This window comes from Canis lupus, chromosome 13 (genome assembly GCF_011100685.1).
Source record: "Canis lupus familiaris isolate Mischka breed German Shepherd chromosome 13, alternate assembly UU_Cfam_GSD_1.0, whole genome shotgun sequence".
NCBI lineage: Eukaryota > Metazoa > Chordata > Mammalia > Carnivora > Canidae > Canis > Canis lupus.
The window spans coordinates 58,694,453-58,838,631 of NC_049234.1; the positions used below are offsets into that span (position 1 = coordinate 58,694,453).

Here is a 144,179-nt window from a genome sequence, read left to right on the forward strand (position 1 = left end):
TCATCTCTCTTTCTCAGTCAATCCACTTCATAATCCTTTACAATTTCACCTTTGGAGATCACTCTGTACACTTACAGTTCTAATTTTCTGAATCCTACCAACATAGAAGAGAATCCCTTATTATCATTAGTCAAATAATCCAAACCACACTCCTCACTTCTAGGAACAACTGGTGACCTTCATGATTTATAGCTTCTTATAAAGCTTAATCATAACTGAAGTCAACACTTCCTCACCTGACCTCAGCACCCTGCTCATTTATTTATCCTTCTTCAGGTAGTACTTAGCGTATGCTACTTTACATATGATACTAACAAATATCAATCAGATTACATTGAGATTTATCCTTTTCTTTATTATTGTTCCAATAACTTTGTATTATTAGAGAACTTCTGAGTTGTAAATAGGTTTCATTTCAGACATGAGTAGTTTGGAAATTAGTTGACAGAATAATTAAGCAGCAAATTTGGGTTAGTGGAGAGAAACTAGAGTAGGTGAATAGGAGGCAAAGATTAAAAGGTGATAGGAAAAGCACCCAGAGAAGACAAAGCTCATATTGAGACTATGGGCAAAAGAGAACTTGGAAAGGGGGATTGTTATGAGGTTATGGTTGCAATGAACATGTGTTATCCAGGCACAGTGACATTCTGTCATAAGGGACACATAAGTTTAAAAATTTCTTCCCAATAAGAAGTTTTTGTTTATTAACAAAGCACAAATGTTTGATTGTTCCAAATAAGGAGAGCAGATATAATTACTTGATAATGTGTCAATATATGTTGACTGCCTTCATCCTGTAAGTTCTATCAAGTTACTATTGGGTAGAATGGAAGAACCAATTATCACATCTCTTAAATTGATAAATAATACAAGAAAAAAAGCTTCCTAAAATTTGTGCAACCAAAATTTAAATGAAAGTTAGCCAATTTGTGTACATTATTATAATAATCCTATCGGGAGGCAGCTTCATATAAGATTTTAAAGCATGGGCTTTGGTGCCTGACAAACCTGGGCCAATCATTGATCCACTATTCATTAGCTGTGTGCCTTTGGAAGATTCTTAGGATCTCTCCAGGTCTCAATTTCCTCATCTGTAAAATGAGTATAATCCCTATGTCACAGGGTTACTTTGGAAATTAAATGGTGTCATGAATGTAAGATAACAGCTACATAAGTTGCACCTTTTATGACAATAACAGCGATGGTGATAATATCATATTTTGAATATCAGAGGGGGTGACATCAGAATCAAAGCAGCAGGAGCCCTTCCTGTTTTTCTCTCTCCTTTTGATATGCAACTACCAACATTCATAACTGAAAAAAGAAAAGTACTTCTGCACAGCATACCAGGACGCCCCAAAGATCCATCATCTATGCACTGAAAGTGGGTGGATAAGACTACTGAGAAACAGCAGAGCAAGGGAGGTGGTGGCAGAGGAGGTGGATGGCAAAGGAGGCTGCAGCCCATCTGGCAGCAAGTAAGCATGACCTTTCTGGCAAAGAAGGTAGAAAGTGAAGGCAGTGAATAAGGACCTGCCCTACCATACACGCTACAGCTGGAAAGACCATTTACTGTCTCTAAGGAGAGGCCACAGTGATGGAGGGAGGGAAAGGAAAGGAAAATAGGCAAAGACAACTGAAAAAGAAAGATCTCCTACTGGAGACAAGTATCTCCTTCTGGAGGCAAGAGGGCTGCCCCTAGATCTCTGGGCCCTCTCCCACTTCAGGATATCCATAGCAGGCAGGGGGCACACCCAGAGCCCCAAGTGCTAAGTACATGCCTCCTTGCACACCTCCCTTCCAAAGGGTGCCCTTTGCCCCTTTGTGATGTGTGTGTGTGTGTGTGTGTGTTTTGTTCTAACGTGTGGCTTCCAATCTTACCAGTGAGTCACACTGTGAAAGAAACAAAAAAACTTGTGCTGTAGTGCCACCTTCTGGAAACAAAAGTAAGGCTTCTACTTACCAACCTGGTAAATTGATTCTGGAATCAAAGAACAGAAAAATCTTGCCTAAATAGTAAAAGTGTTTGTTACTTCAAATTCAGTGTCAGAGGCATTTTTCATCAACTCCACACAAAAGCACAGAATATGGTATCACAAAAATAAGGTGGTAATTTTCCAGTAACTGAACCCAAAGATATGGATTATAATCTAACTGATAAAGACTTGAAAATAGCTGTTATGAAGAAATTTAGTGAGCACAGAGAAACTCAGAAAGGCAATACAAATGCTTGCAGGTATAAAATAAATGAACAAGAGGAGTACTTTATCAGATTTAAATTCTAAAAAAGAACCAAACAAATACTGGAGCTGAAGACCTTAATAATGAAATGAATAATGCACTAGATGCATTGGAAATAGAGAAGATAATATGGAAGAGAGAATTAGTAGGCTTGAAGGTAGAAATATAGAAATAATTCAGATGGGAGAGGGGAACCAACATTTTTAAGAAGTAAAGAAACCCTATAAGAACTATCTGACTTCATTTAAAAAGTCAATATAAAGGGATCCCTGGGTGGCGCAGCGGTTTGGCGCCTGCCTTTGGCCCAGGGCGCGATCCTGGAGACCCGGGATCGAATCCCACATCGGGCTCCCGGTGCATGGAGCCTGCTTCTCCCTCGGCCTGTGTCTCTGCCTCTCTCTCTCTCTGTAACTATCATGAATAAATAAAAATTAAAAAAAAAATTTAAAAAAAAAGTCAATATAAAAATAATGGGGATTCCAGAAGGAGAAGTAAGGGAGAAGGGGAAAGAGTTATTTAAAAAAGAATAGGTGAGAACTTCCCAAACCTGAAGAAAGAACTATATATACAAGTCCACAAAATTAATAGAACATCTTATTATTTCAACATAAAAAGACCTTCTCTAAGACACATTATGTTAAAATTTTTGAAGACACAAACAAATGGAAAAACATCCTGTGTTCATGGATCACAACAATAAATATTGTTAAAATATCCATGCTACCCAAAGCCATCTATAGATTCAATGCAATCCTATCAAAATGTACTATAAAGCCACAATAATAAAAACAATATGGTACAAACACAAAAATAGACACATCAACCAATGAAACAGAATAGAGAGGGGATGCCTGGTGGCTCAGCGGTTGAGCATCTGCCTTCAGCCCAGGGCATGATCCTGGAGTCCTGGGATTGAGTCCCACATCAGACTCCCTGCATGGAGCCTGCTTCTCCTTCTGCCTCTGTCTCTGTCTCTGTCTCTGTCTCTCTCTCTCTCTCTCTGTGTGTTTCTTATGAATAAATAAATAAAATCTTTAAAAAAAAAAAAAAAAGAATAGAGAGGCCAGAATTAAATCCTAGCATATATGGTCAACTAATATTGGACAGAGAAGCCAAAAATACCCAATTGGGAAAAGATAGTCTCTTAAACAAATGGCACTGGGAAAACTGGAGAAACGCATGCAGAATGATGAAACTGGCTCCCTTTCTTACACCACTCACAAAAAATAACTCAAAATGGATCAAAGACTCAAACATAACACCTGATACCAAAAAGCCCCCAAAAGAAAGCATAGGGAAAAAGCTTCTCAATACTGGTCTTGGCAATAATTTGGGGGGCATGACACCAAACCATGAATCACAAAAGAAAAAATCAACAATTGTGACTACATCAAATTCAAAACTTCTCCACAGCAAAGGAAAAAATTAAAGAAATGAAAGAGAATCTATAGAAAAGAAGAAAATTTTTAAACTATATATCAAATAAGGGGTTAATATCCAAAATATATAAAGAATTCAGTCGACTTAGTAACAAAAAAAATCTAATTTAAAAATAGACAGAATAACTAAATAGACATTTACACAAAAGGAATCTAATGGCCAATTGAAAAGATTGAAAAGATCTTGAAAACATGAAATGATACTCAGCATCACTAGTCATCAGAAAAATGCAAATCAAAACCACATCTAGGGATCCCTGGGTGGCGCAGTGGTTTGACGCCTGCCTTTGGCCCTGGGCGCAATCCTGGAGACCCGGGATCGAATCCCACATCAGGCTCCCAGTGCATGGAGCCTGCTTCTCCCTCTGCCTGTGTCTCTGCCTCTCTCTCTTTCTCTCTCTGTGACTATAATAAATAAATAAATAAATAAATAAATAAATAAATAAATAAATAAATAAATAAAATTTAAAAAAAAGACAAAACCACATCTATTAGAATGGTTATTATCTAGAGATAATAGATGTTAGTGCAGATGTAGTGAAAAGGGTCCCTTGGTACACTATTGGTGGGAATGTAAATTGGTCCAACCACTATGGAAAACATTGTGAAATTTTCTCAAAAAAATGAAAATTAGATCTACCATATAATCCAACAATTCTACTTCTGAGAAACCCAAAGGAAATGAAAACAGGATCTTGACAAAATCCATGCATTTCTATGATTTCTATGTCTATCTCATCATTATTTACAATAACCAAGATATGGAAACAACCCAAAAGCCTACCCAGGGTAAATAGATTTTTTTTTTAATTAGAGGTGGTACATATTCACTATAAAATATTATTCAGCCATGAAAAAGGAGAATATCTCCCCATTTGTGACCACATGGATGGACCTTGAATTCATAATGCTAAGTAAGATAAGCTAAAGAAAGACAAGAACCACATGATATCACTCATATTTGGACTCAAAAAAGCTAAGTCCTGTGAAAAACAGAGTAAAATGGTGGTTCACAGAGATTTAGCAGTGGTAAGGAGGAATAAGATTGATGGTGTTTAAAGGTGTAAATTTTTAGTGAGTAGTAAATAATCCATAGAGATCTAATGCACAATATAATGAATATAGACAATAATATTAGACTATAATTATGTAATGTGATAAATATTGCTACACTGGCAATCATATTTCAATATATAAGTTTATCAAAGTAACACATTGTACACAAAGTGCACACACATTCTACTGACACAATATTACATGTCAAATTTACTCAATTTAATTTAGATTGTAAGCAAATGAAATTTTTTTAAAGATTTTAACACATATTTCAAGAATTAAAATATCTAAGTACACAGACCCAAAAAGGAATGTTTGTTTATATTTATAAATTATACACTTATCTTACTAACATATGAGTATTATATAACAGATACAAAACTAGAAAATTTTAAAGGAAAAAATAAGTTAAAAAATAAAAGGAGTAGGGGCACCAGGGTGACTCAGTGGTTGAGCATCTGCTTTCAGCTCAAGTCATGATCCTGGGGTCCTAGGATCAAGTTCTGCATCGGCTCCCACAGGGAGCCTACTTCTGCCTCTGTTTATGTCTCTGCTTCTCTCTGTGTCTCTCATGAATAATTAAATACAATCTTTTAAAAGAACAAAAATAAAAATAAATGAAAGGAGTATCTGAAATTTAAGTCTATTTAACCCCCAGGTGACAGATTTGTCTTCTAGGCTACACATAGGGAAAGTACCCGGAGGAAGAGCAGTACAGGGCTTGGCATATAGGCTTTCAGGTAGTTGACTAAGCTATTATCTCCCTACATTTTAGATTTTTACTAACTTATATGAGTGTGGAAGAAGACTGAAATAGAGATCCCAAGGCTTCCAAAGGAGTATTGGAAAGAGGAAAAAGAAACCCTCCTACATAAGCACTGGCCCTTAAGTTTGCACATATGATCTCACATACATGCTCAAATACATACACACACTACACATATACACACACATGTATACATACATGCATACATATACACACATGCACATGGCTAAGCCCTGGACAGTGCTCACCTGACCGAAGGTCTCAGAACCCAGTTCTTGACTTCCAAAGGAGGCTGGAAAGTGGGTGGCAGAGCAGGTGTTAAGAATGTCATGCAGGCTCTCTCTCTCTCTCTCTCTCTTTCTGTAAAATAAATAAATCTTCTTTCTATAAAATACATTTTTAAAAAGTGGGGGAGAAGGTGCCTGTGTGGCTCAGTCAGTTGAGCAACTGACTCTTGATTTTGGCTCAGGTCATGGTCTCAGGGTCATGAGATCAAGCCCCGCATGGGGCTCTGTGCCCAGCAGTGAGTCTGCTTGAGATTCTCTCTCTCTCTCTCTCTCTCTCCTTATGACCCTCCCCTACTCTATTTCTTTCTTTCAAATAAATAAATTTTTTTTTTAAATGTGTGCAGTGCTTGTGGCAAGAGAGTAAGTGCGTGCACGCAATCAGCACCACTGCCACAGAGGGCTCTGCAAATTATATGATAATATAAAGAAATCTGACTTTAAAAAGAGAATCTCTTCTAATTCAAACAAAGGTGTTAAATGAGTGAGAGGGGGTCCTGATTCTGAAGCCAGACCCAGAAATAGGACACAACACAAGAAGGAAGGAGTGTGATAACACATGACAAAAGAAGCAGGCAAATAAAATATCAGTTCACAACCAACCAGCAGGACAACAGCAGGCAGCAGACAAGGAGCCGAGATGGGATATTTGGACGCCTCCGAAGAATGTTGTATCCAGCTCTTGCTTTCCCTGAGTGCCTCTGTTCAAACCCTGCGCAGCCACTCACTAAGTTGTGACTACGGACAAGTTGTTTCAACTCTGAGTGCCTCAATTTCCTCACCTGCAAAGATAGAGGTGAAGGTACTACAATTGTCATAAGGTTTGTGTACGCATGGCAATGAGTGTGTTGAATAAGTTGATACATGTAAAGCACACAGAAATAATATTCAAGAAATGATATCATCATCAGGATCATTACTATTTACAAACGGTTTGTTGGCAAGTTCTCAAAGCTATGGATTGCCTTGTACCAAAGCCAGCCCTCCTGCCTGGCTCATGCCCATGCCATGAGAAATCAGTAAGCACCACTCATTCGTCCAAACCTGTGTGTCCTAAGTGATCTTCAAGCAGGACCAGAGAGCACTGGAGAGGGACAGGCCCTGACAGACAACTGGAGCCCAAAATAAAACTCTTCTGTTTTTCATCTCTGTTTTCCAAGTCAGCAGGCAAAGGATGATACCCAGAACCATGAAGCCACTCACCTAGGAACTTGGCCAGGTATGCAAAAGTGAGCCCATGATGTGCAATTAATCATGCACAATTTTACAGAGTTGAATACAGTGTTACGAACTGTGAATTAGATATTTAATACCATAACGTATTAAGGGAGTTGTCCATAGAAGCTAACATTTTCATTAAAACACAATGCAAAACACCATCCCTAAATTCTGCTTTGGGGGCAAAACACTTCCCAGTGATATGATAGTAAGAAAAAAATTTAAACTAAAGGCCCTTGTTAAGAAGAGAATCAGGTAGAATCAATATATCCCAAACTAAATCTAAAACAATGTTTCCTGTGTAGGCGATCCGATCAACCATAAATAACACAAGAAACTTCTAGAACTCCTCCAAGTCATAATGAACCTAAAGTGGAAGCACGAGATTATAAGTAATAAACAAGCTTACCAGGACAAATGTGATACACACCATAGCAAAACCCCCATGGCATCAAAAAAAAATAATGAAGCACCACCTATGTGGGCAGGGTGCTGCAGCAGCTGTCAGAGCACCCTGGTGTGCAGATAGATATAAGCCACGGAGTAATTGTGTTTAAGTATAGTCACCGGGGACGTATGCATGTAGGAATTGTGGCAGGCACCTCAGATCACTTCTTTAATGACTATTCAAATGAAGACAGAATGATTAATGATATACTTTCTTGGTTTTTTCAGTACCAAATATGAAGCCAGTCCAACATAAATTCCCTTACCTTGCAGACCAAGCAAGAATCTCTCATTATAATATACTCCCATAAATCACACAGGATTGCATGGTAGGAACAGCATAGCTCTCCCTTTAATTCTGTTTCTGTGTTGGTGGAGGGTGCAGTCTCACACACATACAAGGGAAAAAAAAGAAAAAGAGAAATGGGGCTGCCATCCACCTTATCAAGTCCTTTTAACTAAAGGGACTTGTGTTATAAGTGCTCAGTGTTTATGTTTTTCTTCAGAAATAAATGCAGTATTTATAGGCTAGCACAATGCCTACCACAGGGTACTTTCCCTACAAATATTTGTATAAGAAAAAGAGAGAGAATAAAAGGGTAAAGAAAGAAAACATAACCAAGAAGAAAAAGAAAAAGAAAAGGAAAATGACCAGAAAGGTTTTCAAATCACCCTGACCAACTGAAAGGCCAGCTCTGTGTGCATTTCACAGGAAGTAGAGCTCAGTGTTGGTGGAAAACCTATAGCTATTATCACACAGTTTCCTGGTGAATTATATAAACTATGTTTAGATCCAAATGGTTCCCTAACCGGTCAGTAGCAGAGATAGAACTAAATTTCAAGTATCTTAGCCCCTAAATGCTTCGAGATACTTAGGTGAAAGTTTATGTATTACACTTCTAACCCTTCCCAAGAGCCTCCCCCCAACCTGATGTGGTATCAGAGGGCAAGACATCAAATATCAATTCTAATTGTTTCCGTTGGGCAGCTATCTTGAGTTGGTTTCAAACGTAAAAAACAACTGAACTACTTCTGTCCCTTCAATTGATTTCCACCATTTTTTTCTCCTGTAATTTAGGAGACTTTCTGAATTCACAGACTTCAGTTCTCTTGGGTAGGAAACACTTCTGTACTTCCATTAGGTACTTCACAAATCTGCCTTGCAACCTTTCAGCTTCACTGTTTCCTGCTAACCACAGTGTTCTCCCCAAACAGCCGGTCTCTGTAATGTATCGAACCATTAGGGTGACTGATATGGGTTACAGAGTGATGAACTAAAGTAGATACAGAAAAAAAAATTAGTGTCACAAGTCATTTGCATCCATTATTCTAATGGATTTTAAAACAATGAAATTATTTTCTATCAAAGCGTATTGAAAATGTGTGCAGTTAGAAGCCATTTGATTTTCATATACTCTATATTTTAACATTTAACAATTTGACAGTCTAAAAATGGCACGTTGTCACAGCTGAAAATCACTTTAGAAATCCTGAGGTACCAAATTAAGTGTGGGGTAGGGTAGGCCACATACAATTATCTTTGGAATTGTAGGGTAGTATTGGTTCTCAAGGACTTTGATGACAGTATCATGATCATATGACCCACATAACTGTTCTTTTTCTTATGTTACTTTTCTTTAAGTGTAAACTTCTCATAAATGTATTTTCAAGCCAAAAGCTTCCAATTGAGACTACATTGATTAAAGGCAGTTAAATCCCAGATTCTAATTCTCTAGTGTTTAGCCAACCTATCGCTTTAGAGTTATTTATGATCCTATGTCTGTTTATGCCCTCTGAGTGAGACTTGCAAAAATACTTCACTCTTCATGAATCAAGAAATTTCCCCAGGGTCATTGAGAAGGGGAGAAAATAAGTTCTTCTAGAAAGCAGGACCAAGTGATACAAGGAAACTCAATAAAGAAAAAGATTAAATTAGAGAATGATAGAAAATAAAGAATAAAAATGATGAAAGTGAAAGACTGAATTTGAAAATAATAAGTTAAAATACATGAACATTGATATGACATATATATATATATATATATATATATATATGCTAGATATATAAAGAAACAAATTAGAAAATAACAGAATAGGAATAAAAACATGGAGGAAATCATGAGAACAAACCACTGCTGAGCTACCAGTTGCATCACTCTTGTGAACCATATTGAAAATTCCCACCTCACCCCTGTGCATTACAACATTTGCAATGGATCTGTCCATCCCTTAAAGCTCCTGACACCAGTATCAGTGCACATCCCTTGAAGCCAGAACATTTGCTCTTTGACTAACATAACCAGCTGATCCTTCCTTGCCTATAATTACTGTATTTCTAATCCAGTGCATTAATATAAGCACCCCCCCCCCAGCCATTTACATTCACCATACATTCATCCTAATTCTGAGAGGCACTTATCTTCCATAACCATTTTTCACTACTTTTCTTCAATCCCATCTACTGTGCACCCTGGAACTTGCATTTCATGATTAACAAACTTCCCAAAATCTTTCATTTCCTTGATGAATTTTCCTTTTATTACATGGTTATAACTGAAATCTTTTTTTGCCAATTGAAGTAGACATTCTAATGATCATCGACATTTTTTTATTTTCTTCTTCCTGAATGTTTACATATGGGTACCCTTTTGAATTTAGGTATAACCATATAACTTTCATGTCCCAATGAAATGTGAGAGGAAAGGACATTGTATCACCATGGAGTATTTAAAAGCCAGTATATTACTCTTTTTACTCTCTTCCTTTAATGTGGTATTTGTGGAAGTTTATTTTGCTGTGCATGTGACATAATATGAAAACATGTAGGAACACTGAGCCACTCCATGAAAGATAGCAAGCCTAGAGATTCACTTAAATAACTATACTGGAAAAATGATATAATTAATATATAAAACTGAATAATCAAGAAATATCAATATAGGGACTCCTGGGTGGCCCAGTTGGTTAAGTTTCTGACTTTTGGTTTGGGTAATGATCTCAGGGTCATGATCTCATGGGTTGTGAGATTGAGCCCCACATTAGGCACTGTGCTCAGTGGGGAATCTGCTTGAGATCCTCTCCCTCTGCCCCTTCCCCTACTCTCACATGCTCTCTCTCAAATAAATTAATTAATAAATCTTTACAAGAAAAGAAATATCAATACAAGTAGAGGTCAGTCATTTGTCAGAATAATCAATCAACTAAAAAGATATGGATGTGGCTATGCAAGGTAGTAGAAACCAGGACTGCAGAGAATAAGGTAGGTGACTATTATTAAATATTAGCCTACTGGTTTTACTTGTTAAATAATGTACATGTACTATTTTGATTAAAAAATTTTAAAAACTAATAAAAATTTTAAAAAATATGTCTTGCTTTTGTCTAGATGCAGTTGGTGTGAGGTACAAATCACGCCTAAATAAGAAAAACTAAAATACTAGAAAAAGAGCAAAGAAGTTGAGAAATAACTAGCATATTAGTGCATGTAAAGTGAAGGAGTTCGTTGGTTAGTTGGGTAGTTTGGAAAACCAGGAAACAAGAAACAAAATAAGAGTCTGTATAGGAAATGGTTTCTAAGCACCTTAAGGGTAGATAATTTGTACAATTTGCTTTATTTACAGTAAGCAATCTGAAGCTATTATAGAAAGACTTTAGTAAAATATATGAAAAGTAGCTGAAAAGACATCTGGAGCAAACATCAATAATGTGATGAAACCCCTATGATGGTAACTGAAAACATATTTTCTGAATGCTTTGGAAGTGTTGGGATAGAGAATAAACTACCATTGCAATATAAAATGCAAAATGCCTAGTTAAGTTTTACTTTCAGATAAGAAACAGACTTTTATATCTGAGTGCCCCAACATTGCATGAACTTACTTAGCCAGTCAGACAAGAAAAAGAAATAAGAGGCATGTATGTTGGTAAAGAAGTTAAACTCTCACTATTCACAGATGACATGATACTGTGCATAGAAAGTCCCAAAGTTTCGACTAAAAAAACCACTAGAATAATAAACAAATTCAATAAAATGGAAGGATTTTATGTGGCAGGATAAAATTAATACCCAGAAATCAGTAGTACTTCTATACACTAACAAAGAAGTCACAGAAAGAGAATTTTTTTTTAAAGAGAAATTTTTAAAACCATATTTACAATTACACCAAAAAGAATAAAATATCTAGGAATAAACTTAACCAAAGAGGCAAAAGACCTGTACTCTGAAACCTAGAAAACACTGATAAAAGAAATTGAAGATGACACAAACAAATGGAAAGATATTCCGTGCTTACAAATTAATGTTGTCCAAATATCCACATGACCTAAAGCAATCCATAGATTCAATGCAATCACTATCAATGGATCAGGGTAGAGACCCCAGAAACAAACCTACAAATATATGGTGAGTTCATCTATGACAAAGAAGGCAATAATATACAATGGGGGAAAATATGGTTGTTTAATAAATGGTCCTGTGAAAACTGGACAACTACATGTACAAGAATGTAATGAAGTCCTTTCTAACACCATACACAAAAATAAATGTAAAACCTAAACATGAGACTTGAATCCACAAAAATCCTAGCCGGGAACAGAGACAGCAATCTCTGATGTCAGCCACAACACTTTTCTAAATATATCTCCTAAAGCAAGGGAAACAAAAGCAACAAAAGACATCCCCTCCTAAAGCAAGGGAAACTATTGGGACTAACTCAAAATAAAAAGATTTTGTGTAGCAAAGGAAAACATTGACAAAACAAAAAGACAATGTACTGACTGGGAAATGATATATCCAATAAGGAGTTAATATCCAAAATATATAATACATACAACTCAACAACAACAAAAAAAATCTGATTAGAAAATGGGCAGAGGACCTGAATAGACATTTTTCCAAAGAAGACATACAGATGGCCAACAGACACACAAAAAGATGTTCAACATCACTCATCATCAGGGAAATACGAATCAAAACTATAACGAGATATCACCTCACACCTGTTAGAATGGCTAAAATCAAAAAGACAAGAAATAACAAGTGTTGCTTAGGATGTAGAGAAAAAAGAACCATTGTGCACTGTTGGTGGAAATGTAAAGCAGTGCAACCACTGTGGAAAACAGTATAGAGACTTCTCAAAAAAATTAAAAATAGAAATACCATATGATTCAATAATTCCACTATTGGTATTTACCCAGGTAAATAAAAACACTAACTGGAAAAGGTGTATGCATCCCTGTGCTTACTGCAGCATTATTTACAACAGCCAAGATATGGAAGCAACCCAAGTGTCCATCAGTAAATGAATGGATAAGAAAAATGTGGCATTTATATACACAATGGAATGTTTTACAGTCATAAGAAAGGATGAGATCTTGCCATCTCAGACAACATGAATTAGACCTAGAGGGTTTTATGCTAAGTAAAACAAGTCGGACTGAGAAAGACAAATACCACATAGTTCTACTCATAAATGGAATCTAAAAAAAAAAAAAGAATAAACATGGGATATCTGGCTGTCTCCGTTGGTAGAACATGTGACTCTTGATCTCAGAGTTGTAAGTTGGAGCAATACATTGGGTGTAGAGATTACTTTAAAAAATAAAATAAATAAGTAAATAAATAAATAAACAAAAAGCAGAATTAGAACTATAAATACAGAAAACTGATAGTTGCCATAGGGAAGGGTGGTGGAAGGTAGACAAAACAGGTGAAGAGGAGAGGAAGATACAGGCCTCCAGTTATGGAATGAATAAGTCACAGGAATTAAAAAACTCAGCATAATGGATACAGTCAGTGATATTATAATAACAATGTAATGAGACAGATGGTAGCTATACTTGTGGTGAACACAGCATAATGTGCATAACTTGTCAAATCATTAAGCTGCACACCTCAAAGTAATGTAACTGTGGCTCAACTATACTAAAAATTAATCTGAAAGTACCAAAAAAATTATTTGTTGTTTATCTAAAATTAAAATTTAACTGAGAATCTTATATTTTTGTTTGCCAAATATGGCAACCCAGGTATAAACCAATTGTTAAAGACCCGAAGGATAAATACAAATACAAACATTTCGGTCAGTAGTAAGAAATTATTGAAGAGTAGAGTAACAAACATTCTAAAGGAAAAACAGTGACATAAGAGTCTCCCGTACTCTTGATGAACACCAAAAAAGTGTTTGTTTTCTATAGTGATGGTAGTTTTCCTGACTAGATGAAATCGTCATGAGACTACCCTCCTGTCCCATAATCAAAGGAATCAACCCTCCCCCATTAGACATATCTAAGTTTCCAGCAAAGAGTAACTTAGAACAGGGAGAAATTCATGAGTTCCAAGAAATTTAAAGTCTAAAACAGGTAGGAAAACTATGGTCCACTGATCTGTTTTTGAAAATAAGATTTTATTAGAACACAGCCATGCCCACCCATATACTATCTATGGCTGTTTTTACACTGAAGGAGTTGAGTAGTTGTCACAAAGCTAAAAAAATTTTCTACTTGATCCTTTATAGAAAAAAGTTTGCCAACTATTACTCTAAAGGCTATCTTGACCAGCATTTTCTCTTATTTTTAATATCTACTACTTTATTTTATTTAATAAATAAATAAAGTATTAATATCTACTATTTATTTTATTAAAATGTAACCAACTAAATCACATATATTTTTTTCAACTCTTCAGTTGGTCTTTTTTGACAAAGAAAATTCATACTCAAAACACTTTTACTTGGCAGCAGTAAGACATCTTACAGACACAAAAATATAGGTAATATGGTCTTGGAATGGAAATGACAGTAAGATTTAAATATATCAACTTTATAAATTCAACCTTTTTCAATAGTAGCAAGTATATCAAAATTATAATTCATATTTTCATTCTTAACTGTTTAGTCAGTTTGAGCTTTTATGAAAGCATAACCTTGGTACTAAAAATTATAAAGCTGTTTATATGGTGAAAGCTACTCATTTGCTCAAAAAAAGTTTAAGAAGTCTGTTCACTGAAATGTCATAAGGAAAAAATCTATACCAAGTTGTACAGATGTAGCTGCATCTTTAAAGATCCCAATACAATAAAAAATGGATTTCTTTTCTTCCATACATTTACCATGAACTTACTCCCTCATTAAAATGTGAACTACACCAAACAAGAGAACAGCTGTTAGGTTTTTAATTAACTTCTTTAAGTCAAATAGTATAATAACTTAAAATCACTTTATGGAGACAAAAATTGTTTTTGAAAGAAAAATGGCTTTGCCTTGTCTCCTTGTAAGATAACCATAATTATCAAAAAGTGCATCAATATTAAAAGCTTAAGTGTTTTTACCTTAAGTGGTTTTTTTAATGCTAATCTTTTTACTTATTTGAAAAGTTTTCTTGAGATAAAATTAACAAACATATAATTTGTCCATTTAAAGTGTACAATTCAATATTTTTTACTATAGTATTCACATTGTTATATAACCATCAACAATCTGATTTTTAGATGTTTGTCTTCTCAAAAAAAAAAAAAAACAAAACAAAACAAAAAAGCCCATACTTTTATTCACCTCTGCCCCACTCCACCCCAGCCTTAGGCAACTACTTACCTATTTCTAATCTCTACAGATTTGCCTATTGTGGACATTTTATATAAATAGGATCATACAATATGAGATCTTTTGTGATTTTTTTTCACTTAGCATGTTTTCGAGTTTTATTTATTTTGTAGCATGTATCAGTATTTCATTTCTTTTTATTACTAAATAATATTCCATTGTATGGTTATACAAATTTTACTTCTCCATTCATCATGTGGCTTATTTCTACCTTTTGGCTATTATGAGTAATTCTGTTCTGAACTTTCATTTACAAGTTTTTTGTGTAGATATATGTTTTTATCTATCTTTGGTAAATACTTTAAAGTAGAACTGCTGGGTTATATGGGAACTCTGTGCTTAATATTTTGAGGAAATGTCAAACTGTTCTCCAAAGAGTTTCAACATTTCACATTCCCACTAGCAACATAAAAAGAGTTCCAGTTTCTCCATATTCTCATTAATATTTGCAGCTATCTGGCTTTTTTTTTTTTTTTACAATATCCATCAATTGAATATGAAGTATGATCTCATTGGAGTTTTGATTTTCAGTTCTCTAATGACTAATGGTGTTGTGCATCATTTCAAGGGCTTACTGGCCATGAATCTTCTTTGAAGAAATAACTATTCAGATCCTATGTCTTTCTTTTAAATTGAGTTATTGGGTGTTTTTATTATTAAATTATAATACAGATAGATGATACATTAGATACAAGTGCCTTATCAGATATATGACTTACAAAAAAAATGTTTTTATTCTGTGGATTGTCTTCTCACTTTCTTGGTAACATTCTTTTCAGCACTAAAGTTTTAAATTTTGGTGTATCCAATTTATCTGTTTTTTTCCTTTTGTAGCTTACACTCTTGGTGTTGTATTTAAGAAAGCATTGCCCAAACCAAGATCATGAAGATTTTTTTCTTCTAAGAGTTTTATAGCTTTCTTGCATATAGGTTTATAATCCATTTTGTGTTATTTTTGTAAATAGGATGAGGTAGGGATCCAGCTTCATTGTTCTGCATGTGGATATTCACTTTCCCAGCACTATTCACTGAAAGATTAATCTTTCCTTGATTAAATTGTCTTAGCATTCCTGTCAAAAATCAAGTGATTGTAAATGTGAATTTCTCTCTGGACTCTCAATTCTATCCCATTGATCTATATGTCTATCCGTATACCAGTACCACATTGTCTTGATTACTATAGGTTTGCGGTAAGTTTTAAAATCATTAGCTGTAAATATTCCCATACTCTCAAAATTGTTTTGTCTGTTCAGGTTCTCTTGCATTTTCATAATAATATTAGGATCAGGTTAGAATGGAGTTCTTGGCCTTTGAGTAGTGGCTAGGTAGGAGAGGAGAGATCCAGTTCTTTCCATGCCCCTACCTTCAACATGGTGCTGTGAGGGATAAGAAATGGCAACCTGACCCTTCAGAAATGAAACTTTAACCCTAGAAGAGCTGGAGAAAGAGGGAGCCCCTGTCTTCTTGGGTGTATACACCTGTAATATAGCTTCTTTAACATGGAGCAGGGATGCTGGTAGGGGGTAGTGTCAGGAAACAAATCAGGACTCCAATGCTACTACTCTTTTTGTTCACACATAGATTTAATAGATTTTCTTCAACTAATGTTTTTTTTCTCCAGTCTCTGTATTCTTTAGAACATCTTTAAAATCTTAAGTTTTTCAACATTTTCATCATTAAATTGTTGCTTCTTAAGGAGGGAGCCTACCAAGCTCCATACTCTGCCATTCTAAATGTCCCTGCCCTCTTTGCATAAACTTTTAAAAATCTACTTGATTATAACATTGCTTTAGTTGAGGAGTAGCAGATATTACTTCTATTTTTCAAATAAGGCAAAATAGGTTAAATGTAGAAATGGAAATTGTACACCAAGAAATAGAATACATGTCTCCCAACCAACAGGTTTTATCAGTTCAAGCTGCTGCTGTGATAGAGTAAGCCTACAGAAGAAGTTCAATGAATTTAATTTACTTCTCAAGATACATGTGATTCCTCAATCTTATGTTTTTAGTCTGCCATGAAAATGTTCAAGAACTTTACAAAAATAGCCAGAACTGGCCAGGTAGCAAGTCTGTCAAATATTAATAAGGTGTAACACTTTATGTGTTTAGAAAGGCTCCTCCTTAATAGAAAACGTGTCAGAAACAGATAAATCCGTGATAATCAATTAAGCTGATTGGCAAGTTTTCTAATGGTTTTTCTATTGGTTCCATGTTACACAATTTAAAGAAAACAAGGACAGAAAGTCACAAATGCATATAGACAGCTAAACTCATAAGGCAACCTACTACTTGGAGAAAAATTATAGGGTCAATTCAAGACAAAATTGTGATGTAAGAAATTTATTCTCCTTCACTGCCCTTTATCCTTTGTTCTGATAACAATTCCATTTTCTCCAGCAACAAGTGTTTGATGAGTTTGTATTCTTCTCCATTATCTCAAAATTTGCATCATGGTCTTGATTTGATCTTAACATGTCACCCATTTAAGCCATTTGTATCCTCACTTAAGCTTGAATTAAAGACTGTAGTTTCACCAGTGTAATTTTGGACATCCTCAAGGGAGTAAGAGAGAGATTTTTGGAACACCCTGAAGCTGTCTTCCTTTACAGCTGAAACCACTCACATGTGGGTGGTTTCCACTCTACTTACGCACAAGGATTGCTCTACAAGAAAGACACCATTTCTGCTTATATAACAGAATCATTCCCCTGAATTTACAGCTTCAATCCCCCTATCAGTCATTGTGACAGCACTTCACAGCAATACAACAGGAGAGATTGAAGACTAAGACAACTGGTCTGCCTACCAGTCAGATCTGATTACAGCTCTGTACATCAATGTTTAGACTACAAGGCAGTATGTATCATCTTTATCACAATGTAAGATCAGATAAACTATCTGCTGTTCTTCATTATCTGGGGAAAGCCTGGAAGAGAACATATAGTGCCAGTCATATTATGCGTTACCTTTCTTCCACTGAAAAGTAAAATTGAAAGACAGCAATAAAAATTTATCAATTCAGGGAATCAGAACTCCACTTCATTCTGCAATTAAACATCAGAGACCTACCCATTTCTATTTTAGTTCTTTGAATATAAAACATATCTAAGAAGATGGGGAAAAGACACTTACAATGCCTCTAAGTTTGTTTCCATCTCTGGTCAAGTTCAGGATCAGATAGGAAATATTGAAATGCATTAGGAAGTTGTCTTCACTTAGCATTTTATTATTCTCTTTCTGAAAATTCAACCTAAACAGATTCCTGTTTTGAAACCTACCTGGCCTAATAATGTAAGAATCCCACAAAGAAGAGTATAAAGCTAATGGACAATAGAAATTTGAGTCAATCCTCTTACCCATCTATCCAGGAGTCTACCATAACTGTGTCACAAACAGAAGTGTTATAAGAAAACATGGTGGTCTTTTACTACTTAAATAATCTTTTATCTTCAAATTTTTAATGATACACCTTCAATGTCAATGCAGGATAATTAGTTGACCATACATTACACACCTTTCTGGCTTTGAAAAGTAATGGTATTAAGTGAACAATGTGTTATTTTGCATGTTTTAATAATTTTAACCCAATTAAATTTTTAGTCTGCTTTATAATTGATAATTAGTCCACACTCCATATATTTGCTCAAACTGAAACCCAAGAGTCATTGTTTGTCCTCATGCCTATACACCCCACATCTAATCCATCTGTAAGTCTTGAGAGTTCTACCTTTGAAAGATATGCCAAATCCAGCATGTTTGCCACAGAGACACCTTCATAACTTGGGCTATTTCAGGAGCATCCTATTGCTTCTGCTTTTGTTCCATTTCAGGCAATTTTCTCCAAAAACATTTTAAAATAAACATTTAAACATTTTTAAATAAAAATCAAATAATTTCACTCCCTTGCTCAAAACCTTCCAGTGTCTTTACTGTTTTAAACTTATGCAGAAGATAATTCAAACTCCTAGTCATGGCCTAAGTGCCTTATATATTCCAACCTCTACCACTTCCTATTCAAGCTACACTAGCTTCTTGCTCCTCTTTGAACATAGCTGCATAATGAAATGGGATTTGCATTTTACAGGCTAAATACCACAATGATTTTCTATGAGGTCTTACGGGTTATAGAATTCTTCTGTATGATATTCCCTTTGAAAAACCACATCAAGAAACACCTCTTAAGGAATAAGTAGTGCATAAAAAGAGTGGTAAGTCCTCTTATTAAGTGACAGAAATATGAATGAGAATCTCCTACACATAAACAAAATCACCAAATAGAAAAAATATTGTAAAATAACATTCAATGCACAATTTTTCATACCCACTGGCATCCAGTTAGATCATAGATGCTGTGTTTCAGAATCATCAACTTATATCTGATCTGTTGGCTAGCATAATCCAATTTAAACAAAAAAATTTTTTTAGAGAAGCCATACAAATCTGACAATCATATGGTTAACCTTTGCTTAATAAGCAATAAAATGTTGAACAGAAAATATTTGCAATATTTGCAGATGACATGGTATTACATAGAGAAAACCCTAAAGATACTACCAAAAAAATGTTGGAACTAATGAAAGAATTCAATAAAGTTGTAAAATACAAAAGCAATATACAAAAATATGATGCATTTCTATACACTATCTAGAAAGAGAAATTAAGAAAACAACCTCATTTACAATTTTATGAAAAAGAATAAAATACCTAAGAATAAATTTAACCAATGCAGTGAAATTCCTCTATGCTCTGAAAACTATCAGACATTGATAAAAGAAATTAAAGAAGACACACCAAAAAATGGAAAGATATTTCGAGCTAATGGATTGAAAGAATATTGTTAAAATATCATACTACCCAAAAATCAGATAAATTCCAATGGCATTTTTCACATAAATAGAACCAACAATCCTAAAACTTGTATGAACCCACAAAAGACCCCAAATAGCCAATGCAATCTTGATAAAGAAGAATAAAGCTGAAGACATCACACTGCCTGATTTCAAACTATATTACAAAGCTACCCTAATCTGAAATAATATGGTATTGGCATAAAATCAGACATGTTGATCAATGGAACAATAGAGAGCCCAGAAATGAAACCATATACTTATGATCAACTAATTTATGACAAAGGAGGCAAGAATATACAATGGGGAAATAACAGCCTCTGTAAGAAATAATATTGGGACAATTGGATTGCCACATGTAAAAGCATGCAATTGGACCACTATCATACCCCGTACAGAAAAATTAACTTAAAATGGATTAAAGACTTGAATGTAAGATATGAAATCATAAAGCTCCTAGAAGAAAACACAGGCAGCATGTTCCTTGACATTACTCTTGGCAATGAGTTTTTGGAACTGACTCTAAAACCAAAATAAATAAGTGAGACTACATCATCTGCACAGCAAAAGAAACAATCAACAAAATGAAAAGTCACCTACTGAATAAGAGCAAGTATTTGTGAATCATGTATCTGGAAAGGGGTAAATATCCAAAATAGATAAAGAACTTTTACAACTCAATAGCAAAAGAACAAATAATCCCACAAAAAAAAAAAAATGAGCAGAGGATCTGAATAGACATTTTTCCAAAAAAAAAAAAAAAAAAGACATACAGATAGTCAACAACTTTCTCAAAAATTGAAAGCAGAATTACCATTGATCCAGCAATTCCAATTCTGAGTTTTTATCTGAAGAAAATGAAAACACTAACTTGAAAAGATATATGCACCCGTATGTCCATTGTAGAATTATTTACCGTAGCCAAGACATGGAAATAACCTACGTTTCCACAAAAGGTGACAAAACAAAATGTGATATACATTTTATTCAGTCATAGAAAAGAATGGAATCTTACCATTTGTGACAACATGGATGCACTTTGAGAGCACTATGCTAAGTGAAATAAGTCAGAGAAAGCAAATACTATACAATCTCCCTTATATGTGGAATCTAAAAACAAAAAAAAAAACAAGCCCATAGATACAGTTAACAGAGAAAAAAAAATGGTGATTGCCAGAGGTGGTGGATGGGCAGGGGAATGAAATGGGTGAAAGAAGTCAAAAGACACAAACTTTCAGTTATAAAATAAACAAGTCATGGGGATGTGATATGCAGCATGATGCGTACAGTTAATAATGTTGTATTATATATTTGAAAGTTGCTAAGAGACTAGATCTCAAAAGTTTTTATCACAAGAAAAAATTGTATATGTATGAGGACAAATGCTAACTAGATTTATTTGTGGTAATCATTTTGCATTGAATGCAAATATTGAATCATTATGGCTTTTGTTTGCTTTTGAAACAGGAAATTTTATTACCAGAGACAGCTAGGATGTTAACAGGGTTCAAGGAGGTAACTGTGGCCCTGCTTGAAAAATCAGTGACACACTCCCCATAAATACTGTGAGAGAGAGCTGGATGGGGAAGCCATCCTCCATTTGAGGGAAGTGCCCCCCCAAAAAATGGATCCTCACCAGAATCCCACACTGAAAATTGGAGAAAGTGTGCTTCACTTCCAGAAGGGGAGGGGACAAGTAACTATTTGGAAACAGGCCCAAGGCATTCTGGTCTTTTTTAATGAGGCTTGCCCACAAGAGAAACTATTTTACCAAACTCTCAAATCGTTATGTTGTATACCTGAAACTAACATAATGTTGTATGTCAATTATGTCTCAATTTTTTAAAAAAAGAAAAAAAGGAAAAACACTAATACCAGTATTAAAATCCCTAAAAAGAGAAAAAAGAAAATACGAACATCCATCTTAATCTTACATCAGAGGAAGAAATTAGGCATTTAAATATACTTTTATCACACATCATCTATTTGGGTAAATACTTTGAAGTACAATTGGATTTCCATATATAGAGAAAGGATCCCCTTAGAAGTATTAAACAGAAGTTGCTTAAAGTCTACTTCATATTACATGTAAATACAATGTCTATCACATATTTCACTCCTTACACATGTTCAGAAGTTTTTTGTGGTTTTTTTTTAATATTTTATTTATTTATTCATCAGAGACACAGGGAGAGAACGAGGCAGAGAGAGAAGCAGGCTCCATGCAGGGAGCCCGACATGGGACTCAACCTCTGGTCTCTAGGATCATGCCCTGGACCAAAGGCGGCGCTAAACCGTGAGCCCCCCGGGCTGCCAGCTCAGAAGTTTTTCATCTGTAGACTTTCCTACCATAACAGTATGCCCTTTTTGTATACATATATAAAATGTTTCCTAATTATTATAGCTCTATCCTCACTCTAACATTTTAAGAGTAAAATGGCTACTTTACAACTCAAAAGTTAAACTTAAAAAAACCTTAAGTATATAATATTTCTTAGAGAGAAGAACTATAATTCTCAAGCTGATAGGAATTGGAGAGATTTACTGATACTCAATCCAGCTTAAAATAAAGTTGCTGTCCTGTCCTTTCCTACGGCTTATGTCTCTGACAGCAAACATAATTAAAGCTATAGAGAGAGAAATCACCAGTTGTTCTGAATCAGTGAAACGTGACAACCAAGAAAATAATGCTAAAGCGTTTTTAAAAAAAAATCTCAAGTACTGATTCTACCCACAGACCCCTTTTCTTCTGTGTCATCCTTAACAGCAGATATAAATACAGAACGAACATGAATCAATAGAAAAGACTGGGGAGAGAGAGAACAATTTAGGGAATTTTTTGATGTATTATGGTTCACACACACGCAATCATCCAGCAAGCATGACATTCTCCCCAGCTCTGATCTGCTGGCACCTGCTCACTCTTCTAGTCAGCCCCATGGTTTCTCTATCTCACTTCCCTCCTGTAAACCGAATGTCAGCTCAGGTGCCAGAAAAAGTAGGGTTAAAACTTCAACATCTGTTTCCTACTAAAGTCACAGAAATCTTTTGTCAGTTGCCTACTCCTTGGCCTCGCGAGGAAAAGGTGGCTACAAGGAGGAAGACTGCTAAAGTGAAAAGAGACTATTTTAAATTTCTGTCATCATGATTAAATACGATTTTCTCCAAAATGCCCTAGGGTCTCATTTTGAACCAAATCTTCTCCTGCTGGCATGTTTCTGATTCACTGGCACTTACCCACATGCATACCAGGGATATGCCATCTTTAAAGGAATTAAAAAGAGTTATCACCATGAACTCAGACTGTGTTGTATTCAACTTATATATAATATGTATATTTGAAACCACTCTGAAGAGTGTGGTTTTTCCTGAAACTGGTTTTAGCAGGCTGCATGATGGCTTGGCAGTCTCTTAGAAGCAACACAGAAGCCATCAGCATGATTCTCCCACTGGCTCTTAAACTCAGAAGTGGGCAATTGGTTAGTACTTATTTTAGAAAGCCTGGCAGGTCGTTTGCTCACAACTGTGCACCTCTTCTAAGTCTCATGCTAGTGAGCTCTATTATTATAAAAAGTCATACATATAATTAATCCACAACATCATGCCACCTTGTCACCTTTGGACCAACCATGCTTCACATACTACAGAAAGCCTAAATTTTACTCCATGATATTGCCATTACACTTACGATAAGAACTGAAATTATGTCAATTATTTTTATTTTCATTTCTTAAAAATATGCAAGGTTACAGACATTTTTCCCTAAAAGCAGATGATACAAATCCAAAATTCCAAGAATGATTTGTTTATTCATTTTTGTTTGTTTTGCTATATATATATGCCTGTGGTGGATAAAAGAAGTGAGGATTGGGCTTCTGGACTTGAGCCTCTCACTTTCTTACTATGTAACCTTGTATAAGTCATCTTAGTTTCATTCCTTTAACAGTAAAATGGAAATAACAATACACATCCTCTCTATCACACATTATATAAAATCGTGCTAGATAAATGTAAGGTTTTTGCACTGAGTTAAAATGTGAATAAACATGTGTTTATAAAATATGCATTTCCATTGAAAACATATATATTAGTAAAAAGAGTGTTTTGGCAAGAAAATTGGCTGGCAACCAAAGACTTGTGTTGCGAATTGCCAATTCCAAGTAGTTTGGCAGAAAAATCCAGACAGAAATCATATACCTCCCTGTGATGATTAATTTTATGTGTCAGTTTGTCTGGACCCTGGTGCCTAGATATTTGGTCAAACACTTTTTCTAGATGTTTCTGTGGAGGTTTTTTTCGGATGAGATTGACATTTGTATCAGCGGACTTCAAGTAAATCATATTGTCCTCCATAGTGTGGGTGGGCCTCATCCAATCCATTGAAGGCCTGAATAGAACAAAGGCTGACCTTCCCTAGAACAGGAAGGGAAGTCTGCCAGCAGACAGCCTGCAGACTTCAAATGAAACGTCAGATCCTCCCTGGGTATCCTGCCTGTTGGACCTACCCTGCAGATTTTGGACCTGCCAGTCTCTATCATCATGTGAGCCAATTCCTTAAAATAAAGTCTTCTCTCTCCCTCAATCTCTCTCTACACACACCCTCAGCTCTGTTTTGTTTCCCTGGAGAACCCTAACTAATATACCCCCTAAAATCTATGTGGGATGATTGACTAATCTTGGCCAAAGGAATATAAGGAAAGTGAAGTGTGTCACCTCTGCAGGAAGCTATTTAATTATCCGTGTGCTTTCTCCACTTTCTCTTCTCCTCCTGTGACATATTTGGAAGCCACATGTGGAGTATAGTTACATGTGGTACACAAGATGGATGAGGCCTGAAGATTGGCCCAAGAAGGATGTGTGTATTGGATTTTGTGTGCATGAGAAAAATATTATTGTGTTAGGCCACTGAGATTTGGGGATTATCTGCTACAGCAGCTGGAACTAGTTACCCTGACTAATGCGGGTATATTTTATTGTGTACAAATTGAACAAAAAGGGGAAAATTCTGCTTTTGTTGAAATGCAAAAGAAAAAAGCAACTCCTGACACCTGGAAACTATCCCGAACACTTTTCACAGAACACCAACAGCAGACAAAGCACTCTCTGACTATAAGAAACAAGACTGGAATGAGTGAGTCATGGGAATCAAAGGCACAGCATAGGGAACATGGTCAACGGTACTAGAATAGTGTTGTACAGCAACAGATGGTGGCTACGCTTGTGGTGAGCATAGCTAACCTATGGAGACGTTGCATCACTACATTGTATACCAAAAACTAATGTAACATTGTGTCAACTATATTCAAATTTTTAAAAAAGACAGAAACAAGACTGCTCTATAATCATGTTTAAACACAGAGAAAAATGTAAACATCGTCCAAACCAGAAAAATAATCCAACATCTCCCTATCTAGAGTCATATGAGTGAATGCTGCCTAGTTTTAGCTTCCCTCTAGTCTTCCCTCCTTCTAAGGAAGATATATTAAATACCCAATCACAATTAGCCCTGCTTCCTGACAGCATCCAATCCAGAACAAGGCCTCAGAACAAAGATTGAAGATTCCTGAAGTCTTCCCCCCAAATCACCCAAGCAACACTGAAATTCTATTTTAACAGTCCTTTCCAACACTCTACTGAGACACTCTGCAATTTCCCATGACCAGTTGTGTGGTCTCCCTCAATGGCTCATTACAATAAGCATAAACCCAAACTGTCTAACTACAGGTGTGTTCTTCATGGTCTTTAGCTGGAGAGCATCAATATGGGTAATAATTGTACCCTTAGAAAATACAGAAATTGGACAAAATTATTTCTAAGACTATTTATTTGATTCTAACTGCCTGTGGTCATGCTGATTTTCAGAGTGGGTAGATGAAAACAGCTTTTCTCTATACCACATAGTGAGACTCTATAATCAGCAACAACATTACATTTGGATTAAATTGCTATTTTTAAAAAAATGTGTTTTTTTCTGAATTTTTAGCTTGGAACATGTCCAAATACTTATTAAAGGCTTGTTACTTTATATTTGATCTTCTTTTATTGAAAAGTCTTTAATGAATACACAGAGAATTAATATTTATATTTTAACAAACTAATTTTTATTTTTCTGTAATAAGACTTAGAGAATATTACTCTCCAGAAAACTTTAAATTGTCAAACTTGGAATCAAAAGTATGGGAGAAAGTTTAAAAAGACCTGAAAGATAATGAGTTTAAGCTACAGGTTAAGTATGTGTTAACATTTATTTCAATAATATCATTCTTGAGTTTTTGTATGCAAATTTATTTTCCACCTAAGGAAACTTTGTGTGTGTGTGTGTGTGTGTGTGTAGCAAAGTGTTTCACTCCTCTTTTAAAAAGTCTTTTAAATTCTTAAAATCTGTATTCTCAAACTCTACTGTGACTAAAAATTACTAGGTAAACTTTTTAATAATTGGTTTTAGGACAACTGGAAAGACTTTTAGCTAATGCAAAATTAGGTCTGTACCTCACACCATGCACTAAGAATAACTTCAAAAAGATCGTATATTTAAAGTTTAAAAAAAGTTAAAATTTTCTGGGGCACCTGGCTAGCTCAGTTGGTAGAGTGTGCAACTCTTGATCTCAAGATCATAAGTTTGAGCCATGTTGGGTATATAGATTACTTTAAAATAAAATCTTGAAAAAAATAATTAAAATTTTATGTGAATTGAAAGATATAGATGAGTGCCTTTTCAGCCTGAGAACAGGGAAAACTTCCTATCTTGATACTCAGTAACAATTCAAGAAAGAAGAATGAATAATTAACTAATAATTTTAAAGTATTCTGCAGACCAGAAACACTATACACAAAGTTAAATGTGCATAAAAACTTGGAGAAGTTATTTATAACTGATAAGGGGGTGGGATGGAAAGCCAGTATAAATGATATAATAAGAGTCCCCCCCCAAAAAAAGAGTTCCCCAAAACCTTAGATAAAAAGACCAACAATCCAATAGAAGAATGATCAAAGATCAATGATCAATCTTTTCAAAGATTATGAATAGGTAGTTCACAGAACAAGAACACAGAAATGACCCTTAAAGAAAAAAATAGCAAAACTCACTTAAAAAGAGAAATTCTAAATACCACCATAGTGAGAAAATATTGTTCAACTATCAAACTGGTAAAATCTAAAGTTTTGACAAAAAGCTGTTAGGGAAAATGTTAGGGATAGGAATATTTATCAATTTTTGGCAGAAATGCAAACTGGAACTGGCCTTAAGATAATAACTTTGCAATATATAGAAAACATGTGGAATTAATAAGTGATTATAGCAAGGTTTCAGAGTAGAAAGTTATAAAGTCAATCAACCAACCATGAACAAGTTACATTTGAAATTACAAACACATTATCATTTACATTAGCATCTCCAAAAAATGAAATACTTAGTATAAGTCTAACAAAATATGTACAAGATCTATATTAGAAAAACTGCAAAGCTCTGATGAGTGAAATCAAATGAACACTAAGTAAATGGAGATTATATATATTCCATGTTCATGAATAGAAAGACTCAAATATTGTCAAAATGTCAGTTCTTCCCAACTTGATCTACAGATTCAATACAATCCTAATAAGGATTCTATCCAGTTATTTTGTAGATATCAACAAACTGATTCTAAAGTTTAAATGGAGAGGTAAAAGACTCAAAATAGCCAACACAATATTAAAAGAACAGAGTCTAAAGATTGACACTATGTGACTTCATGATTACTATAAAACTATGTGGTATTGGTGAAAGAGCAGACGAATAGATCAATGAAGCAGAATAGAGAGCTGAAAAATAAGCCCACATAAATACAGTCAACTGATCTTTGACAAAGGAGCAAAGACAATACAATAAAGAAAAGATTGTCTTTTAAATAAATGGTGCTGAAACAACTGGACATCCAAAACTAAATAAATAAATAAATAAATAAATAAATAAATAAATAAATAAATCAAGCAACCTATACACAGGCTTGCACCTTTACAGTAAGAAATTAACTCAAAAAGGACCGCAGAGCTAAATATAAACCGCAAACCTATAAAACACCTAGGAGATTACATAGGAGAAAATCTAGTTGACCTTGGGTTTGGAAATTATTTTTCAAATACAATAGCAAAGGCATGATCCCTGAAAGAAATAATTGATAAACTGGACTTCATTAAAATTAAAAACTTGATGCCTGCAAAATGTAATATCAAGAGAATGAAAAGACAAGCAGATGGAGAGAAAATATTTGCAAAAAATACATAATAAACACTGTTACACAAAATAGACAAAGAACCCTTAAAACTCAACAATACGAAAACAAACAACCCAATTAAAAAGTGAGCCAAAGACTTTAACCCGCACCTCACCAAGTAGGATATATAAACAGCAAGTCAGCATATAAAAAAGAGCTTCACGTCATATGTCATCAGAGAAATGCCAAATGAAATGAAGACACCACTCAACACTTCTTAGAATAATGAAAATCCAAAACTGACAACAGCAAGTGTTGGCAAGGATGAGGAGCCACAGAGACTCTCATTCCTTCCCAGTGGAAATGCAAAAGGGAACAACCACTTTGGAAGACACTTTGGCAGTTTCTTAGAAAAGTTAATATACCTTTACCATACTATTCAGCAATCTCACTCTTTAGTATTTACTCAGAGGAGTTGAAAATGTATGTTTACACAAAAAATGTTTGTAGCAACTTCATTAACAATTGCCAAAACCCGGGGCACCTGGGTGGCTCAGTCGGTTAAGCATCTGCCTTTGGCTCAGGTCATGATCCCAGAGTCCTGGGATTGAGTCCCATATCTGGCTCCTCGGTCAGTGGGGAGTCTGCTTCTCCCTGTCGTTCTATTTATCCCTCTGTGGGCTCCCTCTCTTTCTCTCTCTGTCAAATAAATAAATAAACTCTTTAAAAATGATAATAATAATTGCCAAAACTCTGAAGCAATCAAGATGATCTTCAGAAGGTGAATGGATAAACTGTGATACATTGAATTACTATTCAGCACTTAAAAAAATTATCGGTTAAGCCAGGAAAAAACATGAAGGAAACTTAAATTTATCTGACTAGGTAAAAAAAGCCAATCTAAAAAGGCTACATACTATACGATTCCAATCATATGACATTCTGGAAAGGGCAAAACTATGAAGACAATAAAAAGATCAGCAGTTTGAGGGGTTTGGGATTAATAGGTGAAGCACAGAAAACTATTAGGGCAGGGAAAATGCTCTGTATGCCATAATGATAAATACATGTCTATATATATTTGTCCAACCCCACAGAATGCACAACACAGATTAGACTGGACCCTAATATAAACTATGGACTTTGACTCACAACATGTGTCAATGGAGTTTCATCACTGGCAACAAACGCACCATGCTAGTGGGGGATTTTGATAATAGGGGGGATTGTGGATATGTGCAGGGCAGGGGGTATATTGGAAATCTATACACAGTTTTTAAAAAGATTTTGTTTATTTATTTATTTATTTATTTATTTATTTATTTATTTATTTAAAAGAGAGCATGCAGGAGCAGAGGGGAGGGACAGAGGGAGACAGAGAATTTCAAGCAGACTCCCTGCTGAGCATAGAGTCCTACATGGGGCTGGATCTCACAACTCTGAGATCATGACCTAAGCTGAAATCAAGAATTCCACATTTATCCAACTAAACCACCCATGTGTCCTTGTATCTTCTGCTCAATATTGTTGTGAACATAACAGTTATGTTCTAAAAATTAAAGTCTGTTAAAAGTTACCAAAAAACATGATTTTACCCTTTGATGTTTCCACCTTTAAGAATTTATCCCCAAATATACACTGGAAAAGTATGAAGTTATTTATAAACATTATTGTGAACGTATTTGTAAAATTAGTTACTAGAACCAACCAAAATATCATCAACAATTTCACTAAAGTGGCAGGATACAAAGTCAACCTACAGAAATCAATTGTATTTCTTTACACTAATGATAAAAAGCATCTGAAAATAAATAAATAAAACCATCTCAGTCACAATAACATCAAAAAAAAATAAAGTACTTAGGAATAAATTGAACACAAGGAAGTAAAAGATCTATACAATAAAAACTACAGAATGTAGCGGAAAGAAATCAAAGACACAAAAAGTGGAAAGATACTGCGTTCGTGGATCAGAAGAATTAATGTTAAGATGTCCGTACCCCCCCCCAAAGCCTTCTACACATTCAACACCATCCCAGTCAAAATACCAATAGCATTCCTCATAGAAATAGAAGAAAGAGTACTAAAATTTGTGTGGAACCACAAAAGACCCAAAATAGAGAAAATAATCTTGAGAAAAAAAACAAAGCTGAGGTACCATGCTTCTGGATTTCAAGCTATACTACAAAGCCATGGTAATAAAAACAGTACGGGCACAAAGATAGACACGCCAACCAGCAGAACAGAGTAGAAAGCCCAGAAGCAAATCCCAGTATATTAAGTCAACTAATATTTGCCAAGGAAGCCAAAAATCAGCCAATAAGGAAAAGATAGTCTCGTCAATTATTAGTGCTAGGCAAACTGGAGCTACACATGCAGACCAGTGAAATTAGAACCCTATCTCACACCACTCTGAAAAATAACCTCAAAATGAGTTCCACCTGCAGCAGAAAATAGGCCCCAGAGAGCCCTGAGTGCCCCCAGCACCTCCACAGGGAGCCCAGCTGCTGCAGCGGGCCCAGCCATCATCACCACAGCCCTGAACACGGAGGCTGAAGCCCAGCAGCACCTGCCACCCTGCCCTCAGCGCTGCCCACCAAGGCCCGCACCATGGCCAGCGCCCGGCGGCCTCACCTCAGGGCACCCTGCCAGGACAAGATCATCGCAAGGGAAGACTTTGGGAATAGTGAAATGCATCAATGTATGAAATGGATATGATTTCATCAGCAGAATCACACAGAGGAAGATGTATTTGTATGTCAGACTGCCATAAAGAAGAACCCCAGAAAGTACCTTCGCAATGTAGGAGATGGAAATCCTGAAATTTGCTTTTGTTGGTGCAGAGGCAGCAAATGTGACAAGCCATGCAAGGCGGTAAGTAGGCAGCCAACCCTAACCATTACAGGCACTATCCATGTGGTAGGGGTTCTCCAAACACAGAATTCTTTTTTTTTTTTTTTAAGATTTATTTATTTATGAGAGAGAGAGAGAGAGAAAGAGAGAGACAGGCAGAGACACAGGTAGAGGGAGAAGCAGGCTCCATGCACCGGGAGCCCGACGTGGGACTCCATCCTGAGACACCAGGATCGCGCCCTGGGCCAAAGGCAGGCGCTAAACCTCTGAGCCACCCAGGGATTTCCTCCAACCACAGAACTATCAGAGTAGTGAGAGCGGGAAAAAGAAGGGATCAGAGAGTGCTCCCCAAGGCCAGGCCCAAGACCGTAGGCACAGCACAGGTGGGGGTTCCCACCTTACCATCTGCAGACCCTATGGGAGTGAACCACAGTCTTCCAACCCTTCTGTGCAAGGAGAAGTGATGGAAGCTGCTGACCACCAGGGTGCAGGAGAACAAGTTAGACCAGTGAGACACCATGTGTATGGGAGTTATAGATTAGGGTTCCACAGGGGGCCTCCTGGCCGAAGATAGTCCAAAGAGGCCGGCAATGAAGAAGATAAGGAAAATCATGGAGATGAAACCCAAAGTCAGAAGTCACCTCCGCGTGGGTACCCCTGCAACTTTAGTCACTGAGGCAGATGCCCAGAAAACCCTAAACCACCAGATGGCAAAGAGACCAGAGCAGCAGCTCCACTAGCTGAGAATTCATCCACCTGGGAGGCACAGTGGGGCCAGGCTGAGTAAATACCAGTTTATCATCTCTCCCACCATCTGGTTTAGTCATCCAACAAGAAGAAACAAGTATGAAAAAAAAAAAAAAAAAAGTATGAAATTCCAGCAATAAGCAACAAACAAAAGATTGGAGCTAAAGACCTTAAATGCTTGCCTTTTTTCCCATTGACCAGATAGGTAGAACTATCTGCATTATCTATGCAGCATGGGGCTTTTATTATTTTTACCTAAAAACATTTATTTTTGGTAATGAAAAATCCATTTTTTTTAAAAGCCTCAACACATTTATAGAGGCTTTTAAGTTGTTTCAAGTTTTTAAGTTCCGGTTAAGTGAGTTTTTTAAGAACTTCATTTTTAATTTGTAATAAAAGTTTACAGCTTGATTTTTTTCAAAAAAGTCAACAAATGGCAAGCACCTATTAGTAAAGGTCTTAAATAATTATAAAAAAAAAAGAGAGAAGTAACTCAAAATGGATCAAAGAATTAAATATAGACCTGATACCATAATACTCCCAGGAGAAAAGGTAGGGAAGAAGCTCTTTGATACTGGTCTTGGCAATGATTTTTTTAGACATAATACCAGAAGGACAAACGACGGAAGCAAAAATCAACAAATGAGACTACATGAAACTCAAAACCTTTTGTACTGCGAAAGAAACAATTAACAAAATTAAAAGACAACCTATAGAATGGGAGTAAGTTTTCACAAACCATATATTGGATAAGGTGTTAATATCCAAAATATTTAAAGAACTCAGTCCACTTAATAACAAAAAACATTCTGATTTAAAAATGGGAAGAATAACTAGAGATTTTTGCAAAGAGGACATCCAAATGGCCAGACATATGAAAAGACGTTCGTGACTAACCATCAGGGAAATGCAAGTCAAAATCACAATGAAACATGATTAGAATGTTAGCCTCACACCTGTTGGAATGACTATCATCAAGAAAAGATAACAGGTGCTGGCGAGGATATATTGAAAACGGACCCCTTGTACTCAGTTGGAATGTAAATTGGTCCAGCAACTATGGAAAAGAATATTGAAGTTCCTTAAAAAACTTAAAATAGAGCTCACATAAAATCCAGCAATTTCACTTCTGGATATATAGATAAATGTAAATGTTTTTATTTACATAAAGTTCAAAACCAACCTACAGTGTTTGAAGTGATGGCTAATAGGAGGACTGAAGACATATAAGTAAATGTGATGAGTGATCTTTGGATCTTAATTTTAACAAACCAGAAAAAAGACATTTTTTAGACAGAAAAATTTATATGTGAACCATTAAGTGAATTATTAATTTTGTTAGATGTAATAATGTCGTGGGTTACATAAGAAGTTGACTTTTTTTAGGAATTCATTTGATGCATGTTATGATAAAATGACATAATACCTGGTATTTATTTTAAAATGATTTTGCTTTTGAGAACATGTGTTTTAAAATTCTTCAGCAAAATAAAAGGAGCTATAGACAAAGCTAAGTTGGCAAAATATTGGTCATTCTGAGTCTTGATGGCATATATGGAAGTTTGTTATAATACTCTACTTTAGTGTATGTTTGAAATATTTCTTAATAAAAAAAACTTCTTAAAAAATTAATTGAATATGGGATACTCATGAATAAATTTAACCAAAAGAACATGAAAGAAGGAAGAGAAAGAGAGAAGGGGGAGGAGGAGGAGAGGGACAGAGGGAAGGACTCCAAATGAAATCTTTGGGGCCATTAGTAAGGCCAGAATGTCCAGATTCTGCAGAGTATGGAGACAAGGATGATCCAAAGGCAATGGCCAGGAGATAAAGCAAAGCCAATGTAGTCCACAAAACTGGGTCATCCATCTCAAGAGGTTAGGCAAAGTAGCAGAATTTAGGCAAGCAAGAACAAAATGTAAGGCCAGGAACACAAAACAGAACAAAAGGTTTAAAATGAAAGAATACCAGTCTGGAGTTGCACACATGCGTAAAGCCCGTGATTCTGGTTATAAGTAGGGAAGAATCCTTCTAAGGTGTGGTCAAACTGGATCAGAAAAATAAAGAAATAGAAAAAAAATAGAAAAAAAATTTTATTTCAACAGAATATTCAGTATTCAAATTAACTAATTATTTATCCAAGGTCAGAATTAAGTCTATATCTGAAAATTCAGTTCGTTGTTATTGTAGTTGTTGTTGTTTAATGAATTCCTGCTACTTCCATTGTACAGTTTTAGTGACGGAGACTACACAAATTAGTCCAAGGATAACCGCCACCTGAGAGAAACTGCAATTTCATCCAGGAGATTACCAGTCAATCAATAAAACCGTACGGTATGCATATGAGGAGCCTATGAGATTACCACTCCACAAAAGTCAGGTATAAGAAATGTCATAGTTCTTCACTTTTCCTAAATTGCATAGGTATATTCTAAGCCCACATCTGCCTATATGACAAGAAATGTAAGGAACCACCCCTTCAGATAGTCATGCAAAAATGGAGAGTCTTGTGGAACCAAAAATATTCAAGAAAGGGTACTCAAGTCTTCAGTCCACACTGATCACCATTGGTATGTGTGCTGAACCGTCCTGAAGAGGCCTTAATGCATGTGGTACCATTGGTTCTGGGCAAAATGTGGACAAGGAGATTTTCCCTAGGTGTGTAGCATTAACATTGGCTACTGGGGTCCAGCCTGTGCTTCAGGGAGCCCCAGAGGAGAAGAAACTGGTCCTCACTACTAATGGAACATGGAAGATTCCTTCTAAACTGGCTAATACTCCTTTCCAACTTTACCCACCTCTGCCTCTCTTAATATTTGGACCCAATTTTCCTCTGACAAAGTCCTGCTGCAAAGCTTCTGTGCTTTTTGAAAACCTACTGAAGCTATATTCTGGAGACCTGGTAAATTTTCCTTCCAAAGCTAAAAAATATCATTACTATTAAATTTTTTTTCTTCCAAACCTAAAATACCAATGCTCTTAGGAGAATCCTAAGAAAAAGAACTGAAAAGACTACATCTTTGGGATAAAGAAGGCAAAATCTCTACAGCAGCAAGCAAGAAGCCCAAATCAATACTCTGATACACTTAATTTATCTAAGTGACATAGCACTAAGTGCCTTTTGAGAAAGCAGCACTATGTAAGTGGCAAAAACACTCAGTATGGAATTATCATACACATACTTGAACCCCAGCTCTATTATGTGCCAGTTTTGTGACCTGAAGCAAGTCACTCATTTTTTTTACCCTTGGCCTTCTCTACTGTAAAGTAGGAATAATGACACTTGTTTTCACCAAATTATGGAGTTTTGAGGATCTAATCAGAGAAGGTGTGTAAAGATAGTGTGTGAACTGCAACTGGTCATAGTACAAGGGCTTCTTACAGGGACAGGTCAAGAACTAAGGCAAGAAAGCATTCTTTTCCTAGACAGGAAAATCTGCACATCTACCTTTTTCTATAAAATTGTTCTTGGTAGCCATCACATTTCTACTTTTTGACAGATATAGTTGTGAGCCATGAGCCTTCAGGGAATTGGGGGATCTGGGTGGCCAGTGTTGCACCAACTCAGGCACATTTCTAGTGAGAGGCACCATTGGACTTAGAACTCTGGTATCCTGAATGCTAGAAAATGTTCTGTTTTCAGGTGTGTGTGTGTGTGTGTGTGTGTGTGTGCACGCGCATGTTTTAAGGCACTCACGCAATATCAACAATCAGTAACAAGAAACACTTTTTTCTCCACTACAAAAGGAAAGAAAAAAAGAAATTCTACATTACCAAGAAATAAATAAGCACTCCTTTAAATTTTATTACTGATATATACTTTATTAATATTAAAAAGTAACAGAAATAATATCAATAATATAAAACAGAAGAAAAATTTTGAAGGCTATAGTTCAAGATAGCCACATAGGAGGATCCTGAACTTCCCTCTTTTCATGGACACAACAAACCCGCAACTACATGGCAACAATTCCCTCTGAAAAAAATAGTTTAACTAGCTGAACAGATCTTTCACAACAAAAAATTAAAGGGACACATCCAGACAGGTGGAAGACACAGAGACAGTCTCACCAAAAACCTCACCTCCAGCTCAATTCACAATCAGAAGGACTCAGGAAGGAAGGATCTCACAAATGTGGAGCTTCTCCCTAGGGAGGAAGGGGTTTGTGACCCACTGAAGGCACCCCAACCCTGCAGTAAAGAAATGAGCCCCCAAAACATCTGGCTTTGCCAACCAATGGGGCTTATATCCAGAAGAAACATAAGGCTACAGAAAACAGAAATTCTGTTCTTAGAGGGCTCATGCACAGACTCCTGAACCCAGCACCAAAGCAACAGATCGAAAAGTGCCTAGACCATATGTAAAGGAGATTGCTCTAACAGTGGTAAATGTGAACATCCCTGTCTTATTCAGTTCTTCCCTATGCAGGATGATATTAGCTGTGGGTTTTTCATAGATGACCTTTATTAGAATGAGGTATATTCTCTCTAAACCTATTTGTTGATGGTTTTTATCATGAGTGGATGTCGGACTTTGTCAAATGCTTTTTCTGTCCTATTAAGAGGATTATATAGTTCTTATCCTTTGTTTTATTAATATGGTGTATCACATTAATTGATTTAAAAATATTGAACTACCTTTGTAACTCAGGAATAAATCCCACATGATCGTGGTGAATGTCTTTTTTAATGTATTGTTGGATTAGGTTTGCCAGTATTTTGAAAATTTTCATATTTATGTTCATCAGAGATGTTGGTCTGTATTGCTTTTTTAAGTGGGGTCTTTATCTGGTCTTGGTATCAGGCTAATGCTAACCTCATAGAATGAATTTGGAAGTTTTTTCTATTTTTTTTTCTTTTTCTTTGTCTCTCCCTCCCCAACCATGTCTGTTTCTCTCTCTCTCTCTCTCTCTCTCTCTCTCTCTCTCCTTACCCAAATCCACCCTTCTAAGCCCAGCAATTAGCCAGGGAAGAGAAAAGGCATCCAAATTAGGAGGAAAAAATTAAAACTCACCATTTGCAGATGATATGATTTTATATATAGAAAACTCTAAAGACTACACACACACACACACACACACACACACCTGTTAGTATTGATAAATACAGTAAAGTTGCAGGATACAAAGTAAGTTACAAAAAAAAACTAAGATACAGAAATATATTGCATTTTTACACACTAATAACAAAGTAGCATAAAGTGAAATTAAGAAAACAATTCATTTAAAATTGGATCACAAGAATAAATACCAAGGAATAAATACAACCAAGGACATGAAAACACCTGTACTCTGAAAATTATAAGACCCTGATAAATGAAATTGAAAAAGATTTAATTAAGTGGAAAGATACACCATGTTCATGGACTAGAAGAATTAGCATTATTAAAATGTTTGTACTATCCAAAGCAATCTACAAATTCAATGCAATATCTATCAAAATTCCAATGGAATTTTTTGCAGAACTAAACAAAAATCCTAAAATTTGTATAGAACCACAAAAGATCCCAAATAATAAAAGCAATCTTGAGAAAAAAAAAAAAAAAACAGGGATCCCTGGGTGGCGCAGCGGTTTGGCGCCTGCCTTTGGCCCAGGGCGCGATCCTGGAGACCCGGGATCGAATCCCACGTCGGGCTCCCGGTGCATGGAGCCTGCTTCTCCTTCTGCCTATGTCTCTGCCTCTCTCTCTCTCTCTCTCTCTGTGTGACTATCATAAATAAATAAAAATTAAAAAAAAAAAAAAAAAAAAAACAAAGCTGAAAGTATCACAATCCCTGATGTAAAATTACACTACTAAGTGATAGTAATCAAAACATTTTGGTACTGGCACAAAAATAGACACAAATCAATAGACTAGAATAGAGAGCCCATACACATATGGTCAATTCATTTATGTCAAAGAGACAGGAATATACAATTGGGTAAAAAACAATCTCTTCAGTAAATGGTGTTGGGAAACTGGACAGAAGAAGAAAGAGAGAAAGAAAGAAAGAAAGAAGAAAGAAGAAAGAAAGAAAGAAAGAAAGAAAAAGAAAGAAGAAAGAAGAAAGAAAGAAAGAAAGAAAGAAGAAAGAAGAGAAGACAGAAAGAACAGAATAAAAAATCATAAGCAAGACAGAAAGACAAGAAAAAGACATAAAAAGCAAAGAACTCTCAATCAGCCGCCTCCCTCCTCTCCTCATCCCGCTCCTCCCCCCTCAGATCCATCCCTCCAACACCCCACCACACGAAACACCGAAAATAAAATAAGAGTAACAAGGAAATTGATCAGTTTTTCACCATGGACAAATATTAACTAAAAATGTATAAAGATCTTAATGTGAGACCAGAAACCAAAAAATTCCTAAAAGAAAATATAGGCAGTAATTCCTCTGATATCAGTGATATCAGTTTTGGTGATTTTTTTGTATATTTTTTAATTGGAGTTCGATTTGCCAACATAGAGTATAACATGGTGATTTTGGCGGGGGCGTGGGTGGGATCTGACACCAAAGACATTGGCAACAAATGCAAAAAAAAACAGATAAGACTACATCAAACTCAGAAGCTTCTGTAAGTGAAGAAATCAATAACAAAATAAAAAGACAACCTACTGAATAGGAGAATACATTTGCAAATCATATCTGACAAGGGGTTAATATCTAAAATATTCAACTCAATAATAAAGAGAACCCAAAAAATCCAACTTAAAAATGAACAGAGGAGGGATCCCTGGGTGGCTCAGCGGTTTAGCGCCTGCCTTTGGCCCAGGGCTTGATCCTGGAGACCCGGGATCCAGTCCCTCGTCGGGCTCCCGGCATGGAGCCCGCTTCTCCCTCTGCCTGCATCTCTGCCTCTCTCTCTCTATGTCTATCATAAATAAATAAATCTTAAAAAAAAATGGACAGAGGACCTGAACATTTTTCCAAAGACAGCACAGAGATGACCAACATTCACATAAAAAGACACTCAACGTGTCTTTTTGACACATGAATAAATCAATAAAACATCAGGGAAATGCAAATCAAAACCACCATAAGATATCACCTCAGACCTATCAGAATGGCTTATTACCAAAAGGACAAGAAATGGTAAATGTTGGCAAGGATGTGGGGAAAAAAAGAACCTTTATGTACTGCTGCTCGGCATGTAAATTAGCATGGCCAAAATATTAGGAGGTTCCTCAAAAAACCAGCAATAGAACTACCATATAATCCAGCAATTCCACTTCTGGGTATTTACTTGTAGAAAACAAGAAACAGGGATGCCTGGGTGGCTCAGTGGTTGAGCCTCTGCTTTTGGCTCAGGGTGTGATCCCAGAGTCTTGGGATGGAGACCCACATCAGGCTCCCCAGTGGGAGCCTGCTTCTCCCTCTGCCTATGTCTCTGCCTCTCTGTGTCTCTTATGAATAAATAAATACAGTCTTTTTAAAAAGAGAAACACTAATTTGAAAACATACATGCACCCCCAGGTTCATTGTAGCATTATTTATAATAGCTGAGGTACAGAAATGACTTAGGTAGCCATAGATAGTTATATAGACAAAGAAGGGGTACTATAAATATCCAATAGAATACTATTTAGCCATAAAAGAATGAAATCTTGTCATTTGCTACCACATAGCTGAAACTTGAGGGCATTATGCTAAATGAAATAAGTCAGAGAAACACAAATACCACATGATTCCACTTACATGTGGAATCTAAAAACAAAACAAACAAAATAAAACTCGCAGATGCAGAAAACAAATTGGTGATTGCCAGAAAGATGGGGTGTTCTGGGACGGGCAAAAGAGGAGAGAGGGTAAAGAGGTACAAGCTTCCAGTCATAAATAAGTAATACACAGCATGGTGACTCTGGCCAATAATATCATATGGTATGGTATGTAAGTTAACAGGGAAACTGGACATTGTGGATGATCATTTTATAGTGTAGACAAATATTGAATCATGGGACACCTGGGTGGCTCAGTGGTTGAGCATCTGCCTTCGGCTCAGGGCATGATCCCAGGGTACAGGGATCCAGTCACACATCGGGCTCCCCACAGGGAGCCTGCTTCCCCCTCTGCCTATGTCTCTGCTTCTCTCTCTGTGTCTCTCATGAATAAATAAATAAAATATTTCAAATAAATAAATAAATATTGAATCATGAGGTATATACCCAAAAATAATATGTCAATTATACTTCCATAAAAAGAATTGACAGTACTAGTAGAAGAGTAAATGAAGAGAGAAAATGTGTGATTTCTTTCCTTCCCTCGGGATTTTCATAAATCAGAAGTGGGGTTGGCATCAGCTTGTTGTCTGATTGCCACAGGAAATTTAAAAGCATGAATGGGTTTTGTTCTTGCTTTTACAGTCTGTTTCCTGACATGCTGTTTATTTGTTTCACATGGAAACAGCAACAGCTTATGCATCAACTTAAGACTACTGTTTGTCCAATTTTAAAAATAAATGTCATCTAGCAGTCTGAATCTCCTTGCCAGGACTAATAAAGCCCAGAAATTAGCTTTTATCAGGGAAATGCTACTCAAATCTTCTTCATGTTGGCTCACTGGCTAGGCATCTATCTTGATATCTCCCTCACATATCCCACTGTTCTTTAAACCTAAAGTGAGGACCAGTGGTCATATAAGCATTGAAGAGGGGGGAAAGAATGTCACTGATAAAGGTCCCTCTAAAACTTCAGAGAAGAAACTTGTCAAAGTCACTGTTTCAACATTTGTGAGGATATCTGTAGTTAATAGAAGTTGAACAACAGATTTGTTTTAAGGCATATCTATATTATTCTCTATCAGGTAGCCTTATTTGAGATGGTTTAATAAGTAAAAAAAGTAAGCTAACAGTCTAAGTTAAGAAGAAAGCTCTGAGTTGTAGGCATAGAACATTAAAACATCATCAACAATTAGCTAAACTATCCCACAGACATTTACCTATCATTGCTTTCACTATATAAAGTATTTAAGGTCTTATTTTAGTCTCTGACATACCTCACAATCACTACACATTCAGTGTTATACTACTGCATTATATGAGCCTCAATTCATATATGTTCATATAACAGATGTTATCTATTAGTCCCTTCTAAAAATGATCATTCCTGAATCTGGGACCAAAAAAAAAAATTGAACTTAATAAGCAAAGGGAGAAAAACATGTTGACATTTTTAAGGCATTTTTCATTTCATTCTGAAGATATTTCTTAATTTAGCAATTTGCCGGCGAGCACTTATACACACATACATGTGAAGAATATACTTAGATGTACATGCAGCTTACACCTGTTCCCTTTGGATTAGTAGCTAATCAAACTTGCCCCATGGAGTAAGCAAATCAGCAAATGACTCATGCTCTACTGATATTCTTAATATGACATTAAAAAAGCAAACATTAATAAATGATTTAGGGGATCCCTGAGTGGCTCAGTTGATTAAGTGTCCGACTATGGATCTCAGCTCAGGTCTTGATCTCGAGGTCATGAGTTCAAGGAGCCCATGCTGGATGTGGAGCCTACATATAAACAAACAAACAAATAGATGATTTGGGAATATTAGTACTTAAAATAAAGAAACTGCACTAGCAAGTTTACCACAGATTGTCTCTTAGAGGTAATCATGTTGCAGATGAGGTAATGAGACCAAATGAAATTAAGTGATTTGTCTTGAGCCATCTGCCTACCAAATTCCTTCCATCAGGGATGCCTGGGAGGCTCAGCAGTTGAGCATCTGCCTTTGGTTCAGGGCATGATCCTGGAGTCCCGGGATCGAGTCCCACATTGGACTCCCTGCATGGAGCCTGCTTCTCCCTCTGCCTGTGTCTCTGCCTCTTTCCTCTCTGTGTCTCTCCTGAATAAATCAATAAAATCTTTAAAACAAAACAAAACAAATTCCTTACATCAGAACAAGAACCCAGCTTTTCTGAATCCCTATCACACTAAAACCATCTCCCTATGGATCAGGCAAGCAGTAGTCATAAACATTTGGCTCCACTCCTGGATGAAAGCTGTTCAACCTCCCAACCCCTCCCAATGAGAAAGGCCTACGTGAGTCCCTAAATTTAAGTAGGCAAAATATTTTAGATAGTTGGGCATACAGCACCAGTTCTAGAAAATGATGTATTTTACCAGGATATGGAAAACCACAGCTATAAATAAGATTCTTCCTACCACCAATAACAATACTGCTGCCACAATATAGCAAAATATATTGAGATTTTTGAGGTCCCTGATATTTTAAGGCTACCTGACTGCAAGAAGACCAATAATAGAATATAATCTCTATGTAGTACTTAACTATTTATAAGTTATTTCATATACATTGTCTTATGAAACCATCTGATGTGGAATTTAACTCCTACTTCATCCTTTAGTTATTAGTTAGAAGCTGCTTCATCCGGGAAGCCCTTCCTAACCTCTATAGACCAAATCAGGTGGCTCTGCCATTTGCTTCTTGAGCAATTCACTCCCTTGTCTCATATTTCATCTCTCCATTAGAGTTTTCTGGACACAGAAACTATTTCTATCTCATTCACCACTGTATACTCAAATTCTAGTAGAATCCCTGGTATATATTAAAAATTAAATAAGTGTTTGTTGATGAAGGAATAAATGAGCAAAAGAAATAGTCTAACAACTTGGGAGTAAAGGGGGAAAAAAGAAGTTTGAAATGCCAAGAGTTTACTATAGAAGACAGCTATACAAGCTGAGAGTCAGGTCCTGTAAGTGGGTCTTTCCTCCATCTCTGCACCAACAAATTTCCTAAAACCTCCGGACATTATCATAATGGCTTCAGTAGCTGCAGCTCTAATAGAGCAATGAGAACAGAGCAAGCATGTTGATGTCTTTATATATATTCCATCTACAAAATGTTTTTCAGTCAGAAAACTGCCTGAGAGCTTCCTTTCTAGCAAATGGTACTACTGCTATTCAACAGGAACAATTTGCTTTGGGTACATTTTGTACCATAGTCATATACATTAGCTCCCTTTTATCAAACATATAGAACACACAAGAAGAAAGATGGCAGGGATTATCTCCTCCCTATGACTTTGTAAACCTCACATAAGGGCTTGACGTTCTGGGAAGTGACAGATAGGGGATTTTATCTTCAACAAAATAATCACAAATGTAGTTAAACCAACTACACTCTGGAGGCCCATACTGATTTGTAATGGGAAGTAAAAGTCACATGGCTCCGGTCAGAATGTGGCTTTTTCAATCCCAGGATAGCTGATCAATAAAATAATTTTGGCACCACTTAGGCTAGGATAAAATGGCTAACAGAAATGTGGACTATAACTAACATCCAAATTTCTACATCAAATAAATGATACTATTTTCTCCACTTTCTTCCCTCCTCTACTCCATCCCTCTCCCTGTTTAAGCCCTCCCAGGAATCATTTGTCATCCCTGCAAACTCAAATGGCTGACTTTAAAAATACATGTTTATAAAATACTCACACTACGTTCTGCCTCTTAGACTCCCTTGAAATAAAGCAGCCATAATCTCTGTGACAGTTGCCACCATTAATGCCGATCATAAAAGCTGGTAAAGAGGCAGAAATGCTGATTTACCATTCATTGCTATGCTCATATATCCTCTTCCTAATAAAAATCAGTGAAATTATTACTTTCTGAGAGCTTAGCACTTCAACATTTGTATTTTGAACCTCCTCTACTGTAAGATTTCCATGTTCCCCGTGCTATTTTTTTTCTTCCCAAGGAGCTGCCAGTGTAAATGTGCCACACTTGGGCTCTACAGCATACTGAGCTGAAAGAGCATATGCCCCACATCTATAGTGGAAAATTTGGTGTTGAGGGAGCAATGAAGCAAGCTATAACTCAGACTCAGAGATAAATGCTCTTTGAAACTCTAGTTATGTTTATAGATATAATTTGAAAAGCTTAGATATCTTTCCTGTAAGAATTTTTACTTCCAAGATTTGGGTAAAAATAGTGGTGCTACAATGTTTGATATGAATAATACCTAATTCTTAATTTCTCCTTTATTTAAGTTTTATCTAACACATTAATGTAAATGAAGTCAAACAGCACCAAAAGTATATAGCAATAAGGTGTAACAAATGCTGAAATCATTGGCATATGTTTCTGGGTAAGATGTAGGACTCTCAACACACATGGTATTAATTTGATTTAGCTTAATGCTTTATGTGGTACTTTCACTTAACTCAGAATTATATCGTAGAAACGCTGAGAGTTTTTAAATGAGCTTTGACCTAGCCATACTACCAGTTGTGAAACTGTATCCCCTCCGGAAAACCAGAATCATTCAGTGGGAAGTGATCACCTCCACCCTTCTACACCCATCCGTCTCCACATACACATTGAGCTATGCCTATACCCTCTTGCCTTAAAGAAACCGAAAAGGTAAAGGTCCAAAATAGGACATTGTTTCATATTACTTCAATATAATCATATCCCCTCAAAATACCAAGTCATAGGTCAATTCCACAACTTGTGTATTTCATTTTCTCTTTCCTTTAGCAAATGTACATTGAGTGCTTACTGGGTAGAAGTCCATCTGCTAGATGTTAGAGATACAATGAAGAACAAAACAGATACAACGTATTTTATCTTTTAAGAGTAGAAATTTAGGTAAGAGATAAACTAAAAAGCAAAGTTACTTGAGATTCTCTTCAGTGTCATAAAGAAAAGTACAGGTGATGAGCACATTGTTACACTCGGAGGTAGCTCGTCTCACATCATATTAACGTTGTGTGTCATTTGTCTCCCTGGCAAATTTACCATCGCTGCCCCTTCCTAGTGATCAGAGCAGGATTAGGCTATTCTAGTAAAGCTTTTTCTCACCTCTGTCTGAAATACTCTAGAAGGGAGTTAGGAAGATTAAAGAGTTATCAGTGTAGACTCAGAAGACAAGACCATGAGATCTTTGGAGGGAATAGGATTGAGTGTCAGGCACATAGCAGATAATCTGAATGCAGAGATGGATGGATGGATGGATGGATGGATGGATGGATGGATGGATGGATGGAGAAGAAACTCAGAAAAGGAAGGGTCCTTAATTTCGACACAAACAACAAACAAGTACTAAGTTCCCACTGTGATACAGGCATAGATTTAGAGCTCAACCGTGTATAATAATACTAGGAATAGCTAACATTTACTGAGCGTTAACCAAGTGTCAAGCACTGTGCCAAGAGCTTTTACATACATTTCCTTGCTTGATATTCGTAACAACCTACCGTGGTAGTTATTGTTATTCTCATTTTGCAGATGGGAAGTTATAAAGATTTTTTTTTATTTCCTTGCTTGAGTTCACACAGTTAACAAATAAGGGATTAATGTCTGGACGTTCCCTCCATTCTTCTACATTTTATTTTGATAGATGTCCTATTTATATAGATCTGCTTACAATCTATTGAGGAGGAAGGTTCTAGATAAACATGATAGGATAACGTAAATGCTAAGAAACACTATAAATGAAATTTTCTGTTGTCTCAAAGAAGTAAATATCACATCCAGTTGATGCTGTAAAAATCTGTGGCCCAAGGACTTGATAACTCAGTAACACGTTCCAGGTCTTACCAAAGCATCTTCTTTGAAGCAACTTATTCTAACTTCTGTCACTTTTTCAACTGAAATACACTATTTTACTTTCTTCACTTAAAATTTAGCTAGTCTTTCCTTTACCTGTCTGTGGAATGTTTTATGCATATTTTATATTATTATCATTTGTTTATGGATCTACTTCCCCCGATAGATGAAGTTCCACGCAGGTAAGGACTCTCTCCATCCTTTCTCCCTAACTCACTGCCTAGAACGGGTATGTAGCAAATAGCCAATAAATGTTCATTCAATAAACAATCAGGTGACTTAGTGGCTGGACAGGTAGGTATAAGGCAATAGTATGGGTTCAATTTAAATGCAACAATTGTAGCTCAACCCTAGATTAAATGACTTCTTAATGCAAAAACTTTTGAGATGACAGGGATTCAGCCATTATTTCAGTAAAGTTCCAAACAGACTATTACTGTACTATAATTAATAGACTGCTAGAACACTTACAACTGCTAATATTTTCTCGAACATTATGCCCGTATCTACAACTCCTTGTAGATTTTTGTTTTTGCCAAACAAAAAATGGCAAATACATGCCGCATGCGCCACAATGCTCCTCTACCCGACACAAAACACTGCTAATCAATCACAACATTCACTTCTTCGGAGCTCGAGCTGAGCCTTAGCATCCTTTTCAGTGTGACATTCTAACCATCGGTGCCAATCGACGGGCACCTCATTATCACTTAACACTCACTTGTCATGCTTGACCTGGATCAGGCCACATAATTTTCTTTTCTCTAACATTTTACCATTTAGTACTTCTTCTTCCAGTGAGGAAAGAAAGCATTTGGGTATCTCAAGGAAATCTTAGATAACCTGGGCTCCAGATTTTATTTGAGCCAGCTGGGTCCCAAGAGCTGGGCTATAGACATTGCTGGTCTGCAATTGATTTTTCACCACTTCATGGGGGGAAACGTAGAAGAGAAAATAGTGTACATACTAATCTGGCTGGCTGCATTAGAATCACCTGGGGAGCTTTTTAAGTATATAGATCACTCCCCTTGAGTCAACATCTCTAAGGATTAAGTCTGGAAGCTATGTAAATGTGTGTATATTGTGAAGTGCATTCAGGGTTGGGTACTGTTGAATATTTGTGTCTGTGGGCATATTTTTAATTGTATATTTTTGAAACAAAACACATTTTTTCTAAAACTATGTCATTTTTATCATCCTGAAATTTTACATCTTTCATTTATGAAATAATGGATAAATACGGTAGTGAGCGTACTTTGGGTTACTTTTTTAATGCCATACTAAGCAAAATAGAGCTGCAACTCCTACATAAGTCCCTTTTTTTTTTCCAAAATTTTGCTGATCTTTTACACCCAAGGCTCTGAAACCCACAGACTCTAGTGATACCCACTTCTCAGATTAGTCAAGTTTTCACGTTCAGAGTGAAATGGTGGGTGGAAGAAGCCTGCCAGAAATCAATTTTCATTCAAAACTGAAGAATCTCGGGCGGGCCGGGTGGCTCAGTGGTTTAGCGCCACCTTCAGCCCAGGGTGTGATCCTGGAGACCCAGGATGGAGTCCCACATCGGGCTCCCTGCATGGAGCCTGCTTCTCCCTCTGCCTGTGTCCCTGCCTCTCTCTGTGTGTGTCTCTCCTGAATAAATAAAATCTTTAAAAAAAAAAAAAAAAAAAAAAAAACTGAAGAATCTCGTGGGAGATAACAGCACAACAGAAAAAAAAAAAAAATGTCAAGAGGACAAGCTGGCTAAACAGCAGATCCTTCTTCCAGGAAATGGGGAAGATGATTCTGTGATTCTGGTGTACATCCACTCCTGGCCCCAGCACACCTTCTGGCATGGTCTTTAGGTGCTAAGAGTAAAGGAAAAAGGGGGTGGTCATAGGTTAAGAAAGAAGAGCCAGGTTCTCATTAAAACCTCTGTAGGAGGGATGCCTGGATGGCTCAGTCACTGGGGCAGCCAACTCTTGATTTGGGCTTGGATCACGATCTTGGGTCATGAGATCCAGCCCTGCTTCGGGTTCCACACTTAGGGGGAGTCTGCTTGGGATGCTTTCTCTCTGCCTCCCTCTGCCCCCCTCTGCCCCTGCTCATACTCTCTCAAATAAATAAATGAATCTTAAAAAAAAAAAAAAAAAAAAAAAGACTGGATTTATTTAAAAAACAAAACCTCTGTCAGATATTGACATGTGGAAATACCTTTAACGGTGTAGCATGTAAAGGGGCAGAGGCATTTCTCCCCACCTTTTCCCATGCCACTGGGTAACCTGGGCATCTCAGAGCCTTCCTCACACCTGTGGCAGCGGCAGCTTCGAGAGGCACAAAGGGACTGCCATGAGCATGGAGAAACCACAGTGCTTCACCAAACAGGACAGCAGAGCCCAGATCAGGGATCAACAATGTCTGAGAAGCAGCTGTTTTAGGGGGTGACAGCAGTGTCCATCATCAATAGTGAGGCCTAGCAGGCACTGTGAAGCCCAGTGGCTGGATCTCCTGTTGAGTAGCGCTGAGGGAACACCACGTGGTTTTCTATGAGCGTTTAGGAGAGACTTCCTAAAAACACTTGAGATAAGAGGGAGAGGTCTTTGTAGGGTGCTCAGGACTGACATTAGCATCTCTGGCAAGAACCCAAGAAGTTTTGATACATAATCTGCTACCCCATTTTAAATCCCAATATAGCCTGGGGTATCCCATTTCAAATCCCAGGTAGTGCAGCCCACCGAGCAATAGCCTCTGTGAAATGAGAATATAAGACACATTAGCAAATTCCCCAGGAGCATTCCCTCACAGCCCTCCAGGTTCTGATTTTCTCATTTGGTCACATATACCTAGAGTCTAATGAGTCCAGGGAAATTAGAAATGACTCTTGTAAAAAAGAAACATCAAAATTAATTCAAACCATAACCCAAATGACCCCAGGGAAAGTATTTTTCACAACTACTAAATTTTTATACCAGAAATAAATAAGGGTGACTGTCTTTCCCACAGTAATTCTCTGTCCAACGTATGTGTATTATCCCAGTCTATTAGAAGGAGACCTCATAATCTAATCAAAACTGTGGATGATATAACCCTTCCCTGGCTATAGCAATTGGTGCAAAAACCAAATTAGCATTATTTTCTAGCTTTTATCCAAACAGGAGCTAAGAGAGAGGACTCTGTTTTTATTGCTTTTTTTTTTTCTTGATGGAATGCACACGCCATCAGAAAAAAAAAAAAGGCTTATCTACAATCAGAACAAATGAGGTTGACGCAGGAAGAAGCAAAGGGGAAAAATGGAGAGGAAGTGTACACAGGTGTTCAAGGTCCTAGTTTCCATCTCTGAGTCCCTTAGAACTACCACAGTTCTTATAGAAATTCATTTAACTTCATAAACAGTGCCTGGATAAATTCCCTAGTTTAAATTGTATTTCTGTCACTTGAACCCAAAAAAATTCATGGCTGAAGTATTAGTTAATATTATAAGATATTTTCATCTGCAAGTAAAGAAAATTTACTTAAACTTTAAGAATATTTGTTGAGGGCACGTGGGTGGCTCAGTCAGTTAAGCATCCTGACTCTTGATTTCAGCTCAGGTCATGATCTCAGGGTCATGATCTCAGGATCATGAGATCAAGCCTCATGCTAAGCATGGAGCCTATTTAAGATTTTCTGTCTCTTTGCCCCTTCCCCCCCTCCTCTCTCTCTATGTCTCTCAAAAAAAATTATATTTATTGTTAACAGGAGCACCTGGTTAATTCAGTTGGTGGAGCATGCAACTCTTGATCTTAGGGTTGTGATTTTGAACCCCACACTGGGTATAGAGATTACTTAAAAATTGTTTTTTTTTTTTTTTAAGAATATCTACTGTAAAGCCTAGAGGTGATCCCATTTTCAAAAATGCCACCAAAGATCAAGCTTCCTTTGCTCCTCCTCTCCTTTCTCTTTCCTATTCAAAGTCTGGGATTTTGCCTCAAGTTTGTATCCTTATGGTCACAAGATGGTTGCCAAACCACTAGGCATCATGTCATCACAGCACCCAAAACAAGGAAAAAAGAGAAGCATACATATAGGCAATTTTACTTAACAGGGAAAAAAATATTTCCCAGAAAATCCCCAGGAAATTTCTTCTTACATTTCATTGGTCAGAAGTGCAAGAGCCATAATGGCTTATGCCTCATGATTTATACCCATGACTGGGTACCCTGCTAGCAAATTCTATTAGCAAGGAGAAAAGGGGAGATTGATGTTGAGTAAGCAACCAACAGTGTGTATCCCAAATCTATAGGGATTTGAGGTTCCAGAGCACAATAGTGGTCATATCTCAATCTAGATTCCTGAATGATGGTTGTGATGATGATGAGGGTCATAATGATGATGGTGGTGATGATAATTAATATTTCTAACTCTGGACCAAGATGTATTCTAAGAAATTTGCTTAATTATTAAAATCCACTGCAATCTTACAATACCGTGAGATAGAGTTATTATTATTACTACCATCATATAAGCTATGAGGAAAGATGTATCTTGGAACTAAGTGAATCATGCAAAGCCACTTGACTGTAAGGCATGGCGTTGAGATTTGAACTCAGGAAGCCAAGTCCTGGAGATGAAGTTATGTTACAGTATATTGCACCAGTCTATTCTCTCCAAAATCAAATGTAGTAACAGTAAAGAGGAAATATGAGGTTTTGTGCACAGGAAAAGTACTATTGTTAAAGTCTGATTTCTCCATAGGCTGACCTTGAAACTATAGATGTTATATTTCCAAAAAGAATAAATTAATTCAAAATGTAGATCACTTCCACTAACCTCTTTTCTGATCCTTTCTATGCACACAAATAACAGGGTATAGGATCAGAAAATCCTTTGTACAGGGAAATACAGAACAATTCAATTAATAATTTCAATTTCATTTGGCATTAAAGGTGTTTTAAAAATAGATATCTTTATCTCAATGAAAGCAAGACCATTAAATGAAAAGAAGTCCCTCTGAAGATTGAAAACTCAATGACACTAAATTAGTCAATGGATTTAAAATTACAAAGACTTAAAACCCAAGGAAGATTTTATAGGGTCTTTTATCCAGTGACTTTGGATAGTGGGCCTTGAGAGAAAGACAAAATTCATTCTAAAGAGGCATGAGAAGCTAAAACTGGAGGGAAAAAAAAAAAAAAAAGTGCTCTTACAACTGTAAAAAGACAGATGACATTGAACAGTGTAATATCATTTTCCAGGCAGAGTGCATTAAAAACAGAGGGGAAGAAAGTAAATTTAGATTAAGCCAATCTAAAAGTTAGGTAAACAGAATTCATTAGAATTTAAGAATCTAACTTTCTGTTCTTATTCTTAATGATTTCGGCTGTTAGTCATACAGGCAAACTTTTTAAAAATGAGCATAATTCTTATCTCAACAGTTTCCCTTTAATTAACTCTCGGTCTAATGTCAGCCAATTGTTTTCAAAGGGTGATTAACTTCTGCTCCACTGTGTGAACAGTGACCAAGCTGTGTCTCTATAGCAGCTGCCATTTCATACCTGAAGAGGCAAAGGAGATGACTGCCTGCTGGATTGGTATAATAACTGGGGAACATAAAAATGAAAATGACCTTGAAATCTTCAATAGACAATAACTTAATAACTTCTACTCAGCCACATAGATTACTTTTTCCCTTACATCTAATAGAAAATGATAAGAGAACAAGACTATCAATATAATCCAATACATTAAATAAAATAAATTTGAAACCTAATGTTCAACAACCAGCGTTGTTCAAGCCACTCTTACTACAGACAACAAATAATTCAGTTCAGCTCAGTTCTTAGAGAGCTAGGGAGAGAAAAGAAGTTTGTTTCAAGTATCAATTTATTCATTCATATTAACCACCTTTCTCTGTCCGAGCACTGAACCAGAACCAGGGGTAGAAGACAGACCTGGACCTTGACATCAAGTTAGCCATACAATCCAGAGATCAAGAAACCAGAAAACCACCCATCCCCTGAAACATACAAAATTTTACCCTAAATTCAACAATCTGTGCATCCTATAGACCATGCATATGATTTTTTTCTTGATTTTTCTTGGGTTTGACAAAAGACATTTTCATACAACTATGAGATTTCAAAAAAAAAATTTTTTTAATCACTAAAATCATCTCCCTAACATTTTCAGCAGAAACCTCCAAAGTAAGATCCATTTATTTATTTTTCTGTTTGTTACCTTGGATCTATTGAACACTTCAAAAAATGCATATGTTTAATCTACTAACCAATCATTCGGATGTCAATGTCACAGTCTACCTATTATTTACTATTCTCTAAGTATCTGGAGGTAGCCAAATCCCTGGCATCAGATCACTAAAGTATTTAAACAACTCACTAACTCTTAATTGTCCATCCCAAAATTTTAGTTTAAAGTAGAAACTAAATATCAAGAAATCCTTTTGAGTCAAATCTCTCACGCTTTGTTTTTTAAATATTTTATTTAAATTCAATTTGCCAACATAAAGTATAACATCCAGTGCTCATCCCATCAGGAGCCCTCCTTACCCAGTTACCCCGTCCCCTCACACTCCCCCCATTCGGCAGCCATTTGTTTGTTTTCCAGAGTTAGGAGTCTCATGGTTTGTCTTCCTCTCTAATTTTTCCCCACTCAGTTTCCCTCCTTTCCCTTATAGTCCCTTTCACTATTTCTTACATTTCACATATAAGTGAAGCTATATGATGATTGTCTTTCTCCAATTGATTTATTTCACTCAGCATAATTGCCTCATGCTTTAACTTGATCCCCTTTTTCTTATTTTGCAGTGACACAAAGAGAATATGCTTATAATGTTCTATATCCTGGTCTTGAGAGAAGACAGTGGTTCTATTGATTGACATTTATAATGTTTTAAAATTTATAACAGATGGTAAATCCACCATATTATTGAGGCTAACGTAATTATTTATCCAATAATTTTTTCAGAACTTATCCAATAATTTTTTCAGAACCTATATGGACTAAGATACTATATTTCATACCAGGGATGTAATGGTGAGATATAGTCCTATTCTCTTGAAACTTCTAGTCATGTGGGAGAGAAACATAATCATATAGACCTATGTAGAATCATGACAACGTATTTTAAACTGGAAGTAGCTAGCATTATAAAAGCCTAAAGTAACAAAATATGACCTTTTGGAGGAAATGAGAGAAGGCTTCCTAAGGCAAATGATCTTCAAGGCAAGAAAAGTGGAAGAATTGATAGAAGAGAATATCAGAGTCCCAGTCAGAGGTAAGAGTATATGCAAAGGCCCTATGGCAAGGGAGCGCATGATATAAGGCAGCAGTTCTCACATTGTTGTCAAGTACCCCTATGAAAATAGTCAAAAGTATTTTCATAATAATATGTTACTTGTATGTTTTACTATGATTCTCTCATGGATGTGCTATGAAACTTTCCAGCATCAATACGACATGTGATATTGCAACAAATTAAATGGAGGAGCAGATATGCAGTTGCAGCTATCTTTGTTCAACCAGGTATTGCAGAAGTTTATAGAAATGTAACACAAAGCTACTCTTCTTGTTTTTTACTTGAAAAAAAATGAAGTTATTTCTTATTTTAAAAGGGAACATGTAATAGCCAATTAACATTATTTTTAATGGATTAATAGGCACTTTTAAATTATGATAAATGCCAATAAATATAATACACAAAGAAAAGTACACTGCCAACCCCAATACAGCTTAAGATATTAAAGGGAAGGGGCCCAGAAATCAAAAAAAAAAAAAAAATTGAAACCTGCTGATATGAAGAAATTAAAAAAAAAAAAAAGACTGTCTGACAGAAGCAGAGAGAGAAGGTCCCTCAGAAGAGTACTGCTTCCTCTTGCTTTGCCCCTCTTGCCACTGTCCCATTTATTTCCTCTCAATTTAGAGAAAACAACTCACCTTGTCTGTCACAAATACATAGACACACATGCACACTTGTGCACATATGTGTGAATGTCTACGTGGACGCATCTGTGAAATATGGAAGGTGAACGGTCGTTCTTTGGTCCCTGGAATCAGGGCCAGCCACACATTTTGCAGGACACTGTGCAAACTGAAAGCAAGAAAATAAATAAATAAATAAATAAATAGGAACTAAACTGCAATGTTTTTTCATCCTTCAATGATCTCTCTCATCCAGTATTTGTTACTTGCTATTTAATTCGATTCTAAGAAAATTAAAAATTTTAATTATTAACGTGACTTTTACTCTGCATTTTATGTATTTTACAGCGCCGGTTTTAAATGCAAACGCAAGAGCACTCCCCTCATATGCAAAGTCACCGAATTATACAATGTATTTCATAGCTCATACATGCATAAGTATGCCATTCCACCAGAATAGTGGAATCACTGCCACTATTTTTATTTCAGCTCTTGATACACACTCACCCTACCAATATGCCCACTCTTCATTTATTGGTGAATAAGGAAGGACTGAAAAAAAAAGAAACTGTAGGAGACTCTTTTGCTTTTTTCTTCTATGGCATCATTTTGAGCACAAACAGTTGGCTAATGCGGGGAAGTGCCACAAGCAAGAAATAATAGGATTGCTTGGTCATCCGTGTTTCTAGAAACTCCACTGGCTTTTTTCTGCATTTGAAGCAAGTTCTGGTTCACATAGAAAGTGTGGTGTCCTCACTCAGCGTGGTAGTTAAATAATACCCCCCAGAGATAATCCATTTCCTAATCCCCCAAACCTGAGAGTATGTTACTTTACACGACAAGAGGGACTTTGTAGATAGGATTGAGTTAAGGATATTATGACCAGGCCAAGAAACAAAGAATGCAGGCAGCCCCTAGAAGCTAGAGAAGGCAAGAGAATAGATTCTCCCCTACAGCTTCCAGAAAGAAGACAGTCTTTGATTTTAGCTACCTAACACACATTTCAGACTTCTGACCTCTCGAACTGTAAGAAAATAAATTCATAATGCTTAAGCCACTAAGTTCATGGTAGTTTGTTACAGCAGCAAAAAAGGAAATTAATACACTAAGTCACACAGGTCCTTGCTTTGAGTCTTTCAGAATCCCACGCAGGGTTCTCGGCTCATGGGGCATCATGGAGGCCACACACATACCCTGCCCATTCACACCTGGGTCCATGGTTCCCCCTGGACTTCACTCACACAAGTTCAAAGATAAAGTGAAGAGTTTCCAGACAGAGATAGGAGAAAATTAAACCAAGCATGGGCCCTCCAAGTACCAGCCTCTGTGCCAATGCACAGGTTGCTCGCCTGTGAAGCTAGTGTCACCAGAAGGCAGAGTCTCCAAAAGTAAAGCAAATTGGTGGGAACTGAGAAAAATATAGTACCAATTGCAGTCCTTGCCAGTACTCAAATCTGTTGTGTTTTTTTCATTCGAATTTTAGATTCTTGTTGGAATGAAATAGGTTCCTCACTGTTTACAAGGCTATTTCGGAGTTGCAAAAATTCTCTCCCCATGTTTCCCTCTTTCTACCATGTTTTTCCCTGGTACACCCCCGCCCATTCGGGCTTGGCTGCCACAACCAGACAGACACAAACACGTGGACTCTTTTTTTGCATCTGTAGTGGGAAACTTAGCCACAGCCAGTAACTGATCCAAGACTGTCAAACCAAAGCTGGTTCTTGCAATACAGGCTTCCAAACCTTGGCTCCATTACTCTTCCAAACACACACATATACGCACAGAACTTCCACATGTAAAGTGCAGATATCCGTGCTTTTTAAAGCTCTATGGTGATCACTGCTGCTGAGAACCACTGAGAAATGACACGAATTTAACATTTCAGGGAACAAAGACTGAGAAGCAGGAAAGGGGCCAAGATCAGTAGCTTTGCGAAGCGTTTTCAACAGCCATCCAAAGAGGTAGTGAAGCCAACGGAAGCCACGTATAAGTCAGCATGCTAAGGTCTCAATATTTCTTTCTTCATAAGAAATGGAATGTTCAGGGGAGAGGAGGTGAAGGTGGTTTTAAAAATATCAACTAAATCTGAAGAAAAGGGAAAAATCACTTTTGAAGACTCAGAATGAGGGTGAATGAGGTTGAAGAACCAAAAGAAAAGCTTCAGGAAACTTTAAGGAACCTTCAATAGAATGCAATAAAAGGTGGCAGGCAAGGCTGGGGAATCTAAAGAAAATAAAACAATAAAATGGAAGGACAGTTAAAAGAGAAAACATGGGCAGCCCAGGTGGCTCAGTGGTTTGGCGCCGCCTTCAGCCCAGGGTGTGATCCTGGAGTCCTGGAATTGAATCCTGCGTCGGGCTCCCTGCATGGAACCTGCTTCTCCCTCTGCCTGTGTCTCTGCCTCTCTTTCAGTCTGTTTCTCTCACGAACAAATAAATAAATAAAACTTTTTTAAAAAGAGAGAGAGAAAACACAAAGACTACAAAGTAAAACTTAAAGGAATTGAAATAAAACCAAAAGATGTTTCAAGAAAACCAAAATTACAGGAGCCAAACCAAAACTCTGCATGCTCTTTTTAAAGAGCATAACTGAGCCTGAAGAAACAAAATGAAAATGATGAGAAAACATTACAGGTAGAGACAAGAGAATTAGAATCAACCCAACCATGATGGGTCTTTTTGAGAAACTAGGTTATTCATGATCAAAGTAACCACCAAGACGTTGAAAAAATAAGGTAAACCAAGAAAAATAATTGTAAAAGACCAGTTTTTAAAACGATTCTGGCTATAAATAATATTGAAAGGGAATATAAGGGAAGGGGGAAGAAATGTGTGGGAAATATCAGAAAGGGAGACAGAACGTAAAGACTCCTAACTCTGGGAAACGAACTAGGGGTGGTAGGAAGGGGAGGAGGGCGGGGGGTGGGAGTGAATGGGTGACGGGCACTGGGGGTTATTCTGTATGTTAGTAAATTGAACACCAATAAAAAATAAATTTAAAAAAAAAAAAGAGAAGAAAAAAAAAAAGAAAAAAAATAAATAAATAAAACGATTCTGGCAAGCTTTTTAAACTGAATACAGTCAAGGAAAACTAAGCAGATTAACCAGTAAGGATTAAAAACCAGGTGGACCCTGACATCTCTTAAATTACATAACAGAAAAACAATAAAGCAATATACCTATGATTATCAGAGAAAAGAACTATGACCTAATAATTAGGACAAATCAAATCTGACTCATTGATGAAAACAACAGAAAGATTGAGATGTACAGAAGCTCAAAAACAACCTCTCTGTGCCCTTCTCAAAAATTTCCTAAAGTTACCGAATAAGAGTTCAAGAATAGGAAAGTTAGGATAGAAAGACAAATTGTGCACTTTGAGAATAGCTTAATATAAAAGTTAAATTTAAATAATTGTTGTTAAGTTGCAGTAAAAAGTTGAAGACAAATGTCAAAACAATCATTGAAAGGAGACATAAACGGTAGCACGTATTCAGTTAATGGCTGAGATTCAGATTATGTTAACACAGAGGAGGACTCCAGTTTTGAGTTACTACAGAAGATAAGACTAAAGGAAACAGCCACAATTTCTAAGACTAACAAAAAAAGATGAAGGACTTCAGATAAAATATTTGAGTGTAGTACAAAAAGCATGTGTTTCTCTATTACTATATATAAAGATTCTCCAATTGAGACATAATCTAAATATAAGCTGCTTCCAAGAGACATACCTAAAATAAAATGGCACATTTGTTTTTAAAAGATAGGCAAAGATTTATCAAATGGAGAACAAACTGCCTGTAACCACAAATTTAATAGGATCAAGGACGGACTTTCCTACATTAACATGATTTTACTATTCCAGTAAATTCTTGCCAAGGAAAATAAAGTTTCAAATAACATTACTGTTTGTTTCAGGAACTCTTTAAAATCCATTTATCCAAACAATAGATTGATCAACTCCCTTCCTCCTTGAGCCTTAGGGTGAATAGGCTCTTTCTCAGAAAGAGAGATTTCTCAGATAAGCATACTTCTTTGTAATCAAACAGCTGTTTACTCACCAAGACTTCCTTCAAAGCTTTCATCTTGCTGTGCCACTAATCTTAAAGAACAATATCAAAAGCTGCAGTAATTCCACTCAGATCCCTGCACTGAAAACCCACCTTACACGAAACCATATCCACCCATAGGTGGTTTCCTTTCTTTCTACAGTTAGAAATTCCTCTTCTCCTGAACAATGTGTCATTCATGTGGGTTTTTTTCCTGAGTTGGCGGTCAACAAAGTAACATCAAAAAAGTGAGCACCAATTATCAGATGAACTAAATGATAAATAAAAATGAAGCTGGGTGGGGAAGCCTAGGTGGCTCAGTCAGTTAGGCGTCTGCCTTCGGATCAGGTCATGATCCCAGGGTCCCGGGATGGAGCCCGGTTGGCTTCCTGCCCAGCAGGGAGTCTGCTTCTCACTCTCCCTCAACCCCTCCTCATCCCTGCTCATTCTCTCTTTCTCTCTCTCTCTCTCTCTTTCTCTCAAATAAATAAATAAAATGTTTTTAAAAATGAAGCTGGATGTTAGATTCTGTTGCTAAAAAGATATAATCCATATCAAAATATATCACAAACGTTAAGTGCTAAATAACATACCATCAAAATATAAATAAAATTCAAACTTAAAAGAAAAACTAACAGAAACAAAACTGCACTGGGAGAAAACTTTTCACAGATCAAGTAATCAAAGAAGAAAAAATGACAAATAGACAAGTGTAAGAAAAAAGGTCAAAATGGTAATAATTTCAGACAAAATCCATTTTTAGGCAAAACCCAGTAAACTCTTAAGTACCATTTCTTATTAAGCATTAGAATAATTCAACTAATAATTTTAAATCTGTAACTATAAAAGAAATTGTAGGCTACAAAAGAAATTATCTTTCCAAATGTATTTGGAACAAGGACTTTTTTTTTTAATGATAAATATATCACTCCCTAATAGAGAAATCTCAAATTCCTAAAGCAAATACTATTCAAACCACAGTCCAGTCAAAGTGCCACAGAGCAAGAAATTAATAATTTATTTTAACTAATCTAAATGAAAATGTAAAATATAGCCTACATATCTATACTCACTTACTTGACCACAAAGCAGTTGTTACAAATATCACCTATTAATATTCTACTGAGCACTTTGGGAAAGACATTCCATTAAACTAGGAAACCAAACAAGGATGACTATAATCATCACATTAAACAATATTCTAGATCTGTGGCTCACAAAACAAAATAAAAAGAAACAAATCAGGTCATACACAATGAATACTCTTGTTAAATATGCACATGAAATGACTGGGAAAAAATACACCAAAATGATAAAAATAGTTATCTCTGTGTGATCAAATGATAACTGATCTTATTTTCTCCTTTGTGTTTTCTGAGTATTCTCTACATTAAACATGGATTATTTCCTAATAAAAATATTATTTTACTAAAGCAGCTTATTGAGACTTTGTTCAAATATAGACAGGAAGGTTTCCCAAAACAAATCGTGAAAACTAAAAATAGGTATAGCCTGCAAAATATTGGCAAAACTAAGGTTAATGAGGCTTTCACCTGAAATCCATTCAACTGGCCTCTTATTCCAAGCTCATTTTGTGTAAAAGTGAGAACAACAAACTCTCAGAAACAGAAGTTAATTACAAATAGAAAAAAGCCTGACACAAATAATCGAGAATTAACCCAAGTAGAAAAACAAAGCCAAATCCACCTAAAAGAGCTAATATTTTCTCAAAGAACAAATCTAGATTAGCCAAATCATTTGAAATTTCCCAAAAAAGGAGAAAACATAAAGATGTAATATCTGAAAATATAAAAACCCAAAAGATACTCCAAATCATGTTTCTATGTAATGTGGTTTTTTTTTTTTGTGTGTATATTTTTTTATTGGAGTTCGATTTGCCAATATATAGCATAACACCCGGTGCTCATCGCGTCAAGTGCCGGTCACCCAGTCGCCCCCCCCCCCACCCACCTCCCCTTCCACCACCCCTTGTTCATTTCCCAGAGTTAGGAGTCTCTCATGTTCTGTCTCCCTCACTGATATTTCCCACTCACTCATTTTCTCTCCTTTCCCCTTTATTCCCAATATTTCACTATTTTTTATATCCCCCAAATGAATGAGACCATATAATGTTTGTCCTTCTCCGATTGACTTACTTCACTCAGCATAATACCCTCCAGTTCCATCCACGTTGAAGCAAATGGTGGGTATTTGTCGCTTCTAATGGCTGAGGAATATCCCATTGTATACATAGACCACAGCTGCTTTATCCATTCTTCTATGAAATGTTTCTATCCTCATTCTATCCTCTTCATTTTGGCATTTTTGTTTTTATTGCCAAATGGATCTTTGTTGGCATTGCAACTGTAGAAATATGCACGGATTCCTTTTCTCTATATCAGTCCCATGGTAAAATCCAGTAGATAATTCCCTTTCTGGGTGTGATGGGACTTGTTCTCAGCAGCACAGTACACTGATCCCTGGTGAGAGTCAGGGCAGTGGCTCTCCTCTGACTTCCATACCTCCCTGGTGTTGGGTGTCCAGGCAGGGGTCCCCAGCCTTACACATGGGGCAATAGGCCCTGCTGATTCAACATGTAAATGTGTTAAAGTCCAGGACAGAGTTCTAGTCCACCCAGCCAAGGTGGTTTTACCTGTTAACAGTTTAATTTGCTGCCTACTTAATAGTCCTTTTTTCCTTTCTACCAACTTTGCCACATGCGGGTTAAGGGGAAATGGGACTTCCATTTCATATCACATTCTCTTGCACAGTCTTGCATATCATGACTTGTGTTTGAAATTTGACTCTTGATCACTATTTCTTGCACAAGGGTAGCCATACATGGTACTCAGTTCTAATACCCTAATGGTGGCCACCTGGCTTGCACATAGGCAAGGGAAAGCTTGGGTTATGCCAGATGCAGTGTCGATACAAACCAAGTGAGAAGGGGCCAATATAAACAGTTTGCGAATCACTCACCAGGTGGAAACTCCGATGGATGGCCGCAGACTCTTGGCAATTACCTTGGGTATTATTTAGGATTTACAGGACAGGCTGTTACTTAATTAACCAAGTCACCATACTTCAAGGGCAAGCCAGCATCTTTGGCAATATGCCATCTTCCTCAGACACTGCCATGGTCACTGTTTCTGTGCACCCAGTCTACTGCATCTACTCAAGGGTAGTAGTTAGGGCTCATACCCTAGCTAGGGCACCAGCTTCCTGATTCACAAAGCATTGGCAGTTCTTTATGAGCTAGAACATGAAAAACAATGAGGCACCTCAGGCTCTTGCAGATGAACCCAAATGTCTTTCCATATACATTTTGACCCCACAAGGACTTATTTATGATTATCTACCCCTCAGCTTCCCATGGTCTGGGCCAGAGGGTTAATTGATTTAGAAAAGCCCGACTGGCAGTTCAAAGGGTTAAGAGCCAGGGTTCATGAGTGGCCACCTGCCAGACCAGACCACTCTGAGCTCAACCCACCGGCTGCTGTGTGAGAGGCTCTATCTGGAGAAGCACTGTGTACACTGCGAGGAGCTGTTGCTGTCCAGGGGTATACAGGCCTTTTTCCACCTTCCAGACCTGGGACAGAAATCCCAGATATTCTTCCTTTTTGTTGTCTCTGTCACAGAGTCTGATGCTTGCCTTCCACGGTCACATTCCCATCTGACTCAAACGGCAGCTCTGCTTGGGAGATTCCCAGAGCTTTCATCTACTTCACTAGTAGTTTGCTTTCTCAGGGGTGACTTGCTGCTCTGATCCTCACTCCCACATGTGTCCTTTCTTTACCAGGTGGCACAACAGCTGGGGGCACATAAAAGTCTTCCAAAACCCCCAAGTTTCTACAAAGGCTTTCACCCCTTTCACAGACTTAGGGGTTGGATAGGCTTGTACCTTATCACTTACAGATTTTGAGACAACATCCGTCTCAGTAGACCAACCAATACCCAAAACCTTACTGTGGTACCTGGGCCTTCAATTTTCTCTGGGTTCATTGTTCATCCTTTCCCTCACAGACTGGGGCAAATCTTGACATGCTAACATTATATCATCAATGTAATTGGCCCATTTTACTGATGTGGGGAAGGAGAACAGAGAGAGGCCCCAGCTACCACCCCAGACGTTTGCTGGTGCTATGCAGGTAGCCTTGGGGAAGCACTTGAAAGGATTTTTATTGTCCCTCCCACATGAAGGCAAATTGCTCTTAATCATCAGAAATCTGTCAGCTTTTTCCATGAATTCTTGAAGATGAAGCACTTTTGCAGGAACTCCTTTTCATCAAAGCATCAGAGTAAAACAATAACTGTCTACAAATGACAATGGGCTTAAAAATGGCCATGGTTAAAGATCTGATGAGACTCATTATAATGCAACGGACAAGGGAATTTCTAGAGCAGTCTGTATTTTAAAAAGACTTTTCACTTTATTTTTTCCCTTCAGTCTCTGTGGGCAATGTTTTGGTTATCTCCTGAGATGTTTACATTTCAAAGACTTAAGACCCACAACTTCTAGGGACAGAGAGAGAATGCAAGTTTTCCTCCTAGGAGTTTTAGCCTAATTGCTATTTAAAATTTTCCTTTGTATTACAGGTCAGAAGACAGGGGGCATTTTGTTTATCTCCTTTATCAACTACCACATCTCCCTCTTCATTTTCATCACTTTCTCAAAGAATCCGTGCCTTAGTGTCCTAATCAGGCTTTGTCACAAGTGCCCAGATCTTAATCTGAGGCGTTATATGCCCTCCTAGGCTTTGCAAAGCAGCCTGGAAAGGCCTCTCACTTATTATCCTGCTCTCCCACCTTGTCTGCCAGCCCCAGAGCTAGCAGAGTCATGGCCACTCCTACACCTTCTTCAACCTCAGCTCTCCTTCTGACTTGCTGACCCAAACTTCAGTTGGGCACTGGTGGCCAGCAGAACCACCCAGAGGAGGGGCCGGCCCTCTGAGGCAGACATTTGTTTCCTTTCTTGGCCACACAGTGTGCTGTGTGCATTTCCTCTAATAAGCACATCAAGATTGGCTGGCATTTTCCCGGTGTCCCCAAACTCACCAGGTGATCCCAAGCATCTAACATAAGCCCCACCCCACCCCCAATAGAGGTTGCTGGCCATCTTGAAATTTCTCCTTTGGAGGCCTTATTCCCAAGGTCCATTTCTATGGTTTCCTGACTGGCTGGCTGGTCAATTGTTGGTTTGTAACCTTCTCAGGAGCTTCCTGGGTATAATCTGAAACTGGTCTCTGTACTTTCTTAGGAAAGAGGCAGGCCACTCCAGGTTAGCAGGTGGCAGTTTTAATAAGCAAAAGGGAATTTACATACAAGGCTTGTCTTGTGCAACAGCAAGATGAGTGCATCCTTGCACCTTATCCTACCCTCACCCCTGTCAAATATTACAAGTTCTTAAAGAGGCCTCACTTAACAGGGTTTAGCCACATATACCACGCAGGGGTTCTCACTACAACATCACTACCTCAAGCAGATGTCCTTGGAGCAGCTTCCAGCAGTGGGAAAAGCATGCAGAACCAACATTCCAAGAATAGAGAAGAGGGAGAGCCTTTGCTTCCCCGGGTGCAGCTCGCAGGTCAATCAGTGGTTATGGCTCTTTGCAATCTTCCCCAACATACTCCCATATTCTAAGTTAGGTACTAGATCAACTACATGAAAATTACAAGAGATAGATGAAAAACAACTTTTCAAACCTTAGCACTGAGTCTCCTAAATTCATAAAAAAATATGCAAGTTAAAGCAGGAAGAAAGACAAATTCTATCATTTTCCTTCCATCATCCCTCACCCTCACTCAGAAATACAGCCAAGTATTTGAGCAGCTCTCAGAGAACTTGATACTTATCCTCTGAATTTCAAGAAGACACAATGGTTTAACATGAGTCACACCTCTGAGGAATATTAGGTGAAAGACACTGCAATAACCCAGGTATGCGATGTTCCGGGAATTAGCTACTCTTATTTTACAAAGAGAGAAAAACTTATTTTAATAATTTCATTCAACGGCTCTATCTCCATATTTATTCATCAGTTGGTCTTGACCTGTCCTATCCTCCTGTTTACCTAGTCCAGCTTTCCCAAATCCAAGTTTTTGCCCCAAGCTATTTCATTTGAACAGTACACTTCTTTTATCCTCTATGCCAATTCCTGGCTGCCATTTTGCCTGCCCATCCAATAAAGCTTAAACTTGATTTCTATCATTGCAAAGCTGAAGGATATCATTTACATTCATTAAGCAGTTCTCCCTAAGCTTCTAGCTGATACAAACAACTTTTCTATCGAAGAGTATGAATGTTGTCCCCGCACACAAAATATGAAAATGGCTCTATGCCCATGCTCACTTCAAGATCTACATCTTCATTGCATCATAGTGCAAACAAGAGTGGACCCAATGTTAAAGAAAAAAACTTGGAGTGCCTTACCGTATTCTCTTTCTACATTTCAATTTCTCAGATAACCTTGTCCGTAAATTCACAGGCTAACACTCAGAAGAGTGATAATAAGTGCCCCCAATTCCAAAGATAAGTAACTGGGCTGTGTAAAACAGATCCTTTCATCCCTGTGGTTTTATTTTGTCCAGTGTCGTGCCAAGGATGAATCAGAAAAGAATTCATTCTAACAAAATTTTACTTTAACCAGTTTGCATTAAGGGAGTAAATTAAAGAATCAATGAGAACTGTAGCTCTATTAAAACAATACATATAAATTAGGGATAGATGTGCCAAAAACAGATTGAGATGGCACACAGGTTTGCTTGTGGAATTTTGGTGGGGTTTTTTTGTGAAGAGAGAGGGGGCATATTGTTTGGGGGTTTTTTGTTGTTGGTTTTAACCATCAAATTTTCATAATCTGGATTTCAGATGCCAAATCAGTAATATGATTGCAAAAAACAACTGCCAGAAACCTTTTATGACTGAATTTTGGCATCACACAGACTGTCATATAGACAATTGAAGCTTCAGAAACTTCTGTTTTTCCACAAACCTATAAACTGTGCCATCCATTCTCCAGTATAAGCCCAAAAGCCATGAATTTGATGCATTAGCCATTCCAGAAACACAAACACCACACTTCACAGAAAGAGGGCATACGCCAGAACAGGTAAACATTTAACACTACAACAGAACAGCCTACCATACTCCTTTTGTCAAAGGCTCAGAACAATTTAGAAGCACTCTATAGGCGGGAGAGCAAAAGGATTTTTTAAAAATCAGTTTTGCATTTACAATGAGAGTTTACCAGGACAAGTTTATTCAAAAACAAAAATATTTCAAATATTAAAATTTAAAATAAATAAGATTGTATAATACTTTAACCTCTAAGGAGGGATCCCTGGGTGGCGCAGCGGTTTGATGCCTGCCTTTGGCCCTGGGCGCAATCCTGGAGACCCCGGATCGAATCCCACATCGGGCTCCCGGTGCATGGAGCCTGCTTCTCCCTCTGCCTCTCTCTCTCTCTCTCTCTCTCTCTCTGTGACTATCATAAATAAATAAAAATTTAAAAAAAAAAAAGGAGATATAGCAAACCATAAAATAAAATGTTGAGAACAAAGGAGGACCAGAAGCACATGAATAGTCAGAATAACGTGGTGTGAATAGAATGGGGCCAAATGCCACAGGGACACAAGTTTCTCTTAGGAAGGGCTATAAACGGCTCTCCCCCAAAAAACCTTGCTTCGGCTCTCCACCAAACACCTGGTTTGCGTTAATGCTAATTCAGAGTTAGTTAGAGAGCTATCCGTTGAGCCCCTACCCAGATGGAAACAGGAGGAGGACAGAAAAGGAAAGAGGTAGTAGGTGCTTCAGGGCAGCAGCTCTAGCTCCAGGCTGGGGGTTTGCAGGCCACCTGCCTGCCTTATAAATTTCAGACTTGCCAGCCTCAACAATCACTTAAGCCAATTTACCTACACACCTACCTATCCATCCTACTGGTTCCATTTCTCTTGAGAACCCTGACTGAGACAGAGGCCATGATTTTCTCCAAAATCCTAGGGGATTGTAATAGAGTCTCTAACAGAATCCCCTTCTGCCATTCAGGATCCTTGGGCTGCAAATTACAAGGTCAAGTAAAGACATTCTGGGAGAGCTGATTGCTTTATTGTCTAGAGTTGCCGAGGAACAGTTTCTTGCTTTGGATCACACTCAAAACTGGCAACCTACTGGGATTATTGGGTAACAGCAAAGGAGCAAAATATGTATGTGTTGCCTCCAAAAATCTATAAAGTCTATTGAGATTTGTGGTCATAAGTGCATGCTTGTGCGCATGTATGTGTAGGGTAGGGTTTACAAGGCACGTCAAGTTGTCCTTTGCTTTGAATGGGGTTATCTTGACATCCCCCATTCCACTGGATTCCCAAAAAACTTCACTGAAGTTTTCACTCTAAATTTACATAGAGTTCACACCCCATCCTGTGGTAAACATAAGTTTTATAAAGACATGTAGGTCTACACTCATCAAGGTGTGGTCTGGATTGGGGCACCTGGGTGCTCAGTCAATTAAACGTCTGCCTTAGGCTCAGGTCATGATCTCAGGGTCCCGGGAATGAGCCCCACATGGAGCCCTGCATCATCGCATCATCATGGGGCTCCCTACTCAGCAGGGAGTCTGCTCCTCTCTCCACCACCTGCCCCTACTCCTGCACTCCTCTCTCTCTCTCTCTCTCTCTCTCTCTATCTCCTCTCTCTCTCAAATAGATTTTTTTTTAAAGTGTGGTCTGGATTGTAAACCGTTACTGATCCTTGATGAGTATAGAAATTAAAAGTACTTAGAAATGTTTATTTTTGAAAAAGAGAAAGGTTCACAGTAATTTGCCAGAACCTAAGTTTTAAAATGGGATTTTTATTGTCCTGCTTTTTAATTTTTTTAGTAATTTATGTTTATTGTATTTGACAAAAGTATTGGTCTGAACAGATCAGAAATTTTTTTAAAAATGGTCCATCGTAAAAAAAACACAAAGACAAAAACAAATAAACGGTCCATCGTCTTTGATTGTTTAAGAAACACTGAATACCTGCTATTTTCTACCCATCAGATTCTATCAGCTTGATGTCATCCATATGGTGGACCAATATGATAGCCTATGGAGTAATACAATCATCCTATGCCCTGTGGAGTAGATTGTGACAGAGTGAGAGAGACGACCTAGCCCCGAAATAAGATGTGTGCTCCTGTTCTTGCCAGGTTAAGAGCAAACTGCTTCTGATGCGCCTTGTTTTGGGATAAAGAGGTAAAAGACTCCCCAGCATTATAGCTCCACATCAGGAACTGTTGATTATAGCAAAGAAACTAATTGGAATTACTACTTGATTAAAATAATCTGCTTTCCTTCTCGGAGGCCAGCCCCATCCATCCCATCGTTGGTGGTAGCACTAATCTCTGTGATTCTCTCCCCCAGAGATACAGCACTGATTCTGATTTACTACTCTGAAAAGGAAGAGCAGTTCGAATAGTTTTTACTTGGCTCTTAATACCAAAATAGCCCTTAATCCATTCATCACCTGATCCTCAATAAGACCCACTCTGACTTGAGGCCCACAGTGTTTTCTAGATCTCCAGGGATTATCATTATTTGAAAGTCACTGGTCAATAATCCTTAAAAGAACTACTTTTTTTTTTCCTTTTCCCAGTATTCAAGTGTCAAATGGCAAATCACTTGGGGAAGGCTAGGAGAAAGAGCTAGTGAACACACTTGCAGAAGTGTTGCAGGTATTTTAACCATGTGTCAACCAGCTGTGGGTGTGAGGATTGAGATTTGGATAAGGGGCCTTGATGCATCGACTCAAGTCAATTTCCATTTACCAGATCTTAAGGGTTTGTTTTACTTCTTTAGTTATGAAGGCCAAAAAGAACTCAACAACCTGCCCATTTGATTCAATGTAGAAACCATCATCAGGTTTTTCCCCCCAGAAAAGTCCCAGCAGTCTAATCATTCTAATAATTATCCTTACTCTAGCCCCTATTGAAATGGCTGAATTTTGCCCTCTCTCCCAATTCCAATGATGAACCTCAGAATGTGACTGTATCTGGAGGCAGGGCCTGTAAGGAGTGATTTAGTTAAAATGTGGCCATTCGAATGGGTCCTAATCAAATCTGACTAGGGTTCTTATAAGAGGAAAGTCGGACACAGAGAAACTCTAGGGATCCACTTTAACAATTCTGTATCCGGTCCAATATGTGGGCTTTTCCCCCACACTACTCAGCAATTCTCTGAGCTGACACTACGTACCCAAAGACAGCATCAGATTCCACAGGTTCAGAGTTCAGTCCTGTAAGACTGTGCCCCACCACACACACTTTAGATACCAATTCCAAGTCTAGGATGTCACCTGTGCTTCTGAGTGACTTGCTATAAATCAGAGGTTTCAATGACCCCCTCTTTGGGTTTAATTAATTTGCTACGTCTGCTTATGCAACTCAGAGGAAAATTTTACCTACTGGATTACCAGTTTACTATAAAAAGATATAATTCAGGAACATCCTGATGGAAGAGATTCATGGGGCAAGGTATGTGGGAAGGAGCACAGAGCTCTCATGCTCTCTGAGCATTCCATCTCCCTAGTCTCCACATGTACCCCAACCTGGAAGCTCTTCAAACCCCATCCTTCTGGGTTTTTAGGGAGATATCATGACATAGGTATAATTGATTAATTCATTGGCCTTTGGCAGCTGATTCAAACTATAACTCTTCTCCCCTCCCCAGAGTTCTGAGGTGGGGCTGAAAGTCCCAACCCTCCAACCACATGGCAACCAGCCCCCATTCTTAGGTGCTTTCTAAAAGTCACCCAACATAAACTCAGGTGTGGTGAAAGAGGTTTGTTATGATTAAGATACCTTAATGCAAGTGTTTTAGGAGCTTTATGCCAGAAACATATAATAATATAACCCCTTACAGCGCACTGATTTTAATCCAAGATAAATATAAAAATCATTCTTAAAAAGACACTGATCAATTGCAAATATGGACATCCAAAAAGATCAGATATTATTTATTATATATTTTATATAGACCTTTTTTAAATTTCCTAGCTTCCAAATCCAACCTCCATTTGACCTAGTAACAAAGGTGCAAAGTGTGTGATTCATATAATCATTAACAAATATTTACTGAACATCTACTATGTACCAGGTGTTGGATGCTAGGGTTTCAAGGTTATTTAAAGCATGGTCTCAGCTCCCAAGATACCTCCTGACAGTCTAATAGGAAGAAAATGTGAGTCAACACACAATTCAAGTGCCACATTATAAGCGCTACAAAGATATTAAGTACAGGGTGTTGTGGGATCAAGAGAACAACTAAGTAACCTATACTAGGGGTGGGGTAGCCAGGAAAATCTTCACACCCAGAGTCAACAATACTAGAACTGAATTATAAAGAGTGCCAAAGAGAGGGTGGAGGTGTTTTCGGCAAAGGAAAGCATGTAAGTACACACAACAGTGTGAGAGACAGCCCAGCACGATCTGGGAACTGCAAGAGGTTCAGTTACTGCATCTAAATGAGAAGTAAGGGTGGCGGGGGAAGGGAGGAAGGCAGAGGGTTGTTATAGCTGAGGCAAGGAGCAAATGATGAAAAACAACCACGACAAGTGCAATGAAGAATGCAGTCAACCTACCCAGTGCTCCACAACATCTGTTCTCTCCTCTGGGCACATGAAACACCACGCTTCCCAAATGGTGAAGTCAAAGGGATGGAAGGGCCAGTTCTGGCCAACAGGCTGGGACAGAAGTGATACATGTCACTTCTGGCTCAAAGCACAAGAAAAGCCATGTGGCATCTTCACGTGCTAGATCTCTAGCCTTGCTACAGCCACGGGCAACATGCAGATGGCATAGCCTCCACCAGCCTGGGTCCCTGATATCTGTGTGAGGCAGACAACCCCCCCACCCCCACTCCTGTACAATGGGGGACACAGAGGATGAATAAGACCTAAAACACTGGCTTTGCAAAGCCACTGAGACTTTCAGTTCATTTGCCACCACAGCATAACTTCACTTTCACCTAACACGGGGGGCAACTATGAGAACATTTCGTCAGGACAGTTATTGAACAAGACTTGTATTTTAGGGGCACCTGGTGACTCAGTCAGTTAAGCATCTGACTCTTGGTCTCAGCTTAAGTCATGATCTTATGGGTCTTGAGATCAAGGCCCGCCTCCTCCCAGCTCCCCATCAGATTCCACATTCAGCGGGGAGTTTGCTTGAAGATTCTCTCGCTCTGCCCCTCCCCACTGTGCTCACTCTCATTCTCTTTTTCTCATGCTTTCATTCACTAAAATAAACAAATAAATCTTAAAAAAAAAAAAAACACACAAGACTTGTATTTTAGAAAGCTCACATTGGCTGTGAGGTAGAATACAGACTAGTAGTGCCAAGGATGGATATAGGGAAACAAATTAAAGGCTATACTAATAATTCAGTTAATTGGTGTTGTCTTCCATGTTAGCCAAACTTACGTCGTTCCAACTAGACCTTACAATACCAAGTATTGGGTCATCCTGGGCCACACCATGACACATGAGGCTTCCTTAGGCCCAGCCCTCTTCCAAACTCAAACTCTTGTAGGCAAAAAGCCTACAACTAGTAAAAGAGCCCAGATCTCTAGTTAAGGTAAGAAAAACCTGTGCTAGTAGAGAAAGTACATATAACAACTTGCCCTAAATTACTCTGAAAACTTCTTTTGTGTAGGACTTACTCTGAGCATGTAGCATTCCGAAATTCAGAACAGAGGAATCAGAGGGAGGAAAGCCCTCGGGTACCATTCACTGTCTGCCTACCCATAAATTGTTCAAAAATCTGGCCGAGATTTCCCTGAGCATCACATAAAACATAAAGAAGTTACTGAGATTAAGGTACTTTAGAAGCCAATATAAAACGATCAATATGTTGGGATGTTTGGTGCTAACAGATAAAGTGCACCACAGTGACACCCCACATAGTTACTAAACCAGTTGGAAGTCGAACATACTTGGAGATAACTCTAGTCTGGGATTTGGATCCCTGGACTACTCAGCTAGTGTGATGATAAGTCTCTAAGTGACCTTGGACAAGCCACCCACCTTCAATGTCTCCATTTCCCTTCACTGGCTTAACAATGAGAAGATTACTTTTCCCCTCAGAGAGATCATGTAAGAAGTTGTAACAGAAGCGTTTATTAAGCATTTTGGATGTCTTTCATACATAGAGTCTGAAGTTCAAAGCAGTTCCACATATGCCTAGACAGGGACCCATAAATGCATTTGGTCTACACCAAGGGATGACTCTGCCATGTGTTACTGTTGAGAAATAAAGGACTTGTATTAAAAATGCATAATTTAATCAAGAGAAAACCACTAATCAGTAGGAACTATGCAACCTTGATGTTATGGGTTTTTTTTTTTTTTTTTTTTTTAATGTTCATGTTATTAGAGCTGCCACAATTTCTCAGGGATCTGTTGGAATGAAAGTTCGTGTGAAGGAGAAGTTTTGAAAGATAAAATGAGATCAATCCATAAGGCCCTCAGGAGAGCCTAGCACGCCTCTGGGGCAAATACGGAGAAGCTAAAGCAGCATGACAGCCAGGCTGACATTGGTTCTTCCTCCAGTTCAAAGCTACAAACCTGCAAGCTGAGTTTTACAGTCCTTCAGAGGTTAACAAACCATGTGGTCATTCTACGAGTGCCCAAACACTATAGGATACAGAGGCCCTCTATGCCACAGCATCAGTTTGTCGGAGACTCTCCAACTCCTGTGTAGAGCTCGCAAAATCTCCGAAAATTCTAAGTGATCTTATCGAGCCTTCCTATGGGTTAATAATTAGATATAATCTTCCAAACAAGACTTCATGAAATGCAGCGGGGAGTCCTGTTTGAATCCTCTTCAGTCACAAACAAGCACATTTGACAATTTTTCATTAGCACTTAACTGTTATGAGAGTTGTTTAGAGGCTTAGGGCTGAGGCAAGGAGTGTGTGTGTGCGCGCGTGTGTGTGTGTGCATGTGTGTGTGTGTGTGTAGCTCTTTCTCTTTTGTATTGTGTTGGCTGAGAGAAAATCTGGCTCAATGGAAAAGGAGGAAAACAGTAAGGACAAAAGGGTGGCCAGCCAGCTCTAGTACACCCTCAGCTGGAACCATGCCAGCAACCACTGCAGATTCTGAGCCCAGGGAATCGGGGCTGGAGAAATCCCACATCGGCAGCGTCAGCAGGACTGATTGGGTGGGTGACCCTTTTTATCCACAGCAATTCTCCTATATTTGAAGAACGTAACTTCAGAGCTGAATGAAAAAGCGAACTTACCAATAACTTCACTGTAAGTGGGCAGCACAGGTGAAATAGTCGCATGAACTTCCCTTAGCCGCATGGATTAAGCGCCTGCATGTGTGAATTCCAAGCACTAAGAAAATAGCTAAAACTGAGCTGAAAGCAGCCCTTCAAACTGAGAAACTGTTCTTCATCACTAAAGCCTTTGCTTTTAGGTAAGCCTGTCTAAGAGAATGTAAAAAGCGAAGGCAGGAGGTGGGCAAAAGAAGTGTGTTTGCTACCCCAGGAAGGATGAAACAAGAAGGTAACAAGGAGGTACTTGATAGGAAAGTGGGGTCCTAAGTGGAAAAGGATCCATTTTCACAGTTTGCTAACTGGTGATCCCAATACTAATAATTCCTCTTAAGTGTTGCTACCCACCCCTGCTTTGTAAGATGATGAAAATCATATAAAAGAGTTTGCTTTCTTAAAAATCTCAGCGCTCCCAGGACTAAAGTAGAACTTGACTTTCTCAGGTGTCAAGTGTGTCTTATATGCATTGGTGCACGGGGCCATACTCTTCCTAAAGCTACAGGTGACTTTCCAGGTGTGGCTGAGGTTCTCTGCCTTCTGTCTTTCTATTATGGATACTTTATGAGTGAGGTTTTAGGTAACTGTGTTGGTTTCTTGGCAGAAGCAGAAATTATTCCAGGAATCATGAGTCTATTGCCCCTCGATAATCTTTCTGTTTCCAAGACACAAGTTCTTAGAATTATGATTCCTAAGTGGTCCCAATTCATTCCAACTCTTCTGACAGAGGCAAGACTGTATATCTCTGGCCTGAATTCCAGAATTAGGATAACAATCGACTTTCTCCACGTAAGTGCATGGTAAATGAGACAATGCTAATGACTATTTAATGATTTTTTTTTAATGTATTACACTAACAATGTATAACTCGGAAAGAAATTGGTGTAACAGTTTTGCCTATATTGCACTTTGTAAACAGGTAATAGAAAAGAAATTAATCTTACCGTATCCTACTAAAAATTTTTTATATTTCTTGTTCGTTTTAAACTTTTGTGTATTTTTGTCTTGTTTTCCCAATCTTAAGGTCCTAGAGCACAGAAATAAAGACTCATAGTATAGAATTATACACATTCTAGCTGCATAAAAATAATATTGATTCTTTTCTAATCAAAGAAAATACAACCTATATTGGCTAAATCTAAAATAGAATATGGTAATCTTTCTTCAGCCTGAAAATAAGGCCAGTATCTACTGCAACCTACTCTTCACTTTCTAAATATTTTTTCACTTCCCACCAAGGTTACTCTATCATTTCTCATGGCATTTAATGCCTTATGCAGAACTTTGCCAAGTAATCTCAGGGGAGAGAAATTTTTCCCCCTTCTAGATGAGGTTCCTAGGATATAGAGGTGTTAAATAATATGGTCAAGGTAAGAGAACAGTGGAGTAGTAGAATGGGAACAGAATCCAATGTGACTAAATCCTACCATGTTGTCCTAGACTCCCTTCCTCCATCCCTCCTTCTTTCTCTCTTCTTCCTTCTTCCAATTGTTTAAAGCCTTCTCTCTTTCAATATTTAGAAGCTGTCAGGATTCTAGAGAACTTAAACTTATTTTTCCTTTAATATCTTATCAGAAAATTAGTGAGGGAGAAGGAGGGGAAAGAAGGGAAGGAGAGGAGAGGGTCCTTTCCTTTATAGTAAGACTCCTTGAAAGTGTTCTCTATACTCAGTATTTTCTTTAAAAAAAAAAAAAAAAGATTTTATTTATTTATTCATGAGAGACATAGAGCGAGAGGCAGAGACACAGACAGAGGGACAAGCAGACTCCCTGTGGGGAGTGATGTGGGACTCGATCCCGGGACCCTGGGATCATGACCTGAGCCAAAGCCAGACACTCAACCACTGAGCCACCCAGGCGTCCCTATATTCAGGATTTTCAATCTTTTCCTCCTTTCCTCTCTACTTCTCTCTAACCAAGCATGTCTTCTGCCACACCACTGATACTAAAGCCAGTATCCAGGCCCATCCTGTCAGTTCAGAACATTAGCGGTCATGTCATCCCCAGACACAGCAGACCAACCAAGGATCACATAGACCTAGGCTCAAGTAATGAGAATGCTTCTTATCATTCAAGGGAACCTGTAGGACAGGTAATTCATCAGCACTACCCTAGAGATATAATCACCAAATATACCAAATGAAATCTCTAACATAAAGAATAAAGATATTTTATAGATTTCAAGTCTCTTGAGTTGGAAAAGACCTCTGGGGACCAGACTAAGTGGCACCATGGCACCTGCTAGCATGACCTCCTGGGCCTCCAAACAACAGTGTCCACCTTCGCAGGAGACCTCTGCCCCTAGTACCTAGGATGTAATGGGGAGTTACTTAGATCAGAGGGCAGAAAGCTGTAGGCAGAAGGGAGGAGGAAGGGATAAAGGCTGGGAAGGAATGTGTTTTGTTTTGCAGAACAGGCAATTCCTGCCAAGGAGATGCCCAGCAAGGTGATTTACCTGGTACCCATTACATGAGCCAGTTTAAGCCAGTTTGGAGCTGAGAACCTGTGCAGAAGCCCTTCTGATTGCCCTAAAGTTATCTGTAGCTTATTATAATACTAAGAGCTCTCCTATTGGGAGAGGGGCTTGCTACACATGCACAGTTGAACCCAAGTGCCTAAGTAATAGAATATGTTTAAGTTCCTTAATGTATATGGAAGCTCCCTGCCCCCAGCCTCTAATACAGTGAATAAAAGCTTCCCGTACTAGCCCCACGGAGACAGTGCTTGGAAGCTATCTCCCTGTCTCCTTACTTATAACAAGAAATAAAAAGTTCTTTGCTTTCAGCACTCCCCTGGGTTGTGTTCAATCTAATGCACCTCAAGTGGCACATTCAGTTATAATACCGCTCTGGTTAAGGCCACCAAGGCCCTCCACATGAACAATTCTCAGACCTGTTGGCAGCATTTAACTGACCCATAAGCAGCATTTGATACTATTAGTCATCCTCTCTGCTTTAAAACACTTTTTTCACTCAGAGCCTCTGACCTATCAAACTCACCTGGCTTCCTTCTTCCCTCCTGGGCTGCCTTCCCTCCATTTTCCTTGGAACTTTCTCATCATTTCCCCGACTTTCAAATTTGAAGTATCCAGCAGCTTGGTTTGGGAACATTTTTGTTTTCTTGTGATTTCATCCGATCTCATGATTATAAATGCTTTCCATGTGCTGATAAATTCCTGTCTCCGTCCACGATGCTTCCCCGAACACCGGGTCCAGTATATCCAACTGCCTACTGACATCTGTACTTGGATGTCTAACAGACATCTTAAAGTTAACTTTTGCCATTTCTAACCATTTCAATTCCCCAAATTGAACTTTTGCCATTTCTAATCAAACTCTGCTTGCCCCAAAATCCTTCCCATCTCTCTATTAAGCCAAAACCCTTGCATCATCCTTGATTTTTTTTCTTCCTCTCACACTATACACACAATCCAGTAGCATGTCTTGTTAGCTTTACTTTCAAAATATATGCAGAATCCAACTCTTTCTTACAACATTCTCTGATGCCAGCCTGGTCTACACTGCCATCACACCTTGCTTAGGCTGCTATTACAGCCTCTTAACTGGAATTCTTGCTTTCACCTTTGCCCATTTTCAGTCTATTGTCAAAACAGCAACCAAAGGGATCCCTTTAAAATAGGCCAGTTCATGTCTCTTCTCTGCTCCAAACCCCCGAACAACTTCCTATCTTACTCAAAGTAAAGCCCAAAGGCCTTACAGAGACCTCAAGGCCCCACACAGTGTGGTCCTCCACTCCTTCTCTGGCCAGGTGTCACCAAACCCTTCCTTACATTTGTCTGTCTGCTACATTTCTCAAAGACACAGGCACATTCCTTCCTCAGGGCCTTTGGCCTTGCTGGTCATTCTTCCTAAAATGCTTTTCCCACAAAAATCCACACGACTTGCTTCCCTACCTCTTTAGATCCTTCCTAAAATGCCGTCTTCTGAGTGAGGGCTTCCTGGCTGTTCTGGCTGAAATTAACAACCATGCACATAATCTTCGTTCTCTGCTTAGTTTCCTCCTTAGTGCTTGTCACTATCTACCATATTATATATTTTCAAATTTGCCTTGTTTAAGATCTGTCTTCCCAATTAGACCATACCAAATGCGATGATTTTTGTCTGTTTTATTCACTGTTCTATCTCTCACACCAAGAGTAAAAAGCAGACATTCTGTAAATACTGTAGAAGGAGGTATAAAAGAGGAGGAAGGATGCAGGAAGGGAAGGAGGGGAGGAAGGAACAAACAAAGGAAAGATGGCAAGAATTATTAAAGCCCTAGTTGCTCTCAGTGTGAAAACAACCTCTAACTCGTTTATGACATTTAAGTCACGGGTGGCATAAGCCTACTCCATTGCTTCCTGAGTAGATCTCGATAAATAGAAACCATCAGCCTCTAAAGAACAGTGGCATCCTCTTAACAAAATGCATTTTTTAAATGCCCATGTGAACCAATTAAAATATGAAGTGGTTCCAGCTTCCAAACGCTTTTTTCTTAGACCACAAACTAGGAACAGAGGCCAATGCCCAAGCTGCTCCTCTACCTCACACCATGTTAAGTGTGATGTTGGCTCTGGATAAGTATTAAATTGCAGCTATACCCTTTTTATTTCCCAAAACTAGGTTTTGATTTATCTTACTGCAGGTCTTGAGCGTCTGGAATTTTCCCAAAAGAGCTAAAATTCCTCCATCAGTAAAACTACTGCTCATTACCTGTGCTAATTTCATCTCTTTCTCTGCATTCGATAACCCCATCTGTTGCAATTCCAGCTGTGAGAAGGGAGGAGAGCAAGAGACTGAGCAGACCCAATGCAGAGACACTGTGGGTTAGCAATAGCTCTTTCACAGAGAAAAAGGAAATGTGTAACTAGCAGTGGACACAGCAAAAATAACCTGGCAAAATGGAGCCTTAGTGTTAATCACTCACACTTTACAAGTTCATAGTTCATTATTTTAAAACTTTATATTTATGCTTCAAAATGTCCAGTCCATTTGCTGATAAATTTATTGTTATAGATACACGTATTATGTAACGCCCCATATTATAAAAGCAGACTTCACTTCAAAGTTTCATGGCCTAATTCTCAACCAAAAGCTGCCGGACCCCCATGGGACACCAAAGTTCTGAATATGGGTCTGCCAAACTTTAAGGAAATGCTAGGCATATGTCATTCAGTAGATGCCCAAGAAATAGAAGTTCCCTCTTCTTCCCCTTCAAAGAAACAGCCAAACCCTGTCAAGCTCCTCTGTACTCTCCTAACAAAGTTTCTCAGCAATTCCATTGTTGGGAAACCACACCTGGCGCTGCATTCCTGCCCCCTGCTGCCTTCTGAAAGCCCTCCTGAGGCTCTGGGGAACTGCTGAAGCATTTCCTTCCTCTTCAGAATAGAATGATGAACCAGGTTGTAGTGATTCAGGATGACACTTCAACAAGCTCAATTAATATCCAGTAGGCCAGGATATGATTTATTTCAAATTCGCCCCTATTCTAAAGGGGAGAGCTGTGCATGTAGAAGTGATGGCTCTCGTGAACTTTGCTCCCTCGCTGTGCTCTCATGCTGTACCTCTCTCCCTCCTTCAAGGAGTGGCTCTGCAGGTAAGGATGAGGGCAGTGATATTTAAAACTGATCAATTCTTTACTATCAATTATTTTCGTAAGTGAGGCCAGAAAGAGAACTAGGCAAAAATAAGAAGTATGCTAATTTGTCTTCAATATGAGGTTGCTGGATAAAATATACGATGCCCAGAGAAGTTTAAATTTTAAACAATCGACATATCTTTTTAGTATAGCTATGTGCCAAATATTGTATGGGACATATTTACACTTAAAAATGATTAAATTTTTATCTGAAATTCAAGTTTAACTGGACATCCTGTATTTTTATATGCTAACTTTGGTGATCCTACTTCAGAATCCCCTTCTTCCTCTTCCTTCATTCCCCACCCCCAGATCTCTACACGGAAAATTGGTCTGGGGCAAGGGGGCCACCCACTCCAGTCAGGTGGGAATGGCAGTCCAGGAAGGCTTCACAGAGAAGACTGGACCCAATTAGGTCAGGAAAAATATGCATCATACAAAAGAATGACTGGAGGGGAAGAGAGGAGAGTCCTAGGTATGAGCAATAGCATAGGAGCTTGAAAATCCATGCATGTTATAGAAACTACAAATTGCAGTATTACTGGAGTATGAAATATAGGATGGAGAGTAGCAGTGAAGAAAATTATCAAATAAGTAGGAGCAGATCATGGCCCTGTGTGCCAAGATCAAGGGCTTGTTGCTGCAGAGCTCTTGGAATGTTTTAAGCAGGAGACGATGTGATCCAATTTGCTTTTTAAACACATCCTTTTTGACATGTGTAAAAACTAGTTGTGCAGAGGATTGAATTAAAGGCCGAATCACCTTTCAAGTGTACCCAGGACAGGCTGGAGATGATGAGAAGCTGAACTGGGACAGTGTCAGAGGGACGGAGAGTGAAGAGACAAACTTAGTAAATATTTATGAGGAGAAAAGCACTAGAAAGGTCTGACGACTGATTAAAATGATGGGAGAGGAAGCAGAGACATCCAGGACTGCCCCGTGGGTTCTCCTTGGATGCCGCAACTGTGGTAAAATGCCAAGCACAGTGGGGGTGGGTTAGGGAAGGTACCGGAGGTACATTAGGAGCTCAGTCTGGAGAAGATAATGTTAAGGTACTTAACAGTAAGTACCATATCAGTAAGGAAATGTTCAGCACATGAATCTAAAACTCAGAAGGATGAGGTTAGAGATAAAGATATAGTAGGTATCTACATAAAAATTCATGTTTACCAATTAAGGTCATGTTGCCTGGATATAACATGGTTTTCACAGAATTAAAAGCAATTTCTCTGGATCCAGAGGGGCAGAGTCCAGGGCTGATATGGTGACAACTCGTCATCAGGGCGCCATGCTTCCAGCTTTCTGCATCACCATCCGCAGTATATGGTTTCCATCCTCAAGGTCACCTCCTGGGCTAGTATAGCTCTTCAAGTTCGGCCCATTATGTCTGTATTACAGACAACTGAAAGACGGTGAGAAGGGTGGGAGAGAACATTTCTAGCACCTTTTAGGAGCCTCCCCTGAAATCTTGCACACTACTTCTGTTCACAACTTCTTAACCTGATCTCAGCCATATGGCCCCACATAGGTATAATAGAAGTTAGGAAGCATATTTTTTAGCTGAGCCCATTAACTCCCTGCATGAAATCAGGGTTCTGCTAACTAAGGAAGAGGGATGAATAGATATTGATTCAACAAAGAGTAATCTCTGTCAGATGATGGGAATGTATACGATTAAGGAAAAGTTTGAAGAGTAAAAATATAGTAGGTCAAGGCAGACCAAAAGTTTTAAGGATTTAAGGAAATAATTTAAAGGGCAAGCAAAGAAAAGACTGAGAAGGGAAAATAGTAAGGGGAAGGGAAGAACCCAGGGAAGAAAGTACCTTTTTATAGTTTTCCAAAGAGTGATTCATTAAGCCTTCTACAGCGGAATCCATATTGCATCCTTAAGATTTATACGGATGCTTCTGGGTTTTTTAATTGATTATTCACATCCCCAGCTAGAGTTTTGTATTACACACTTGCTTATGCCTGATGTCTGTGGTCATTTAGCTTTTTCCAAGCAGGCACCTTTGGAAGCCTCATTAGCCCCTTGAAGCCATCAGAATATGCTGGAGCAGCAACTTACTAGATAATATCTTCACTTTCACATACTGAAATAATTTAACTCTATGGCTCATTCAAAAGCATTGGGTTAATGAGAACATTAAAAGTAACAAACAATAGATGTCACATTGGAATGCTTAGCACAGAGCAGAAACAAAGTTATACTGATATCTCTCAATAAAATAAACAGAGTTCATTATTAAAAGTTGTCTTTCAAGCAAAATTCTGATATTGAAACCATATTTTTCTTATTCTCTTGTGCTTTCTATGGAAAAAAATCAGCCCCAAGACATATAAAACAGAACTGTACTCCAGAGCCAACTATCCCCTCCACTGGTGGGAACGAGGAAATGAAACAGGAAAGAGGAAAAGATATCATTAGCCATAGTATATAGGCTTATGCTCTCTAGATAGAAAAATAAATTAGCAAGCCTGTCAAGGAAAGGCAAAGCAGGGCTAAATGTAGGCCAAATAGGAGAAAAGAGACTCACTATCATTGTTGCCTCCCAAAAGCCAATGCGAGTGAGTTTTCAAAATATGGTAATGTTACCTCCATGACCATTTCTCTATGATCCAGCACCGTGAAGAACAGTGTCTGCTGGCTAATTAAGTATCCCAGGTGTAAACCTTACACATCTGTAGTAGACTAAGGTGACAAAGTATTTTAAACACAATATGTAATTTGAAGCCCCTGAAGGATCTTAAACCTCTTGAAGTTTGTAGAAAGATGATATTACATAATCCCATTTTACAGATAGAAAAGCACATGCAAAGGAGCTATCCCCATCCTAAGATGAAAGAGGGAGAGCTGACTTTTTCACTCCCAAAGTCCTATAAGCCTGTGAGAACTACACAGGTACTGAGAAATAACTTTAGAACTCGGGATTTATGCCTCCAAGATCTCCGTTCCCTCAGAGCATCACGACAGCACTTAACATACATGGCTCTTGTGGATTGTTGGTATTCACATGATCAGTAAAATGCCCCAAGCAATAATATACATCATATTGATGATGATAATAAAGCATGTTGCCATGTCACAGTGCCTGAGAAGCATCCTTTAAGAATCAGGTGCAGGTTAAAAAAAAAAAAAAAAAAGAATCAGGTGCAGGTAGAGGTGTGTACAGGGAAAACCTCTGTCTTCCTCCCGGGAGACTCCTCCATGCTCACACAATTACCATATTCATAACTCTTCTGACACCAGATATGGGAGGCACTGCCACCCCAGAAAGCAATTCTTTCTGGACGCTAGCCAGGTGTCCTACCATTCAATTCAGTCCTGACACTATCTACCTGGAGGCAACATTGGATCTCACAGGTTGATGGCTTCCCCAAGGCTCCCCCTCACCACCTCCCCAACTTTAGAGCCAATCATGAGTCCAGATTATCACACATGGGAGGTTCCCACAACCCCCTTCCTGGGTTTGATTAGTTTTCTGGAGCAGTTCATAGAATTCAGGAAAACAGTTTGCTCATCAGTTTATTATAAAAGGATATGATAAAGGAGACAAATGACCATCCAGATGGAAGAGATGTGTAGGGCAAGATATGAACAAGGGAGTGATGCCTGCCCCTACCCTCTCTAGGAGCCCCTCTCTCCTAGCACCTTCACAGTTTCACTAACTCAGAAGCTCTTCAAACCCCATATTTTTGGGATATTGATGGAGGCTTTATCACATAGGCATGCTCAATTATTAATTCTACTTCCAGCCCATCTCTCCACCCTGGGGAATATGGCATAAGGCTGAAAATTCCAAGCTTCTAATCATGGCTTCATCTTTCTTTCTGGTGATCAGCCCCCACCCTGGGGCTCATCCAGCGACCCCTCAACATTAGAACAAAGACTCTGCTATCACCCAGGAAATTTCAAAGGATTTAAGAACTGGGGTCAACAACAAAATAATAGATCAAAAGAGGCTCCTACTGCTCTTATTACTTAGAAAATTATAAGACTTTTTAGAAGTTCTATGCCAGGAATTGGGGCAGAGATCAATACATATATTTTTATACTATCTCACAAGGTATATGCAGAAACACAGAAAAAGCTCTGATTAAAACTATCTCTGGTAACAAAGGAGCCATTATTCTTAAATTTTCACATTTAGGTATTGTTATGTAATTAGAGGTCCCAGGAAACTAATATTTAAGAACTTAGATCTTGCATATGACTGATTTTAACTTTATCCTCCTAGAAAAAAACTTACATCCTTTCTTCCTCTTCCCTTCTCCTCCCCACCTGAAGGTATTTCAGTTGTGACACAGTTTCGGTTGTGACACAGTTTCGGTTGTGACACAGTTACAAAAACCACTCTTCCAGGTGGTTTACCAACCCCAGACTTTTTAAGGTAGATGTAGAAATATAACAATCACAAGGGCAATGTTCTCCAAACTGACATTTTTTCTAATTTCAGCACCAATAAGATCATTCACACACATTGGATTACTTCCTAGCACCTTCCTCCTATACTGATTCCAGTTATAGTTTTATTTTTTTTAATATTTAATTTATTTATTCATGAGAGAAGATAGAGAGAGAGAGAGGCAAAGGCACAGGCAGAGGGAGAAGCAGGTTCCATGCAGGGGCCGGATGTGGGACTCGATCCCGGGACTCCAGGATCACGCCCTGGGCTGAAGGCGGCTAAACCGCTGAGCCACCCGGGCTGCCCCCAGTTATAGTTTTAATGTCTATTCCATAGCCATTGTTGCAGTCCATGGAAAGTACTAATTTCCTATTGTTTTTATGACAAATTACCACAAATTTAATAGCTTGGAACAACTGCTATATTTCTGTTCTAAGGTCAGAAGTTTAAAATGGGTCTTAATGGATTTCTTAGTCTGCTTAGGCTACTATAACAAAATACCACAGACTAGTTAGGTTATAAGCAACAGAAATATATTTCTCACATTCTGGAGGCTGGAATGGAAGTCAAAGATCTATATGCCAGTATTGTCAAGCGAGCACGCAGATTTCCCGCTGTATCTTTACAGGACAAAGAGGCTAGGGAGCTTTGCAGGGTCTCTTTTATGTAAGCACTATTCCCACTCTTGAGGGCTTCACCCTCAACACCTAATGACCTCCCAAAGTCCTCACCTCCTAGTACTATTACAGTGGGTGTGGGGATTTTAATATGTGGATTTGGGGAGCCATAAATATTCAGACCATAGATAGCAGTGGGCTCAAGTCCATATATCAGCAGGATTGTGTTCTTTTTGAAGGCTCCAGGGGAAAATCCATTTCCTTACCTTTTCCAGCATTCAGAGGTTGCCTCCATTCCCCAGCTCATGGTTCCTTTCTCTATCTTCAAATCCAGTGCTGGAGTATCTTCCAATGTCCACCTCTAACCCACACTGTCTCCTGCCTCCCTCTTTCACACATAAGGAGCATTAGGATCATACAGGCCCAGTTAGATAATCCAGGATAATCTCCTTATCCCTGGACCCTTAACTTAATCACATCAGCAAAATCCTTCTTCCCACATAAACCAACAGTCACAGTTCCGGGGACCATTGTTCTACCTATCACAATAGCAAAGAAATACAGATGAGGGTTTACTGTATCATCTATGCTATTTGAAAGAGAAATGAGATCATTATATGTTTAGTAAGGACAACTTCCTATTTTCCTAGGCACTTCAAACTGTTAGCCATTTTCTACAAAGTCTTAGCTTATTCCCAAAGAAATAACTTGAACCATAAAGGAAACATGATTTTATGTGGTTCTTAAAATGTGCAGCCTTAACCCAGCAAACCTTAACTTTTGTTTTTCAAATGTGAAAGGCATGACTAAGATCATTGCTTTGCCATATTATCAAAGGTCTTAGGACAGAAACTAAAGTCTTTTATTGTGATTCTATGCATTGTCCACAGAACTGGACAGTAACCTCTACAGAGGAAAAAATCAGAGTTCTAAGAGAACAAAGATTATCTGCTTTACTTTCTATGTTTAGGCAGGTGAGAGAATCTATTCCGGCCTTAAACTTCTCCAGAGGTTTCTAATTTTTCTGGAATGAAACTGTGTGTGTGTGTGTGTGTGTGTGTGTGTGTGTGTGTGTGTGTAGTTTGTTTAAAAGAGCTCCAGAAGAGAAAAAATAATTTACCTCAGTAACCTTTTCAAATAGAAAATAGCTTTGATTTTTCTTACACTGACTAATCTCTATCTGGCTGTCAGAGGATACTATTTAAGTAGAAAGCAAGAAAAAGAGGTCAGAAACCCATCTCGCTCTTGCTCAGAATAGCAATAGCAAAAGAGGAAAAAATACCAGGACAGTTCTTACCGGCCTCTTCTTCCTGATACAGGAGAAAAATCTCAGTTTAAGGTAGAATAGATTTTAGCCCTTCTACTAATTTTATTCATGTCCCCAAAACATGAACAAAACCTTGAAAAATGTACATGTTATGGTTAATGAGATACACCTAGACATAGATATTACTCTTTTTTTTAAAGATTTTATTTATTTATTTGAGAGAGAGAGAGCACAAGCAGGGGCAGCAGCAGAGGGAGAGGGAGAAGCAGGCACCCTGTGGGGCAGGGAAACCAATGCAAGGCTCAATCCCCGGACCCCGGGATCATGACCTGAGCCCAAGGCTGACGCTTAACCAACAAGCAGATGCTTAATCAGCTGAGCCCCCCGGGCGCCCCTAGATTTTACTCTTATTCTAAATTCTTAGGCCCAATTCTCTACATTCTTAGAATCACAGAGAAGATGTAGTGTATTGCAGAGGGTGGGGCTTTGGGCTTCTAAAACAGGTCTCATTGCCTACTACCTGTATGAGCATGGGAAAATAACTTGGCCTTTCTCAACTTTGTTTTCCCATCCCTAAAGTGTTGATAGTAACAGTACCTACTTCACTTCAGGGTCATTGTGAAGTATTCCGTGCAATGCCGGGCACCCAGCAAGAGCTCAATAAATGTTAGTCGTTATTATAGTCTAAAAGGCACTCCAGGGGTGCCTGGGTGGCTCAGTTAAGCAACTGTCTTCAGCTCAGGTCATGATCCCAGGGTCCTGAGATTGAGCCCCACAGCGGGCTCCCTGCTCCATGGGGAGCCTACTTCTCCCTTTCCCTCTGCCTGCCACTCCCCTACTTGTGCTCTCTCTCTCTGTCAAATAAATAAAATCTTTTAAAAAATAACAGTAACAATAAAATAAATAAAAGGCACTCCAGAATCAAAAAGAAATAGATCAAAAACAAACAATAATAACAAAAAATACACATCCGAATCCCAAACTCAATCTTAGGCTATGGAAGAACATTAAAAACATGCAATACGGATTGGTGAATAATTAGTCAAATTTTTGCTCAAGTCCTATTTTGCTGCCTCTTCTCAATTTAGTCTTCTCATTGAGAAACCTACGGAAAAGAATCTTCATCAAAGATTTCATTGCTTTGATACCCTGAGTAGAAGGACAAGTCTTACTTGATAAGGCATAAAAGAACTGAGAATTCCTTCTTCATTATTATTAAGGAATTAACCTATTAACACCTAGGATTACAAAACAACCACCAACCACTGAGGATTGGTTAATTATAGGAAAATCAAGCAAAACTGAGGTCTTAGTGACTCCAAATGGTATGCCCTCAGAACATAATATCCAAATGCAACAAAATGTAGGAAAGAGGCCAGCCACACAGAAGGAAGGTGACCCATAAATATTGTTACATGAAGGGTAGGAAAGATGGAGGCAGAAAAGGAGCAGGGTGGGGGAAGGCAGGAAAGAAGGGCTGACTTTTTCTCCAAAGACAGAGGACGATCCATGGCCAATCTTGTATGTATCTTTTTGTGCATCCCAAACTGCACTCTTTCCAGCCTCCCCCTTCACACACACACACCCATCACTCCAATCCAGACAAAGTCTAGTCTTAAATTCCCGGGGGTCATCCAGAGATTGATCTTAGATGTGTGAAGCATCCCTACACAAGCCATTCAAGTTTCTACATTTGAACTTGAACTGCTCTGCCAAAACCAACATCCTCCATAACAAAGACCTAAATCTATCTCTCGGGCAAACGGTCTCTGACTTAGAAATGGCCCATCCATACAAAGGGCTGTCATCACTCTAGTCCTATGCTCTACTTTACTGGAACATAAAAGCAGTCCAGAAAACATTTATGTGCTCATAGAGAACCTACTGGTTCGGAAGAGAAGGTAAAAAGACATTTTAAAAGGTAGAGGCAGCTTTAATGACTCTCACCCTGGAAGCAAACAGATTCCCAGGTAAGGTTAATCTGCCCTAATCAGTTCTCTTCAGCCCAATATCGTTACTAAACCTGCCTGTTTTTTTGTAGTCTCACCTTGTTCCTCTGCCTAAAATTCCATGAGTTAGGTATTCATTTGGATTATCAAGCACTCTCCTTAGCAATGCAAATGCTTCACAAAAGATTAATAGGCTTTCAATCATGAACATTTTCATACTGCAACAATTCAATCAGATTGCCTTCCTCCTAACTCCTGGAAAGTGTTTCAATTAAAGAATTTTAATTCTAGAGAAAATATGAAGACAATTAGAGGCATAGGGAACTTTTTTTTTTTCATTTATTCATATATTTTCACTCATTCATTTAGACATAATGAATGCTTTTAGGTGCCAGGCCCAGTTCTAGTCACTGGAGCACTTAGTGGCCAAGGGTGGCCCTTGGGGAAGTAGGTGTTGACGTGCCATAGTCAGGGGCTTAGTGCAGAATGACGGCATAGAATCTGTAATGAGAATTCCTTCAAGGTCATAAATATTAAATTGAGGCCGAGTACCTGGTGGCTCAGATGGTTAAGCATCTGACTCTTGATTTCAGCTCAAGTCATGATCCCAGGGTCAGGAGACTGAGCCTTTCATTGGGCTCCTTGCTGGGTGTGGAGCCTGCTTGAGATTCTCTCTTTCCCTCTGAGCCCTCTGCTCCTCCACCTCCTCCTTTCCCTTCTCCTTGCACTTGCTTGTGCACTCTCGCTCTCTTTCTCTCTCCCTCTCTCTCTCCCTCTCTCTAAAAATAAAAATAAAACATTAAGTTGAGGCAAGGAAAGGAAATAGAAATGTGATGGACAATTTTTATCTACTTGAGAAATTTGTCTCATCCAGAGAAGAGAGAAAAAATATTTTTTCCTTCCTTCACTGTTTCCAGGACACAAAGCATAATAGATATAATATAATTTACTCATCTTCTGGGTCTTTTGATAAAAATTCATTCTGAGTGGGAGAGAGACTTGCTATTGATTTTATACCTTAAAATACCTAAAAAGTGTTTTAACACTTTACTTGCTTCCATTTTAAACAACCCTACAGTTACACTATTCCAGAACCATTACAGATCATGAATTCCTATTCTGATACTTGTATTGGTCATGACCTCAGAAATTATTAAAGGATATGGAGCTGAATGTCAAACACTAAAGACTCAAGAGTCCCATTCATGTGGCATTACACTTATTTCTACATTGCTTTTCCTTGCTGACTTATTCTCATCAATCCCTTATACTCTCAATACACCTGCCTCTAGCTTGCTTCCTATCTCATCTGCGGCCCTACTCCAGACAATCCAGCCTGTGCAAACCATGTGCGAAAAAGGAGTGAAAGGGAAGCCAGAAATTCTCCTGTAAGAAAAGTACATGAGTTTTACTGCATGAATTTTGTGACATTCATTTTAACGTTCGGATATTTTCCCACATCATTTCTCTGCTTTGTTTTGGGTAACTGAGGATGTCAGATAAATGACCACCAGTTAGAAATAATAATGTTATAATTTACCATAATGAAATCAGAAGGGAAGTTGACAGTGGTAAAATTAACTTATTTGTACAATGATCAAGATATATTTTGTGTTCTTAAAAAAAATTTTTTTTTTTTTTTTTTACTTTCATCAACCTTTGCTGCATTCCTATTGTCACATTCATGACAACTGGCCTAAAGGAATAGTCAACTTCAGTAGGTCTAAGGACAAAAGCCAGTTATCGATTCAGAGGCAGGCAGAAGAGGTGGTAACACCAGAACCTGGTGTTATATTTGAGGTGATCAGAGAAAGTTTTTATTCCCCAAATATGTGTCTTATCTAACAGCTGATTCTCTTTTAAAGCTCTACCTGGCTTAGAACTTTTACCTCTTATTATTAGGCAAATGTTCTTGGGGATACTTTTGTTTTCTAAATTAAAAGACTCAATATTCTCTCTAGCACTCTCCTTAAATAAGGCAAATATTTCCCAAAAGGTGATGGGCTTCCAATAAGGAACATATTCGTTTTGAATTCGCTCAATCAGATTGCTTTCCTCCTAACTCCGGAAAAGCATTTAAATTGAAGAGATATTTGATTTGGAGAATATATATTTCTCAACTTATCCTTGATCCCTTCCTCTTATGAGAAGACTGTAAATTGCAACACCCACCCCCCAACATCCTTCTCACACGGAAATAAAATTGTAGGGAAACCATGTGACTTGCTAGATAGCCGTTTCCTACCTCCCTTGCAGGTAGGTGTGGTCACCTGACGTAGTTGGCAGACGTGATATGTATCTCCTGGCCAGCATCTTAAGACAACAAGGATACCTCCTCTGTACTGTTTCTCTTTCCCTCAGACAGAAAAGGACTCCGTGGAGACCCACCATCCACAAAACAATGCCCTGGGGGAGCAAGAAAACACAGGTTCAAAAAAACTTAGATCCTTGAATGTCCTTGGGGAATAGAGATGCCTAGCAAAGGAGCTGCCCTACAGTGTGACCGGGGAATAAATAAAGGGTGGTTTTGTTTGAGCTATTGCATTTTAAGGTCTTTTTGTTGGAGCAGTTTAGCTTTATTTTCACTAATACATCTAGAAACAGCTACACTGTTTATTCCTCTGTCTTCTGACTACAACTTGACCCTGACTCCGTCTCTCTCAGCATTTACACATGCTAAGCATACTTACATTAAAAACTAATCATCTCTCAAATCTTTTTCTTCTATTTTTGCCAAACCTCCTCAAAGTATTGTTTAGGAGTGTCCACCTGAGTGCCCAGTTGGTTAAGCATCTGACTCTTGATTTCGGCTCACGTCATGATCTCAGGGTTGTGAGACCCAGCCTTGTGTTGGGCTCTAAGCTGGGCATGGAGTCTGCTTAAGAGTCTGTCTCTGCCCCTCTGTCCCTCGTCCCCAACACCCCTCAAATAAATGAATAAATATTGTCTAAACTAGTGAGTATACAGCTCTGATATTATTAAGGCTAAATCTTTGTCATCTTGCTCATACGGCCACCCTTGCCTCTTGAAATTCATTTACCTCATCTTCTGTGACACCCACTGTCCTCATCTCCTTTTCTTCTCTGGCTACTCCTTCCCAGGCATCCGGTAGATTCCTATTCTTCTATGTGTCCTTGAATGTGAAGAGAACTCAAGATTATGGACCAGGCCCTCATCTTTCTCCATTCTTCACTTCACACTCACCCTGCTGAATTTCTCCCACTCTGGAAGCTTTCAAATAGGGAGCTCCAACCCAGATCCTTCTAGCCCTTTTTTGCAATTGTTAACTTCCTTTGACTGACCCAAGGCCCTTCAATTTCAATATATTCGAACCAAAGTCCTTAGCTCCACTGCTCCAGTGAATCACCAAGTGCTGGATCTCTTGCTTACTTTTTGACTCAGTTTACTTCTTATCATCTCCAATAAGACTATCTTTTTTTAAAAAAGATTTTATTTATTTATTCATGACAGACACAGAGAGAGAGAGAGAGAGGCAGAAACACAGGCAGAGGGAGAAGCAGGCTCCATGCTGGGAGCCCGACGTGGGGCCCCCCAATAAGACTATCTTAGTCAGAGAGTGTATTGTAGTTATTAAAAACATTGCTTGAGGGGCATCCCGAGTGGCTCAGTGGTTTAGCACCACCTTCAGCCCAGGGCGTGATCCTGGAGACCCAGGATCAAGTCCCACGTCAGGCTCCCTGCATGGAGCCTGCTTCTCCCTCTGCCTGTGTGTGTCTCTGCCTCTCTCTCTCTCTCTCTCTCTCTCATGAATAAATAATAAAAATCTTTAAAAAGGAAAAAAAAACATTGCTTGAGTTCAAATCTCAGTTATACCATTAAATGTGTGACATTGGCATGTTTCTTAACCTCTCTGTTCCTCAGTCTCATCATCTGTAGTGTGAGGGGTATAAAAACACCATCTACTGTATCATCATGGCATTGAATGAGTTATTATGTATAAACACACGTTTTCTCTAAAGTAGCTTAGAAGAATGACTATCACATATTAAGTACTAGTTAAGTATTGCCATCTTTTTCTACAGATTTTATTTTTAAGTAATCTCTACACCCAATGTGAGGCTTGAATTTATAATCCTGAGATCAAGAGTCACACACTCTATGGACGCAGCCAGCGAGGCACCCCAAGTGTAGCCATCATTGTCTCCTGCAGAGATTATTGTAATGGCCTCTTAATTTCATCATCCTGAACAATTCTTTCTCCCTTTCCAACACTAAACTGAAGATGCAATTTCTTCTTCATCTTCCGATGGCTACCTATTTTCTTAAGAATAAGATCCTAATTCCTTACCATGGCTTAAAAGGCTTTTTGCACGATCTGACCCTACTCCCGTCTTTGGCTACCCTATGCTCTGTGTTCTTACCAGTTTGGCCCTGTCTAGGCTCCTCTAACACCCTGTACTTTCCAAGGCATGACATTTAACACCAAATGCTGCCCATTTGCCTTCTCTCTGCTCCTCATTTTAGCAGGAATTAAAAGCACATTTGAATTGTTTAATTAAGAATGCCTCTGCAACAATGTAGTGTTGCTCCCTATTGTATTTTGCGTTTAACAGAATTGATTCCCAACTGCTACCCTGTTGGTTCTTTTGTGTATGTGGGCCATGCAGAATCCTTGCCCTCTGCATTTAGGAATTCTATTTATGCTGTGATAGTCTCTGAGGACATCACTTGCATTTTGAATGCTGAATCTTGGACTCCCGGCTCTTATATTCTGCAGCTCAAACAAAAGATCACTTCCTACTTTACATTTAGAAACAATTCCAAGGATAGAGCCTGCAAAAGCAGGCTCTGGGATAAGCCTTATCCTAACTGATTAGCCAAAGATATTGTGTGCATGTGTGGCAGGTGGAAGAAATATTTGAGCTGCAAACCCCAAGTCATTGTCCCCCTCTCTCTGATCCAAAGTGTTTTTGAGAACTCTGGGATCAAATTTCTAAGAGTAAATGCTCTCCCCAGGTTTCCATTTTCACTGAACTGACTGGGCAAAGGTTTGGTCAGGTTGTTTACTAGCTACATACATTCTCCTTCCCTCTCCCACATGTTAGGCTACCCACTGTGCCTTTGTGGAACCACCTGCCCTCTGTGACCTCTCTATTTTCCTTTGTAACCCTCTTCATCTGCCACTGACTGCTCCTCATGCTTTGAGTCTCAGTTCCAATAACACAAACTTCCCATAATGTTTATTTGAAGTAACATTTGTATGCAGCTTTCAAGTTTGCAAGTTTCATACGCCTTATCTTATTTAATACAAGAGGCTACACAGCACAGTGGCCAGAAAGCATGCCCTGGAGCCAGACTCCCTGAGTTCATAATCCCTACTCAGCCTTTTACTAGCTGTGTAACCTTGGCTGAACTGTAAACTCATTCCAGGTTGAAAAGCAACTGCTAAGCCCTCTATATCAGCTCATATTCCGTGAGTAAAACAGCACCAGCTTTACAACATTGCTTGTGAAAGACCTTAGGTCCAAGAACCCTAATACTTTAAAGGCTCAAAATCCGAAGTTAGCTATGACTCTTCCTTCTCCCCATCTTCCCATATCCAATTACGAAGTTTGAGTGATTCTTTTATTATGCTTCTTTTATCTCCCCTTCTCTTTCATTCCTACTGTTACCATATTAGTTGAGGCCATTATCAAATCACACCACCAAGTCTCCCTGTCTCTCCCATCCCCTCTTCCCAATTCAACTTTTCATTACCAAAAGAGTATGGGTGGTATAAAAAAGTATAAAACACTCTGCAATCTTGTAATTCGTTTGAGAAAATGGCATTGTGTGTGCGTTTATGAGAAAACGAATTGCATGAGGTAACAAATACAAACAAGAGGGCAATGGAAAATCAGAGAAGGGAGAAATCACATCCAGCTTAGGCAGTCAGGAATACTTTATGGACATGATCCATCTGAGCTCTGCTTGCTTGCTTCTTGCTTTCATAAATTTTCATCTAACAAATACTAATTGAGCATCTGCTTTGATACTGGAAAGACATCTTAATTTTTCAGTGCAAATTAAATACGACACTACATGAATATAGTAAATTTTCAAATATCCTTGAGATTCAAAATTTTATTACAAATGAGAGTCATCAGTCAACACTAGGCACACCAGCAGATATATTGTTAAACAATCACTATGTTATTGTATTTACAAAACAGTCACAAGTTTAAAAACAGGAAGCATGATGTAAGAGAAAGACAACTGCCATAAAAACACAAAGGTGGCCAGCACAACTTACCTCAGGACTAAGACCAGGGAGGATATACCCCATTGTTTAGGTCATTATATTTGCTTCAGTCTTATGTGTTTATTAATGACTCACTCCTAATTTCCCTTTCTCAACTTATTTTTATAACCAAGAAATCCCCTTGGGTTCAGTAGTACTGGGTGTCGTTGGTGTCTGTTCTGATTGGTTGGTTCCAGTGCCATTCCAGTTATTGACTATTTTGTAGATCATATGTGTATAGAGGCATGAGTTAAGATACTAAGACAGTGAAGATCAGAATAATACAATCAAAAGAACATCTTGGTCTTCACCAAAATTAGGAATTTGTCTCCTGTTCTCCATTCCCATGGGCCTCATCACTGTACCTTCTCTTGCTCTGTAAAATCAAGTTCTCTTCACTTCCCCATAACCCCTCCCTCCACCAAACACTGTCACAGACAAAAATGTGAAGCTTAACAAGAATAAGTATAAACAGCTGGTAAACATTAATGTCTCACACTTTCCAGGGTATCCTACCTTTTAAGAAGGGACAAAGCCCTCCCCAAACAGTAGCTATAGTAAGCTTTGTGTTGATTAAATGCTTATTGAATGCAGAGACCTACTGAACAAAACAAAACAAAACAAAACAAAAAAAACCCTCAATATTATTTAGAAGATTCTTTGGCGGGGGGGATCCCTGGGTGGCTCAGCAGTTTAGCACCTGCCTTTGGCCCAGGATGCAATCCTGGAGTCCCGAGACCAAGTCCCGCATCAGGCTCCCTGCATGGAGCCTGCTTCTCTCTCTGCCTGTGTGTCTCTGGCTCTCACTCTTTCTCTCTGTGTTTATCATGAATAAATAAATAAATAAAATCTTAAAAAAAAAAAAAGAAAACATAAATAGAAGAGGAAGTCTTCACCTAACTGACTCTCCATCTCAAGAAAATCTCTTGAATAATATGACAAGAATAGTCATGGATTTAGTTGCTATACCTTTTTGTTCCAGGTTCTCAACCAGGATCTCAACCCAAGTCAAATACCCTTTGAGCCTCATTTGCCAGAAATGGGTTTAATAACAGTTAAATTCAGTTTGACTCACAAAGAGCCAAACTAGGCCAATACCACCAATGTCACATGGGAGACATGAGCAGTCACAGAGACCACACAAGTTCATTTCAGGGTGCAGCAGAAGGAGTGGGGAGGCTGGTCCTGAGGCAAAGGTATAGTATCTTGGCTGGCACAGGTTGACCCACTGAATGGCCATACAAGTGACAGAAAATCCAATTTCCTATCTGCCCCGACACACTGTTCTCCTGAGGAAAGCCTAAGCAATGTTGCAGCTCCTTGGACACCTTTTGAAGTCCCTATGGGAATACCCAAGACAACCATTCATTACAAAATGTCACCCCACCCCTGCCATCCCTCTTTATCTCCTTTGTCCTGCTTAACATTCCTTGGTTAGCACTTCTCATCTCTTATTTGTTCAGTGTCTATCTCCTCCCATAAGAATGTAAATTCTATGGGAACAGAGACTCTATTTTGTTCACTGGTATATATATCCAATGCCTGCCTGAAACATAAAATAAGCATTTTTTGAGTTGAAATGAACAGAAAGTGCATTATCTATGGCACTGAGACAGTGCCTTGGATTCTTGGATTAGCTCTCTCCACCAACACTAAAACAATCTCTTTTCCACTATCGCCAAGGAACTTTTGCTTTGCTTAACCAGCTCACTACTACTTTTTGTATACACTTCTTGGGAGAAGCTTTGAAGGAGACAATGTGCAGAAGCCCATCTTACTCCTTCTGCCCCTACTCCCCACTTACCTATACCCTGGAATCAGATTTTTTTCTTTTTATACATATGACATTTCTTTTCCCACATTCACCTCAAGACTAGAAAGGAAAATACAAGGTATAGAAAGGTGAATGGTTTAATCAGAAATGATGCTATTTGACTCTATCCATCATGCCTGCCCTATGAACCTGAGATGGTGTAATTTTGTGATGTAATCAGACACTATCTATATCATTCTCAATGATCATACATAGACCAAGTTAATTAAATTGTTGAGGGAAAAGTTACCTCAAAAAGTCTGAATGTCCCATCTCTAGAGTCATTTCAGATACCTTCTAAGAACCTTGACTACTTCACCTCTAAAATGAAGATACTGTTTTACTAGAAGGTCTCTGCAGGGTCAACTAGCTCCAGTGAATTAGGATTATGTGTCTGGAAATAACACCAGAAAATTTTTAAGAAACAGCCTCAAGTGAATAATGGGAAGCTTAACAATATGTTCTGGGTATCATAATGGGCTTAGTTTGAGTATAATCTATCAGATATTCATTTTAAAACTCATACTCTCTACCTAAGTCAAATGTCATCCTAGAGCTAATTTGTGAATCTTGATAAAGTTTAGGCAGTAAGATCTTCAAAAATATTATTTCAATGGAATCATTTTATATGTTAACTTTGAAAATGTCAACAGCAGGGGCCAAGTAGAGGCGCTCAGGAGGTCTATGCATTTGCCATTTCAAAGGCTTAGCTGTCAGTGTAGGAGTAGGGGGGCAGCCTGCTGTGCTCCATGTTCTGAATAAACATTTCCAGAAATATTTAGCAGATAATAGGGCTCCCACTGGGGCCGTGTGTTCAAAGGCACCACATTGAGCCACCTACCATGAAAGATGTGGATGCCAAAGCTGAGAGTGCTCTGGATTTCAGATTGGGTACCTGCTTCCTCTATAGGACTTCTAAACACACAAAGTCAGGGGGAAACAGCTCACCTTAAAGGGAAAGTGCCTAATGCTTGGCGGAAGAAAAGAACATAATGGTCAATGTCTGAGTAATATTCAATAGCCTTCCATCATGCAGCAGGTCTGTGAAATAGTCTGACAACTCGAGAATTGAGGGCCAGAATTCACTGCTTGCCAGACTAACACCCATCAATTTGAAAAGCTCTGAAATCCATCTTGACTTTATGCAGAAAACTGGTTGCGGTTAAAGTAACAGTGATCTTTTTTTCTCCTGCATTTTATATCTCAGAGAGACATCCATTTTTAGTTCTGAATTTCATCAGAAATGGAAAAGCAAACAGATAAAATTGAGACATTATCATTTTGGTTAGTTTTATGAGAAGAAAGGTAGTATATGGATGTTTATCCACTTTAAATCTTCTAGAGAATGACAAAGACCCCTCCAAGCACACACATCTACACAAATACTACTGTACTTTGCAAATAATAATAAAGAACACATTATGCATGATTCATATATGTTCCACAAACTTTTTAGGTGACCTACAACGTTCTAGTCAAGCAGTGGCCAAGTACTGAGGATTTTTTCAAGTATTCAGGATTTTTAAATGCCCGAGATCTGATTCCTGTCATCAAGAAGCTTGCAAACTAGTACAAGAGGAAAACATGTACTAGAAAAAAAATAGTAAACAATGCAACAAATGCCATCAAGGTTCGGAAAATGTGCTGTTGGAATCGCAGCAGAGAGCTTCCTTCCCACTAAGGCGTGCAATAGGCTTTAGTACACCTGCTTAAACCCACATCCAAAAGATCAGCGATGGAAAATAGCCCTGTTCATTCTGAGGTAACAAAGGCCTAAGAAAGGTTTTCTGCTATGTAACTTCTTCAAACCTTTTTTTTTTTTTTTTTTTTTTTTCAGTTTCACTTCTTTTGGAGATGGAGTTCTTTATTTTGCTCTCCTCTCCCAGGAAACCTTGAATACCACATTTTAGTCATCTTTAAAAGAAAGCTTTTCAAATGTGAGTGTTAAAACCGAGAAACCCACCTGGGTGTAGGGGAAGCTAGCGCCCTGCTGGAGAAGTTTCTCACCCCTTGCCTTTTACTGACCTCTAGTGGACACATGTTGCCACGTCATGGAGAGCCTACAAATTTATCCATAGAACTATAAGGCTCTGAATCCTAGTCAATGAATTCCATCACCCATCTTCCCTTTTTCTGCCTGGATACTTAAAAGTTTTTCTACTCTATATAAAAAATATACATTTCAGCACAAACTTGGATCCAATCCAAGCTCATGATGTACAAAATACCCTTCCACACGTGTAAGTGCAAATAAACCCTTTTTCCCTGTAGTGCTGATTTCAGAATTATCTTAGACAAGACAGTGGACCTTAATAGCAATTATTAGAGCAGGGAGTCCCATGAGATTCTAGCCAGAAATTGTAAAAAAAAAAAATTCTTTCTTTTTATATGCCTTTCTTCCCAAACAACTAATTTCCCTACCCATCCTTATCTCACCCCAAAGAAAATTACATTCAGTCCAAGTTTCAGCTCAAGAGTTTATTGCTAAACAACAAAAACCGCTCCCTGTGATTTGTGTGGCAATTGGAAGGGGTAAACTCCCTCATCTATACCCACTAGATGCCAACCCCTTTGTTCCTCTGTACCATTTCTCCTCAACTACTTTCCATAAAGAAGAAATAAACTTGATCTATAAAGGCGTTAATAGATTTGATTACATTTGTATGGCAAGCGGCTGGGTCATCATGTCAGCGAGGCTACTCTAAATGTTAATGCAAGGGCTGTTGCTACTCAACAGATTGGAAGCTGAGACAAGACTATGATAAAAATCTTAGTGCCACGAATTTGCGCAATACTTGGAATCTGAAAATAGATAGGACCCTTAAAATAATGGTAATTGAACATAATAATTTAGTAACGCTGGAGGAAAGAAAAAAGGAACATATGTAGGAATCACGGAGCTTGGGGCAACCAAAGGATAGAAAAATAAATCTATAATAGTAAGAATGAGACCACTTCTTGTGGGACTGCTGGGTTCTATGTAACATCAAGCCCCTTGTACATGTCCACCATATGAAAGTAGGCTCTTATTTCGCAATAGCACATATCAAATTCTATAAATCTCTCCACCTCACTCTCTCTTCTTCTTCCTCTCTCTCTCTCTCTCTCTCTCTCTCTCTCTTTCTCTCTCTCCATCACTTTTCATCCCCCATTTTAGTCTAGCTCTTGGGTAATCCACAAGAGGTCTCAGCTTGGAATGTAGTTGCCCCTCAGACAGTCTAATTACAACTCAATAAATTCTTGACACAGCAAAGAAGGGTTGTGCTGTAGGTACAACACAAATTAAATAAAAACTTAAGAGAGTTTTGCCTCAGGGATTTTGTCATTCAACAAGAAGCTGACAGCAAATTTTTCTTTGTCTGCCTGAGGTCAGGCTCAGTTCTGCTTCCACCTTCATGGATAGAACAATAGATTATGTAGATATAAAGTATAGAGGAATGTTCCCAAATAGATTTCAGATAACCTTTATAACATTTTTAGCCCCTTATTTAAAAGCCCACTGTAGTTGCAGCAGTTTTGATCTCCAAAAGGAATAACTGTGGTTTAACTAAGGGGATTAGCAAATCAAACCTGAGGAAGCCTTTGTAAAGGAGATCTTAGGGTCCCAGAGATACTTGCCCTTTGAAAGATCATTGAGTAATTATGGCTCATTATGTTGAAAGGAAGGCAGCTTGCTGAATGGCTTAGAAGGTAAGAGACCTCTCAGGCTGATTTTTTTTTTTTTTTAATTATGTGAATTCAAAGTGCTACAAAAGAAGTCAAGAGATTCACGAGTCACTTGCTCCTCTTTTGGCTTTGGAGGCAAAGAATGCAGTGTATTCTCTTCCACCCAATAGACATTCCTATTACATTTTGTTATATTTATACACAGCCCAGATAACTCAAGTCTTCACTCAGGGCCTCTGTTAGATTATCCAATAACTAAGAATATGCTTAACATCCAAGCAAAACAAGAGCACCAAAATGGGGGGTGGGGAGGGAGTTGCGGTAGGGCAGGGAGGAGACTGATTTTTAAGAATTCAATATGTGAATTATATATTTCAAAATAAAGACCAGCAGATTTATCATGGAGAAAAAAGTACTTTGTTGAACACTCTTAGACTATTATTATTACTACTACTACTACTATTATTATTAGCAGCAGCAGCATAGTATAATGATTAAGTGCACGGACTCTGAAGTCAATCCACTTAGAACTGCATCCCAGACCTACCATGAACTATAAAATAGACATAAAAATAGTACCTATGTCATGATTTGCTCTAAGAAATGAATAAATTAATTTATGAAGAACATTTACCAGAGTGTTTGATACACAATAAATGCTGTACAAGCTTGTCATTACTATTACTCTATCATTCAAACACTGTTTTTTTAAGTTTTTAGCACATAGGGAGGGGAAGGGGCACAGCATCAAAGTCTCGCATTGCTCAGAGCTTCTAAAGTCATAGTCTTGCCTCGCTGACAGATTGCTAACTCTACACATAATGAACATTTTCTTGAAATCCATTAAAGTCAAAGGAGAAATTCTTAAAATCACAGAGATTTTCAGATCTAAAGTCCCTCTTGACCCAAACGAAAAGTCATACACTTTAACAGCATAATAGTTGATATTTATGGTATAATAGCAGAACAGCTTCACGTTGGACCTTATTTCTGGGTCCCTACTGAAATCTCTGAAGGGTCTCCAAAATCAGAATGTCACTTCCTCGCCCAAGTTTCTCAAATTGAATAATTTGGGAAGTAAAACAAAGAAATGGCCGAAGAAGAATCAAAATATCAACTTTAATACCAAATGAAGGGAACTTGGAAGACATGGCTTGAACCAAAAATAAGGACTCACCAACCTGGTAACTGGCAGTGTTGGACCTGGCACTCCTCCCCAGGAATGGTGAGCTGGTAGGGACCTGAGGCTGCCTGTCTGTCCATCAGGGAATACAGAGGTGCCCTGATCTCCTGGCTTGTCCTAAGAAGAAAAAGGATGAAAGCAAGAGCTTAATTTTGACATTCTGTATTTACCATTTCTGTGGGGATGCCCACCTATGCACAAGGTTTTGATTCCCATTTCCCACTCGAGGCCCGTATTTCTGTACTTAATACTATACACTCTACCTAATCACAGAGTATCCACATGCTCTTATGAACAGATCTTTTCCATCTTGTGAATGAGAGAGGCTATAGAATTATTTAGGAGACAGAAACTTGGCCCCAAGGGAACAATTTTTCTCTTAATTAGCCACTAGAGAGCCAACTGGCACCACTAGGTGTGGAGTGACTCTTGGCCTATGGCCCAGCCAGGTGAAATTCAAAGTGAGCCCCTCACAGTTGCCTTGCTGGTGTTGAATACAGATGGAATTTGGGATAACACATCCAGAACTGCCTTCCAAGATGTGGCACCAGTAATTTAAGGCTAGAAATCCACTCGTGTTTTATGATAAAGGTGAGCAAAGCAAATATTGTCCTACTCCCAAAACACCCCCAAAAAGTCCTTAAAGACTTTTTTTTCCTGTGACTCAGCTGCCCATGTTTGAAACTAAATCTATCCCAAGAGGTTGGTCTTATTTCTTTCCTGTAGACTCATTCAGAACATTCTATTCTCTCTTTTCTTTTCAAATGAGGATAGCTATCTTTAGAAAGGCACTCGTAGCCCCTTTAGACTGTTTTTGATGTGGCATGTTGCAGAGTCGTTCAGTCATCTTTGACTCCCTCTCTTTGGAACAAGTTCTTATGCGTTTGTGTTTTTCTAAGAAGTATGATCCTGGGATCTGAATGTGATACCGTAGGTTAGAAATGAATGAGTAAAGACATTCTATTCTCATTGTATATAGGTTTTTAAGAATCCTCACTTTGCTTGAGTTGACTTTTAACCATTTACATATAAAGTTTAACTGTTGATTAAAATTTCAAGACTCTCGGGACGCCTGGGTAGCTCAATGGTTGGGCGTCTGCCTTCTGCCCAGGGTGTGATCCATAGTCCCGGGGTTGAGTCCCACATCAGGCTCTTTGCATGGAGCCTGCTTCTCCCTCTGCCTCTGTCTCTGCCTCTTTCTCTCTGTTTCTCATGAATAAATAAATAAAATCTTTTTTAAAATGTTTTTTTTTTTAATTTCAAAAAGAATTTTCAAGATTCTTTTAGCAATTCTGGTGCTGAGGTTCTTAATGCTTGTTTTCAATGACGGGGATTATTTCTGATCCAAGTTCTGAAATCGTACTAGTTTTGTAAATCCAGACTACTTGCATAACTTCCTGAACCTCAGTTTCACCTTAGAATAGGATTATAGTTCCTCCCTTTCAGGGTTGTATTGATTTGTTAAGGCTACCATAACAACATACCATGGACTAGGTGGCTTCAACAGTAGAAATGTATTTTTTCACATTTCTGGAGGCTAGAAACCAAGATCAAGGTGTGAACAGTGTTGGTTTCTTCTGAGGCCTCTCTCCTTGGCTTGGAATAGTCACTATTTCCCTGTGTCTTTGTATGGTCTTCCCTTTGTAGGTCCACATCCTAATCTTGTCTTCATATGAGGACACCAGTCATATTGGAATAGGGGCTCACCCTAATGCCCTCATTTAACCTTAATTATTTCTTTAAAGACCCTATCTCCAAACACAGTCAGATTTTGAAACACTGGAGGATTAGAACATCAACACATAAATTTGGGGTAGACAATTCACTCCATAATATAGGTAAATTAGTGCTAGAGTCACATGGTATGATTCCTCAATAAATGCTTGTCAAATACTTGAGTCAGATGATGGCCCTCTAGCCCCAACCCTCAATCAACCCTAAGTTTGTTGGTTTGTTTGTTTGCTGCTGCTATTATTTAAAGGCAAAGATGAAACTTGAAGTATTCTTACAGCCCCCAAGGAACCTCCATAGACTCAAAAATAGTTGGATCAAGAAGTTCCTCTTGAACGGGATTGAAAAAAATTTAATCAAATCAATCTAATGTCCTCCTTGCCAAAGAAACTGAAGAACCATGGTAAAGACCCCCATTCCAGTCCGTTTTCCAATTCTTTTTTGCTTTCATTATTTTCCATTCTTTCATCTTCCTGTTCCTCCTTGACATGTCCTCTAATAGAGCAAACTCATCAACCATCTCCCTACCTTCTACCCTCTTTGTAGCCCTTGCTTTCCCCCTTCCCTCATGCACTTGCCAAGATGTTGAGCTGCTCTGTGTTGCTGATCAGTGACTAATTTCCTTTTTATCGGGAATAAAGAAACCCTTAATTGCCTCCTGCAATACCACTGGCATAATCCTGACACTAACACATCACAATGAACAGGAGGCCCATTAATAAACATGCAGTGCTGTGAAGAATTTCACTGATCCCTCTCCAGGTCATTAAATCTATACATGTTTGATGGGCAATAAAAGAGAAATGTAGAATGGTAATGGCAGCTGTAGGAAGCTGCTGCTGTCCTAGTCTGCCTTAACCACAAGAAAAGTCAGGAAATGGTCCACACATTGTTCTAAATACGTATGTATTCAACTCATTATTACTAATTTCAAATGCCCATGCATACTGCACAGGCAACTGGTTCATAAATAAAACTCAGGCTGAAATTGCAGCCTTAAATTCTTTCAACTTCAAATAGGGACATGGTATCCAGTTTGATTAAACGAGGAGGAGTGGTTCACTCTAACGAGAAATGTTTCTGTGTGGGGGTGACTTGGAGGGCAGCTGCTAATCAAAACACATTTCTGTTTGTCACCTTTTATGATATAAATAAAAGATGTTGCCCTGTGTTAGTAAGATATTAAGCAAAGTCAGATTCTAATTCCAGAAACAAATCATCAAGCCAATAAAGATAAAATAGACTCACAAGTTTATTCTCTAAAGCTAAAATCAAAGGAATAATTCATATCATATAAGACAGGTCAAAATTACTGTAGACATTTTATGTCTATTTCTTACCTCACAGATAAAGTCAGACATAGAACTATACATCATAAAATGGAATGGCTAAAATACCGAATGTCAAAAATCAGCAAATCCTACCATCATCCCACACTCGTGGCTCGCATTAGACCAACACAGACAGAAACATTGCGATAAGCCTTTGGCAAGGGAACATTCAATGTTTGAGATTTTATATACTCTTCAGTGACCCCAAAACTCCACGACTTACAGTAATTTTTAATTTTGTTGAGAGTGAATTTGAATCACATCCCTTCTCCCCCACACACACCTCCACCATGAATCTGATAGGATGAAGTAATCACAGAACTAGTGAATTTACCTGGCCACTCGGCCTCTGTTCATTTGTTCAGCCCTGATACTCCTCCTCTTCCCTCATCTTAGTAACTCTCACAAAATGTTTTAAGATTTTACTTATTGATTGATTGATTGATTGATTGGGGTGGGGAAGGGCAGAGAGAAAGAGAGAACCTTGAAGCAGATCCCCACTGGGCATGGAGCCAAACAGGGGGCTCAAAATCACGATGCCGAGATCATGACCTGGGCTGAAATGAAGAGTCGGGCGCTCAACCGACTGAGCCACCCAGCTCCCCATCTCACAACATAGTTTTTGAAAGAAGGTAAGGAGGACTTGTTGGGTGCTAGGAAAGGGGAGTGTGGCTTCTGTGAAATCTGACCCTGAAAAGAAAACCAGATGGTGAAGGTAAGAACGGAGTGCTGAGAGAGATGTTACATTTGCCATCAAATTGCAATTATGATGGATTCTGCTTCATCTGAGTAAAATGAATGCACTCACCCTCACTTTCATTTCTGATTTAAATAGATGAAGCCTGAAGCTATCTCAGTGAAAGCTTGAGCCAGAACGAAGGTGATTTATCTGAGTGAGAGAGTACCGTGGAGGGTTTCACACCCATACCGCCTGCATGTGTTTCCAGCTCCATCACATTTTTATTGGAAGGACTATCATAGTACCCTGAGCATAGCTTCTGTGGTAAGAGATGTCATTTAGAAGCAACCTCACCCTGATTCACTGAATTCTAGATTCCAATTTCAGGAATATTATGGCAGACATTGCTGGTACCTTGCCCATATCCCCTCAGCCCTTTGCTGATGTCGCCTGCAACTTTGGTGGCTAGTTCCCATACACCAATGACTATGACCCCCACCTCAATCTCCTGTGTCTCTGGCTTTCTCTGGCCACTGGAGCATTCTTAGCCAGGAAATGCTGGAGCAACGGCATGCTAGAAGCAATTCTCAACCAACAAAGGACAGAATATCACAGAGAACTATACTAGCTGTTTTTGTTCAGTGGACAATTCTAGGTATGTTCTAGACAGTATCTTTGGAAAGTTTCCTGTAGAAGTAAAATCTAGTTGCCCAAAATAGTAATCTGTTCATTACCACAGTCTTGACTGGCTTCCCTCTCTCTGCTGTCCCATTTCCCTATTCCCTCACCTTATTTCCTACGATTTACCTCCCCCACCCCCCAAATAATATACTTGCACCCAGATCCTCATCTTAGAGTCTGCTTTTGGAAGAAATCAAACTAAGATAGGGCTCAAGTACAGAAGTCTCCCAGCTTTGGGAAATCCCATACTCTCTTTGTTCCCCACAGCACAATATTTACAATGAGAGGCTAATGGTCAATACCGAAATAGTTCTCAAAAAGGTGAGCCCTATATTCACTCTCATATATGTGACCAAATCACAAATCCATACCACTAGATAAAAGGTATCCTTGTGCAGAGTCTAAACTGAACCTAAGCAAAAAGGTTTTCATAACAGTTATTGCCTCCTCCTTCACCAAGGCACCCACAAACAGTTATCAAAAAGTCTTAACTTTTTGCTTTCTGTATCTTGCCAGTAGGTCAATGACAGAGGTGAATTGGGGTAACAAATGGAAAATGGGCATTTGGCCATTATGCACATATTTTATAGGTAAATACCAGTCTTAAGGTTTAATCTCTGAACATGAAAACTGAATCTGTCTTTAACACATGGGTAGCAACGGTACCCACCTGAAAGAATTAATGTAAATATTAAATATGATTATCCATGGTCAGCATTGGCAATGTCTAGCAAATAGAAAACTCTCAATTGATGCTATCTATATCATTAATATTATTATTAAAATGGAGAAATGGTATTTGAGAGAGTTATTTAACCATTTCAGCTGTTCTTATTACTAATTTTTTCAGTAAGAATTGCCACAATGCTTCAATTCTAAGACATAGATTTCTTCACACTGTAATGTTTCTAAAATCTAGATATAATCACACAGTTGATGTGCATGTTTGATATGCTGAAATGTTTCTTTGTAAAGTTCTTTTTAAATTGATGCTGCATCTTATAATCAATAGCACCTTAAAACTAAATATTAAAAAAGCATCCAAAAAGAGAGTACTATGGTACTTGCTATTAATGCCACTGAAATACTGTGAAACCCAAAAAAGTTTTGTGATATGTTGCTGACAAATATAAAGTTCCTACTATTCTTGAGGTATGATTGTGTCATCAATATCACAAGTCTATGCGTGCTGACTGATGTTTTAAACCAAATAATTCACACTTCAAGAAGCAGACTTTCTGTGAGATATTAGCCTGTAGTTACACATAAATTTCAATAAATGCATTATTTTATAACCCATTTATGAAAAAATGCCACTTTGGCACATAAGGAGCTCATGATTAAATGAAATCTAATATCCATAATCTCTAAGTCAATAGCAAGTAATAGGGCTGTATCCTTTTTCCTTTAGTATATTTTGACATCTTTTATAAGCCATCACTGTTTTATACCTGATTTATTTGATAACTAGTGAGGAACCTGGGTAAATTATTTACTGAAAAAACAAAGCACATGGATAATCACCCAGACTTTGACAAAACTCAAGGATCTATGCTTACTTCAGATAACCTTAGAGAAGGGTGACATCTCAAATAATCACACTCACATGGTTACAAAAATAACTTCCAGGAGCTCCTGGCTGGCTCAGTTGGTAGAGCAGGAAACTCTTGATCTCAGAGTTCAAGTCCCACATTGGACATGGAGACTACTTAAGAAAACAAACAACAAAAACAACTTCCAAACAGTTGTCCCATTCCAAATATACCTACAGATAAACAAACCTCCTATTCTTTATCTAGAATAGTTTCTATTTATGATACATGTTTAAACCATGATAAAAAGTTTGGAAGTATTGTCTCAAAAAAAAAAACAAAAACCTAGACTGAACAAGAACTAAGCCTTTGCAGCTCTCAGCTTCCTTGACTTTAAATGTAAAGAGCTTCACAATGTGCAAGTCTTATGAACAAGTGGTATGGAAAAGTGGGTAAGTCCCCCAGAGAAAGGAAAGCAATTGGAAATGGAAAATTCTAGAAATAGGGTGAGCATAGTCTAACTGAACAAACTCCAGCCATGGGAAAAACCAGGGAATTTACCACTGCTTTATTTACAAGGATAGTTTCTAAGAAAACTCAGAGGGACCACTAAGGTAATTGACTGAATTCTGCTTCTGCAGATGCAACTAAGAGCTAATCTCTAAAGATGAAGAGTTAAAAGTTTGACCACTCTCCATCTGAATATATATTAATGGCTTTTAATACCAAAGTAAGCATGCAACCACACTACCCGAGTTGCAGTCCTGGCTATCTGACCTTAGGAATATTACCTGGCTTCTCTGTGCCTCAGTTTCTTCATCTATAAAATTGATACTGATATATTATCTGCCTCATAGGGTTGACATAATTGAATAAGTCAACATATATTAGTGCTTACACTAGTGCCTGACAATCAAAGCACTCAGCATTTTGTATCATTAAATATATAGATGTTTTGTTCCTTCACGTTTTGCTTCAATTCATATCTTCTTTCATAGTTTATCAGCATTTGTAAGTCAACAACTATTTACGTTTATTCTGTAAAATACTGAATAAGTAATCCTTTGGAAACATAATACCTATAGCATAGTCATATCTCGAAGTATTAATCTAATTACATTCTAGGTACTTCCCTCTCTGTTTCTCTTACTTGTAGTGAAGTGCTGCTTTTTCTCATGAAACACACTATAAACAAAAAACAGATTCAAATGAGCATTTAGGACAAGTGCCAGAAAAGATTCTGGATCCCATCCAGAGTGCCTCCAAAAGACTAGCTAATTCTGGGCGGGAGGAAAAGGGAGAAAGAAGGATGGTGTTTCAAACAGGAAACAAAGGGTGGACAAGAGGGATGAGAAGTCCAAAGGAGGAAGGAGACAGAGAACCTCTATCACAGGTGAGACAAAAGTGAAGAAGGGCCTTTGTAGCTGGGCTGTCGTCCAGCATGGAACATCCTCCATTCTCCCATGAGGCCCCTCTCCTGGACCCACACTTAAGAGGACCCTTCACTGGCTTCAGATGTGCTCCCCCAATAGGATATGGCACATGGAGCCCGAGCCTTTTCCCTTTTCTAGACCATAGACCAAGGACCCCACTGACCCAAAGCTGCTTCCAAGACCTATACTCTCTGTCTTACCCAGGTAGACCCGAGGGATGGCCACAGGGAAGATGTTTTCATGGATATGATCAGAGCTTGGACTTAGGGGCTGAGATGTCAGTAAGAATGTGCATGAAGCCCCACATAATGCAGGATGGAGCTGGGAGTGGGGAGAGAAAGTGGGGCCAGATGCAGGCCTGCGCTTAGGGCTGTACCTTCTCAGGCTGCAGGGTTCTGGCGCCGAACTCCAAAGAGTATGAGAATTCTAAATTAGAATCTGGTCTCCCAGGCTGCCAGAGGCCGGGAAATGAGGAAAACGAGATGTAGGTCAAAGGGTACAAACTTTCCGTTTTAAGAAGAATAAGTTCTGGGGATGTAATGTACAATGTGGTAAACTTATATACTTGAAAGGTGCTAAGAGATTAGATCTTTAATATTCTCACCATAACAACAACAACAAAGTGGTAATAATGTGAGGCAAAGGATATGTTGACTCACCTTGACTCGCCTTATTACGGTAAACATTTTGCAATCCGATATACAGATGCACCAAATTATCACATAGTATACCTTAAATTTACACAGTGTTATGTATCAATAAAGCTTTAAAAAGATAATATGATAGAATATGCTTTATTTACCACTTTGCCAAATTGACTTATAACTTTCAAATATTTGGACTTATGGTTTGTGCACTTTCCACAAACGTATGGTTTGTGTCCTTGTTCCAGGTCCCACAAATGTTAGGGGTGCACTCTGTGAGTAGAAAGGGGATGGCCTGCTGCTGTCACATGCATATTATAAGTTTATGCAATCTGATCAATGGGGATACATCACCAGAGTTAAGTCCCCAAAAAACAAATATCCTATCTGTTTTATCCATTGCTATATACCAAAGGCAAAATAAAGCCCACAGGCCAAACCCAGCCTGCTCTGTTTTTGCCTGGCCTATGAACTAAGAAAGGATTTTACATTTTAGATGATTGAAGGAAATCAAATGAGTAATATTTCATGGCAACTGAAAACTATATGAAAGTCACATTTCAGCGTTCATAAATAAAATGTATAAATTACACTTATTTGTTTAGGTATCATCTGCAGCTGTTCTCGCATTACAATGGCAGAGCTGAATTGTGACCAGCAATCTTACAGCCCACCTGCCTAACTTACCTGCTCTCTAGCCCTCCATAGAAAAATTTGCAGACTCCTGTGATATACCCAGTGCCTTTTGGAAAATCTGGTATATAACTGGTTTTCAATAAATGTTTTTTAAATAAATGAGTGAATTGTCCCCCACTAACAATTCATCCGAATCACTGAATCATTTCTCAGAGGACTAGATTACACTAGCACATACAGTAAAATTAAATGTCATACCCACATGTTACAAGCGAGAGACACAACGAAACAGAAATGTGACTTTAAAAATTGTTTGAGGAATCCCTGAATGGCTCAGCGGTTTGGCGCCTGCCTTCGGCCCAGTGCGTGATCCTGGAGTCCTGGGATCGAGTCCCACGTCGGGCTCCCTGCATGGAGCCTGCTTCTTCCTCTGCTTGTGTCTCTGCCTCTCTGTGTGTGTGTGTGTCTCTCATGAATAAATAAATATTTTTTTAAAAATTGTTTGAGGGGTGCCTGGGGGGCTCAGTCAGTCAGGTGTCTGACCCATGGTTTCAGCTCAGGTGGTGGGATCAAACCCTGAGCTGGGCTCTGTGCACAGCAGGGAGCCCGCTTGAGATTCTCTTTCCCTTGGCTCCTCCCCACCTCTCTCTCTCTCCCCCCGCCCCTCAAATAAATAAATCTTTTTCAAAAATAAAAATAAAATTTTTTAATTAAATTTAAAAAATTAAAACCTGTTGGTACTCTTGGAAGTGCAGGCAGTTCCTCCAAGATGCCTCATAGTGTAGCAAAACTTGGTCAATTCACCAAGGTCCAGGGCTCAGTGATTTTATGAAGATGGCAGGTTCAAAATTGGTTAGTCCTAAAAGGAAAAAGAGAGAACCATCTCTCAGGAATGGGAACCGGGAAGTCAGAATGTCCATTCTTAATTGATATTATAAAATACAACTGTTATTCCCACCAGATACTGTTATGCTCTTCCTCTATTAGAAAACCAACCTGGAAGATCAAATTATGAGTAAGACATTCGATGATTAGTGACATCAGACTGGATTGCCTGTTGTATTTGTTTCCACAAGAGTTAAAGGTTATTCTGTATGATCTGAGCCTCCTTTTCCCCTGGTCAATGCTTAGATGAGAATTACCAGCACTTGCTGATGGATATCTCCCTTGTCTATGCCTCCGTGGCGACCTACCTCCCCTCATTAATTACATGTGCTTATTCCATCACCCGACAGTCAATTCTAGGAGGCCTGGGAGTCGTTTTGACTGAAGTTGACTTTGCCTATCTCTGCTATAATTTATTATATATGTGTCAATTTTATAGATTAACATGAAATAGGAAAGATTAGTTTCCAAGTTCCGGCAGAGGAATGAGAGAGATAAATAACTCACTACACTCTGCCCTATACTGTCAAATACTAATGTAACACAAATACACATATTGTGTGTGTATCTACATATGACACATTTGCCACATGTATATACATAGAATAAGAGCTTGCAAATTTTTAATCACTCTGGATATACATGTAGAAGAATATTTTGTTGCACTTAGCATACTGGATTTATATAAAACCGCAGCAACGAACTTTCAAAAGGAAAAAAACATTACAGCTACTATAAATGATGTGTTAATAATTATAAAAAAAACCATAAATGTTTTTATTAGTAGCAAATTGTGCTTAGAACACTAAATGATGATAAAATCATTATAGGACAAGCCAAGGCATTTAAGCAATTATTTAGCTGCAGTGATGAGCTAAGTGTAGCTCCATATTTTAAAACAGTCAACATGAAAAATAATTTTAAATAACTTTAGCTAAAATTTCCCAGTGCTTTTCATGTGCCACACACTTTAGGTATATTGCCTTTCATCTAATTCTCACAGGCTTATGATATAAATGCCAGTATTTTCTTTACTTTTCCTCATAAGAAAACTGAGACTGGTATTGTGAAATGATTATGTTTCTAGTGCTTGATTCAGACTGTCTTAGTTTAAATAATTTAATTTGCGTTTAAATTATTAAATTTACCACCACTTACTAACTGTGTCATCCTAAGCAAGTTATTTATCCTCTCTGGCCTCTAAGTGTCTCATCGGTGAAATGAGATATTTGTAACTGCCTCTTAGCATTGTCATTAAAGATAAAATTAGATAAAAAGATAAAATGGTGAAATAATTAGTAGAACATCTGGCACATAATACATACTCAGGAGATTTTGATGTTATTATTAGAAAACTTAGGTAACATTCAAGAAGTCACAAAATCTGCAAAGTTGCAGGAGCAAGACCAGGACCTGGGTTCATCTCATTCAAACTCCAGCACCCTTAATATGTACACACTAAGGTGAGCATTTACTGAACAACTGATGAGATTACACCAAATGCTTTCTGAGACCCATGACAGTCTGTTCTTCTTCAAAGATCTCAAGATGGTTTTTAGTTTTCTTCCTCCCACCCAAAACCAATGTCTACAAGGGGAGAGGAAGGAAAGTGACAGGGACATGTCTGCACTCCCTGGGTAGACTCTACTCTACCCAGCAGCCCAGGGTGAGGAGCCTTATAGGTGAGGGGCCCTAGCATCAAGCAGTTAATTACCGGGTGCACCGCTGGAGGTGAGGGCGGGAGCTGAAGGGGAGCCACCACAGTGACAGGCAGAAGTCAAGACAGGACCACACATAGCACTGGCTAATTAAAAACTCTTTTGCCCCTTTTCTGTGATTATTTTCTACCTCAGCACACTCCCAACCCACACACCACTGATGGGGCCCAAATTGGAAAAAGGAGTAGAAAGCAGACATGCCTTTCTCCCCAGTGCACATCCGCCCAGAGGTCAAGCCAGGGCTGGGTGAAGGGAGCAAGAGTGAGTTGGACAAGGGAGCAGACTTCTAAATTAGCCTGGGTTGAATCTTTTATATCCTAAAGTAGATAGAAAGTTACGGAATAATCCCTAAAAGTCATTAACAAGCAGGAAAGGGAGAATCATCAAATATAACCAAAAATATAACTAGAGAAAAACGAAATGATTTCATGCTTGCCTCCCACCAAATTCAGGCAGTTTAACTGATGGGATAATGTAGCTGATATGCTTTATACATACCTTATGGTTTACATCATTTTATAAAATTATCAGTGTGTTTCTTTAAGGTTCTTGTTTCCCAGTAGACTATATGCTCCACAGGGCCCGAGGTCACTTCCCCAGGAGCAGCTCAGCGCTGACACATAGTGGCCCCCTCATCCGTATTTGTTAAATAAATGTGTATGTGTATAGAAGCTAATGCTCCTGAATCTTCATTGAAAATGTTTCAATAGTTTCAATAGTTCAGATTAACAATCAAAAGTACGTTTTTTTCATGCATACATGAAAGATATCCTAATTATCATATTAATCTATTAAAAATTAGACTTTGAGGCATAAAAAGAAACTTGAACAAAAAAGAGAGAGAAAGCGAGAATCTTCGCCTGAGGATTCATTTCCTCTGGAAAGGCTATTTTAAGGATAAGTTTGATACTCCTTGGAAGGAGAGGACCGTGGAGAAACAGGGTTAATCTGATGGAAAGAAAGCCTCCAAAAAGTGGCTGATGTTTGCTCCCGAGAGAAGGCAGAGAGGGTGGGAGGTGGAGGGAGTTACTTTTTCTTGCAGTTCCTTCTTCTCCTTACGTCCCTCAAGGTGATATTTCATCCCAGAGTGATCGAAGTCCCTGAAATTTCAAGAACAGGCAGGCCTTCTTTTACAAGCAACAGTAAAAAATTTTGAGCAGCTAAGCATGTTACTGGGGAATTAATAATAAATCTGTACAGATTGATATTCCCCTGAGATAAAAGGAAAGAGAAAATATTAAAAAACCGATGCTTCTGGCAAATGAAAAACTAATGGAGTGTGTATCTCTCCGGGGAGGGAAGGTCTCTGTGCTTGCTTTCATTCCCAGACTGAAGCCTGCCACGTGGGCTAAGGGCAGGGTCTGGTCTCTTGCCTCTGGTGCTATGACAGCAATAACGTCAACCCAACCAAACAGCACAGTGCAACAGGAGCCCAATAGGCTTAGACCAGAATGCCAGTCCTAGCATTTCTCAGCTGTGTGACTTTGGCCAAGTAATTTACCATCCTTGAGCCTCAGCCTGCGGCAAAAAGTAGAGATAATATCTACTTTATAATATAAGGAGAATTAAACAGGAGCTCAGAAAAAAAAAAATAAACAGGAGCTCAGGCACGTTGGCTGGGACCTAGTAAGGCTCAGTAAGCTTCGGATTCTTACCCTAAAATATAGTACATTTTTTTTCTAGTTAACTTTATCCAGAAGAGCCTCTTTGTTCACATAAACTATTAACTAACTCACAGACTACTGTATCTTAATAACAATTCAAGGTCCATAACTTCAGGAAGTCTTTCTTACTCAATTTCATCATATCACGTTCAATAGGCATCAGTTCCTTAAAATTGTTAATCATGCTGCTTTGGCTTTCATCTCCTTTCACAAGCCTCTCCTCCCCACTGTCATTCGCATTAGATTAGAAGAGCTGTGAAGCCAAGGTATATATAATTTTTCACTATTAAACCCCAGCGTCTAACACAGAATCTAGCTAGCACTCTGTAGGTGCTCAGTAGGTATCTAATCCCTGAATGGATGCAGGTAAGGCATATTCATCAAGACAAGGTAACTGCTTTATCAAATGACCCCATATCGCAGTGTCGGGGTAACATGGGGCTGTACTCTGCACAATCATTCAGATACTGGGATCTTTTCATCTTATGTGTCCAATTCCTCCAGAGCCTCTGAAGCTTCCACTGAATCTTCCACATCCAACCAGCAATTAAAGAAAAAGAGAACCGATAAGAAGAATTTGGGGGCCGGACCTGGAAGTGATGTCCAGTACTTCCCCACTCATTCTATTAGCCAGAACTGAGGCATATGGGCTCCCCTACCAGTATAGGAAGCTGGATAACATAACGCAACTATGTTCCCAGAAGGAAGAGGGGGACTCGAGCCAGAATCTCTTAATTGATAGGTCAGTCCATATGCACTGAGGGACTAAGAGACCAGCATTAGGAATTAGACAAACAGTTGTCATCCAGGAATAACAGCCAGGTTTTAGGAACAAGATTCTAGGAGCCAGGCAGGCTTGCAGGGGAAGGAAATAGAGTAGAAGAAACCAAAGTCTAAAATAAGAGGCAGGGACTGAAAGTCAAGAGGAAGGTTCTACAACCCCAAAGACAGTGTCCAGTATCATAGCTCAATGTCATCAAGTATCAATACCAAGCCAATGGCCACAAAGGTAACTAAGTTGTACCCGCTTCAAGTCCATTATCCTCTGGAAACTGAAGCAGGTTGGGTTTCATGTGAGGCCAATGTGCCTCAGTCTGCAGAATTAGGAATTCAGAGGCAGGAGACTGTCAGTAATACAAATAACCAGTGAAAGAGGGGTCTATAAGCCCTATTCTCTAGATATGACCGGGAAAGATATGGATCCTCCAGAAAGTTAAGTTTCTGCATTCCTTAGTCGGCCAAGGGGTAGATTCCAAAAAATGTCATATTTTTTCTGGAAGGAACAGGCCTTATCTTAGTTCAGATTGCTATAAAGAGATACCCCAGACTGGGTGACTTAATCGATAGGCGCTTATCTCTCACTGCCCTGGGGGCTGGAAGTCTGCGATCAGGGTGCCAGCATGGTTGGGTTCTGGTGAGAATCCTATTCCTGGTTGCTGATGGTCATCTTCTTGCCGTGTCCTCACATGGTAGAGAGAAGCAAACTTTTTCCTGTCTCTTCTCAAAATGACACTGATTCTATTACGGGGCTCCACCCTCATGACCTGATTATCTCCCAAGTGCTCCACCTCAAATACCATCACATTGGGGAATAGGCTTCAATATATGAATGAGGGGGACCCACGAACATTCAGTTCATAGCAGGCCTTAACCTGCAGGACAGGTACAAGATTCCCTGCGTTTCCCCAGGAGGAAGGGCCTGCATCTCCAGCCTTCACACTGATGAGACATCCTTGTCTGTACAAGAAATTCCAGTGCCTTTACGCAATTGCCCTGAAGCAGTGCCCTTGACAGGACAATGAAGAGACCATTCTCCATTCTCACTTTCAGGTTTCCCTTTTCAGCACATTTTCCCCCTGCCAAGCATAGTAATTAGTGTTTCTTTGTGGGCTTAATTGTAAATTTGTTTTGATTAATTAGCCTCAGAGCTGACTTGGCAGTTATTGAGACATTGGAGAGAGTTTTGGATTTATTTTGTGTTCAGACCCCTGTACTCTCTGGAATTCCTTTCTCTGTCAGCAGCAAAACTTCAAAACTGTCTATGTTAGGAAATGCTTTATGTGTCTAATTAACTATTTGTCACTTTGAGGTAAGTACAAAGATAAAATCTCACCATCCTGTGTAAGGTGATGGATGTGTAACTTTTTATAGTGCCTTGGACCAAGGAACTCAAGAATCAATTTCTAGACTTGGGAACAATGACAAAATTGTCTAATATATTAATTTGTGCTGTGACACATTACTCACGATGTACCCTTCCAAATGGTTCCTCAAAATCTTAAAGTGTCCTCTTGTACTGAAATTTTCTTAGGCCTCTACCACCAGAAATCAATATGAAAACCAAAGCTGGTAACACTTAGCCTAGCAAAGCAGAGCTGAGAGTCACAATAAGACTTGTGAGAAGAGAGTCCAACCAAGAGATTGAGGACCTAGAATCTGATCTCATCCTTGATACTAACTAGCTGATTAGGACCCCCAGACATCCATCTGAAATGAACACAACTAAAATAGGGAATGTTTTAACTCATATAATTGAAAACTAAAGGGACTGGTCTTCAGACACAGCTAGAGCAAGGAAATCGAACCATTTTGCCAAGGCTCTGTATCTCTCTCTTCCTGCTGTACTCGGCCTGTCTTTACTTTCCGTATTGGCCTTATTCTGCAGATAGTGTGTTCAAGGTGGCTGTGGCGGGCAGACAATGGCAGCTCCGGGTATACGTGGGCCTCATAACTCTCAGTCTCATTAAAAGAGAGTGTGTTTCTCTGAACGTCTGTAAGCAAAATTTTACATTAGTCTCCGATTATCTCATTTGGGTCACAGGCCCAACCCTGTAGCAAAGGGATCAAATAATCTGAACTATGCAGGATCTGTCTCATACCCTTTCCTATGGTAAAAGAGAGGAAAGGGAGGGGATCAAGCTGTAGTGACAGAGTCATAACCACATGCAGTGGGGAAACGTGGTCCAAGAAATCAAAGATCAGGTGCTGTTACCAGACACAAAGGAAGGTTAGAAGAGACAAAGAAAAACAACAGAAACATGCTACGTCGCTCGTTTAACCTATCACTTATTGTACCTGAAAAATAGGCATAAGAATATCTCCATTCACATTACTTAGACGTACAAAGATAAAGCACAAAATGTGGATCAAAAAAAAAAAAGACTTTGGGGAGAAAATACTTGTTGGATGCTTTAAGGAAAATTACGTCTCTTCTACATTGCTATTGAAAGTATAAATTTTCATCAACACTTTGGAAACAATTTGGCCTTGTCTTGTAAAGCTGAATATTCATGAACCCATAACCCAGGAACTTCACTTCTAAGTGGCAGAGACAGTGATCCCATCCCATCTGCTTCCTCGCAGTTCTCGCTCTCCCTCTCTTGCATTAGGTTGGCCATATGGCTCCTTTAGGTAAAGGAAGTGTGCCTAGAAGTCATCTGTCACTTGTAAGGTAAGGCACGGAAAGACCCGGTGCAGTTCTGCAGTGTCCCTCTTCTCCACATTGGCCAAGGGGGCCTCATATTCTTGAAGGTGCATCTAATGAGGCATAATAATGCAGCCTCTGTCAGCCTGGGTCCCTGAGACTCCTCAACCAAGAAGTCAACCTGTGCTGCGTTAAGCCATCTATGCCTAAGGGTTGATTTCTTATCACAGCATAATCTGCTTATCCTGTCTGACACTCCTCGGAGAGAAACTTTTGCACATGCACAAGATGATCATAGCAGCAATAGTTCGTAATAGTAAAAATGTGTGCAACCCAAATTCCCAATGACAATTACGATAATTTTTTTTAAAAATCAGGGGATATTTGCACAGCAATAAAATGTATTGCTACAGGCAACATGATATATGAATTTTAATAACATGATGTCAGGTGAAAAAAGCAAGTTAGGGAAGAACCATATAGTTTGATGCATGCCCTTCTGTAAAGTTTTAATATAGGCAAAGGAAAAGATATTATTTAGGTCTATAGATATATATGGGGTTTTGTTAAGCAAGAAAAAGATCATCACAAAAACCAAGGTGTTGGTTCCTCCAGGAGGCAACACAGGAGATGGCAGAGGGAGGAACACAGAGGTGAATACAGCTGTTGGTAGTTGCCATGGGCTGACTAGTACTGTTCCCACACGTACACACGGAAGTCACATTGGTTTTGTCGTGCCCAAGACTGCGAATCCGAGAAACCACCAAGGAGCCGACACCGATGCAAACACACGAGGGTTTATTTGCAAGCTTGAGCTTGGGTCCAAGTTTACCCGACACAGCGGAGCAGGGACTTGGACCCCGAAGTGGGTTACAGCTGGCTTTTTATGGGCTGGTCTAGGGGATTTTCAGAAGTGGGGGAGGAATTGCTCAAGTTCTGTTTACATTCTGATATGGGGCTTTCAAGGGCGTTGAGTTCTGTTCTCATTCTAATATGAGGCTTCCTGCCACAGGCGTGGGCTCTGTTGTCTTTCTGATATGGGATTCTCTGCCGAGTACATTGAGGACATTCTGTAGTCCCCCCCCCACCCCCAAAGTTCAGCTCTTATTCACAGGCCTAAGATGGCTGTACTTGTGCTAATGCTAAACTTGAGGTGGGACGGCCTTGATTTTTCTCGGCCTCCACAGGTTTGGCTTGGCTTGGCTTGGCTTGGCTTGGTGTTAGGAGGGTAAAGATATCTGGAGCATGACACTGGAAGCCATAGAATCTTATCAAGGGAACCAATTACTCCAAATTTCAGTTTTCAGACTTTTCTTCCCTTCTGGAAGGGGCAGTCATTGGCAAAACTGGGAAGCTGTTGGAGTCTGTCTCTGGCTCACCAGTCTCCTAAATGTGTGCCCTTTCCCTCTGATTTTGGACCCCTCGACCCCTTACTTTACAACACCTTTTAGTTTCATATTCCCTCCAGTTTCTCACCTATCAAAACATGGTTTTAACAAGAAGCTGGAGCTGTTTTTCTCTGTGATAAATATTCCTTCTGTCCACTCTCCAAACACTTTCCATTTGTCCCAACAAATATGCTATCAACAGCCTGTGTATGCTGACAAGTCCCAAACCGTCTCAATTCTCTCCTGAGTAACAGAATGGCAATTCTGCTCATCAGTCATCTCCACTTGGGTTCAGAGAGACATCTTTAATTCAGAACAGACAATATGCACTTTTTAACTGTCCCCAAAACTCTGTTCTGCCTCCTACTTTCCCCTTTTTGATTAGTGCTGTCACCAGTTACCCAGTCTCCAGAACCATTTCCTATCGGTAGACACCCAGGATCACGTTCTTATCTTTCCCATAGGAGACCAGCAGCCAGAGTGGCCATGGCAAAAACGAATGACTAGAGAAGATACGAGGACCATTCTTGAAGAGATGTGAACCACTTCTAAGAATCCCCACAAGTAATGGAGGGGGTGTGGGTGTTAAAAAGACCAGGTTCTGTGTTATCAGATAGAGCTATTAACAAGAGGAATTTAAGTTAATCAAATTTTACCAATAGATTGGTAGGACCTAGGAATCAAATTACAAAGTTTGGATTTCTGTTTCCTCCGCTATAATAATGTGAAACTCTGGAAATTATGAGCTGAGTTTTATCAATCTTAAATTTCTCAGTGCCTATGCGTCTGACATATTTATGCGTCCCAACATAAATTCGATACTCGACACTGTTTACTCTTTAAATGAATAAACCAGTTTAACATGTAACTTTGGGGCAGCCCAGGTGACCCAGTAGTTTAGCACCTCCTTCAGCCCAGGGCATGATCCTGGAGACCTGGGATCAGGTCCCACACCGGGCTCCCTGCATGGAGCCTGCTTCTCCCTCTGCCTGTGTCTCTGCCTCTCTCTCTCTCTCTCTCTCTCTGTGTCTCTCATGAATAAATAAATAAAATCTTTAAAAAATAAATAAATAAAATGTAACTTTGCCAGAGCTATTTACATTAGTGTGATTGAGGAAATTTGGTGGTATCTGAGGCCTTGATCGCGGAAGGAAGACACTCCTTAGTAAGCCCATACATCAGACCATTCCCAGGGCAAGAAATAGTTCAGAGTAGGGGCTTCCTGATGGCTTGTCGGTAAGTCATCTTGCCTTGTACTTAACATATTTCGTAGCTCCACATAAATAAGCAAACAGCATAAGGAGGAATAAGCAAGGCAAGGGTTCAGGAACAAATAACTTACTATGTTTTGGAAATATTTGCCTCAAAGGATTTGGTAGCATAATTTGTAATAATTTGTCTTTGTTTTATTTTTTTAAAACATCAACAAATAAGACCATGAAAAAAAAAAAAAACACAATACTTTCACAGAATGTAAATGAGATGAAATAAAGGGAATGTTGTTTCTACTAGCATAAATATTTACCAGTCTGGTTAAACTTTATAAAAATCATGATAAATGGGTACCTGCTTTCAGGGGAGCACTGTGTATTTGCTGTGAGCTATCCACTGGAAACTGATTATTTTATCTCTTCTATCATTTTTAGTGTTGTTTTTTTAAAGCAGGTTCATTATTTACCTGTGGGATTCCACATTTTGGTCAGGCCATTTCCTTTATGTTACAAGAACCAATGTCAGACGTTCGTTGTGGTGACACTTGTAAAGCCGCCCTGTGGAATATAATGAGGCCTGCAGTCAATAAATAAATAATGTTGACCTGAAAAGGAGAGTAAAAGCACAACTTCTCCCCACTAGTCACTACTGACTGTTAACTGCTCTACAATACCGTGAAAAGAGCCCTGTGCCCATGGCAACCCAGCAGTTGGACTTGGATGGTGAGGGTTTGTGGTTTTTGTTGTTGTTTTTTTCATCTTGGAAGGGGGCAGATGTGCGTTCACGCGCCTACCATAGTTAATAATAGCTTCTAAATCTGGCATTTCCTGATAATACAACAAGCTTATAAAACAGCTTTCATCCAAGACCTTAAAAGGCCTAAAATCAAGCAAGTATTATCAGCATTTGAAAGATAAGAAAACCCCCAAACGATTATGCAATTTGCCCAAGGTCAGACAGAAAAACTTACTAAAGCAAAACTACAGCTCAAGGCAACCGGCTCCCAGTCTGTTGTTCTAATTAGTCAGTCCTCTCCTGCGTTGGGCTTGAAGCTCTGCCTTAAGTTCTCAAAAGTCTCCGATGGATCGCTGAAGTCCAGGGAATGTTCCCAGAGGGCAGCTGTGGTTAATTGGACACCTTGCAACTTGCAGGATTCTGTTATTAGTCTCATTAATTAGTTTAAAGCATTTCTCACAAAACAAATTCTCAAAACACATGAAAATTAAGGATTTCCCTCTCGCTTTATAATCTCATAAATTAAGACATTAGAAACAAATTATAATTGAAATGAATGTATCACATTTTCACTTACAACTCAATAGAAAATAAAGCTACTGATGGAATCGGATTAGGGTCACTTGAAAGAGGCTGCGAGTGCAAAAGCCATCCACAAACATGCCCTTCTCGGTGCAGAGCATTCTGAGTTAAGTGGCACAAAAACAATAGGAGTGAATTGCCTAAAACAGGCAAAGCATTCAAAAGTAAAAAGTGTCTAGGACACTTTCCTTTTCATCTTTACGCTGTTGCATTTTGCTTTTCTCTAAACCCTGACCGCCCTTCCTCTCTCTTCTCTCCTTCATCATGTCAACTCCCAAACATCCAACTTAGGTATCATCTTTTTCCTGAATTCTCACCTGCCCTCTGGGTATCTTGCCCCATCCCACCACTGTAGAATATAGCCCTCCTCTGTGCCCCGTGACCCCCGAGGCCTCTCTCTCTCTCTGCGCTTACGAGGTCTCTCCTGTACATTAAACAGAGCTCTGTGAAAGCAAGAGAAGTGTTTTCATTTTGTAAAGGTGGGAGAGGAGCCAGAAATTATCTCTCATCTCCTGTGATCTAGCTGGAGACATAGAGCAGTTTAGGGAAATGGCCCAAAACTGGAAAAAGGGATTTTTCTATTTCAGCTCCAACACGTAAAGAGCTTATTAGAAGTTGTCACTCTGACCCTTAGAACAAGAAGAAAGCTAAACACACTAAAACTCAGTGACTTTTCTTGGACCCATCAGAGAAGTGAGATTGCAGGAAAACTGCCGTCCCCAAATCTGAAGACACAAGTGAATCCAGAAAGTTATAGGTAACTTTGCAAAAATTCACAAAAAAATCAGACCCTCTTGTTTTCCCAGCCAATGGCTTCGGGAAAGTGTTCTGCTTGTGATTACCCCTGGGTACTCTGATTTCTCTCTCTCTCTCTCTCTCTCTCTCTCTCTATTTTACCTTTCTCTGCAACCCGGGCTCCCTCACCACGATCTGTTTCTCCCACAAACCATGTCTCCACACTTCCTCTATGTGGCCTCTTCTCTCCCTCGAGTTGTGCAGTTCGTTCTACTAGTCTTATGGTCAGTTTCTTGGTATTCGAATGATTTGATAGTGAAATAGCTGTGTTCAAGGGATGAGGCACATTTAGGGTCCTCCTACTATGTTGCCATCTTAGCTCTCCCCCAAAAAGTAGTCTTAAAATAGAGTTTTACATCTTGGCCATTCAGGATGTTTTTCTCCTCTTTGCTTTTTTGCACTGGCTAGAACCTCCACTATAAGGTTAAATAGAAATGATGACAGCAGAAATCCTTGTCTTGTTTCTTATCTTAGGGAGAAAGTGTTTACCATTACATTTGATGTTAGGTGTAGGTTTCTCATAGATGCCCTTTATTGGGTTAAGGAATTCCCTTTATTCCTGTTTTGCTGTGTACTTTTATTAGCAGTAGATGTCACATTTTATCAAATATTTTTCCTGCATCTATTGAGATGATCATATTGATTTTCTTTTCAAGTTTGTTAATATGGTAATTTAATTGATTGATTTAGAATGTTAAGTCAACCTTGTGTTCCTGGGATAAATACACTTGATCCTAATGTATACGCTTATATTTTTGGACTTAATCTGCTTTTGTTTAGAATTTTTTACCTATGCTAATAAGGATATTAGCCTGTAGTTTTCTTGTAATGCCCTTGTCTTTTATTTTAAAGATTTTGTTTATTTATTCATAAAAATATGGAACACTTCACAAATTTGCGTGTCATTCTTGCACAGGGGCCATGCTAATCTTCTCTGTATGCCTTCTAATTTTAGTATATGTGCTGCCGAAGTGAGCACTGTAATGTCCTTGTCTTCTGGTACCTAGTTTTGACAAGTTCATAGAATGAATTGGAAAGCACTGTCTCCTTTTCAATTTTCTGCATGAGTTTGAGTAGAATTATTATTATTTCTTCCTTAGATGTCTTGTAGAATTCACTTATAAAACTAAGCAAATAAAAATAAAAATCACCCAAATCTGCCATTTGAAGATAATTACTGTACGCTTGTCTATGTAATATTTGGAGATTACCTACTATACTGTGTTAAAACAATGGAGAATTACAAATAACATAAATGTACAATAGCTAAATGGTTTGATAAATGTGGATCATCTATACAACACGATATTATGTAATCATTAAAAGTGTTGTTAAAAGATATTATTTTTAACTATTTTAAATTATATCTATAATATATTATAATTTTTAATTATATCTAAGTTTACTTAGTGAAATGGGAAGGTAGGCTATTTTATTGTTGTTTTGGGGGGGTTGTTTTTGTTTTGCTATTCCACATTTTGTTTTGCTATTATTAGCTTTTTTTGTATTTTTTAGAAATACTTTGATAATAGATCCTAGGAAAACGAACTTTTTAAAATATTTTATTTATTTATTTATTTTAAAGAGAGAGAGAGCAACAGAGATCATGAGCCCGGGGAGGGACAGAGGAAGAGGGAGACAGAGAATCCCAAGCAGACTCCCAGATGAGAGGGGAGCCCAATGTGAGGCTGGAGCCCAGTGCAAGGCTCAATCCCCAAACCCTGAGATTACGACCTGAACCAAAACCATGAGTCAGATGCTCAACCAACTGAGCCACCCAGCGTCCCCAGTAAAATAAGATACAACAATGTTCTGCCTACATAAATTCAATCTATGGGGGGGGGGGGTATAACTGGGTGATGGGCATTAAGGAGGGGACGTGATGTGATGAGCACTGGGTGTTAGGAGCAACTGATGAATTTTTGAACACTACATCTGAAACTAATGATGTACTTATATATTGGCTAATTGAATTTAAATTAAAAAAAAAACATATTTGGCAAAGTAAAAAAAAAAAGGATGAATCCAACTTAGCATTCAGTTACATTTGTTTTTAAGAACTGTTGCATATGATCTTTAGTTACACAAATTTAAGGAAAGGATCCACTGAATAGCCCTGAAGAAAGCTGTGACGCTGTGACATCACCTGAATTCAGATTCTTTTTTTTACTTCGAAGTAAATTTTGTTGTTGTTGTTAATGGTTAAACCGCAGCTGTTTCTATCTCTTGATTGTGTTTACAAAAGGAGGAAAGAAAATGAAGGAAAATATTTGCCGATGAATAGCTTATGTCTTATCTATGTATGTGTAGCTCATGTGCTGCAAATTGCGACCTGATCTTGAAAGGATACGTGTTGAACAGTTGCTTCCAAGTGATGGAGGGAAGGACCGCAGGACTGCAGAAAGCACATGTCGAAATAAGCTTTAATGCAAGAGAAAATAAAGCTAAGCTGGACTTTTGATGTCCTTTATGCAGTGTTAAGTAGGACTGAATAACCCCACATTTGCTGATGTTTGGTAATACGTTCTAATATAATTTTCCTAACGTGACTTTCACACCCTCGTGGGTGGGAATAGTCTTCCCTAAATGAAGCAGCTATTTCCTCTTCAGCCATGCTGGACAGAGGCCACTTAGGGCAGACAATGAGAATTAGTAACTTAGCTTGGACTGAGACAAATATCTGAGCTCAAAGACCGGAAATTCTTGAAGATGACTCTTGTCCCTGGAGATGCACAGGAGAGAGGGCCTGGAGATGCGCAGGAGAGAGGGCCTGGAGGCCCCCTAGAGGACCCTGAGTTAAAGAGTAGCTGTAGCATATAGCAGCCAGTTTAAATGAGCCCTTGTGCAGGACTTCCTTCATATTAATCCATGATACTCAGTGAAATCTTGCTGCAAGATGCAGCCTGAAGGGAGAGGCCTGGGGTGAGGGAGCAATAGCAGAAACTAGCAGAAGAAAGCTGTGCCAAGAGGAGCAGTTGATGGCAGAGGCATCTTAGTGACATGCTGTGCATAAGCAGCGGAAGGGTACAGAAAGAAAAATTAAAAAAAAAAAAGAAAGAAAGAAAGAAAAATTTTCCGTTCTTCCCTTCTTGGTTCACTGTCAGTTAAATTGACAAAGGACAGATTAATGGGAGAAAAAAATTTAATTTTGTATATACAGGAGGCCATAAAAATATGCGACCCAAAGGCAGTTGAGGAATTGAGGCTTATATGCCATCCTGAGCTAAGGAATGGGGACAGAGAGGCCTAGGCTTCAAAGAGGAGGGCATCAAAAAAAAAAAAAAAAAAAAAAAAAAAAAAAAAACAAAGAGGAGGGCAATTCAGAGCAAGATAAGAAGCCCAAATATTTGATAATCAAGTGTTTGCCCTGCCATCCCAGTAAAACTTTTTTCAGATAAAAAGTTATCTCTGGTAATAGCAGTCCTTCTGGGCTAGGTCCCATATCTAAATTCCTTTAGTCAGTTCAGAAAGAGGTAAAACTCATTCTTGAGTCAACTTGGCCTTGATTGCCTAATGGCATGACCCACATGCCAAAGTGGCACATGTTGGGTGGCATAACTCCTCCCCTTGAAGGGAGACATGGGAAACCTGTTACCAAACATGTAGAAAGGTGCTGAGGAATCCTTAGAGCAGTGGTGGTTTGAAGAGAGAGAATAAAGTTTTGAGATTATTTTGAAGGAGAAAAGAAAAGAGAATTTAGTAGGGAAACGGTTGTGTTCAAATCCTGGTTCTGCCACACACTTGTTGAACAACCTAAGATAAGTAGGTCTCTCATTCCTTAGTTTTCTCATCTGTAAAATAGGTATAATAGGAACACTATTATAAATAGGTTGTTCTAAGGAGGATGTGACTTACTACATGTAAAGCTTATAGAATAGTGTAGAACCACTGAAAGATCGTTGTTGACGTAGATTGGTGACGGCTCACTGTAGCATTTATTGATGGAAATTTAGTCATGATATAGTTGACCCAAAATGTCACAAAATAAGATGTATATTTTAATCACATTTTATCAGTATATTTAGAGATACAAGGAGAAATATGAAAAATATAATCCAATGTCTCCAGGCTGGGATATTACAGGGCCTTTTAGGTTTTTTTCTATTCACATCTCTACTTCTAGAATTAGCTATAGTAACTTTCTTTAATTAAAAAAAAAAAAGAAAGAAAACTAAATTTTAATACACAATGAAACAGCAGCATAAAAATTCTGGAAAGTCGGTTGATAAAAATCAGATTCTTCAATATGCCCCAAGAAATTAATTTTAAGTACAAAATGCCCTAAGAATTCAGAGGAAAAGTCTCGATTTGACTGCTTGCCAGTATGAAGTTATAGTGCCTGCTATTAATCCTGCTATCCTTCCAGAAACGATTCCATCCTTGTCAGCAAAGGACACTATGCTAGAATCACTCTCAGTGAATAGGCAGGGAATGGACAGGCCTTTAAAAATAGTCACTTGTTGGCACAAAAGCAGCTATGCATTACCCTCACCTTGAAACACTGGGTAAGACTGACCACCACTTAGTATTAAACAAAAATAGAAGTGCTCTATATACATGACCTGTCTAAATTTTCACAACAATTTTATCAGAAAGGTGTTATATTAGCAAATGTTTCAACGGGCCCAGGAAGCTTACATAACTTGCCCCTAATTACACAGCCAGGAAAGGATCAAACCAGAATCCAAATGAAAGCCTGGCATGTAACGAGGGACCACAGCTGCACTGAGTTTCAGCCATGGGGACTCAAATCATGTGTGCACACACTCACTCTGCATAAAAAGGAAAAGAATCCCTGGCATACATTATAACCAATTGTTTCCAAGGTTTTCCAGCACCCAGCCCTTGGACTTTAAAATTCTATATTAGCTTACAGTTTGAGGCTAAATGGCAAAGGAGGAGATACTATCACTAAAAACACTGAGACATAAGAACAGCCATCACCTCCCCAAGCAAAACATGTAAAACAGAACATTGTAAGTTTGGGAACTAAGGATTACCACAAACCTTTTTTTCTTGTCATTATAGAATATAGATGCCACTCATTTTTCCACAAATAATTCCAGTGTACATGTTATATTCTAGGCACTGTATGCTAGACATTGACGTTGGTCTCAAAAGTTCTCTTACAGTGCTTTATATTTTATTTCAAACATCTCAGATCATCCGTCACTGAGTTTTAGCATTAGCAGAGAAATGTACACGCCTCCCAAGTACACACGCACTCCTGTGTGTACATTCATAGAGGCCTTCTCTTGTGTTGCGTAAACAAGGAACAGATTTTGCATTCTCCCCAACTAACATCCAATTGAAGTTTTATATCTATCTCTAGGAATTATGATGAAAGCAAGTAAATGTATATTGATGAGATTTGGGACACACTATTCCAAAATATGGTACCTTGGCATATTGAATATTTTAAGCCAAAGGAGTTTGAGAAAACAGCAGAAGCGAGGAGATCACTTTGATCCCCCCACCACCTTCTCCCCTAAAACAGGTCATAATATCCTCATGTGGGAGGCCCCATCCCATATTGGAAAGAAAGGAACATGCCTATGTCCAAAGACAAAGGGTCGCCAAGAGGAATCCAAGCAACAGAACTTGCTCAATTTCCCACCACTTACTACCTTACCTCAGACTCTGACCTACTGTATTTCTACACGACTGCCCGGTCTTAATCAAACCAGCATAAAATATTCAAATGTGTGTCTTCAGGTCTTCATTTCCTTAATGAGGGCTCCCATGTCACATAGAACTTATATAAATTTATGTGCTTTTCTCCTATTAATCTTTGTCAGTTTAATTTTCAGACCCAGTCAGACACTCTATGAGGATCAAGAAAAACTTTTCTTCCTTTCCAATATACAAATAAAGGTGAATTCATTTGAAAGGCATTGATACCCAGCAGACATCTATAACTAAGGGCTCATTTAACCTCAGTTATTTAAAAAAAAAAAAAAAAAAGTCTGTGAAAATGACCATCCTCCGTGAATGGTGACGAAATCTAAGTCTGATTTTACACATGTAAGGCACTTTGTTTTGATGGTGATGTCTTTCTCCTTCTTCAAACGCAGGGAAAACTCTCCTCGAGCACTACCTCATCCTTTATTGCAGAAGGCCTGCTTTGTATTGGAGTCATTATCTTTCTGAGGACTGAGTAAGAGAAAGTGTTCCTTCTTTTTTTTGTATTGAAGTGCCTGCTCCTTGACTCAGTTATTAAAATGAGGGAGCAAATAGCTCCTTGTTCTAATTTTCCTTATCAGCCTCCACAGGGCCCATTTCAGGCTGTCTGTGAAGTGTTAGAATGCAATTGTGTGCTTGAATAAAGAGGAGAAACTGAATTAGAGCCTCTTAAGCCCATTATATTGTCTTATTTAGTGACACTGTTTGCCTCACCATTACTAAGCAATGAGCTAAGTGTTCTTCCTGAGTAATAATAATAATATCCACATTTAACTAGCCCTTTACACTTTGCAAAGCACTTTTGCATACTTTATCCCTTTTCATCCATACAGTGAGCCAGCCTATCAGGAGGGTATGAAGAAGGGGACTGAACAATAGTTAAGTTACAGTTTAAAACCTGAAAGCCAGTCTTTGAAAGCAGATGAGCCTGGTATTGGAGCTGAGTTTGTCCCACCTTGCGGACATAGGAACTCAACGCTGAGCCTCCCTCTGCCTGTGGATAGAAGCCTCGAGACCCTAACTTAAATGGTTACACTTTGAAAGACAGAAATGTGGAAAATCAGAAGCACTTCACATTAGTGGACAAAAATACAAATATTTGTTATTAAGCCATGTGTTATAGAGGGCAGGTCATTTTTAAAATATCTAAGTTTTTGAACAGTCATTTTAACCATGCATACTTCTGTGAATATTTTCAAAATCTGTTTAGAAATTCTGTCATATGTTAAGAAAAGTCCACATTTTATAGAACGTTTCAATATTGTCACAAATGATCTTTGATTACAAATGACACTAGCAGGTAGGTATACGTACTGGTTTGCTTCTTTTAGAAACGAACATAATCCTGGATATGTTTTGTATAAACCAATTTTCTGACAAACTAAATTTTATTTAGTTTTTTTTATTAGAGGTTTTCCTTATTTTATACAATTCTCTGAAGATGCTATTTAATGATGCAAGTAATCTCTCTTTGACTAACTTTACTTATCAATTTGTATTTTGAGTAAATCTAAGGTTTTCTTCACACAGAATATACATAAATGACTCTTAGATATTTCAGTCCTTTAGTTTAAATCAGCTATAGCATCTGCTGAGTCCCTACTGAGTGCCAGGACTCTGCTAGAGACAGAAAATTCAGACTTTTGAATACGAATACAAATGCTTGTGCTCAGGTGCTCACAAGCCTAGGTGGGAAAGAAACTAACTCCAAACTCTCCCTTTGATGATCTGCTAATCCCTAGAGACTTCTAAAACTACTCACATGATTATCACCAATAGCACCTTATCTTAGCCTAGCCTCTAGAAAGTAGAGCCTTGGCAAGAATCGAGATGGTAATACTTTGGTTAGAGGCTGGAGGGCCAAGGCCTAGGGTAAGGGAAAAAAGGAAAAGAAGTGAGGAAGGATGTGATGTGACACACGAATGCCCTGCTGTATGACCTTTACTTTGTAGTCAGCCAGCAAGTTGTTGGGTACTTGTTAAAAAATATTTATTGCAGGGATCCCTGGGTGGCGCAGCAGTTTGGCACCTGCCTTTGGCCCAGGGCGCGATCCTGGAGACCCGGGATCGAATCCCACGTCGGGCTCCCGGTGCATGGAGCCTGCTTCTCCCTCTGCCTGTGTCTCTGCCTCTCTCTCCCTCTCTCTGTGTGACTATCATAAATAAATAAAAATTAAAAAAATATATTTATTGCAGAAGGCCTGAAGCATATTAAAATTGTTAAGAGTCCATCTTAACCAGGAGGCATTCCAGGCTTTGGTTTTGGTTTGTTTTGGTTGGTTGCTAAGGTATTAGAACCACCCCAGTCTAATGGCCTCCTCGTTTAAATAAATCAACACAGGGGTCCCTATGGGATCTTCTCTGGAAAGACTTTAAGAATGAGCTACTCCTCAAGAGAAGTCCCTGGAAGAGAGAAAGCAGGGCAAGCTGATGTGCCAGGCTTCCATTTTTGTTTGTTTACTCCACATGGAGCACTGCTTGCAAATCAGCCCCTCTGTTCACTCAGGAAGCCAGTTACCACTCCCAAGGGATGTTTTGTTCAAGGCCAACCATGGAGAGAATACCTGGTGAGGTGAAGCACCAACTGGAAGGAAGGAAGGGAGGGAAGCAGGGAGAGAGGGACTTTGAGACAGTGTACTTACCTTTGATCTCAATACAGCATCCCCTCTCATTCCTATGTTTTAGAATCAATACATAAAATAATTACACGGTCCCCTCCCCCCAGAATATACTAAATGGAGATTTTAGGTGAGATTGCTTTTTTATGTAGCCTTGAAGAATCACGTTTCTCCCCTCAAAATACCTTCTAGTTTATGGTCATTGTTATATGATTAGTATCTGTAGCTTCCACTAAATAGTAAGTTTTTTATAATAAGGATCACATCTGGTTTTTATTTCCATCATGTCTCCAGTAGCTGGCACTTACTAGGAGCTCAGCAGATATCTGTTGAGTAAATAAATGAATGGATGAGATAAATGTGTTCAATATTCAGTCACTGAGTCGTTGGCGTTTAGCCGCAGCCCAGCTAGCCTCTCTGGTGGCACTATTACAGAGATTTTAAAATATTTTTATTCTTTGTCATATTTTTTCACTTGCTCTCAATGGCATATAAGTATTAAATGGTCATACTTTTCTCTCTCTTTTTTTTTCTTTTTCTAAGCTTTTTTTTCATCTCCTATATATATATTTTTTTCTGTCTTTTCTTTACGTCCTCCACTCCTTCTCTTCTGTTTTCAGCTCCTAGGTTTTTTGAACAAGGGAAAGAAATTAGAGAAAAGTGGTGTCTTTCCATTTTCAGATGCTGCTGTGTCTAAGACACGGATGCCCTCTGGGTGGCCAGTGTCCAAATGCCGGCTCTCCTGTAGAGTGCATGTGAATATACTTTTTTAGAAAGTTGGGGTGGAATGGAGTTCCTTGATGTTAGAGATCTGCCCCAGTGCAGCTCCCCCTAACACCCCCTTAGCTCCCACTTCTGGTGGCTCACCCCTTGGGCTCTTGCTCCTGGAGTCCTCTCACCTGGCAACCAGCCATCTTAGGCAGGTAAGAGGAAAGTAGTTACAAAATGGCTCAAGCCAAGCTACCTCTGAAGTATATACTTGTCAACACGGATTCCTTCACGTTGTTAAAGCAGTGTGAAGGGATCAGCGATTCCTTTCCAGGAGGGAAGGAGGAAAGGAGGGGAAGGGGAGTAGAGAGAAGAAAGAAAAAAAAAGAGACAAGAAAATGTGTAAAACTGAACAAATTATCATCAGGGCACTAAACACCCTCACTGCAAGCTATCTATCTTCACTAATCCTTTCCTCCATCTGATTTTCTGGCCTCTGTCCTTTTCACTCAAATCACTACTGGGTGATTAAATGACTAAAATTAATCTAATTCCTGTCGTGGTGGTATTGACAAGTATGAGTGACGTAATGGTCTAGCCTATCCATATAACACCTTCACAGCACGGGTTCTTCAAAGCCTTACCTGTAAGGAAGAGGGGAGAATAATGTTAATTTAGAACACAAATGCAAATCGATAAGGGAGATAGTTTAGATGGGCAAGGGCATTCTTCTAGTTCTTCATAAATCTATCATTTATCTAAGTTGCTACTTCCTCTCCTTCCTAAAACCATTAAAATCTGTTTTTACTTAAGTTATAGAAAATTCTAATAATTTTATAAGATTTTTGTGGCACATTTCAAGATCATTGGAGACCTCCTGATGTGCCATAAAACCAAGGATTGAAATTTCCTGCACAAAGTTGTTTGGTAGTTTGTGAAAAACCCCTATCATTAGTCAGAAATTGAGTTGTTTAAACAAAATACAAGTGCAGAGTGCCACCTGCTGGTGTAATATGTATGCTCACAGAACTTTCCTTGATTATAGCTAATAATCTGGTCATTTTTCTATTATCAAAAATCACAACGATAAAATTTAATTTCAGAAAAGAAGTTATTAAAATGCATAAGATGTATATAGAATTTTTCTTAGATTACTTAAAAACTCTAAGGAAAAAAAGTCACCGAATTCAGAAAACCTGACTTGGCTCTACCAACATCTAGCCAGGGAACCATGAACAAGTTTCACTGAGCCTCAGGCTTCTAATCTGCAACATTTGGGCTTAAAAAAAACAAACAAACAAACAAAAAAAACTGTTCTGGATGAAATAGAAGATCACAGAATCTGAAGAAGGATTAAAGAAAAAGTGCTGAGAATTTAGAAATGAATGCAGAATGAGGAATTTACTTACACGGATCCCAAGTCCTGCAAAATGAGATTTGCAGTTTGGTAAGAAAATAAGAGAAGAAAGTACTGGTATGAAACTAAAAGGCATTGTACAAGGGATTTACATCCCTTAGGAATTTATGTAAAATGCTTCTTGTATGCCCAGTCTTTAGATTAAAAATATAGGGACGCCTGGGTGGCTCAGCAGTTTCAGTGCTGGGTGGCCCAGGGCATGATCCCAAAGTCCCAGGATCAAGTCCCACATCGGGCTCCCTGCATGGAGCCTGCTTCTCCCTCTGCCTGTGTCTCTGGCTCTCTCTGTGTGTCTCTCATGAATAAATAAATAAATAAATAAATAAATAAATAAATAAAGTCATATATATATATATATCTGCCTCTAAAAAAAAAGGGAGGGGACTTTTAGTAGGAAAATAACCCTAAAATCTAGACTTAGGAAAACATGGATGGCAGAGACTAGAGATCACAATGAGAAGAGAGAAAAGGTAAACTGCAAATAGGAAGTGAGCTATCCAGAGGTTAGGACAGAGATTCATCCCAGAGCATTCCAGATGATGACGATATCACAAGTGTGGGTAAAGGCAGATGTCTCGGGGTAGAGGTACCACTAGGCTAGGTATTGGCTGAATTGTCCAGTGGGCATTGAGTGGTCAATGGCAGCAAAGCGAGAAGACAATCAGCAGGTGGTCAAGTCCTTATGAAATATGAGGGAGAGACTAAAATAATGAGAAGGAATAGAAGATGGTACATGCAGATGGCATCAGCACTAGGGCAGGTGTAATTTTTGCTTGAGGATGGCAGATTCCTCATCAGTCTCTCTTTTTTTTTTTTAAGATTTTATTTATTTATTAGAGAGAGAAAGAAAGAGAGAGAGAGAGAGAGAGGCAGAGACACAGGCAGAGACAAAGGCAGAGGAGAAGCAGGTTCCATGCAGGGAGCCCAACGTGAGACTCAATCCCCGGACTCCAGGATCAGGCCCTGGGCTGAATGCAGGCACTAAACTGCTGAGCCACCCAGGTGTCCTTCCTCATCAGTCTCTTGCTCCATCTTTCTATCTCTCTATCTCTCTCCCTCTGTCTATAGTGTCCCAAAAGCCTTAAGCTAGCTTTAAGCTTTAATACTCCAAAATTATAAATGCTGCCAACTTGCAGAAAGAATAATTTGAGAGTTTAACTATTTACATTGTATTCACTCTTTTTTAGTTTTGTGGCTTTTTAAATATAAATTTCTCATTTAAATTTGTAGTACAGTCACAGTTTACCATCTTCAGTCAGAGAAACTGAATATATTTATTCAGCCAAGATTGACTAAGACCATCCAACCTACTAAGATCCACAAGTACCCCCTAGTAACAGTTGGAGAGGGGGAGGTGAAATCCTTTGTTCCTATCTCATAGAAATAATTATTTGATACAGGAAGGTTGACTTCCTTTTCCTTCTCAGTATGACCAACTTCATTCAGAAACACACATTCACATATTTATACATACATGCAGAAGCCAATTGGAAAGCCTTATACTTAGGAAAGCTTCCCAGTTTGTTTCTGGGGTGCACAAAACAGCTGGTCAACTATTAAGATGTAGCACTGCTTCAATTTCAAAAAACAAAGGCATACTCCTGGGGAAATTTTGTTAAATGGACCAGCAATAACTCAGATTCCCTGGTTTTTAATTTGTTCTTTCTCCCTTGTATTTGAGCTCTTTGTCTATTCCCTTGTAAAAAGAAGTCAACTACATCAAAAACTTATTTTAATAAAACCAGTCAAGTGTACCCTGTGTATGGTATATACTATTTATTAGATTGTGTCAGTGTATTGTTTATTATATACTATGCAAAGTATGAAACATATTATCTTATAAAAGTACAAAACCTGAGGCCACACTGCTAATTTTAGCATATGTTCAGGGTTGGTAGAGTAGAAGAGCTAAAAGCATGAACTTTGAACCCAGACTTACTGGGTTCTACATACTAGCCAGGTAATCTTTGGTTAGTTAACCACCCAAAGACTCCATGTCTTCTACTATAAAGTGGGGATGGTTATAATGCTCCTCATCTCATAGGTTCTTGAAGAAGATTTAAAAAGATAACATATGAAAAGCTAGAGTTGTTGCTTACAGAACAATTAGTTCAACCTGCTTTCCATCCATCATCCCTTTCCTGTTCTCCCTCTTCACATGTTAACCTGACCTACCTCAGCACTCATTTGAAATGGGACGTTAAACCTAACTTGCAAATCTTCTTTTTCCAAATTCCTTCTAGAAAATAATGCTCCCTTTTCTTTGATCTTCTCTCCCTATATAAGAATTTGGGGCTGAAACGTAAGACAATTAAATTCATTTTAATTTCAGAGGGATCTTAACATATTGGTGCTCTGCGTCTACTCACTGTAATCGACTTTAATCTTAGATTCTAGTTCTTAAACCAAAAAGAAATGTGGATTTGTTCGTGGCAAGCCAAATTCTCATTCCTTGGTGTTCCCTGGATACAAAGGAAATGGAGATTATTAAAAGGTTAAAATATTTTTGGAAATCGTAACTATTATGCCTGGCTTTAACTAATTAACCCTTGCATTGAATTAATGACAGGGTTAATTAGCTCATACAGGGTACATCATTTAATTTAGAGGGGGGGACGGAAAAAGCCTTGGAGATTAGAATCATTCTTTTGCCACCTTGTGGTTTCATTTCCACACTGCATTGTGCTAAATAGATCTTCATAAAAGCTAAATAGATACATTGTTCATCTCTGTAATTTTAGTATATCTCAGCATGGTATTTAAAGCTGCTACTTAAAACTACCAGGTGATTGCATTTGGTCTTTTTTTTTTTTTTTTCTCAAAATGCCAGATACTCAGAAGCTCAGTCTTGATATCCTTTTTTTTTTTAATAATAAATTTATTTTTTATTGGTGTTCAATTTGCCAACATACAGATAACACCCAGTGCTCATCCCGTCAAGTGCCCCCCTCAGTGCCCGTCACCCATTCACCCCCACCCCCCGCCCTCCTCCCCTTCCACCACCCCTAGTTCGTTTCCCAGAGTTAGGAGTCTTTACGTTCCGTCTCCCTTTCTGATATTTCCTTACCCATTTCTTCTCCCTTCCCTTCTATTCCCTTTCACTATTATTTATATTCCCCAAATGAATGAGAACATATAATGTTTGTCCTTCTCTGATTGACTCCTTTCACTCAGCATAATACCCTCCAGTTCCATCCACGTTGAAGCAAATGGTGGGTATTTGTCATTTCTAATGGCTGAGGAATATCCTTTTAAAGGGGAGATTGTTTCCTATGCAGTGGCAATAAATGGCACAAGACATGAGAAATAGCTGAGTTTACAAAGAAAGACTGGAATTTGCACAGTTCCCTGGATTTCTTATTTAGAAGCTATAGTCTCTGCAAGTGTAGCATTCCTACTTTTTATCAGTACAACTACTGATATCCTTGGAAGATGTAATCAACAGAACTTAGACTTCTTACCTTGAAGACAAAGTGTTGTCATGTGATGCTGTTGTTAACTATCCATCCTCACATCCAGATGGCCATTTCCTTCACTTCCCTCACTTCATTCTAACACAAGGAGAGAACCCTAACATCACCCTCATTTTCAGTCACCAGCATTGCCTGCAAGACACAACCCCAGGGTATCAGTGCCGAGGTCAAGAAAACCTTTAGGTTCTATAATTTCTGGTCCACTTTCATTTCCACCACACGCTTGAAACATAGTCTTATGTACAAAGCCCATATAAAACAAAAATTCTCCTGTTTCCATGGCTCTAAGAGAGGACTACCAGGGATGACCTTTGAAGCTAAAATAGAACCCACAACTTAAATAAACAAATCTATAATTTTCCAACTGAAATGCTAGTTAGACCACAGACACATCCATCCTGAAATAATGTCCTGCTTTGTCTCAAGATAGATTTTTAAATTAATTCACTAGAAAGGACTTTCTAACTTGGATCAGTTAGGCTATCACAACAAATGGTTAGCTGAGTAATCGTTATCAGTTAGCTGTATTAAAAAAAAAACATACAAAATGTACTGACTTAAAACAATAATTCTTCAGTTCAGTCATTTGGACTGGGCTCAGCCCGTGACTCTTCTGATCTTTATTGGCCTCTCACGTGCATCTGTGGTCATTTGCTGGGTTGGTCTAAGATAGTCTCAGTTGAGGCTACTTGTCTCTGCTATCCATGGTGTCTCACCCCTCAGCAGGCTTATACTGGCTTATTTTCATGGTATCAGAACAGGTTTTCAAGGCCTATTAAGGCCAAAACTTGGAAGTTGCTTGAGAAATACTCAAGGATTCTTGAGGCCTAGGCTCAGATTTGATACACTGTCATGTATGCTGCATTCTATTAGCCAAAGTGAGTCACAAGGCAGCATAGTCATATTGTAAAGGGCATATATCCAGAGAAGAGTGAAGAACAATTGTGGCCTTTTGTTTTGTTTTGTTTTCTTGCAGTCTGACATTTTTATGCCCAACATCTGTAATTGCATCATCTTTATTTGAATAATTTCAAACAACTATTAACAGACACAGAGAAAGAAATTAACAATAATACAACAGTAATAGGGGATTTGATACCCTATTTACATCAATGAATAGATAACCCAGACAGAAAATCAGTAAGGAAATAGTGGCTTTCAATTACACATTGGACTAGATGAACCTAATATATATATATATTCAGAACATCCCATGGAAAAGCAGTGAAATATACATTCTTTTCAAGTTCATATGGAACATTCTTCAGAATGTACCACATATTAGGACACAAGACAAGTCTCAACAAATTCAGAAAAATCAAATTCATATCATGCATCTTTTCTGACCATAACAGTATGAAACTAGAAACCAATCCAATAAAAAAAAAAACTGGATGGAACACAAATACATGGAAGCTAAATAATAAACTAATAAGCAATGAATGGCTCAACCAAGAAATCAAAGAAGAAATTGAAAAAATACATGGAGACAAATGAAAATGAAAGTACAACAGTCCAAAATCTTTAGGATGTAGCAAAGCTGTTCTAAGAGAGAAAATTATAGCAGTAAAGGCCTACCTCAAGAAATAAGAAAAAACTCAAATAAACAACCTAACCTTACACCTAAAGGAGCTGATAAAGAACAAAGTCCAAGGCCAGCAGAAGAAAGGAAATAATAAAGATTAGAGCAGAAGTAAATGAAATAGAAACTAAACAAAATAGTAGAACAAATCAATGAAATCAAGAGTTGGTTCTTTGAAAAGATAAACAAACTTGATAAAACTTTAGCCAGACTCATAAGAAAAAAAAAGGATGAGGACCCAAATAAATAAAATCAGAAATGAAGGAGGATAGATAACAACCAAATGACAGAAATACAAGGGATTATAAAATAATACTGTGAGAAATTATATTCCAACAAATTGGACAACCTAGAAGTAAATGAATTTCTAGAAACACATAACCTTCCAAAATGGAATCAGGAAGAAATGGAAAATTTGAACAGATGATTACTAGCAAAGAAATTTAATCAGTAATCCAAAAACTTCCAACAAGCAAATGTCCAGAACCAGATGGTTTCACTGGTGAATTCTACCAGACATTTAAAGAAGAGTTAATCAATACCTATCTTCCCTATCTTCCTCAAACTCTTCCAAAAAAAAATGGAAGAGAACAGAGAGCTTCCAAATTCATTTTATGAGGCCAACGTTACTCTGACACCAAAACCAGATAAAGATACTATTTTAAAAAGAGAACTATAGGCCAGTGTCTCTAATGAACACACAGGCAAAGGTCCTCAATAAAATATTAGCAAAAAATACATTTTTTTAAATTACCAAGATCAAATGGGATTTATTCCTGGGATGCAAAGGTTGGGTTCCATATTCACAAATCAATCAACATGATACATCACATTAAAAAAGAGAAAAGATAAAATTCCCTCACCTCAATAAATGCAGAAAACACACTTAACAAAGTACAATATCCATTCATGATAAAAAACCCCCAACAAAGTAAGTTTCAGAGGGACTGTGCCTCAACACAGTAAAGTCCATATATGAAAAATCCATAGCTAACATTATATTCAGGGGTGAAAAACTAAGAGATTTTCCACCAAAATTAGGAACAAGACAAGGATGCCCACCCTCACCACTTTTGTTCAACATAGTACTGGAAGACATACCCACAGCAATCAGATAAGAAAAAGAAAAAAGCATTCAAATTGGTAAGGAAGAGGTAAAACCTTCACTATGTGCAAATGACATAATACTATATACATGGAAAACCCTAAAGACTCTACCAAACAACTAGAATTGATGAATGAATTTAGTAAAGTCACAGGATACAAAATTAATATGCAGAAATCTATTGTAATTCTATACACTAATAATGAAGTAGCAAAAAGAAATTTAAAAAACAATCCCATTTACAATTGCATCAAAAGTAATAAAACACCTAAGAATAGACTTAGCCCATGAGGTTAAAGATCTGTAGTTCAAAAACTATAAAACATTTATGACAGAAATTGAAGATGACACAAACAAATGGAAAGATATCCCACACTCATGGAATGGAAGAATCAATATTGTTAAACATCCATATTATCCAAAGCAATCTACAGATTTGATGCAATTCCATCAAAACACCACCAACGTTTTTCACAAAATGGAAACAAATAATCCTAAGATCTGTATGGAACTACAAAGGAGCCCAAATAGTCAAAGCAATCTTGAGAATAACAAAGCTGAAAGTATCACAATGCCAGATTTCAAGATATATTTCAAAGCTCTAGTAATCAAAACAATATGATACTGGCACAAAGATAGACACAAAGATCAATGGAACGGAATAGAGAGCTCAGACATAAACCCACCTTTATATGGTTAATTAATCTATGACAAAGGAGGCAAAAATAAGCAATGGGGAAAGACAGTCTCTTCAACAAATGGTGCTGGGAAAACTGGACAGCAACATGCAAAAGAGTGAAACTGAACCATTGTCTTATACCATATACAAAAAAATAAACTCAAAATGGATTAAAGACCTAAATGTGAGATCTGAAACCAAAAAATCCTAGAAGAAAACATAGGCAGTAATTTTTCTGACATCAGCCATAGCAACATTTTTTCTAAATATATCTCCTCAAAGGAGGGGAAAGCAAAATTAAACTATTAAGACTATACCAAATAAAATACCTTGCACAGTGAAGGAACCCATCAACAAAACAAAAGGCAACCTACAAAATGGGAGAAGATATTTGCAAATCATACATCCAATAAGGGGTTAATATCCAAAAAATACGAAGAACCTTTACAACTCAACATGAAAAAGAACAAACCAATTAAAATGAGCAGGGGATCTGAATAGACATTTCTCCAAAGAAGACATCCAGATGGCTAACAGACACATGAAAAGATGCTCAACATCACTCATCATCAGAGAAATGCAAATCAAAACCACAATGAGATATCACCTTAAACCTGTCAGAATGGCTAAATTCAAAAAGACAAGAACACGTGTTGGTGAGGATGTGGAGAAAAAGGAACCCTCATGCACTATTGGTGGGAATGCTAATTGGTACAGCCACTGTGGAAAACAGTATGGAGATTCCTCAAAAAAAAATAAAAATAGAATTACCATATGATCCAGTAATTCCACGACTGGGTATTTATCCAAAGATAACGAAAACTCTAATTTGAAAAGATAGATGCGCTCCTAAGTTTACTGCAGCATTATTTACAATAGCCAAGATATGGAAGCAACCCAAAGGCCCACATATATGAATGGAAAAAGAAGTGAGGTGTGCATGTGTATACACATATATATGCACACATACACACATATGTACGTGCAGTGTTATATACTCAGCCATAAAAAAGAATGAAATCTTGCCTTTTGCAGGATAGAGCTAAAGAGTATTATGCCAAGTGAAATAAATCAGAGAAAGAGAAATACCATATGATTTCATTCATAAGTGAAATTTAAAAACAAAACAAATGAACTAAGAAAAATAAATAGAACAAACTGGTGATTACAAGAGGGAGGTGGGTGAGGGAATGTGTGAAATAGTTAAAGGGGATCAAGAACACAAAGAATAACAATGTATAGAATTGTTCAATCATTATATGTACACGTAAAACTAAGAAAACACAAAATAAAATAAAAATCAATTTTAAAAGAAAAACAGCGCACTTGGGTGGCTCAGTCAGTTAAACATCTGCCTTCAGTTCAGGTCATGATCCCGGGGTCCTGGGATCAAGCCGCATCGGGCTCCCTGTTCATCGGGGAGCCTGCTTCTCCCTCTGCCTCTGCGCTCTCTCTCTCTCTCTCTCTCTCTCTCTCTCTCTCATAAATAAATGAATAAAATCTTTAAAAATAAAAGAGAAAAACATGAATACTTTTAAGTTTGTTCCCATTCAGTTTAGGATAGTCATGTAATACAACAGATTCCCAGTGTTACCAAGAGACCAATACTATTTACATGAAAACTTATTCAAATCATTTTTACAAATTTTCTACAAAATACCAACCCTATTTTAACCTAACCAGGTTGTAACTGGGAATTGACAATTAATTTCAATGCCACACAGAAAAATAATGCATTCCAGTGGGGAAAGCAGTGAACCAGAAATCAGAAAGAACTTTGCATTTTGATTCCACCTGTGACTCCCTACAATGGTGTCTTCGGGTTAAACCTAAAAACCATGTAGTTATCCAAATTCATAAACTTCACTCAACCATAGTAGGAGAAAACAATGGAGAGAGGAGAGGAAGAAGTGGTGATATTGAAGAAGGCAAATGATTTTCCCGAAATATTCCTTTTTGTGGAGAGTAGCCTGAGGGAATGGAAAGAGTACTAATGTGAGAAATAGAAAGCCTGGGGTTCCATTCCCAGCTCTACCACTTATTTATTGGTGACCTTAGAAAGAACTTGGTATCTACAAGGTTGTGTTTATTCGTTTCCATAAATTAAAGCAATGGATTTCAAAAATCCCTGTCAGCTCTTAAAAAAAAAGAAAAAGTGTGCTGACTTTGGAGGGTCCTGAATTCACCATAATTGCTATGCCTAATTCCCATCTTTCTTCACCACCTCCACTCTCTCCACCTCCCACTCATCATGGGAAAGAAATTCCAAAACTGTGTGTGAAGAATGGCATCAGTACAGCTGGGCTAAGCGTACTTGCAATGTAAGTGGAAGAATTCGATATGCTAACGTTGGTAGTGAGTGAAACTTGTTTGACAGTCAGATTACATGACAGACAAGACAAGACAAGGCTGCCAACAACGTCCTGGATGTGTGACTGGGGTGGGGGTCGTGAAGAATGACAATGACATGAAGAAATAAAGGCTTTCCCCAGAAAACAGATGATCCAACAGAAAATAAAAATGAGCTGTTTTGAAGAAGGTAGATAAGACTTCTAGATAAACTCCTTGAATAGCTACAGGGATTGGTGATTTTAAAAGGTTTGAAAGCCAAAGGTCAAAATAGAATAGAGTACACAGCTCAGGAGAGTTAAATGAGGCTGTGTGTCAGAAAAGAGGAGATTCAGAAGCTTCAAGGAATGGAGTTCCAGGAAACAAGTATACTGTTCAACTCAATAAAATTCAACAAATGTATACTGAGAGCCTGTTTTATGCCAAACAGTATTCTTGCAGTAAAACAAATTTTTGATGTGCGTGTTTTTGTCCTCATTGAGCATTTTAGTAAGAAATGGCAGACCATAAGCAACATAAATAAGTATATGTGAATTAGAAAGTGCTTGGTGTTAAGGGGATAAGTAATGCTGGAAAAGGGTTCCCATGGGGTCAAATAGGTCCCAATTTTAAATAGGGCAGTCAGGGAAGGTTTCAAGGAGAAGGTGGCATTTGAACCAAGACTAGAAATGTGTGAGGGGGTTAGATGTGTGGCCCTCTAGGGAAAGATGGTCAAAGCAGAGCATGCCTTGTAGATTCTAGATGCAGAGAAGCCAGTGTAGCTGGAATGGGGTTGAGTGGAGGGGAGAGGTGTAGGAGAGCAAAGAGGAAAGCTGGTGTGGGGGGATGTTGGAAGGCCACATTCCAACAAGGATATGAACTTTTACCTGGAGCATCCTGGGAAGCCAGGGCATGCCTTTGAGCAGAAATGAATGCCATGGGGGCTTTGGGCTCAGTCAGGCCTGGTTGGTTCATACACATGTATACATAAGAAGGACAAATATAAAACAGAACCAAGATCTCCAAATCAGTTTGCTCTTCATTCAATTAACACTTATTGAGTGAGCAAACATAAACCCAATTCTAGGGATACAACAGTCCTACCATAAGAATGAAGATTTAGTGGAGAGAGAAATGAGTCACAATTCACTGACTCATTTTATTCTTTTATAAATACACCTAATTTGCTCAAAGGCCTTCATTTCCACTCAATAGCAGAAAAAAAAATTTGCCCATTCACATTAATTTCTATATTAAAAACAAAAACCTCCTTTCCAATTTAGCTCAGTCTCTTTGGTCCCCCCCAGATTTGGGGTTTTCCCTCTCTCAGAGCATAGGATAAGCTTACATAACAAGAGAGAGACATCTCTTCCCATATTGATCTCTGAGGTACCCAGCACCTCACCTTGGTCTCACTTGTGAGCGTCCCTGTCAACCTCTTTCAGTTGAAGTGTCTGAGTGCTGACTATTCTCTCAACAAGCCAACATCAGTGGGCTCCTCCACTACTGGTGACTTGCCTTTGCCTTAGCCTTCATTAATGGTACTGGTTCTCTGTAACTTTCCCAAAACCTCCCACTGGCCCCTAGCTTTGGATTTTTAACCTGGAAGTTAGTCCCACACTTCTGGACACATTCCACTTACCCCAAAAGGACATACAAACCATCTTGGTCTTCTTCATGGCACTCACAGGCTTCAGGGAATCAAGGAGGGTAAATCCTCACAACCACTTCAGTTGGAGAGAAGCACTACATGACTTTCCACCAGTCTCCTTAATGGAAAACCAGGCACAAAGGCACTCTGCTCTGCAATTCCCCAAACCTCTTTGACTTGTCTCTCTTCCCCCAAACCATGGGCATACCCTGAGATGGATGCAGGGAGTAGGCCCTACACCTATCTCCATTCTGCAACTCTTCCTTCTCTTCCCCATATAGACTCCTACCTGAGCTGAAAAAGAGGCCCTTCTCTCCTTCTGTGTAGTGAATGCCCTGATACAGCCTGCATTCCCTCTACTCAATACCTTGGTCTCAGGTTTCCTTTACACTCTTGAAAAATTTAAGGACCCCAAAGAGCTTTGGTATGGATTGTGTTGACTAATATTTAATGTATTAGAAATTAAAATAATTTGTCAATGTTTATTTCCAAAGTATTTAAATTATTTTAAAAATAACAATAAACCCACTACCTGTTAATGTAACCCATAATACTTCAGAGGAAAAACCTAAATTTTCAGAAAGAGTGGTATTGTTTCATGTTTTTGAAAATCTCTTTAATATCTGCTTGATAGATGTCTTAGTTCTGACTGCTGCAACAAAAATACCACAGACTGGTGACTTAAAAAATAGAAATTTATTCTTCACAGTTCTGGAAGCTGAGAAGTCCAAGATTAAGGCATCAACAATCAGCAGATTCAGTGTTTTGTGACCTAATCCTGGTTTGCAGATGATTGAGTACCTGTTTACTATGTCTCACTTGGCATGGGGGGAGGGAGGAAGTAAGGGGAGAGAGAGGAGCTCTGTCCTATCCTTAAAAGGGCAGTAACTCCATCATGAGGGTTCTCATCTTCATAACCCAGTTACCTCCTACAGACTCCATATACCATGAAATTGGGATTACGGTTTTAACATAAGAATTTGGGAGAGGTGCAAACACGCAACCATAACACTAGAAGACAGCTGGACTCTCTTTTCTGCATTCTATGTGTTGCAATATGTTGTTTGGTTAAAATACATCAAAAAAATCTGGTCACACAGATATGTAGTTGAAAAAGGGAGGAGTGTTTTCATAGCCTTTTCAGATTATAGTGTATATTTTTCTTTGATACTATGCCCAAACTTTGTAAGTGGTAGTATCTTAAACATTAGTTGCAATGTTAGAACTGAAATGCCATGTTAATGAACTTTTTGAACTACATTATATTAAAATCCATTGGTCTCTCTTATACTTTGAATGGATCTTTTACCCATATGTGATTTTTGCATCATACATGGCTCCTTTAAAAATATTAGTTCACTGGGGTGCGTGGGTGGATCAGTCAGTTAAGCATCCGACTCAATTTCAGCTCAGGTCATGATCTCAGGGTCGTAGGATCTGTCCCCACATCGGGCTCTGCACTCAGCTCAGTTTGCTTGTCCCTCTCCCTCTGCTCCTACTCCCACTCATGCTCTCTGTCTCTCCTTATCTCTTAAAATAAGTGAGTAAGTAAAAGCTTTAAATACAAACATATATATATATATATATATATATATATATATATATATATTCACTGAGTTATGCAAATCCTCCAATGTTGACACATTTCACTATATCATATCAAAAACCACATTTATTTAGGAAGCAGTGAAGTTCAAGGTGGCAGATACAAGTCTCCAAGTCTTCAAAGAAAATTCTAATTTTTACTTGAAAGCTCAAATTTATCATTGGAAACAAATACTGCCAGTTGTTTTCCCTGATGTTACAGACTCATTTAATTAAATTTTTTAAAATTTAAACAACAATAGCTTGTCTGTCAGTCACTCAGGTAAAATGATGTTCCATGAAAAAAAGTGGTTGGTTCAGCTCACAACTCATGCTTTTCCACCAGATAGCCATGGTACTTTTTAAAAAATAGTTTCATTGAGATATTATTCACAAACATACAGTTCATTCAAAGTGAAAAATTCTTAGTATATTCACAGAGTTGTGCATCAGATATCATCACCACCATAAATTTTAGAACATTTTCAATCACTGCCTAAAGAAAATCCAACCCATTAGCCATTACCCTCTAATTCCTCTTTTCTCCCCAGTCCTAGGCAACCACTAACTTGGAAATTTCTGTCTACAGCTTTACCTATTTTAGACATTTTATATAAACAAAATCATGTGGTCTTTGTGACAGGCTTCCTTCACTTAGCATAGTGTTTTCAAGGTTTATCTAAGTTGCAGCATGCATCAGTACTTCACTCATTTTTATGGCCAAATAATATACCATTGTATGGCTATCCCAGATTTCACATATCCATTCGTCACTTGATGTGATTTGGGTTGTTTCCACTTTGGAGCTATTTTGAATAATGCTGCTATGAACATCTGCATGTAAGTTTTTGCATGAATATATATTTTAATTTTTCTTAAGTGTATAACTTGGCGTAGCATTGCTGGATCATATGGTAACATGGGTTCAACTATTTAAAGACCTATTAGGCTGTGTTCCAAGCAGCTGCAATATTTTTTAAAAATTCCCACCAGTAGTGCATGAGAATTCCAATTTCTCCACATCCTTTCCAACACTTGTATTCATCTGTCTTTTTAATATTAGCCATTTTAATTGGTGTGAAGTATACTACAGTTTCAATTCAAATTTCTTAAATGGTTAATGATGTAGAACATCTTTTCATGTGATTAACTCACCATTTGTATAACATCTTTGGGGAAATGTCTCTTCAAATTATTTGCCCATTTTTAAATTGGATTGTCTCTTTATTAAATTGTAGAAGTAGTTTATATATCAAAGCTACAAGTCTCTTAACAGACTTAGAGTTTACAAATATTTTCTCCCAATCTAGGAGTATTTTCTTTTTATTAATGATGTTTACCAAAGCACAAATTTTTTATTTTTCATGATGTCCACTTTTGTTGTGGAATGAATGTTTTTATCCCTCCAAATGCATATGTTGAAATCCTAATTCTCAATGTGTTGGTATTTGGTGAGGCTTTTGGTATATAATTAAGTCATGAGTGGAGCCCTCATGGTAGAATTAGTGTCCTTATATAAAGAGATAGGAGGGAGTGTGCTTCCTCTCCTCCATTCTCTTTCCATGAGGAGGACACAGGAAACAGAACTCTATTGCAACAGGAAGGGGGACCTCACCAGATACTGAATCTCCTGGTGTATTAATCTTGGAGTTTCTTACCTCCAGAACTCTGAGGAATAAATATCTGTTGTTTAAGCCACCCAGTCTATAGTATTTTTGTTACAGTAGGCTAGACAGAATAAGACAACTTTAATGAAAGTTTTGTTCTCTCCCCATGTACGTTCTTGCACACTACTTGTGTTCTCCAGAGAAACATAACCAATAGGATATATATAGATATAGATAAGAGATTTATTACAGGAATTGGCTCTCTGTAGTTATGGAGGCTGAGAAGTCCCACAATTAGCCATCTGCAATCTGGAGAACCAGGAAAGCCAATAGTGTGTCATTCCAAGTCTGAAGTCTTGAGAATCAGGAAGTTGATGGTAGAAGTTACAATTTGAATCCAAAATC

General features: G+C 38.4%; 1 long non-coding RNA gene, 1 other non-coding gene and 1 pseudogene across 2 annotated transcripts; 1 reads left to right on the forward strand and 2 right to left on the reverse strand.

Annotated features, from left to right (window-relative positions):
* Positions 1 to 25,065: 25,065 nt before the first annotated feature.
* On the forward strand, positions 25,066 to 31,730 carry LOC100684773 (annotated as a pseudogene).
* Positions 31,731 to 43,121: 11,391 nt separating this feature from the next.
* Positions 43,122 to 106,051, reverse strand: LOC111098631. Its single transcript, XR_005369059.1, has 6 exons — positions 105,859 to 106,051; positions 98,270 to 98,388; positions 88,409 to 88,501; positions 87,614 to 87,774; positions 53,153 to 53,306; positions 43,122 to 43,211 (listed from the first exon to the last, which is right to left on the reverse strand). It is a non-coding gene; the product is annotated as an uncharacterized LOC111098631 (long non-coding RNA).
* A 14,161-nt stretch (positions 106,052 to 120,212) lies between these two features.
* LOC119865516 lies at positions 120,213 to 120,320 on the reverse strand. Its single transcript, XR_005369118.1, has one exon. It is a non-coding gene; the product is annotated as a U6 spliceosomal RNA (small nuclear RNA).
* Positions 120,321 to 144,179: the final 23,859 nt, after the last annotated feature.